Genomic DNA, 144,179 nt, shown 5'->3' on the forward strand with positions numbered 1-144,179 from the left:
GGTGTCCACGGTTCGGGGTCCCCGATGCTGGAGGCGACGCTGGTGATGGTGGAGGCAATGAGGCGGACGGTGCCGGCGATGACGACTATCACAGGAGTGACCCACAGATCGCAATCTGCCTGGACTGCTTACGCAACACAGGACCGTCGGGGGAGAGCACGGTCACGGTGTGTGTTATTTTACATATAACCTTTAATTAAGAAATATTAAATACTTGTACAGGCATTGAAACACAATATCACCTTGTTTTGGTCCTCTCTATGATGTAAAAGGGTATTCCATTTCTTTGCTGCTGTATGTGTTGGTAATGTTTCCAAACTTCACGGGTGCTTGGTGCATAATCCCCTGTAAAGATGTAATTGTGTTTTCATGTCTTTTCCTTTAAAAACCTGCAATTATGCCTCATTAAATCAGTGTGTAAGAGTTATTCTCTCATCCAATTAGGATTTGATGAAGAGGTTCATCCGCTGCTCCAGTAGAGTCACCGTGGGAACAATTAAGAAGTTTCTCAGTCTTAAACTAAAGCTGCCGAGTTCCTACGAGGTATGGAGCACACTCTGTCCTCCTGTTTTCATTCATTAAAATATGTGTGTCATGATTCAAAGGCATGTTTTTCTTTACTTAACCACACAAACTCAGAGTTATCTTTCAAGTTTTCGGTTGATCGGTAGGATTACCTTCGTGGGGCTTGATTGTTGGATGTTGAGCAGTGATGGTCATAAAGCTCTGCAGCTCTGCCCATAAAAGGCAAAAATCATACTTGAGTTTGAGTTTGACTGGTCTCCCCTTCAGGGTCATCTCCCCGTGCACTTCTGGAGCACCTTCAGCACTCCTGCAAGTGCTCAGTCCCATTCTGACCACCTGCACTTGAGTTTCTGAGCTTTCACCATAGATCTCAAACAGAGCAAAGAAACGTTACAGTGGCAAACTGACACTTTTAGAGGCTTAATTTGGCTTCCTGGCCAGAGTTGCAAAAATCACTCCACTTTGAATATTTACAGGGTTAAACTTACTTCATAATGTAATGAAGTTACTTTCTTCACTACTTTGGGAGGGCTGACTAGAGTGTAGGGACCTCTTTATCTAAGGGAACCTTTTAGGAGATGTCTGTCCTAACTGTACCTCACATTATTACTTTGCTCAAACAGTCTTCACGCACATTTTCATTTTTTCTTTGTACACATAAACACAAGAGTTACCACAAAAATGGCTTCCCTCTGAGAGACTAGGGTCCACTCTTTGGATCTGTGGTGCATAGAGTCATGGATGTCTTCTTCTCAGCCCACTGTAATTCAAAGAAATGCTGAAATGCGGTGCTTTCCAGCCACATCACAGATCTGTTTTAGTTCTGAACTACTACAGTTCTACTACAGTTAGTGGGACCTGACGGTACAGGTGTTGTCACACATTCAGGGTGTGAAGTCTGACTGTCAGAGGCTGACTGTCTCTGACGAGGATCTGCTGGAGATTTCTTCCTGTTAAAAGGGAGTTTTTCCTTCCCACTGTCACCAAAGCTCTTGCTCATAGGGGGTCACCTGATTTTTGAGGTTTTCTCTGTATTGTTGTAGGGTCTACCTTAAAATAAAAAGCGCCTTGAGGCGACTGTTGTTGTGATTCAGTACTGTATAAAAATACGGTTGGATATCATTAAAAAATGCAGTGCAGGCACAAAAGTTAAAGTTGCAACATGCTGAAATTCCATTGTATAAAAAGGAAAATGATGCATGTATTTGGTAGCATAACTCTGAATTGTTTAACCAACAGCTGTACTGTGTTACATATAAAGTGCAAAATGCTGGAGAGTTCAGTTCAACATAATGAAGATTTAGTGGATTGCATTAAAACGGCAGAGAAACAGCATGTGGTCAAATATGAAGCCAAACTCTGACCAGGTTAACAGTTCGTAGCCAGATGCTCATTAATATTCCATGCAAGCTATGCTATCATCTGCCAGCTTTAGCAAAGGATTAAGAAACTGTTAGCTTCCACATTTGGAGCAGGCCGAGCTAAAAGTGGTATCACACACTCTCATTTACACACTCACATATTCAGAGAAGCCTCCCACTCACCACCACAGTGAACTTCCCCTCTCCTTTCATCTCTCGTAGAAGTGAGAGCTCAGCTTTTGTTTTCGTTTGTCACCTTCTCTGTCTGGGAGGCAGCTTGGGCAAAACTTTGTGACTGTAACCGCTTCGTTAAAAGCTGTTTGTGTTTGTTTTGGACTTGTCAAAGCGTCCTTCTTATGTATTTTCCTTCTTTTGTTTGCAGCTGGATGTTCTGTGTAACGGAGAGATCATGGGCAGAGATCACACTCTCGAGTTCATCTACATGACCCGATGGAGGCTACATGGAGAGAATGTAAGGCTGTCACGTTCACTTCCTGTTCATGTGTGAGTGTTTGCATCTTCGTGTGTAGATGCATCGCTGCAGGAAATGTTTGCGTGCACGCGTGCGTCTGTGAATCTTATGCATTCATGCACTTTAGTGAAAGCATGCGGTCCTGGTTGAATGACTTGTATATTCAGTGTGAAATGCTTTTCCAAAGGAGCATTTCTGTTCAGAGAAGGTGTCAGATTGTGAAAAAGGAAACTCGAGACTTTTTGCAACATAAATTTATGGTGTTGGTACAGAATACTGATGTTCAAGAGACGCCCGGTTTGAATAAAAGATTCGCCTCTCATGTAACATTTCGACATTTCATCTTTATCTCTGTTTGCTAAATTTGAACCACGTCCATCTCCTCTTAGAGGCTCGGGGTTACTCTGCATCCTGTTTGGTTTTTGTTAAGGTCACTTTGCAAAGTGAAGTCAGTCATATCTGCATGTTTAACAGATGCTTAGTAATGACAGTCAAAACAGGAAACGCATTACTGATGATAAAAGAGATTCTGTGCACCACATTTATTTTGTGCATAAGAAGGTATATTTCTTCTTCACAGCCTTTTTTATATCTACAAGAGGAGACAGTGGGGTTGTTTTTAGGTCACGTTCTTACCACCAGGATGTCAGAGACCTCTCTAAGGTTAGGGCTCACCAAAATGCAGCTCTTATATGCAAAATAACACGACTTGTATAATGTTGATAACACAGGTAACATTATCTGCTTTTTGAAATTTGGCTTATTTAACATGTGGCTAAAAGCCATAATTCACTTATTTAATAAATGCTGGATTGATTTGATTAGACGTAAACAGCGCAGTGTCAAAGGAAAAGCTTTGTGTCAGTTTAGATCCACTAAAAGGCATTAGAGTTGATTTGTGGTTTCGATAGTTCCCAGGTGAATATTGCTGAAAAAGGCAGATTAGCTCTGTGAGGCCGAACCTCTGATGTTTTGGAGAAAGACAAAAATGAAGGAAAGAAGTTTCTGATGTGTGGAAGAAGAATTTCATTAAAAACAAAATTTATACTGTGCAAAAGTTTTAGGCAAGTGAGAAAAACATGTTAATCATTTATTTTCATCAATCAACAAAATGCAGTAAAAGAACAAACGAGAAATCTAAATCAAATCTATACTTGCTGGGACCACCCTTTGCCTTCTTCTAGGCACACACACAGTTTTTGAAGGAACTCGTCTCGTAGGTTGTTCCAAACATCTCAGAGCACTAAGCACAGATCTTCTGTGGATGTAGGCTTCCTCATATCCTTCTGTCTCTTCATGTAGTCCCAGACACACTCCATGATGTTGAGATCAGGGCTCTGTGGGGGCCGTACCATCACTTCTTGTACGTCTTGTTCTTCTTCTTCCTCGCTGAAGATAGTTCTTAATGACTTTGGCTGTGTGTTTGGGGTCGTTGTCCTGCTGCAGAATACATTTGGGGTTAATAAACAATCACTTATATTTCTGAAAGCTTTCTTTGTTTACAGCATTTTTCACACTTGCCTAAAACTTTTGCACAGTCCTGTATATTCTTATTGCCACAGGTTATGGTTAGAGGTGCATGTATTAAGTAACATGAAGCAGAAATAGATGGTGATTTCCAAAAGTAAATCTTATTTTTATACCTGGCTTAACATAAATATGTTCAGCAAAGTTACAGGAAATGTAAAAAATCAAATTTTAAGGCCTTTGTTTTATTGATTTTTTTTGACTATTTAGTTTGAAAATAGGAATGCTTTAAAATGCTTCCAAAAAAGCCGATGTCATGATGTACATTAACTCACACACACACACACACACACACACACACACACACACACACACAAAGCAGGACTTGTCACTCTGAAACGTGCTGGTACTCTCAGCCTTGGGCTTCAGGGTCATCAGTCCTGTGACGGTTCAGCGAGCCAGTGTATCTGCCTTTGATCTACAGTAATTGTGCTGACTTGTGCATGAGTGGCTGTGTATCTGTTTGCATGGGTGAGTATTTGCATGAACTTCTACTGCTACTGAAAGCTCCCGTCCATTTCTGGATGGTAACTAATGAGTGCAGGCAGCTGGCACAGCAAGACGCTTCAGATACCGGGTCAGGTGGAACTGAGAAGGAAAGGCAGCAGGAAGGAAGTCAGTATGAAATGACAAACTTATTAAGCGTGTAGCTTTTCAGCTCCAGCTGAGTGTCATCATGTCCTCTACAAAGTCCGCCTGCCGCTGAGCTAAAATGTCTTTTTTGGATCTGTTTCACTGACTAGTCAGAGAGGACGGAAAAGAAAACAGAATTATTTTTCCTTCTCATTATATAATCGTGTCGCACTGTGACCGGAAAGCTACGCAGGCCAAAGTTGCATTGAGTCAACTTTAAATGAGTCCCAGCAGAATTCGGATCCAGTCTAAACTCAGCACATGCCAACCCTGAGGAAGATGGCGTCTCTGCTGCTTTATTTTCCAGCAACGCAGCTTTTTTGAACCTATTAATCCAGCTTGATTGGACATCCGTCTTCTTTACTAATGTTACAGACTGTTTTATTGTGCACAGATTGTCAGAATTGCAGGTCACGTCTTTTTCCATCTGGGCCTTTTTCCCATATGGCGAATTATCCGCACAGATTATGAACACATGGTTATTACAGGATTTAGGACAATTAAACAAATCATTAAAAGAGTGCTGCTTTGGAGAGTGCAAGTAGAACAAAAAAGATTTTTCTGTTACGTAAACTTTTACTGAAAACATCTTGAAACCACAGATAAGAGTGAGGATACTTAATCTCTTCGGTCAGTCCTGTTCCAGTGCTTATTTACCAGTCATCACAAAGCACTTGGTGGTCTCCCCTCTGTCTCCACTGTGAGTCTCTGTGTAGTAAATGTGGCCTCGGTGATACAGGAACTGCCACAAAGGTGGTTTTGAGTACTTTGGCAGGACTCGTTTCATAACTCATCCTCACGATACTTGATGAGGCACCTAAAGGGAGCAGCCAAAAGAAGAAAAGGTTCATGCTCATGGACGTGAAGTTCTCCCTCACTTACCTGAACACCGTTTTTCATTCTATTGCTTTCATATTTATTGATTTGTGTCTATGTGTCATAAGGTGTGATACAGTCTGGATGTAGAGGCACGAGTACTTTGCCAGCAGCGTAAATTATGTCTCCAATTAACTTTTTTTTATTTCCTTCACACATTCTTACTAAACCCACTCAGGTTTAGGCAGTAAAATCACTTGGAAGGATTAGAAAAAGATCACCGCTTGGTTAAAATGTCGTCACCCTTTAAAAATGTCCACCTGCACGCAACGTTTCAGCAGCAAGAGCTAAGTGAATGTCGTCCGTCCCATGAGTCCTGAGTAAAAGTGCTAGATGCAGTGGGACCAAGTGTGGATTTGATAGAGTTAATGGATCTGGAAAGCCAGTCCAAAGCAGGGAGACCGAAGGAACTGGAAGACAAGAGGCAGGCTGGTTGGTCCATGACAGAAGTCATGCACATGGAGAAATGAGTTAAAGTTTATATAAGGCACGGTGATGATGAGATGATGCCAGGGGAAGACCATCTCTGAATCGAGGAGGGGGCCTAAGGGTACATCTGTCACCATCTTACAATGCTGTGCAGCCATTCCCCAACTCTCTGTGAATGGGACTCATGGCCATTGATCAGTGGTTGTTGATCAATGGTCATGAGAATTTGCATAATTAAGATTAAGGAACTGACCTCCCAGCCCTTTGTTTCCTCAGCGGGCTGGTTTCAGTCATTATGCAAATGTACTGTTTCTAAGGTTGGAAACCTGCAGTCAGCTGACACTGAAGAAGTCACTTGGATGAAACGTTTCTCCCACAAAACGCTGCGTCCAGATGAACAGAATCAACTTTTGGAGATTTACTTACCTGGATGATTGAGCGTGCATCAAGATACTTTAAAGATTGATAAAACAAACACACAAACAGAGCAACGAGAGGCAAAGCAACTGTGGAAAAAGGAAGAGGACACTACAGTTTAAATTCTCATAGACTTACCATCCATAAATACATATTGTAGGGAACAGACCAGGGAGAGCATAACATGGGCCTCAGATGACTCAGTCGCAGTATCCCATCCTAGTAAGGACTGTGAAAAACCAGGCTACGTGTCAGTTATCAGTTAGGTTGTTGTCACTGATCGTAGTTTAGTTCAAATAACGTTTTTCCTTCTTAAAATGTTTTTTTTTAAATCAAATCACTTTTTGTCCTTTTTAGCTCAGCTTTAATCAGTGGTTTAATCAGACTATTTAATCTCTTTGAAAACATTTAGACGTGGAGCTCAAAATATTCCACAGTGAAATAAAACACTTGGAGTATCCCCAGAATACACACTGACTCCAGGTCAGCGCTCAGAAATTGAAAGCATTCAAGCCAAGTGTAAAAAGAAAACATGTTGAGGGAAAACCTCTCACATGACATCAGGAGCCACATTTTCTATCTCACCTCCGCCCACCGCCCCGATGCTCCACAACAACAGACAGAAGTCTGTCCGTCAGAATTATTTATGCCCTCGCTGGTGAGTCATGAGGATAAACAGCCAGAAATTATTTTTGAATTCTGTTTGAACCCTGTCTGGTTAAGGAGAGGGATGACAGCGAGAGCGAGATAGATGGATACAAAGCGCCAGAGTCGGGAATGGAGGCAGAAGTCGGACAGAAAAAAAGATACGAGCCATTCATCAGTCTCATCCTTCTGACAACTCTGCAGCTCGGCTTCATTTTCTCCCTCCGATTTAGAGGCCGGTCAGGACGGATCCGCTCACACGGGAGCAAAGGAAAATCAATCTGTAACCTCCCGGGATGTCATTAAGTCAGGAAACCGCTTTCTGACTGCCACCGTGGTGACCTGTGCCTTTTAACACAGGACTGAAAAACGTTTACGAAAAATACTCTTAATGTACACGCACTGATGTCTGTTATTAACGAATGGTATTTAATTATGTTGCTAAGCACTAAAATCTCTGCTTACTCTGGTTCATTTCTGTTTAAATGAGTCAGATTGGACTATATGAAGGCACCAAGTCACACACTATTAATCAACGGCTAATCTTTATCCACAGCGCGCTACAAGGAATTAGAGCGCTTTATTAAAGGATTTTAAATCCATGAAAAGCACCATGCTAATCTAAAGCACTTTGCATATTTACCAATCTTAGAATCTTAAAGTTGGAAAAATATGTTAAACTGCACCTAAAAGTATGCAAAACTCAACTGTGGTGTACAATTGGCCAAGAATCAAAAATCAGTGTGTTGTGTCATGTGATCAAAGTCTTAACAGTAGAAGACGGGGAGAGGCAGATGGTGATGGCGAAGAACTGTCCACATAAAGTGTCCAAACAACAGACGTCCAGTCTCTGAGTCATGATGACTAAACACAGCTGCTCCAGATCTGGAATTTGGCTCTGATATTTAGAAAAGTGTTTGCCGTTTTTTTAAAATAGCAAACGCAAAATGTGTTTCTGGGGTCGGGTAGAGTCACAGACTAAAGCTGCAACGCAGACGTTCCATCTCTCCTGCAATCAATTCACCTTGTTAAAGCACATTTCGAGAGCTGGCACCGTGCGTGCAGAAGCAGGGAAGCATTTGGGCCGAATGATGGAACTCAAGTGTGAAACTCAAAACGTATTCCTCAAACATCTTCATGCATGTTTTCCGCATCCAGAAAAAGCTGAGCTTATTCACAGCCCCCACCGTTTGGACTCTAAAGAAAGTTTACAGCAGAAAGAAATCTGACTGCCTCAACTTTGTGTTGTTGTGGGACGATATTAACCCTCTGAGGTGACGGTGATGACCCAGCACTAACCGTAACTCCGATTCTGAGCAATCAGAGGATATGTCATCTTGTTTTCTCATGAAATTGTTCTCTAAAGTCTTGGAGAAAAGAAAATAGTCATTCTAACAAACACACATTAAAAGCTATTAACAAAAAAGAGTGAGCTTGGGCCTTCTCCAAAATATAGGATTAGGGTTAGCACCTGTGATGTCTTAGACCTTGGATCAGAGGAGGCATCTGTACCGGAACAGCAGAGATAAGAACTTAATTTATTCTTGGAAAAGTCTCTTACACCTAAAATAAAACTGCAGAGGTGCCCTACTGGGCAGTAGTGCAGAAATAAATCTCCTGGTATATTCAATTACAAGAAGGCATCGGACCAAAATGTCCTAAAAATAGACACAGCATTATTACTTAGTATTTAATACACTGTCCATGTGGTACAGTGAGGAGCAACACAGAAACAACTGTAGTTCGATGGCAGCACATGTGAGTTTCACCATGTGTAGTTCCTTTGAGTGTCATGATCCTAATGTTGGGATGTAGGTCTGCAGAGTGGTCGGCTGACACATTATAAATCAAAGAGTTTCTAAACTATTTAAAGAAACTTGTTTCATCCCATTTGAAGCCACATTAGATGCAATCGTGAAGTTCACGAACCCAAAAAACAAAAACCATCCTAGATTGAAACTGGGTCGTTTCCCACTTCAGCTCCAACTGGGCAAATATTCAGATTCCAATTATCAATATGATTTTAAAGATTATGAAAACAAAATACTCCCAATAAAACAATTATCTTTTGTTTCTTGCTGTTCTTATTGTTACATACTGCACCTCCTCCATAAAAGATCTTCCACAAAGAATGATTATTAAAGATTATTTTGCCTAATTGCCCAAACTTCTTTTACATCCACATGCAGCCTACTTTGATCTTATGTGGGTTGGACTGGAATATAAGGAAAAGAACAGTTTCTCAGCATGTCTCAGGTTTTCTACATGATAAAGAAATATTGCTGTAGTAAAAACATCTATCAGCATAACTCTTTAGGCTTCAATTGTAAGTAGTGTATGTATAAAAAAGTAATAGAAATCTATTACTCTGTTGTAGTAAGAATGACCATGTGGAAGATCTGTATTAGCAGGAAAGCAAAAATACTGTAAAAAGTCCAAAATTTATGTCATCTTTCACATTTTCCGAAGCCATCCACTGGTGCAGGTTGGAGTCTTCGCCAGCTTGTCTTCAGCCCTGGGCCTTATGTTTGACACCCGTGGCCTGAGGTACAGGTTCAAACTCCAGCCCTCGAAGTCCTGAAACCTGCTGCAACACACCTGAATACAATTAGTAGCTCATTAGCAAGTAGCTCAATGGCAGTTCAGCCATTTGATTCATGTTACAGCAGCTCATGAGATAATCAACATGGTGCAATAAAAGTACTTTTAGAAGTACATTTTTCCAAACACTTACATTTGCTTATATTTACTTGAGTAGCGTTGGGGGTTGCCACCTCAGCATGCAGTCAAGTCTCGGTAATGACCTACTCATTTTATTCAGGTGTGTTGCAGCAGGGACACGTGTGAAAGTTTCAGGACACCGGCCCTCGAGGACTGGAGTTCGCCACCCCTGGCTTAGGGTGATCACTGCCTCTGACAGTGGAGACGCTGCTTGTCCTGTCAGAGTTAAGGTTGGTGTTGGGCTGGTTTAGGAAATCCCTGATGGAAAAGAGTTAAGTTCTGTCATGGTGTCTATGCCAGTGAGTAATCAGGTTACAATAAGATTATAATATTTAGCAAAGCAAATGATTATTGCCTAATGTTTTGCTGACCTTAATTTGAAGGTCTGCAGTTGTCACTTTGTTTCCTGGAAGTTCAGCTCTGAGAATGAACCTTTGTGATCTGTGATGTGATAGCTTCTCCAGTGTGTCTGAGAGCAGAATTTCAGTCTCAGGGGGGCAAATCTGATGAGCAGGGCAGGTGTTTCCACTGAATGACCTTCACACGCTTCAGGATGGTACGGTGGAACTCAGCTTTGACTGACCCCAGGTCTGAGTGCCAGTTTTACATTTACAGTCTTTGTCCTGAATAAATAACAGTGTCGGTCTCAAGCATCCATCTTTGGGTTAACAAGGTCTTATCTTTGATCCACACATGATGTGGATCCTGGATATTGTCTGGTTTTTCACTCTGGTTGCATTCAGACACAAGTATCTACAACAAGATAACATGAAATTATTACAGCTTTCTGGTAAATATGTTATGTTAAATATGTTAAATATTAGGAATCTTCAGACATGCCATCAGCTTCAAGCACAATGTATGAAAATCAAGTGGGAGCTTCTCACTGGAGAAACCGTCTGAAAGCAATTTATCGATCAACATGTAGATTGATGGATTTATATTGTGATGATTTCATGATTAGCTGTGAGACCGGGCTGGAACAACCTTGCAGACTCAGCACAGCGTATGTATTTCTGCAGTGTAATTGCACTGTATGGGGACAGAAATGCTGAGTGAAAGAGTGTCAGAGATGCAGATGCAGATGCACACTGACAGAGCTGTTAGATTGGCTTCAGTGTTCTTTTTTATTTTTTTATTTTTTTTTTGAGGCATGATACAGCAAAATGCAGAGGGAGATGACAGGAGCTGCATTCTGCTGCACCAGCAGCCTCGAGCTGCCAAAAATAGGAGACAGACTCCAGAATCAGGAGACTCCCTCTTCGCTTTGCAGCTGCTCAGACACAAACACTTTTTCCTTTTTGAATGTTTCATGAAAAGGGTAGCTCACATCATCTGAAAGAGGCAGGAATGTATGTATCTGTCAGGAATGACAACTTTCTTATTTAACCTCAGTGATGGAGGGATAGCACATGGACCAGAAGCCCATAAAGAGGCTGAGAGGTCAGCTTCCCTGAGGCCAGCTGGGATTAAAGCTGCAGAGATTGCTACTCGTTGATGCGTTTGCACATAGAGAACAAAATCTATTGGATCTAATCTGCTTATTTTGCCGGTGGCATAGAAGTCCTGTCTCTCTGGTGCTGCAGTGTTGTGAGTTCTAGTAAAATGTTGATGTATTGAGGAGCTGCAGAACGACAACTTTTTCCCTCTAACGGGCCGATCAGTTCTCTTCATCACATCAATTTCTCTGGAGGATCTTTGCTGGCGATGAAAACTGGGTCTTTGGGACGAGCCAACAGTTTTCATATAAAGTGTCTTAAGTTCGCCTGTCAGGTGGGCACGCTCATCATTTTTACCCCTCGACCTGAAAGGCTCGGGGCGGGAGGTGGGATGACCCAACTTTGTGAGCGCGATAATTGATTTTCAAGTTGATACCACTGGTGCATCTACAAATACTCTCAGTGACGCCGACCTCAGGGTCAGAGGTCAAGTTTTCAGAAAATCTCGTGAATGTGATAACCCGAGAAGGAAGTCACCTAGGAGTTTCAAATTCTGCGAGCTGGCAGTATTTTTTCATCAGTTTGCAGATATTTGAATATTTGAGTTCTCCTGTAACATCATGATGCACCTGAGGGCAGGATTCACGATATCATGTTCTTTCTTTTCGTCTTTGCTCGGCACCTCGACCAAGCAGGTTTGCATCCTTGCTGAAAACAGTCACTTTGTATTTTTGACTTTTTAAGTCACAGAAAAATCTGCTGTTCCTAAAGCGCCGATGTTGTTTTTAAAACCTGAACAAATTCCATGGATGCTCCTGCGACAGATATGAAAGACACAAAAGTACACACTGGATTTGAACCATGTTCTTCTGCTTCAGGCTTCCTCCATCGCTGCAGAGCACAGCCAGGTGGATCCGGGACAGTTTAATAGAAACTGCATTACATTCAGAGGCGGTGTGTGTGTGTGCATGTGTGCGTTTCAAACCACCTCTTATTTAATTCCTGTAACAAGTGTGAAAGTATGTGTTATTGTTGTGACTGCTGTTCCTGCACCTTTTACAAAGCTCTGTAAAGGTGCGTTCACTAGATGAACCGGCACAAAGCAGCTCCTCGCAGCGCCGTTTCTCCGATGATTCCTGTTCGTTCAGCAGCAGCAGCAGCAGCAGTGTGCATCGTCCTCTGAAGTGTGCTTAAGTTTACAGTGTAAAGAACAAACCATCGATCGTGTCTCTCTGAAACAGTTTCTCTTGTTTCTGTCTCCTTCAGACATATCCCATGGTACTCGAGTACCGGCCACGCATCGACTTTGGCTGAACCACGAGTGCAAGAAGAGGACCACACACACACACACACACACACACACACAGTCATCCATACAAAGCAAGCAAGACATTAAGAACATCTGCATTTCCAAGAATAAACTACACATACACACACACGCACACACACACACATACACACGCCAACCATATGCAGAAAAAGAGAGAAATTTAAATGTATTTTTGTACAGCCAATGATGAAGTGCTTACGTTGTTATGTTAAAGAGCTTTTATGCTACATAGAATAATATATGCTATAATATATGATATTTTTAAATGTATGTCCCTGTGCCTAAAAGAGCTGTTCGGATCAGAAATGAAGTATGACCATATCTCCTCTTTGCCTGTCTAACTCTAACTGTAGAATAAATGTTGATTTTCTACTGCTGGCGGCTGTGTTTGTCTGAATCTGCGGTTTGACTGCTTCACTATCTCAGCTTGTGGTTAAAGAACGGTCAGCGTGTGTGTACATATGGTTCATATGGAGCTGATACCGGGTATCACTAAGAGGTCTTTGCTCAAACACAAGTATCAGCACCGAGTTAACTAGTGACCCTTTAAGTTTAGCTCCGCCTCTCATTTGGAAAGCCTTTTTAAACTAACCTTTGTTGATCCGACAGAGAGATTCTGTCACGGCGTACGGGGTGGACTCACGCGCTGGACTCCGGGGATGATGCACACAAGGAAATTTATTGTAGAACAATGTCCAAAGAGAGAGTATATACACAGATATGAGGCAGTGCTATTTACAAGGGGGTGCGAGGCAGTGCTATGTACAAAAGGTGAAGGGGGCAGGGCTCCGGGGAAAATCCAGGGGAACACGCTCGTCTTACTCCACACAATCCAGACACGAATCCACTCGCACACCCGGGGAACAGTCCAGGGAATGCGATTCTCGCAACGATCCAGCGAAGAACAGCCGTTGCTTCCCCTCTTAAATACCACACTGATAAGGCACAGGTGTTTCTTCCTCCGAGGGCGTGGGCCAAGGGCGTGAACCCATAATGAGTTCAGCCCTGGCGAGAAAGCGGAGAAGAGAGAGAGAGAGAGGACTAGAGAAAAAGAGGGGGAGACAGCTGATCAGCGACCAGCTGAACCCCCAGGCCGTGACAGATTCAGCGAGTGCTCAGCTTATTTCTGGACTCAAATGCTTTTCACAAACACATTTTCATTTGCAAGCATGACAAGGAAGTCGAGCAGACCTCGGAACCTGCAACTCTGTTACCCACATGCGGTGGTGCTCTGTCACTCTGATTAAAAATACAGCATTAATATGGAAATGAACAATGGCCCTTTTTTAATAAGATCTATTTGCTTTCACCACACTGCTGCTGGTTTAACAGTACGCCAGATCTGCAGTTGGATTTACATCTAAATTCAACTGAAACTACTATTTTTAAAGCTGTAAGGCTGCTTTATTTATCTTACTATAACACACCAAAATTCCTCCTACATGATCAGGAGCTGAGCAGCCAAACTTGGCACATCCTGGGCCCTGGGAGGTTCACATATGTGTCAGGTATTATAATCTTACGATATTTTCCAGCTATCGCCTTGTTTTTAGCAGTCATGAACCTATAACACCTCAAAAAAGAGTGGTATAATTTTTATTTCACCACAACTGCAAAACTTCAGTTAATGACTGAGGTATTATGATGCTATGTGGTTACCTGGCAACCACCTAACAGCAAACTAAACTGAACGTCTATGAAAGATGTCTTATTTGTTTAATTTCTGGACAAAAACATCTCAAGAAGTGCAATTCTACATGCTTAGCAACCACATAGCAACAAGCTAAAATTAACCATTTTCAGGATATAAAAACCATCTATCAGCCTTATTTTTTATCTCCTTTATGTGATTAAATATATCAATTTGCAAGAAGGACTAGCCAAAAACTACTGTAGATATGCTACTTTTAATTGCTTTATTTGCACAAATCCAGGTAGGGTTCAAAGTGGCTTGCACAGCCGCTCTGTTTGAAAGGTCTTTTTCCTTTCAGAGCATCAATGTTTCCTTTTGCTCTCAATTGTTATTTTATTTCTATAAATGCAGAAATGCAGGAACATCGTGGTACTAATGTAATGAAAATATACCACATAGTAATTTAAACCTCACTTAAGTGGAGTTCTGTGGAAAAATATTTTAATTATTTACACTCAACAGACAGGTGTTAGCTACAAGCTCAAATATGAAGAAACTGAGATCATCCTACAGGATGAGAGTGTGACAGGAAGGCGGACAGCTGCACCGTCGCTTGTTTCAGAAGGATATTTAAAGTGGAACTACAGTGCTTTTCTGTCCTGTATATTCTGTTTCAGTGGCCGGTGTCCATAACAAACATGGTGAAAATTTGAAATGAGATCACTGTAAGTAGAAGTGAATCGCATGAGCCAAAAGTTCAGGTTTCAGACTGCAGTAACCCTCTGAAGTCTTATGTTCTCATCTTAGCCCCAACACTGAAACCCAAGCCAGTGTTACAGAGAAGAGCAAAAAGCACTTCCTGGAGACAAAACCTAAATAACCACCGAGGTCAGTCAGATTATTACAGTTCACATTGTTTTTGTCCAACAATTACAAAGAGGTGGGAGAAGTTAAAATGAGATAAATAACTCATAACTAGTGTAGCATCCACTGTTTCTGACAGTTTGATGAAGAACCTTCATGACATCAAAGAGATTTGGCTAAAGGATAAGAAACTAAAACTGCTTGGTTAGTTGGCTGTAATATGAGTGGACTACCCGAGTGGAGTCCAAGAATAAAATTATGAAATTCTGCTGGAAATGTGCACAATAATTCCCTTTAAAGTCTTAAAAAGACACTGAGAGCTGTTTGGGTTTAAATGCATTAGGATCTGAACGTGACCAAACATCCCAGCAGAGCCTGAATGGAGAGAAGGAGCTTCTTCCTTGAACCTTTGATTCTTCCGTGGACTTAAAGGTTTTACACATTAAATCTATCATATGTGATTTTTTTTAATAAAAGGCACATTTCTAAATTGCGAGCTAATCTTCTCCTCTGAACTAGAGAAATGGTCAAGCCTAGATTGTTGCAACGCCCTTTTTTACCAGATTATAAATGGTCTCTGTCACGCCTCCAAGCAAAACAAAATTCATCACCCCAGTTTTATTCTCTTTGCATTGGCTCCGATTTTAGAATTCATTTTAAAATTCTCACACTTATCTCAGCTTCTTGTTAAACACACTGCTGCTCGCTGTCTTTGCTCACGAACTCCAAATCTATCGGTTCACCGTTAAAGACTTTCGGTTTAATCAGACGTTCTTTTATTAGTTCTTTTGTTATTTTTTCCGTTCTCTTTTAATATTGTCTTTAAATTGTTGTTAGATCTTTATCAAGTCCTTTATAAATAAACTTTACTTTACAAGAATTGCAGGACTTAAGTCACCTACCGTGTTTGCTTGTGACCTTTAAATACAGTGGTTTGGATAATCTCACCACATGTTTGCTTTGACTACTTCTTGGCATATCTGCAGTCTCCACATAGACTGTGTACCTGCATTAAACCAAGGCTTGATCAGATGTGAGATGGACCAGTACAATTAGGACTACTCGCGACTATAAACACAGATCAGAAAGCTCCTGGTGGTCTTACTTTTGCCTACAGATTCTGACTTTTCACTCAATGACAGAGAAATAATAAAAGAGAAAGACGCGACACGCAAAGAAACAGGGATAGAAATCTGTGGGAGAGATAATCAATACCTGAAACAGGAAACATATCAGCTTTCACTCATAGATGTAGCCATGTTGTGACAGGCATGTCTCTCTACTCATTTCCATCATAAACTTGCAGGTAAGTGGAATTTTTCTTCCATGTTGTCACTTAGTGATGAGCAGAGACACAGTTACTCTAATAAAACTCTGAATTTTATGTAATTTTACAGCAAAGATTCACAGGAGGATTCCTTTCAGGGGAAGTGATGCTTCTTAGTTCAAAATCAGAATTTATGTTTTGAATTGTTTTTGCAAAGGAGCTCTTATGTCTGAGGTGTTTGTTGGAGGGGATACATATGGGCTTAAATATTTAAAGAACTCCAAGGCAATCCAATTTCAAAATAAAATAAAAATGCCGTATTTTCACAGCATTAAAAAAGCATTAAATTAAAGTGATTTAATTTTTTATTTTGAAATAAGAGGAAGGGTTTTTCAAATTTAATTTCATGTTTATTTTGTTACATGATGTTATCAGATTCTCCTCATACTGCTTTTTACGTCGAAGAATTTAATGTTGTTTTCATTCATTTATATAGAGGCAGTGAATACCTGCCAAGCGACAAGGTTTGCTGCTAGAAGGACTTTCCTCACCATAAATGCTTTCTTGATTGCTCATCATTGGCAGCACACACGCCCTGCAGTAGTCAGGGTCACGCGAACCATGTGCTGCTTACTAAACAGTCAGTTTGATGAACTGCATTTGAACTTGTAATCATACAGAAAGAGGAATCTGTGTGATTGCACAGACACGCCTCATGAAAACATCTAAACAGAGAGTTACAGAGTGGGCCTGCATCCTTATGAATGTGTCTGAAATCATCAACAGGGCTTCTTCTTCTTCTTCCCTGGCAGTTACACTCACACACGCCCTTCCAGCTGTTTCTCTTTGCTCTTGCAGTTATTTTTTCAGGTCAGAGTTATGTAGGCCAGAGGTCCCTGTGGTTTTTATGACTCACATTGATGCTGCTGACCCACCAACACTGTAATCAACCTCAGCTTTATGAGGAAAGATGAATCGGAGGCAACAGCATTAATGGTGAGCAGATGAAAAACCTGCGCTGGACAAACTCGAGCTGAAACTCTAAAAACCTGAGCTGACACAGAATGTATAAACCTGCGAATGCTTGGTATCTAACAAATACTAATAACACTGAAAAGAATACAGGTGCTTAACCTCTGGGCATCCACCAGGTCGCCAATGATCAGCTTAGAGTTCATCTTTGGATTATTAAGAGTTCTTTGAAACTATTTTATACGAGAAAAAGGAATCGTACACAGTCCTCGGCTAAAATTATCAAATCGGCTGCTCAATTACTCAGTGTTGAGGAAAAAAACACCTATGGAAACGCCTTGTTACACCCGGTTTATTCAGGACACAACAAAGAAGACAGATGCACAAAAAGGGATAACAAAAGAAAACTAGCTGCTAACCTATAACCAACGTGTGCCGTAAATTAGAGATAGCTGCAAAACAAGCAAAGCTGGAAAAGAGTAAGAAAACAAATATCGGTGCCATGAAAAGGAGAGAGCGTCATCTTGGAAGGAAGCCTCCTTATAAGCTCCCAAAGAGGCAGGGAGGAGGTAGCATCTGAAAAAGAGCAAGCAAAAACAGACCAACTGAGCAATTTAACGAACAACAATTTCTAAGACGAATACCTGCACAAATGTAAATCTGCAAATGTTGTCAGACATTAACGAGCTGTTACACTTGGAAGCGTGGCCCCAGCACGAGAGCTGTCAGCTCAAACAAAGTGTCAAGACTGAAAGTGTGCTGTGAAAATGGAAAACACAACCGCCAGCAACCAGCACAAACTAGCAAACAGAAGAAAATAAGGTTAGAGCGGGCTAAAGGAGAAGGTGGAGGAAAGTTCAGTCATGAATCTGCATCGGCTCAGGGGATGATGCTGGAAGTTTTGTGTGCTCAATTCCATTCATCCATCCATCCATCCATCCATCCATGCATCCAGCCTCCTCCCGGTGGGACAGCCCAGGAAGCGCCAAGGGGGTGAGCCAGCGGCTCTACTCTGAGCCTCTCCCGAAAGGCCGAACTTCTCATCCTATCCGTAAGGGAGAGGCCAGCCAACCTTCAGAGGAAGCCCATTTCCGCATCACTGCGGCCACAGCACCAATCTGTCTGTCGATCTCCCGCTCCCTTCTCCCATCACATGTGAACAAGACCCTGAGATACTTAAAGTCCTCCACTTGGGGCAGGAACTTGTCCCTGACCCGGAGTGGGCACTCCACCCAGGGAATTTTGTGTGCTCAATTCCAGAGAAGCATAAAAACAAGAGGAAAACAATCAAATTTCCCCACTTACTGATGACGCAGGTCAGCTAAAAGACCAGGCAAGGTGACAAACAGGGGTACATGGAAAGTTTTCTCAATCCATGGACGAAGCGTAGCTTTGGCGATGACGATCACGTCAGGATGATGACGGGAGGAACTGACCTCCCAGCCCACTGTTCCTTCAGTGGGCTGGTTTGAGTCACTGTGCAAATGTACTGTTTATAAGATTGGGGAAACCTGCAGTCAGCTGAGACTGAAGACTTCACCTGGATGATGATGAAACGTTTCTCCCACTGAAAACGCTACGAACAGATGAACAGAATCAACTTTCGGAGAAGTCTGTGAAGCTGTGTTTCAGTTTTACTTCCCTGCATTGTGATTTAGTTCAGCTGTGTCTCCCGGGTGTCTCCTCTCTGCCCCGATCACCTCTCTGTACATTTATAGTCGCAGTCAGAGTGTCTGTATTCACAACCATCCTGCTGCATTTGAACAAAGTGTGTGTGTTTTGCATTTCCACACATCTCGGCAGATTGTGTGTGCAGCTCAAAATAAACTTAAAGCTGCCAACAAGTTTTAAGCCGTTTTTTCATATGTTGTAGATCTGCATCACAATATCAGTATGACTAAAGAGTCCATTCAGTTGGCTTGTTTGCAGGCGTATTTTACTGATGAGTCGATTCAGTCGTCCATCAGTTTTCTCAGGCACTTTTCCGTGTCAGGGCTGCAGGGAACCAGTCCCAGCTGACTGTAGGCATGAAGGGAACCACACTGTGGGCAGGTCACAAGTGTGAGTGACTGGATTCACTCAAGCTTAAATAGATGAACTTGATAGTTTTGCCAAACTGTGAATATTGAAAAATAGGTGGCAGAGTGTAGTGTAGTGCACTCGATGCTTCATCTGCCCACAGTTTGCTCCTCTGCCTGAGAAATCTTCCTAAAGTCTTTCTCTGTATTCCCAGCAGTCATTATGACTCTTTACCAGGATTTAGCTTCAACTTTCAGAGGACGTTCTGCGATCATAGCTGTGAATAAAGGTCCAAATCTGTATTTTGTTAAGTTGCATTTAATTTTTTTAAGCCAGTTGGAAATCATGATCTAAACTTTATTTTTAGACAATGTGCTGTGATTTGGATTACATGGATTTGTCTTAAATTGATCAAATAACTTGAAATTCTTAATTGTTTTTCATTCTTTCTTCTTAAATCAGATCCTACATCTCCCAGCATGCCACTCGACTGCCTCTGCAGTGCAGTGGCTGTGTGAACTTGTTTCCTCTGTGAGTTCTTTTATCTGTGTAGGTGGAGAGAGTGATAATCAAAGAGCGAGAAAGTAATATATTTTTCCCCCGCTGAGTAAAAAAGGAGAGAACAACCTGTGTTCTAATTCAGCGAAACCGCTGTGGGAGGACAAATGAGTTTCAGTTCCTTCCTCTGTTAGATTCATTACAGGCTGTCAAGGCGAAAACAAACAGGCTGGGTGAAAAAATGGAAAGGGAGTCGTAACAATGACGCAGAGCAGGGCGTTGTTAACACTCGGGGTTTTTACAGCATCATGACATCACTTCACTTATAGTTTGTCATGCAGCACTGACAGATACTGTGGAGGTGAAGCAAGAATTAAAGAGTGGTTTGAGAATAGCATGTTGTCTGACGCCTTCCCAAAGTCTCACATGAATACTGAAATGACTTTTGATTTGCATGATTTTCTCTAGAGCCTTCTCGATGAACACATTTAATAGTTAGTGATACACGGCTATAAATGAGTAAACGAGAAGAGCTTCACAAAGGAAAAAGTGGTTTTGATTCTTGCATTTTACATGAGGATGAAAAGGCACCAAAGTCTGTCTTTGAATAACACAATATCATGTGAAGGTGATGAGAGGAACAGGCTGATTACATCAGTTTCGTCTTCACCTGTGAATAACCTTACTGATATACTTCAATAGAATTATACCTCAGATTGAATTCAGCCTACTTTCTGCAGACATCCTTCTCTGAGTCCTTCAGCTCTGGACCGCTGCCAGTGCGCTGGACACAAAGACGTAGTGACATCAGTGATATTGAAGGTAAACAGCGTCTGGAATGAGACTGTGATGAGTCTCGTATACCTACAGCTCTGGTTAGACTCACTGACAGCCACACCAAAGGTTCAACCTTGGAAAGCAAACTCTTTGCTTTTATTAAGAATATATTATCCTTCAAGCACTCTCCACAGAGTGCACTCCAGGTACTGTATGAGACTGAAAAGCCTCTGTGTGACTGATGAATGTGCTTTTGAGGCTGATTCTTTTCTTGTTTAATGTATTTTTTTTTAACCAAAGAGATTCAAAAAGGATGATGCATCATGTTTAAAGTGACCAGTAACTTTCTGTTTAGGACCACCATCAAGTCAAGCCTGAACCTAAACGGGCAGTTTTTAAGTGTCTCGGACACACAGCCCTAGAGACCAGTTGGCAACATCTGGCAACCTCTGGCTTGCAATACTGCTTTGGTCACTAAATGATTGTCGTGCCCATAGGTTGCATGAAAGATGCAGATTTGTGTGCAAACACTTTCCATTTACTCTCTGAGCTGCAGTGAAACTTGAAGAGGTGCGATGCAAACTGCTTATGATGAGCAATCACTTTTAAAGTGAAGGTCGTAGTGCCATAACCAGCACACTGCAACTTTTACTCTGAAGGTGAAGAATATCCGTTTCTAGTTTGAATTCAGTTCAATTCAGTTTTATTTACTTAGTCGCTTCAAGGAATTTTATATTGTAACATAAAGAATACAAAATAAAACTGAGAAAACTCCCACAAACAGACAACCATCTTTGAGCAAGCACTTGGCGACAGTGGGAAGGAAAAACTCCCTTTCAACAGGAAGAAACATGCGGCAGAACCAGGCTCAGGGAGGGGAGGAACACAGAGCAAAGACTAGCATTTCAAAGCCTGGAGCAAGGTTAGCAGTTAGCAAGTGTTTGCAGACAAACACCCAAGCTACAGGTGACCAGGACACCACGGAGGTTATTAGTCCAGCACTAAGTACCCCTGCAGCGGGGCATGGTTGACGATGCTGCTGCAGTGCGATTGACACACCTGCGCGGCATCTGCAATCACGCCTCGCCTGCTTAAGTTTGGAGATTTGGTTAACAATGTTGTTGTTGTGTTGAGCTGGCAGTGTGTTAGCTGCAGCTGTGTGTGAGTGTTGATAGAAGATTGCTGAAAAGCATGTTTATCCATCGGGTCTGCCGTGGTCGTTGTGACCACATTAATGCTATCTGCTTCCAGCAACCTCCCACATTTACTTGCTAACTGGTGACCAGTGGTTACAAGGGGTCACTGACTGATCTTAACTACTCAGCTAGAACACACATTTTTCTCTAGCAACAAGAGATTGTCAGGGGTTGCCAACTAGTCTCCAGACCTATGTGATTTAAATGGCTCAATATAACCAACCAGCAGCTTAGTCTAAAACACAAAGCATGAGGCATGGCCACAGACTCTGTGAGTCTTTGTGTGTCATTATTGTGGTCATTATCCTGTTGTTGGTCAGTATTGCCATCCATCAAGGCACAACCAGCAAAGTCCAGCTAATGGAGAAAAGCAGGCAGTGTCTGACAAAATGAGATTATTTGACATATTTGAATTTACCTGTTTGCTGTTATTTCACAGTTATTCTCAAAGGAGAACGCCTTTTTATTGTGTATGTATTTTAATATCGGATCATACGTGAATGGACGGTGAGGCCTGTGGTGTATCTGTAGACATGAAAATATGGACTTCTATAATGTTTGTTGCCAGCTTATTATAAAAACAGTTCAAAAGATTTATACCTGCTGTTCTTCTCTCTCTGCGGATCTCATCGAGTTCTTTTACCTGTTCGAGGTTTTCCACTGGCTTCCAGGTGCTAATTTGTGCAGGATGCAGCACACACAGCTTCAGTGAGGAAATAATGAGGTAAATATTGTGCTTCTTTGGACTCACTGCATCGGTTTGGCAAATGGATTGGAAACGCTCAGGTCGGGTGATGTGACAGACACGTGAACATTTCTGTAAACAAAATAATTTTTTATTGAGGTGAGGGGAGTTTATTGCTCTCAGCTCATTAAGGATCAATATCAACTGCAGACATTAAACCGAGTTTGTTTCTCATCCCCTGTTTTAGTGCATATTTACGTTTTGTGCCATTATGTTTCGGAGCAAAGCAAAACAAATGCAATATTTAAAGCTGGGTTTGAAGATGTGCCTCATTAACTGCATTTTCACTAACTGACACCTGTGATCACGACTCACCGGCTAATTTCATTCACAGAACTGTTGTTGCTGTTGGAGTATTTTTGTTGCATTTTTCATTTCGAGGTTTACAGTTCATCTAATTTACTATCTGTATCTATGCAGTTCAAGAAATGTTTTGATACCAAGTAAATACAGTGTCAGATTGTCAATACCAACACGTTTAAAGTACCTTATATAGGGGCAGAGCAGTGTGTCATGATTTATAGGATGAATCATCAGTTAGCGAGTTGTGAACATTATTTACCACTAAATCACCACTAAGGTCATTTTTCCTTTTCACAAAAACGAGTTTTAAGGCACTTTGAGTCCGACTCTGTTTTTCGAATGTGTTAGTGGCTATAAATTAAATAGACGTGACACTTTTCATTGTTTTTCATTTCCAAAAATGTAATGAACACATTGCAGCGGGCTGCATACTGAAAGTATCGATCATATTGGGCCAAGACCATTTCGATACCAATACCAGCGTTGGTATCGAAACTATCGATGTTCGCCCGCCTCTTCTTCTCTTCTCTTCCTTATTCTGCTTGCTTAGCATTAACTGGACACTTGGCATTCCACACTTTCTTCCACATTTGTCCATTAGAGGTGCCAAAAATTAATGTGCCACTACTGCTTTGAACTCTAAAACCCTGAATCCAGATTCAGAATCGATTCAGAGATGGTCTGTACCTTTTCAAGTAAAGAATAAAGAAGTCACGAAACGTTTCTCCCACCAAAAGCAGAATCAACCTTTTGGGAAGTGAAAGAAATGTGACCCAGTGATATCAGCCTCAGGTGTCATGGATGCAGCATATTACCTCACCCTGATACCATCCCACCATTCAGTATCAGTGACCGGCACAGATTTCCACGTGTCAAAGATTGGGCCAAGTCAAACAGCAGATGGTGCGGGACGTCCTGCAGCGAGCGTGGAGCTGACGTCGAGGCTGCTTAGAGAAACAGCAGCCGGCAGAGCCCTGCTGAGAGGGTCTGCATGTGCATCAGAGTACATGTTCACACTGTGCAACAGTGGAACAATTTCCTTTACCCACATATCTCACGACACCTGCTGTAACTGCATTCTCCTTTCTCTTCCTGCAGAACATAAAAGGAGTTTTCATCACTTACCTTAACATGATCAAACACATTTATGCCACCAAACGTAAATTTGGGGAGTTAAATCCCCACTACACACCGAACAGTGACAGGCAGAGTGTTTTTCGTGTTTAGCAAAGATTTTATAAGTTGAAATCTCGAGTCCGGTAAAATTTTCAGACAGCAGAAGCTGTTAATCCTTCTTAAACGAGTGATCCATTTACAAACCTGAGATAAGTTTAAAGACATGTTTCACTTTTCCCCAACATATTCTGTCATTGTGCATTACAATTTACAGATCACAGTGGAAACGTACAAAACATTCAAATATAGAGTTTTTCTTTTCTCAGCTGAACATCTTTATCATTCAAACTGGTCTCAGTCGAGATTCATTTTCCATCCATGTTCACATCTGTGAAATGAGGCATCACCACAAAATGAACAGCAGTAAGTTTCATTGAACTGTTTAAGTAGTTAATCAGTTCACTTTCTAAAGCCATCCAGTGGGTCAGAGTGGACCATTTGGCGGGCCACTTTTGGCCCCAGGGCCATATGTTTGATACCTCTCCCTTACACTACTTTCACTGAGTAAGTTTTACAAACATGAGTTAGAGACCAGCAGAGGTCAAACGTATTGATTTGTGGTGTCAAACTGGGCGCTCTAACATGAAAGTGTGTGAGATTAAATAAAGATTTCATCTGTTACGTAAAACAAAGGCTTTTCCAAACAGCATGACTCTGCCTAAAGTTTTGTGGTCACTGGTTTCATCAGGTTTGAGATAAGGTTACGCGTTACGGTGAAGTTAATTTAAGGTTAAGCTTGGTTTAAAGTTTAGAGTAAGTCTCCAGTATGTTACGTGTGCATGAGTTTGCAGAGTGTGTGTGATTACATCTGTAAGGCATGTTGCGTATGTGTGTTTAGGTCATAAACGTATGTGTTGAAATATTTAAAGCAGCAGCTCCACCTTCTGCCTTTCGTCGCCTCCTCTGAGTCACATGTAGAGACACGCAGCTGCAGTCGCTGCCGCACAAAGCAGCCAATACAACCTTTGATTCCACTGATTTTAATTAAGGTTCTTGAACAGTGACTCGACTAAGGTGGAAAAGTTGTTTGTTGTTTTTGCTGAAGCAGTGCAGTTATTTGTTGATACTGCTTCCTTATTGTGGGAGACATCCTGACTTTATCTGACACAGTTTGTGGTGGAGCACATCGTTGTGTATTTTTGGAGTCGTGCTATATACATCGTGACAGTTGTAGTAGTCTTTGGTCCTTCTTCCTTAATGTGACCTTGTTCTGTTGTTGTTTAATGGTGGCTGATAAACAGATTAGAATTCAACTTAATTCAGTTGTATTTATATAGGACCTCAATATAATCAATATGAAGTCAAATCAAGATGCATTATATTGATTTAAGAAAGAAAACCCAACAATCAGATGACTCCCTAAAAGCACTTTGGCCACAGTGGGAAGGAAAACCTCCCTTTGAACAGGAAGACCCTCCAGCAGAATGGGCTCTGAGCGTTATTTGGTTGGATTTGGTTTTTCAGGTCAGTTGCATGTTTACACAGCATTTCCTACAAAATACTGCTTTCTAAAATGCAGAATCGCAGTTATCGCCCCTTGGTGGATAATAAGGAGAATCCAGGTAAATGACTTCTTGTGCTTCTGGGCTTCACTTTTCAGACAGAGAAGTTTATCTTTACGCTGCCTGCAGGTTAATTACAGGTCGACAACCCGGTTATCTACATCTTCACCTCTGCCCTAGTTTTTGGGGCTGCTTTTAACCCTCTGAGGTCTCAGTCATCATCAGTGAGAGCCACAGCTGCTGCTATGAAGCCCTGCCCCTTAATTCTGAAGACTGGCAAAAAATAAAATGAAATTAAATAAATACATAAAACAACGTTAATATTTTTTCATGTGTTTCTGTTACAACTACTTTCTTTATCCCCTGATTTCCAGGACCTTGGAGAAGTTCATGTTCATATTCTGATAAGTTAGGATTAAGGTCAATACCAATGCTGACTCGGACCTCACAAGGTTAAATTCCAGGCTTAAAAAGCAGGAGTAATATGAGTCAAGCATCATGACTTCAGCTGTGCTGTGGCACCAAATCTGGACCCTAACCTCAGACCTGAGCCGATCAGCATGTAGAAATCTGCCTCACTTAAAAGTGCTCAGGCCAGCTTTAGTTGCAAGATGACCGAAAGAAGCAGCTCAAATATGGCCGAGCCAATTCTGGAGCACCGTCCTCCACACATGTCAGGCTTTTGGCAACCGGGACCCTGAATAAGCTGCTTGTGTTTAAAACCATTAACCATTTTTAAACCGTAAGAAGTCATTTTATCTCTTCCAACTAATAAAATCATATCTGTCATTTACTCAGCTACATATTACTCTTTTATAAACGGTCACTTCATTACCTCTGAGGGCTTGTTGGACATACTAAGAGTGTTAGCAGTAATGATGATGACATGCATTGCTGTCCACTCAGCGCATGGCTTCGTGCTGATGGCCCATTTCAGGGAATGTCATGCTGATATACTGGTGACCCATTAGGATGCCAAAGTAGTGACTGTGTGACTGCAGGGGGCTGCAGGTTAAAAGTCATTCAGATTTACAGGGCGTGAGGGTTTTAGGAGGGGTGTGTACAGCGTATGAGTGAGCCTGCCATGTGTGTCTCTGATAGCACTGAGTGTGACAGATGCAGAGTGCATGAAGCAGCCAGTAAGAACTTTAACTTGATGACAAAGATGAAAATGACACCTTTAAATTAATTTTTCAAACATGTCTCTTCATGAAGAAGCAAGAGGGACTGGTTTATGTCAGAGGAGCTTTCTCTCTTTATGGCTCATACACATACGAGCACACTGAGATATTATTAGCAAAACTGTTTTATTCCAGTTACTCAGTGTGTGGTTTGTCAACAAGGCTTCAGATCAGAGAACATTCAAGTCCACCTGCTCAGTTTACCAGTCATGTAGGTAAATGGTGTCTGGGTGCTGCTGATGGCTCACTCCAGGCGTCACGGTGAAAACTGTAAGACGAGCTGACTCTGCTGACTCACTTCTAACTGCTCGCTTATTTTGTACTGAGGATTTGTTCTTATTTTATCACTTTATTGCCTCAAGGAGCAAAGTATGGCCAGAATGCCCCAAAATAGTGTTCGATTGTTATTCAGTCTAAAACTATTTTGATTGTAATAAATTTTCCTTTGGTACACTGGTTCCAAAAAAGAGATACTGCTGTGGAGTTTATTGGTTAAATGTAATTTGCCATGATTAATGACCTCACAGTGAATCACGTGGGCAAAGCACCAGGCTGCAGACCCTCTCAGTGATGATTGCAACATCGTAAAGGGAGAGTGACCCAGTGGATATAAGACAAGCTGCAGTACTGGTGAGGCGAATGACTGCAGCAAGTCCATCCTGCAATTTTAACTCCACGCCAATGCAGTGGGTTTCATCAGTGACCTGCAGACTGGTGGATAGCAGACATTTGGCAAAATGTTCTCGCAGCATTTAGGTGGATTTTTCTTTTAGGTTTTGCAATAAATTACTGTCGTAACATTTGACCACCAGCTGTGAGTAGTGACTGAAGTTCACTGCTGTGGAAATGACCTTTAAACTCTGGTGTCTAGATTCCACCTTAACTCACATACTGCCATCCATTTCTCCAGATCAAAAGGAGTTACCTAAGGTGGTTTGGGTATCTGACTAGTTTCTAGACATCTTCAAGGTTTTTCTAACACTTCTGGAGGACACTTCAGTTAAATCTTTACTTTTTCTAAATAATGCATTACATTTCTGAATTACTCATTTAAGAAAGCCTGTCATTTTAATAATCGCTTTGGAAGCAGAGCAAGATGTTCAAACTCAGTGTATGTAAAAAAGTTTGCACACACATACAGAAGACAACAAAGTCTCAACAACTAAGCAAAAAATACCAAAAGTAAAACGACAGACCAGCACATCCAATAACATTTAAACACGTCTCCTGGGAAACCACACTGACCTGATGGAGAAAGAAAGTCAAAATGACAAAATGCTCAGATGTGTGAGTAAATCTAATCAAAGCCCACATCAAAGCTGGGATTGTCAGATATTTTTAGTTTCAGCTTCATTTCTTGCCAGCACTACACTCAAACTCGTGGCCCGGGGACCACTTGCGGCCTACATCACTCCTACTTGCTATATTGACGTGAAGACATATAATGCAGTTTGGCTCTTGAAGAGACTTTTTTTTATTAGGGAGGATTTGTTCTTTAAAAATCAAAAAATGATTTAATGTGAAAGAAATATGAGCAGAGAGTACAAACATGTGGAGGGATTGGCTGTGACAGCTGAGTGAGAGAGTCAAACACTAATGTGAACACTGATGTCGGCATTTTGATTTTGTTAAATACAAATTTAAGGATGTCAGACGTGCTGCCGCGTGTCCAGGCAGCAAGAGACGATCAGTGTGTTTTTTTGTTAGATCAATGAAAGGCTTCAGTTAGTTAACAATTTGCAGTTTTGTCTTGTTATACAATATTTGAAAACTAACAAAACGACTAAAACATTTTCTAAAATATTTGTGGGTGTTTTCTTGTTTGTTTGGGTTTTTGGGGACTACTTGAACACTAAGGTGGCCCTTCAGTGGGATGACAGTGCCAGCAGTGGCCCACAGCTCATTTAAGTTTGACGGCCCTGTTTTACAGGGTACGAATAAATGATATGATAAATGATGCAGTTGGAAGTTTGCGTTGGTGCCTTTTATGTCAGCAAATACTCTGTGAACAAAGTGTAATGTACAGTATGTTAGCCCGCCTGCAGGGGCACCAAAACAGAAAAGCTGTCACTCATTCAGGAGCGATCGGCCCTCCTGGTGTACCGAGTTTTTGTTTTGTCCTGTTACTCCGAAGAAAAGACTCCAAACGTTACACAACAGACTCAACTGTGAATTGAAACAATCGTTCATGTTCAGTCTTTGTAAAATTATTGCTGTGTGTCAGATCTATTTATTTAGCTGCTGTAATGTCATTTAAGTTGTTTTTTGGTCAGGACTTTCTCTCTGTCCTGACTGCTGAACATAAATTATGCAAAAGTGTCTCTGTGTATTCTGCTGCAGCCTAATGGGAGCGGGTTCAGGATGATTTAAGGGTGAAGGAGCTGCTCTCTCTTCGCGGGTTTAAAGTATGAATAAAGGCCCTTGTGGCAGCTTCAATAAGGAGCTGTCCTTGCAAAATGTAAATGAGCCTGGCCTGTGAACCTGCTGATTTGATACTGGACCAGCAGCCCGGGGGGGGGGGATGTCAAGCACTTTACCCGTGTAATATTATCCACATTTATTATTCTGCATGAATAGTTTAGTTAACTTTGCTCAAATTATCTTATTTTTAAAGCAGATTTTGTGTGGTGAAATTCTTTTTTCAGATCATCATTGAGAGAAATACTGGCAGCACAAAGAAGCATTTATTGCTGAGGTCGGTGTGAGAGGATATCCAGAGAGGAAAAAGAGAGGATTTAAATAAAGTGGGGCACAGATGGCAAACAGAAACTTATTTGCATTGCATTACACTGATATAGTCTCTGTGAGTGTGAATGTCACCATAAGCAATGCACAGAAATGAAATAACAGCAACAAACAGTGATGATGCTTATGCAGGAAACTTAAAACCATTCAACCTAACATTAATATTTATTGACTTTTTATCAGACAGCTGAATGACAGGAAGGGACAGAGAGAGTGGGAGCGATGACACGCAGTTGATGGCCAATATGTGATTAAATATATTAGATGTTTGAAATTATTAAGATGGTTTATTTATCGTCGTAATTTGAAATTTCCTCTATTATAGCAGCCAAAACGAGAAACACAGACGTGCATAATTCTCCAGTCAGAGATCAAATAAATGTTTTAATCTTAAAATCAAAAATTCTAAAATTCACTGATTTTGCTTCTCTGTTTGTGGAGTGAAACAGACTGAGTGAGGACCTGAAGCAGTGTGAGGAGGAGGCAGGCTTTAGGACTGAACCAGCTGATATGCTGCTACCTCCCTTTCTTCATGTGTTCAATACTTTGCCCCCGTGTCATTTCTCATTATTACACATGACTGAATTGATGGACATCTATGGTTTGATTTCTTTGCATGAGCAGATCGGATGAGTCTTTATCAACATCTGGTGAGAATTTCATGTCAGCAGCACATTTATAAATATGTTGTATTAGAAAGTTGATGACGTGTTGGATACTAATTTTACCTGCTGTATAAATATCTGTAAATATGTCTATGTTACTGAGGTTATAAAACATGTACTAAACAGTGAGGGAGGACTTATAATAGGATAGGGCATAAACAGGAAGGAAAATGATGAGTAGTTGTGAAATTAAATACTTTTTTTTTTTTTTTTTGTTGTTGTTGTGGGTTTTTTTTACATGTTCAGAATAAAGCGACTTCACAAATGAAATTCTTTTTACAATTTTCCTGACATGAAGTAAAATTATTCAAGCAAAAACAATTGAATGAAATATGAATTAATTAAAATAGACCAATAAAATTACTGAATAACATTCTATAAAACGTGAAGTCAAACCTGAATATAACACAACAAAATGACTCCAGTTGAAGTAAAAAAAAAAACCCACTAAAAAATAACTTACTGAATGTAAATACGAGCCCAGCAAATGTCAGACGACATTACAGCCGATCAGTGTATCAGTGCGGCGCTGAAAAGATTCCTGATGATTCCCTGTGAAAATATATATTATATATTAACGTGTGTGTGTGTGTGTGTGTGTGTGTGTGTGTGTGTGTGTGTGTGTGTGTGTGTGTGTGTGTGTGTGTGTGTGTGTGTGGTGGGAGGGTGACTTCACCACAGGTGGTTTTCTGAAATAGAAAGATGACATCATGCTCTGAATCGCTGCTTCATGTGTATTTCTGTGTGTTTGTGTGTGAAGGATTTATTTGGACTGGAACAAAGAGTGAGAATGTTCTATATGAGAGATCCATAGGACACTGTGTGTGTGTGTGTGTGTGTGTGTGTGTGTGTGTGTGTGTGTGTGTGTGTGTGTGTGTGTGTGTGAGTGAAACAGTTTTATGGCAGCAGGTGTGTGACAGCATGTTTCACATATGTGAAATATGCTGTTACTTCAGTGTCTGTGTAATTTTGTGCCCTTGAACGTGTGTGTGTGTGTGTGTGTGTGTGTGTGTGTGTGTGTGTGTGTGTGTGTGTGTGTGTGTGTGTGTAGGCAAAGTTAATATGCTAATGTTCACTCATCTCAACCTGGTTCGGGAACAGCACCATGCAGGACAGACGAGCTCTACAGAGGGTTGTGCGGTCAGCTGAGCGCACCATCCGCTCCGAGCTCCCTGACCTGCACTCAATCTACAGCAGGCGGTGCCGGACCAAGGCCAGGAAGATGGTGAAGGACCTCAGCCATCCCAACAACAGACTGTTCTCTCTGCTGAGGTCAGGAAAGCGATTCCGCTCCCTGAAGACCAACACAGAGAGACTGAGGAGGAGCTTCTTCCCGCAGGTGATACGGTCTCTCAATCACACCACCACACAGTACTGACCCACACATACAGTTCTTACACACACACTGGACTTTCTGGACTTTGTTTACACTAATTCGATTAGATGCGTGGTCATCTAATCGAATCACTTCATCACTAAATCACTTTAAGCATATTCGCACTGCACAAGACACAAATGTGGACACTGGACATTATATTTCTTCATTTCCATTTAATACTTGTACAGCTGCTGTTATTGTGTATATATATTTATATTTCTTCATACATTCTTATATATTTCGATACTGTGTATTTGTGTATTGTGTATTTTGTTGTACAGTTATTTTATTTTCAACTTTAATTTTTATATTTTATTTTATTCTTTCCTAGTTAAATTTACCCTTTTTAATTTTCATATTTACCTTATTCATAGCCTTTTTTTTTTCTTTAGGTCACGAGCAGTTGTGTAAGCATTTCGCTGCAAATTTGAATTTGAATTGAACATAGAACATTTTATTTGACTGAAATAAAACTAAAAAAGTAGTTTTTGGAAGAATTTTGTGACGAAACAAAGTAAAACAGAGGAAATGTTTTTGGTTTTTGTCAGTTTGATCGACACAGTCAGACTTTATTATGTTTTTTTCATTAGATTTTGAACGTCTGAGTCAGTTTTCTGTATGCATTTTAATACCTATTCTGATTTCTTTTAAACCTTACTCCTAACAAAGCCCTTTATAGAATAATAATCATGACTTAATCATTACTAATTAACTCAAACTAAACATTTTCAATCAATCCTAAACTGAAAAGAAAAATCTGGAATCTAACTGAATCTAAAAGAAACTGGAAACAGAATAAAATAATAATAATAATAAAAGACGGTTTTGTGCTACCGGATGTTGCTGGATACAGTCTAGATCACGCAGACATATTGTTTGTCAGACAAACAAAAATGCTCCAAAGCTCCAACACTGTGATTAAGGTGAAGCCTACAGCAGGCAGATAGCAGACAGTCGAGCCCTGATTTGGCTAATCAGGTTCACTGCTGGAGCCTCTGCTGGACATTAGAGGAACTGCAGGTTTATTCACCTCCAAGGTGGATTCATGTATTTTTAAAAGTCAGCATAGTAATGTGCCCCGTGGTGTTGGGTAACATTTTATCTAATATGATAATATGAACAACAAGCATATGTCAGGATTGGTATGATTAGCATTTACTGGTTGTGTTTTTATTATTTTCAATTTATTCATTTTTAATTTTAAAATTATTTTTTGCCTTTTTGTTATTGACACACACACACACACACACACACACACACAAATGTTTATTGATGTTTTTTACCTCTAGGCTGCAAAAAAGTGAGATGTTATATGTAGTTCAGAGTTTATTGATGGTTACAGTTTGTGAGTAAAGTTTGGAGCGAGTGTTTCAAGTGTCCAAAGCTGTATCTGCCGTCTCCACACACGGAGGTTAGTGTTGACATATGGCTGCTGTCTTATCAGGTTTCTGCAGCAGAGATCCGTCTTTCACATTATCAACTGTTACTGGGTCATTTTACAAGATCTGAGCATAGTCAGACGCACCCTTTCCCTCAGGTCACAGGAGCTGTGAATCATGGTGAGAGTGAACATTTACACCGAGACAAAGCTGCGACAGTCACACTCGAGACGCTCCCTGTGCAGCTGCTATTTCAAAAATCCTTGTGGAAGTGTTAAGGTTCAATGCAGGGGACTCAAATACGGGACTCCTGAATCAGCTGAACACAAGGATTTATTTACAGAGTTCACCAGGTGTATATACAGAGAGTGCCGGGCAGTGCTATATACAACAATGTGAGGGACGGGGCTCCAGAGAAATCCAAGGGGGGAATCACTCGCTCTCCAATTCTCCACATACACGACTGCAGTTCCTTTCTTCACACTTGACACACAGATTCACACGGGAAAGGTTATCCAGGGGGTGGTAGACAACGATCCAGCGAAGACCAGCAGTCACCTCCTGGCTTAAATGCCGTTCACCTTGATGGGCATCAGGTGTGTTCTTTTCCGTGGGCCGAGGGCGTGAACCCACAATGAGTTCCGCCCTGGCGACAGAGAGGAGGAGAGAGAGAGAAAAGAAAGAAAAAGGCCGATCAGCGTCTCGCCGATCCCCCAGGCCGTGACAGGAAGAGGTGAAAAGTTGACTTTTCTTCTGAAGGAGCAGCTTTAAAATTGACTTTAAACGCAGCACGATGAAAAGACTCTGAGACTAAAAGAGACGCAGAGAAGAATAAGCTCAAGGTAAAGAAAAGACACCCCAACATGTTTTATGATTTTAGGAACAGACTATCAAGTATGGCCTCCTCACGTCTTCTATTTGAATGCATGGAAAACAACTGCAACAATCGCAGCTTCAATTATAATTCCCGTGGGTACATAACCTTTAAGAGGGGATTTTTTCCTGTTGTTGGGAATTTATCTTCTGCCGTTTATTGGAGACATCGAATAGAGTAAGTTCTCAGAGTTCGGGACAGTGTCTATAGTGAGAAGAGATGTTTGCTCTCTTGATCTTTTAATTTTGTGCGTAAGAGCCTAAATAAAAGATAAGTTTTTCCTTATTAATGCCACAGCCCTTTGAAATGTTCCTACAGACTCTATTGAATTAACCTGTTACTTAACTGTTACGAGGAAATCGTGCCTTTAACAGTCAGTTTAGTTTATAAAATATTATGAGCAATTATTAGAGAAAAGGTCACTTCAATAAAAACCTTTGGTAACCTTTTTGTTATTTACAGTGCCAACCTGGCAGAATGAAAGCCTCCTGAGGAAATGGCAGCACTTTAATTTAATTATCAAAAGTTCTAACGCCGTCACACTGCCCCCTGCTGGATAAACACTTTGATCCTAGTACTGCAGAGGGTAGTTACAAAAAGTACCTTTAAGAACAAGACTTAAGGGTAATTTGCAAGTATTATACAGGTGCATGTGCAGCACAGCAGACTTACAGACATCAGCACAGATACAATTATTCTGATTTTATTCATTTGTGACGATGAACTCGACTTGCTGGGTCATAAACATGAGCTATAGGACAGTCTCTCAGATTATCCAGCAGGTGCAGCTCCCACACACACACACACACACACACACACACACACACACATACACAGGCATCCAACATTAGATCAGTGTGATGTGCGATTAATTAGATCACATTTCCACAGCAGCAGGGCCACAGGGCTGTAAATAGGTGGTAATGTGAGGCAGTAAAAGTCTGAGGGCCAGACTGGGACACTGACAACAAAGTGCATAAATACACACACACATGTGTGATGATACATCTGTGAGGACAATAGTGAGACACTGCAAGGACAACACAAAGAGGAATCCTGACCAATAAATCCACAATTTCCTCAGTCCCAGGTTTCAGTGAATACAAGGCAGACGTAGCTGTGTACTTGGAACCTCCAGCAGAAATAAAATGAAAAGGGGAAAACCTGGGAGGGAAAAGTGCTGTGCCTATGTGATTATTCTTTGGAAGATTTTACAAAATGAGCTGTCCTGTTAAAGCAGTGTCAGGTAGACGTGACATGTGGAAAATCCATTTTCTTCAGCAGTCTGAGTGCTCATGTCCAGACTTCTCTCTCCTCTGCTACCTCATCAGCTCCTCTGACAGGACACTGAAGTGTTTCTAAGCCAGTCGGAGGTAAAATCTCTCTAGTGTGCCCTAGGTCTGCCTGAGGGGCTTCTCCTGGTTGGACACACCTGTAAAAATGTAACCTAGCAAGTGTCCAGCAGGCATCCTAGTCAGAAGCCTGAACGACCGAGCTCTACTCTGAAACGGCTGATCTCTAGATGAACAAGCATTCCTTTCTGGAAATACCCTCCCACATAAAGCCAGGAGCACAGATCAGTCAGTTAAAGCCTTAACCTTCATCACAAGTGTGATGAGGCTGGGGTGAGCCATCTTGAAGTCAGTGGGGAAAAAGGTGAAATTGGCACACCAGGGTCAGAGTGACTTGGTGCCCCAAGTGGAGGATTTCAAGTACCATGGGTACTTGAAAGTCAGGGAAGAAGGGAGCAGCAGACTGATAGATGTGTGCAGCGTCTGCAGCCCCAGTCTGCTCTGTGTTCCTACCCTCAGCTATGACCTCCAGCTGTGGGGAGGATGAGATCGTGGTTATGAGCGCCACAAATGAGTTCGTTAGAGAAAAGGTGAGGAGCTCAGTTAATCTTTCCCCTCACCTGGCAGATTGTCGCCCTTCCTGAGGTTAGTTCTGCTCAAGATCTCTTCCTCTCAAAAGGCACTTCTTCCTCTCCACAGTAGCCAGTGTGGTTATCTGACCCTTAATATTGCACAGTCCTTATCTTATAATAAAATGACCTTGGCATAACAGTTGCTGTAAAGAGATTCTGTATAATAAATAAATAAATAAATAAATAAATACCACATTAGTATTTGTAATTCAAATGACCAAACTGCAGAGAAAAGCTTGTGAAATATCTGGAGAAAAGCATAACAGACGCAAAATATTTTATCTTTTCATTTATTTCAATGAGACATCACAGCATGTGGAAAAATAATTTATTCCACGTCAACTTTTGGCGTCACGAAGCATCCTGCAGCACGGGGTCATTCAGAGCGCTCTCATTGGCTGGTATTCTGGCAGTGACATCAAAACATCTGTCGATCCGGAAAATTCTGGGCTTAAATAGATTTGATTAACAGCTGATGCTGGTCTTTTATTTATTGCTTTCATTTCTTTTATTTAGTTTTTGTTGTTAGCTCCGAATCTTAAAGGTGAAAAATTAGCAAAACTGACGAAACAAATGAATGAACATGTGGTTAGCTCTGCTTGTGCGTGATGATTTGCGTGATGAAAACTCACGCAAATCATCAAAGACATTTATATTTAATAAAATATGATCTTTTCTCAGGAACCAGCCTCATTTGACTCTTTTCAGCAGTTCCATCTGATAGAATAAGAAGAGATTTTAAAAGAATTGCATGAAATGAATGCAGACCATGCTTTGATGGGTAAACAGCGCCCTCTTGTGTTCAGACGAGGAATGACTCAAACCGCATCATCGTCTCAGTTTTAAGATCTAATTTTTAAAGCAAGCAAACTGAGATATTACTGTTGTTCTTTGTTTGTTTATTTATGAAATATTTCAGTTTCAGTTTTCTTCTGTAATCATTTATCTGACTATCAGTTCCCCATTTATTTACTTTCTTTCCGCAGTTTTACTTTCAGCAGCCAATTTGTTGTTTTCAACCAACCAGCAGTCGTACAGTTAAACCCATGCTGCATAAATTATCGCTCCCTCCATCTCCTGAAGAGGCGTTGCCTTTGCAGGCCTCCACTGTAAATAAGGATGTGTGCTTAATGACTTTCCTGACTAGCAAACATTTTTTTTATTTGTAAAAACTGATCTTAAGAGCTTGAAAAGTTGAAATGTAAAAACAAAAAAAAAAAGCATTTTTTTTTTGTTTTTACATTTGTGAGGATGTTTCACGTCTCATTCAAGAGGCTTCTTCAGCTCGTTCACCCACTGTTGATCATTAGACTTGTCACGTGACCCTGAAGAACTGAAGAAGCCTATTGGTTGAAAAGTGAAGCACCCTCACAAACTTTGTCTTCATTTTTCAAACTCTTAAGACTACCAGTGACAATCTTGTGAATATAATAATAATAATAATAATAATAATAATAATAATAATGTCTCATCTGCTGTTTATTTTTCAAACACAGAGGTTATAAAAAGTACCTTCAGCGACGTCCTTCTTATTTGTCTCCAAAGCAGAAATGAGGCAAATTCAAATCACATTTTTAAAATCATCTTCTACATTAATGTAATAATTGATTTATTTGCTCTCTGTTGATGTTTTTCCCTGACCGCCTGTTTGTTGTTGGGTAGATTTTGGCACTTTTGATCCTTCATTTAAAAAATTGTTTGTTTTTTTTTATTTCATGAAACATTTTGGACAAGAATCTAAACATCCAAACTTCTTTTCCGATCCTTTCGTCCTTTGTTAAAGTTCCCTTAATTTTTCCAGCCTTCTTCAGAAACACGCTTGTGTTTGGGCCGGATCAGAAACATCATCATGTGCAGGAAATAGCTGCACCGCTCACCCTCCTCTTCCTCCTCCTGTCTGAATCTCCTCTGAACTCCAGTAACCTCTCTCCCTCTCCTCTCTGTTTTTTGGGGGAAAGGCGTGTGCGAGCGCGTCGCTGCCAAGCGGCCTGAAGCTGAGGATTCTGCTCCTCTCGCTCTCCCAGATGTTGCTCCTGCTCTCTGTCCCACACTTTGAGGCGTTGCTATGAATCAAACCAAATATTCCTCCTGACAACAGATGCCTCTCCCCTCTGAGCTCCTCTGTGCTCTCACATCAGCACAAACTGACGGCGATCAGACAGGATGAACCGACCAACCCGCTGTCCTTACACGCACGCACACGCACACACACTGCCTGTGTTTTTATTCAAATTCAACGCATTATGGAAAACCTTTTATTTACTTGGATTTTACAGTTATCCACCAAATAAACAAATAAAGATCTTTTTCATGCAGTTTGCTTCATATTCCTCTGGTCCCTTCACCCCCGTGTCACATCGCAGAGGAGCGTTGCCACCAGGCGGCGGAGGAGCTCACCGTCACGGTAACACCATCCGCCCTCCGTAAACTGCAATGTGTGGCCCAAATGTGCATTTGAAAAAAAAAAACACACTGTTGACAGAGACGCAGGCAGGCTGGGAGTTTATTTCTCACTTCCAGGATGAAGAAACATTTGCATGTTGACAAACAACGATTTAGCTTCAGTAGTTACTGAACACAGTCGAGACATTTGCCTGCATTTGTGTGACGTAGACCTATAGTTGTGTTATATCAAACCTGTCTCCTCCACTCTCCTCCATCCCCTCCCCACACAAAGCTGAGTTTTCACAGTCACACTTAGAAATGTCCTCCTCCTATTTTCTTTCATTTCGTGATGATTGTGGTGGATCAGCGTAGCTGCCACACACACACACACACACACACACTCTCTCTCTCTAACTTCAAAGCCTGTGGAAATCTGGGTATTAGCTTGTGTGCCTGTGCACACCCAGACACATCTGTGTTGCAAGAGTTGGTTATATGAGCAGGTCCAACATGAACGTACAACTCGGCGGATTGAATTTATATCTGTCTCTCTATTAACTTAATGCATCAGTGGGGAAATTACAGAAATTGATTGGTGAGCTATCGCCAATCACTTTGCCCAGCGTTGATCCCTGGCTGTGCTCGTGTCATTAGCAATTCTGAGACCCAAATGTTAGGAGTTAAAAGTGTCCCATATTCTTTCATTTCCAATAAAATTATCAGTGTAGCTGTTCTCCCAGCTGTTACAATGAAGTTTAACACACTGGTATCTGTGAAATAATGATTTTACAGTATTTAGTTGAGTCAGAAGCTAGCAAGACTTTAGCCAGCTAGCTTCCATCTAAAGATGATAGTATGACAGTCCGAAGCCTTTCTAAAGAAGCGAACCATACAGCTCTGCTAGAAATTTGAACACAAACCAAGATGAAGATCTAAATACGAGTAACATATCTAGCTACCATACCTGGTACCATACCTGGTAGCTAGGTATGGTTTGGCTAATATAAACACATTAGCACAGCAAAGATGGAGGATGAGGCTGAAGTTGTTCTCAATAGAAGTCATCATTATGCTGCTCTTTGGTTTTGTTTACTCACTCTGAACAAGTCCTGATTCTAAGCTCAGTGTCCTCTCTAAAATATGAGTCAGCCCAACTAGCACCCAAATACGTACTGGACCACCGCGAGTCCATGGGTTGTAGTGAGTTTCAAAACTGAGCTTAAAGATGTGTTTGACCTGATCATGGATGGAGCCAGAAACTGGTTACCTGAGATCCCCATATCAGGGATGTTAAAGTGAATGTTTAAAGCAGGCTGCAGCCCGGGTTTGGCTCTCAGGGATTATTTGTGTATGCAGTGACCTAATTGCTTGAAACTTCAGCTATGTTTTGATATCAGGCTCCATTAATGTAATAGTCTACATATAACAGAACATAAGGAAAGGCCATAAAGGTCTCGTTTAATAACCTTTGCGAGAATAAACACACATGTTTGTGCTGAAAAAAGCAAGCAGTCCTTCAGCTGACTGCTCACTCATTCATTCACTCTTTATGTTTTCATCTCCCCTCTCTCGTTCATTTTCCAGATCTGTGTCGGATCCCCAAATTGTTTAAGGAGAGATCCGCAGCCCATAAATCCATGAGTCAGCCGCAGTCCTGCTGCTGTTATGTAACATTCCCATAATGCAACAGTGCCTGGTCCCTCAGTCTGCTGCCTCGAATCCCAGCACGCCACGATGTAACAAAGAGGAGAACAAATCTGATCTGTCATCAGACATAAACACAACATGTCTGTTTACTACAGCTGATGTCTCCAGCGTGGGCCGGAGGCTCACACGAGAGCTCCCAGCAGCTTTGTGTTTCACCATCAGGTGCAGAGAGGCCCGAGCGAATGAACGTCTGAGGTCCAGAAGCCATAAAAAACTCTGTGCTGACGCAAAACACATCTGCTGTTACAGCAACCCTCAGCGCTTGCTGCTGAACAGACTCTGAGCTCGGAAAACAAACAGAGCTCGAGCCGACGGCGAGACTCGACCAATTTTAGAAAAGCTGGTGCCTGAAAGCTGCTTTCGGTTCCTCTACAAAAACAAACTGCTTGTCCAAAAAGTCCATTTTTACACAGCAGCTGACCACCTCTGTGTGATGAGTGAAGCTCAACAGAAAGTTCTCCACTTCATGTTCACGTCTTCCTCAGGTTATTCTGTTGTCACAGGTAAGTCAAAGACGGGGACACAATATTAGGAACCACTGTCAGTGAAAGTCAGTACAATTACAAAGTATTATTTTATTTCATTCAGATTTATTACAGGAATGTTGCCTATAACACCTCGACCATCATTGCTCTCCTTTAGCAGGTTGTAGTTGTTGTTGAGGAGGTGGAAAATGTTTGAAACCTGAAACACATCTTTAGTTAGTCACACAGAAAGTTTGCAGACTGCTGGAGCTTTTCACCCTGGCCTTAGCCTGAAAAAGCTATGTGGGCCCGCCACCCACAGGAGGGGTCGTACAGGTTCAACGCTCTTTGAATCAGTCAGAGATGGAGGTCCTCGAGGCCCAATCCCCAGTTCCAAACCGGCTGAAACACTAGTTCATGCATTTATTACTTCCAGGCTGGACTACTGTAATTCATTATTATCAGGAAGTCCTAAAAACTCCCTGAAAATCCTTCAGCTAATCCAAAATGCTGCAGCAAGAGTCCTGACAGGGACTAGAAAGAGAGAGCATATACTTCACTTCACCCATACTGACTTCTCTTGAGTGACTCCGTGTTAAATCCAGAAAACGAGGTTTTGAATAGAATCAGGCCCCATCTTTTCTGAAAGACCTCATTTTACCGTATCACCCCAATAGAGCACTACTTAAAAGTAGAATTGGAGGCAGAGCCTTCAGCTGCCAGGCCCCTCTTCAGTGGAACCAGCTTCCAATACTTTTAATATTAGGCTCAACTTTCCTTTGTGACAAAGCATATGGTTAGGGCCGATCAGGTGACCGTGAATCCCCCCTTCATTACCCTGCAGTAGGTCTGGGTGTGTGTTTCGGTCAGCTGCAGCATTTCAAGCTGACATTTCATCAAATCAAGATGTTAACCAACTGAAAAAAGGATGATACAGAAGATGTGATTGGTTGGAGCTACATCCACTGAAACTTAGTGTACACTTAAGCCTATATTAACCTATAAATACAAGACAAAAATACACACTGTGGCACTCGGCTTGTCCCCTAAATTGCAACTGGCACTGCGAGGTACCAGCAAAAGCAGCACATTGTCACCACTAACCATATATTTCAGCTCTGCTTCGTTTGATACAAGCCTCAGTTGTCTGACTTTATACTGGCCTTGGAATAAAAGTGAGTGCAAAAGAGCAGAGCTTGCATTATGAGAATATCTGATCTAAAAATGTGTTCAAGGCTTTTCCAGGACCTGCAGAAAGACTGGAGCTGTTTTTAGGAAACCAGACGGAGAGTTCAGATGATCTCAAGCTTACCGAGAAAACCACACACACACACACACACACACACACACACACACACACACACACACACACACACACACACACACACACACACACACAGATTTGTGAGGAGCTGTTCAGTTTCTTTATGTTCAGTGAGAGTTGGCCTGTAGCCCAGATCCAGTTTCTCTAATTATGGACAGAGGTTAAATTGTGGCGGTGACGCAGAGTCTACAGCTCCGCACAGTCAACGCAGGAGGAATCACAGCTCCTTACTTCCCTTCAGCTTCCTTTCAAAACAAAAGTACCAGTGTGGAAATAGCAAAGTATACAATACATTTGGAATTATCATCAGAGACACAGATGCTCAGTGCTCACAGTGTACCAGTTATTTTCTGACCACTTGTTTAATGTCCATAAATAAATCTCACAGAAAAATTCTGATAATAAGAAAATCCAAATGAGCAGAGGAGAGAGAAGAGAGAAAAGCAGACAAACAAGACCAAACAAAGTGTGGGAGAGAGCAGGCAACAGGTTTTATATCTCACAAAGAAAATGCCTTTAAAAATGTTTGAAACCCAAAAACAGATAAACGAGGAAATATTTTCTTTCTCGTTAATAAATTTCTGTTTCTACCAAGCAAAAGGACAACAAGCATGTCCCTCCCACCTGCTGACGAAATATCAGATGACGATTTTTTGACATAAATCACAATTCCGAGATGATCGCTTTATGTTATATAAATAAAATTATTGGTTTCTTAACTTTAAGCAATGTGATTTTAAAAAATATTAATGAATGCACTTATTTATGTAATAATTATTTTTAATTACCTATTTTCTATTCTTGCTTTTTTGATTGGACCTTTTTTGCAGGTATTCGTTGATTCTTGTTGCGTTTATATTTGCTTGAATTACTTAAATTCACAGAGATTGTGAAAGTTTCAGCACCAACATGCGTTTATTCTTACAAAGGTTCTTTCGTTCTCTCTTCTAAAGCTCATGTTGCCCACTGTCTGCCGTTATTTCCTCCTCTCTCTAGCTCTCTCTCTCCCGTGTGTGTGTGTGTGTGTGTGTGTGTGTGTGTGTGTGTGTGTGTGTGTGTGTGTGTGTGTGTGTGTGAGAGAGGGAGAGAGAGAGAGAGAGAGAGAGAGAAGCTGTGCTCTCCAGGCGCCTCCTCCTCCTTCTCCAAACATGGCGCCGGCCCGCAGCTGTGCTGCCTCCCCGTCAGACGACGCAGAGAGGGAGAGAAAGAGAAGAAGAAGCGGGTAGAAACTCGCCCCAAAGTTTAGGAAAAAAACTTAATTTAAAACCAAGACTGCTTCGTGCTTTTTAAAGTACATCGGAGACTTTACGCGCCGCTTTTGGAGACGTTTACGCGTCAGGCTGTGCGCGTAACGGAAAGCCCACCTGTCCGACGAAGGTAGATTTCACTCCGTTTCTCGTAGGATGTGAGTCTTCCTGATTTTTGTGAAATAACGGAGCAGAGCGAGCAGGCAGCCGGGGGACTCGGGGTCAGAGCTGGCTCTGGTTAAAAACATGTGCAGCCCTGTGACCAACAGCAGCACAGAGGCTGTAGAGGAGTGAGTCTTTCCAGGGGACGGGGAAAAACGCAAAACAACGTTTCCACTCTTCCACGCTCAGAGGATGGATGGAGAACATTCTGCGCTGTCAGGAGTTGAGAGGGAGAGAGAGAGGCTCCCACCAATTTACAACAGCTCCCCTCCTGCTGTAAGAAACCCGCCTTTTATCTTTATCTATTCCACAACAGAGCGATCCCTGTCATCCCTTTCTGTTTGTTGTACAGAAAACATGTTTCACGTGCTACTGGTTGTTCTGGTGATAAGGAGGCATATTTGAAAAGTTATAAAAAAATAAGCAACGTTTGAACATTACAGGTAGAAATGTTAGACATCATTATCCCGTTTGAAAAAGACAATATATGAATTCAGGGTAAGGTTTTTCATGCATGTGCTTTAAAAAGCAAACCAATGACAGGTTTTTAGGAAGCATTCATCTTTGCAACTGGTGCAGGTTCAGGAACCGCACTGGGGTCTGTGTGCCCATACTGTTACATTCAGAACTGATTGTTTGAGTTTTACTGTGTAATAATAGATATCAGGCGTTTCGTGTTCTAAGAAATAATAAAAAAACGTTATGCAACACAAACCACGGTAATTAGAGCAAAGGATTTTACTGCAGGTCATCACTGCATGAGTCTCTCAGCGTGCATCTTTTTTAATGCAGTTTCACGTTCCACTTGATCCAAAATCATTTTGTAATAAGACAAAAATCTTCACTGTTTGTACTTCAGGAATCGGGTACATGGATTTGAACTTGTGTAAAGTCCCCTAAACTTCCTGAACAGATAGAAAAGTGACATTTAACAAAAAAAATAAATAAAAGACTGCACTTTTGTTGCTTTTTGGAAAAAGTGATGCCCCTGCCTTACATAATGATGCCTGACTCCAGCTCTCCAGCAGTGATGTAATCATTCGAACACAGAGCCGGGCGCTCGCCTCGCTTGTTGGGCTTTTCACCGGCGTTGTTTTCGGTTTGGTTCTCTGTGTCACTTTGGAGCAGACTGGCGGGCTCGCTGGCTGCTCGGTTGATGTCATCTACATTGTGTCAGGGAGCAGGAATGTGCAGATCAGAAGGTTCGGGGCTAATAAACAGTCTGTCACTGCTGAGACCCACTCTGTCTGGAAATGCCATAAAGTGGCCGCATGCGCTTTTTCTCTCCGGGGCTTTGGCCTGACTGATTCTGATTCTTCTTCAGAAGTTTTCTGGCTGCTTAGGCTCAGTGCGAGCTGAAAAGATTCAGGCTTCAAGTTTGGAGAAACAGCTCCTGGAGACAGTGGCTGCCATTGTTTTACCCACCAGTAAAAACAGACCAATTGAAGGCAGCTGGTGCTCCCTGTTTTTTTTTTTTTTTTACCTGATCCAGAATTCTTGTTTCTGAGAGTTGCCCGATGATGAGAAAGCATGTTATTATCTGGAAGACTTTTTCCAGACCTCCAAGAGTTTGATGAGCTGATGGTCTGGTTACTTAAGTCAAGTAAAACCTGACTCAGCAGATTCATGACAAACATTTTTTTGGGTTTCAAGCTTTGATTGTTGGGTTCTGCTGTTTTTCTCTGAAAGTATTTCAACTGTGAGTTATTGCATATAAAATCAGCCAAATCTGAAATAAAGCCGGTTTAAAGGTTTTAATTCCTTGACTAAATAGAAACTCGACTTTTACATGTGTTACAAGTTGTTAGAATATGACTGTGTCACACACAGAAGATCAGCCTTGTGTTAATTGTTATATTGAGATTGAAATAAAAATAGTTTCTCTGAATTTTTTTTCATGTCACTGTGGGATGGTGCTTCAGGGTTTAGCACTGGGAGCTCACAGGTGGACGCTCCTCCTGTTCTCCCAGGTTTGTCCTGGAGCTGGCTTAGTTCTCGGCTCAGGGAATTCTTAAACGCTTTGCTTCCAGGTTTAAAAAAATCTTTGATAGACTTCCATTTATATGGTTCCACTCCACACAAACTTTCACAGTAGCATCTCTGTAGATATGCTGTAGCCACATGGTTATATTTGAGCATTTCCATCATCCATCTGACGCCATCCACGATTATTTTGATGTTGGACAGTCTCCTTTGTCTTTGTTTAGCAGTTCAGCCGCTGGTAAGCAGCTAGCCCTGGCCCTTTATTCTTTCATGTTTTCTCTGTTGATCATTGCCATGGCAACATGTTTCAAGTACCTGCTGATTAGCCTATTAAGAAAAGCCTTGAAGCATAAATTAAGTGGCACAAGCTGAGTGCGATTTGATTTGAAGATGACTTTCCGAGAATGCCTTTGACAGACCTGGCTCGCGTTCATCTAATCCATCCATGATAATCCATAACCAGGGAATTCAGTTTAAAATGAATTACATGTGGATTTGAAGATGAGATTCCCAGTTTGGAGGAGAAAATAACTCCAAATATAAGAATGTTTATCAGACAGAAATGATTTTTTGTACAGATTGCCTGGGTGACATTCGTGTTTATCCACAGCAAACAGCCAGCGTGCTAACTGAATCTTCGCTGACAGCTCGCTAGAAATTGAAAGAGCAGCAGTGCTTCAGTGAGTGTGTCTGTGTTTGTGTTCATCTCAGCTTCAGACTAAACTCAGAACTCCACAGAAACTCTTGGTGTTCCCCTAGTTTCCCTTTAGTCCCCTGTCCAGGGTGACATCGGGGCTTTCCTTTGACTTTGAACACAACACGCCGGCTCTGAGATGAGCTTCAGGTTCTCTTTGAACACGCAGTGCACATCTGATTTCTGCATCTTAAAGAAAGAGCTCAACTTTATTTGCTTTGCCACTGCAGACAGCGCGTCCTCAGTATAAGCAGGACTGATCATCAGAGCACGTGACCCTGGTGTAACCTGCAGTGTTTCACGTCACTTTTTGGTATAATCTCAGCTCGCTTCACATCTCCAGCAAGGTGGTACTAAATAACGAGGCTCCTGGGAACTGTGCACGATTACTAAACCAAAAAAAAGAGCCAGGCAGTACTGGGCTACTCTATCAGTGGTTTGGGGAGTTTTTCTTCAGCCCCAGATATTGGCGCTTGGTGAAAAGTCCTAACGGGACTAATGCTTGCTTTATTTTGCCATGACCGGTCTCCAAACTGATGCCAGACTTGTGGTGATGATGCTGATGATGATGCACCAGAATGAGCTCACTGATTCTGTGAGCCATCTCGGATAAATGTTGGCTGCTCATTGGAGCTGATTTCAGCCTAAATCAACCCAAACCAGCTGACTTGAACACAAGTTTAAATCTGGGATCCAGAGTCAGACTCACATCTGGTGCTGTGCTTCCAAAACTCAGCCAGATCTGGCATCATTAAGCCGTGCTTACTCAAACTTGATGAGGAATAATGTCTGTGTATTTGGAAACCATTTCTAACAGACTGTTGAGTCTTTGTGTTCAGGAAGCAGACTGTACATCAGCTGCAGGTCAATCTGCTGGATGAGATCGTGAACTGAAGCATCTATAGCTGGTGTAAAGACAGTGCTTCACGTTTATATACAGCATATTCGATCTGATTAGAGATGAGCAGCTGACAGAGGAGAGGCTGAGCAGAGTGTGTGAGACACAGTCAGACGCTGAGCTCTTCGTGGCGTGGTTTCTCTCTGGATGACAGCATTTCCTCTCAGACTAAATGACTGAGCAGAGCCGGACACGACGGAAATCACAAGACTGCTGCTAAAGCCGTTTAATTATTGTCAGATGTGAAGCGGGATCTAGTTATCGAGAAAACTTGAGCAGGAATGATTTGTTGACAGCCTCATTTCCTTGATCGAGTTGTTTATGCTGCACGCTTTCCCGGACATCACCTGTCAATCAGCTGGCGTGGGCAGGCCTGTGGCGATGATGAAAGAGTGAGTGATGTGGCTTCACTGGGAGAGGACTGTAATTATACACACATCACTTCTAAGGGAGTGATGCAGGAAAGCAGCTCTGCATGAAGAGAACGAAGAAGTTTACAGCGGCGCTTCGGGCTCTGTGAGGTCTTCAACACCGTGGCAGCATGTCGATATTTAGCATCTTAGTTTGGCTTTTTAGTGCACTAATTAGCACCATTTATAAAGCAAATATACTTATATACAGCATATATACCATATATACAGCAAACTGATGTCAGTGTCATTAATTTCATGAACATTTATCAATAAAAATGTTCTTAATGGAAACCAGCTGAGCTGATAAATGATAATAAATGCAAGTAAAAAATGTATAAAATATCTCAACAGTGTCGTTGTTGGTCACAGTTATGGGATGGTAATATGACAGTTCCAAATCAAACATGTTAGTTCAGACATCAACGTCAAGCTCAGCCACAATCCCAGCCCCTGAGATTTACTGGGATTGTGGCTGAGCGTGACAGTGCCAACCCACATCATGATGGCTCAGCTGATACCTTTCTACATATCACAAACTGCATGTCGGCTGTGTTACTTAGGCTGCTTTAGCTTGCCCGCAGTTCTTGCCCATCTGCCGGCTGCTTTGCAACCCACCTCCACCTTTAGCTTAAGATCGTTTTTGATTGTGGGCACAAAAGCAGTGACGAGCAGTCAGGCTTGCAGCGTTATAACTGTTTCCACTGTGGCCACAACGTTTTTCTCTGGAGTGCTCGTTTTGGCTCAACCCTGTTTTATTGGGGTTTGCTGCTAATTAAAGGGGAAAATAGGTCTAAAGGAACCTTTCAAAAGATTTAAGTAAATGCATATCAGTATCTGTTTTTAAAAACTGAGTCTGAATGTAAGTTTGCAAAAAAATTCAAAATAAAAACATTCAATACTGAGGAAACATGTATATCCTGACTTTTGTGGAAATGTCCTTAAACAGCTGTAGTTAAAACACCAAATGTCAGGCTCGCAGAGTCTCAAGAAGAAAAGCCAACGAGTTAGAAAGCTGTGCATTAAACGCTTTTTGCAGAATTTCTCAACCTGTGGCGATTTAACGAACTCAGATGGAGCAACTGCTTTACTGCCTGCACTGAGTGAAATTTAAATGCACTTTAATTTGAAGTAATGAGAATCTTCTTCGACATGTGATTTATTGAATGATTTCAGTGTCTGCTTTTGTATTCCTGCATTAATTCTGGGTTTTCAAAAAGTGTTTGATCTGATTTGAGTGAAAAACCTGTTGCATCTCATTAACACTGTGGAACGTCTGAGCTGAGAGATGAGATGAAAGGGCACGTGTCGGCTCGTGTGTGTGTGTGTGTGTGTGTATCTGTTGTACTATTTGTATTCTGCGTGACGTGTGACACATAAGACTGCACATACACAAATGAGCCACAACATTAAAAGCACTGCTGGGTGAATCACCTTGTTACAATTCAGTGTGCATTAAGAAGACCTCCTAACTTTGAGCCTGTTCAAATGGACTAGTTATAAAAATTTGAACTACTACCCAGTTGTGATGAATGGGGAAACTATTCATAGAGACCAGAGAGCATTTTTCTGTGTGTGTAAGACCGTAAACGTATGTATATCTACTGTGAAGTTGGGTAATTTTACGTTGGGGTCTATTGGGACTGACTTTGGAAGCAGCCTCAAGTGGACGTTAGAGGAACTGCAGCTACTGGCACTCCCACTTTGGCTTTGTTTTTCAGCCTGGAGGTTTCTGCATGAACGAAAGCACACCCCACGCATTACAGGCCTCACCCACAGCCCACAGGACTGTAAGCTGCCTCAGTAGCACAAGAGAGACACATACAAAATGAGACAGGTGGTTTTAATTATGTGGCTGATTGTCTATGCCATCATCGTAATCTGTTCTTTTTTTGAAAATGTAGCATGTACCTGACTGTTTTTCTGTTCTTTTTAGTGCTTTAGAGAAAATAACATGGAAAAACAACTGTGTGTGTGTGTGTGTGTGTGTGTGTGTGGGCTGTCGTCAGGGCTAAAAGGGCTAAAATTCTGTTCACAATATCCCTCAGGGTCTCATTTCTTTTGAAACTGATTCATTTTGAATGGATGATTAACTGTCTTCCCGTTCCATCACCTGAACACAACACTGCTGGTGCTGCTGCTGTGTGTGTGTGTGTGTGTGTGTGTGTATGTGTGTGTATGAGAGAGAGAGCGTGGTGTGTTTGCGGCTGTCATGAGCGGCTGCTGTGCATCTGTTGAACTCCCCACCTCCTCTTCCTTCCACCTCTCAAGCCTCCTCTACGATCTGTTCTCTCCATCTGTTCTTTCATTTCCATTTCTTCACTGACTTCCTGTCTCATATCCTCCTTCATTTTTCCCCACTTTCTCCCATCTTTTCTGCATTACTTCACTTTCCCTCACTTATCCTTCTTTCCTGCTCTCTCTTTTCAACATGCTTTCTCATCAATCTTCTCATCTTGTTACCACATTTTTCTCATTGCACTTGTGGTTCACAGACACCTAAAACTCATCAAATACCAAAAAGATTAGAAGTGTGATTCATCACAGAGAAGACTGAGTGAATATTAAGTTCATTCATTCAGTTCAGGTCATGTTGTCATTGTCTGTTCATGCAGCTGAAAACCTGATTTCATTTAGAGGTTCTGACTCAAGAGCTAGAGCACCACTAAGTGCTGGTTTCTTGGTGTTATGGGTGAAATCTGGGCTTAAAATGTTCACAATCGAGTTGAAGTCCTAACCTGGATCATCTAGAAGAGATAGAAAAAAGGAGAGAAGATGGAGGTTGTGTCTGGTTTTAAAGGGCTCCATAGTTCTGTTTTAGTTTGTATGTGATTGGATCTCGGAAAATAAACAGAGCTGGTTTTCCATAAAGTTTTGGAGTAAAGGTTTGTGTGTGTAGCTGAAGTCATGTCCGGTAGTCTCTCACTAAAGCTGGCATCTCCACTTTGATTCTTCACGTTTCTCTCAAGGTAGACTGGTGACGTTGATTATGGAGTTACAGACTGAAGCGTTTGAGACTTCAGGACTTTGCAGCGGTTCAAAAAGATAAAACAAAGGAGGAGATAACTGGTCTGTTGTGCGTGCATGCAAAAAAACTTTCTTTCCACTCGTCTTCATGATCATGTTTTTGTGTGGTAGGGTTTGGGGCGAGGAGCCAAGCAGCCTTTTCCATCTCTGGGCACCTTCATCTCCACGCTCAGCCAGAGGAGGGACATGGCTGGACGTGGACTGGCTGGTGGCATCATGGGCAACTTGACCGGTAACCACGGACTCAGACACGGTGAGTTCAGACACAACTTATTATTATTTCAGCAAACAGAGTGGTTTTGCCCCTTTTCTGTCTTTCTTTGCACATCGAAAAAGGAAATTTAATCAAATTTCCCAAAATGCTGTCTCTATCCTCCATTCTGTGTTCGTGCCTTTGGTCCAGGACCAGATTAGAGCTTTGGCTTTCAGGAAATGACACCGGACTCGAGCTAGCATTCATAAAACATTATGAGTAAAAATAAAAAATAATTTAAAAAACAGTTAAAAAAAACTCGATCCATCCATCTTCTTCCGCTTAGCAGGCTCGGGTCACGTGGGCAGCAGCCTAAGAAGAGAAGCCCAGACCTGCCTTATTGTGGTGGAGAGGTTTGTGTGTTGCAGGGATCCCAGGGGCTTTGTTGTCTGGGGGCTTTTGCCACCTGGCAGGGTCTCCCATGGCAAACTGGTCCTGAGTGAGGGACCAGACAAAGAGCGATTCAGAAGAACCCTATGAGTAGAACACCAAGGGAACAGTTCACCCTTCCCGGGATAGAGTTACCGGGGCCCCGCCCTGGAGTCAGGCCCGGGAAGGGGGCCGAACGCGAGCGTCTGGTGGCTGGGCCTTAGTCCATAGGGCCCGGGCACAGCCCGAAAAGGGGACACGGGCCCATCAGCAGCCAGGAGCGAATTAAAACTGTTTTGGCAAAATCTGCCTGTTGAAAGAACCTGACTGGAGAAGCACTGCTCTGTAAACCCAAACGCTAAAAGGATTTAAATAGGAGAATTATTTGGAGTTATTTGTTGCATTCTCCCTTTTTTCCATTGATTTTTTTTACATTATTTTAAGCCAGACTTAAAAAAACGTGTAATGTGCATCTAAGTTACTGCAATAATGCTGAAGCGTTCCAGCAGAATTAGACTGTTGAGCTGTCATTGGGAAAACACAGACACACAACCATTCGCACTGCACCACTGTGCCGCAGACACTGTGACAACTGATTCATATTAATGAAAAATATTTGAACTGACATAATAAGAACTTTACCATAGACATCATACAGAGATCAAGAGATATGACACTCACAAACCCAAACGATGAAGATGGTGTGATGTTGTGAAACTATGTGCATGCACAGTTTGATGCTGCTGCTGCAAATGGAATAAAGTGTTTAAAACCTGATTTAGGGGCAAAGGTGCCAAACCTCTGAAGTGTTGGCATTGATATGAAAGGTTTGGCTTTCTGCTGGCATATTTAGATAGGATTAAGTTTTGAGACTTGCTTCCAGAAGCACTTTAAATATTTGATTACGTGCAAAATGCACTACTTTACTGCAAAAAACATTGAAACTCTTAGAGCTTTTGATGTTTAGGTTCTTCACCATAAAAGCAATTGTGAGGCTTCTCTGTGGTTTTAAATGTGTAGATGAAACACTTTGCCTTTAGCATCTTTAGTCAAATTGAACTTGTGGCTTTTTTACTTCTACTTGTGCAACAAGCTTTGCTCCGACTTCCTGTCGTCTGAATCGGCACTGCTTCATTCCAAAGCAGTAAAGCTGCTCAGTGTTTTGTAATATTGTTCGCCGCCTCTTTGCTCTCTTGGAAGCACCGATCCCCGTCCTCGTCTGCGATGTAATGATGTGTTACTTCCTCTGTTTACAGTGTGCTTGATGTATGCACTCACACTCTGTTTATGCTGCCTGCAAATGATGACATCGCTACTCTGAAATGAAAAGCTTTGAAAAGGAAGAAGAAGAGAAAAAGCTGTGCGGCTGTGGATTTCAACATCCCGCAGTGTGAGAAGATCAGACGCCTTCACTAATAACGAGACACTTACAGACATTTTTAAGGGGTGATTCAGATCTCAGCTGACTCACAGTTGAAGCTCAAGTCACTTAGACTCAAGAGCTGGAAACAAGTAATAATTACAAATGGTTTGTTCTCCTGCACGTGAAGCATTTTTGGGCAAGTGGCATAAAAAATGTGTTTAGATAAGGTTTTTAGTTTCTCTTATTAAATTAGCATTGCAGTTATCAGATTGCGAGCTTTTTTGCGTGGCTTTAATTATTTTTTCATTGTGAGTGTTTTGACGGTAAAGGGGATGCTGCTTCCTGTTAAAGGCGTGGTTGTTTTTAAATGCCGTGTGAGAACAGAGACCCGGCGGAGCACCCACCAGCCCACTTTGTCACCACGGCTACTGATGCCAGAATAATTATACAAACCTCCGCCCCAAATCAAAACCATATGAAAGTGAAAACCATCAAGACACACACATGAAATATTGTTGCATTCCTCGGGCCCGTTACAGTCGGCCAGCCTGCTGGATAATCACCACAATTTGCTACTTCATCTGTAACGTGTTACGGGTTTTTGTAGAGATTTGTCAAAATAAAAGTGGAGTTTGGTCTCAGAAGGAACACTGTTCCACTGCAGCGTGATATGACTCAATGCAGTAAATATATAAAATGGCTAAATTGGTTGAACGAAGTGCAAAAGTCTTGAACCACCACTATTTTCTTTGTATGTACTTCCGGTGAGCTTTCTCGTCATTTTTTAAAGTCGTCTTGAGTAACAGTTCTCGAGGCTTCTGCAGGTCTTTCAAAGTCCTTCTTTGGACTTTGGCTGCTTTTGCACTCGTTTTCAGTCCCAGCCTGGTACGTGATCAGTTTCAGAGAAGTGTCTGTTGAAACAATCAGATATAAAAAGGTAGCTAACTTAACAGACAATATAGCAAAAAAATAAATAAAAAACAAATTTTAAATCGAATCTTTAGGAACTGTTTTACTTGTAGCCTCTGGCAAAAATACCTCATATGTTCCTATTTCTTTTGCTAAAAATATGAAAAATGTCAAAGATGTCACAGTGTGACTGAAACAACATTTTTGCACCAATGCGGTGATTTCCAAAGAACTTTAGCTGCCATGTCTCAGAATCCTTAAAAAAGTTGTGGAAACTATGTACATGGAAGACCAATGAAGAAGTTTACATATCCACTGGTGTTTGACTGCAGTGACTACTCTAGTTTTTAGCGCTTGACTTCATTTTTCTGCCCCAAAGGTTGCCACTTGATGCATGACTAAGTTAAACAGAATAAAAAAAATGCATAATTGTAATAAACAGTAGTCATGTAGCCATGTGCTCACACATAGAGCAGGTAACCAGCAATCATATTTTGCTGTGACGTGACTGAATAAGAAGCTATCACTGTGCAACTTGCCTCACAAACAAGGTGCACACATCATCTCCAGTCTGATGCTTGCTTTGTTCAGAAACCTCTGCAGCAATGAAAGCAGGATTGAATGGAAAGCACTTGAAAACACTTTGGGAAGATCTCTCTCACCCATCATCAAGAGACATCAAAGTAAACTCTGGAGAAAGAAAGAGAAGGAGGAAAAAGATGAATGTGACTCTTATGATCAAAAGGTGTCATGACAACGGATGCTTGTTGTTGTCAGCCCTGCGCTCAGTGATATACGAGCTGACAAAGCAATGATAATTAGGATGGTGAGGGACAGGGGAGTGAAGATGGAAGGTGAGATTTAACAATATGTTCTTCTCCTTATTGCAGCTTTGTTTCCTCTTTGATTATGAATTTCTGTCTGATTTCATTAATGAAACAACTAATTCCTTCATCGAGGAGAATTTCATGACAGAAATGGAGCATAATGAAAAAAAGAGCCAATTCAAATTTGGTTCCAATCCAGATAATTTTATTCAAAATAGTTAAATAGTCCTGGCTTTGGCAGACAAAGCACAATCTAAATGCTTTTGTAGTTGATTCATTTCATGGACCGTTTGCATGTTTGATATTCTTGATCCACAGAGGATGGCTTGTTCCTTTTCATCTTCCTTCACAATCACCATCAATACAAAGTTTACTTTTGATCAGCGGTTTGATCCATTGTCTGGAATGCTCTTTGGACAGTTTCATGGTTCAGAACGTCTTGTTTTGTGCGCAATCAGATACACACAGAGCAGCACAAGATGTTTGGACTGATGGAGAAAAGTAAAAGGTAAACCAGGTACTAAATCTTCAGCCAACACCGAACCAAACTGGCAGCCTGCTGACACAAGTGCACTCGGGGGGGCATCTTTCACTGAGGCTGAGAAAATCACAACGAGTGATGAAATGGAAATTTCTATTTGAAATCTACTTCTACACATTTTTTTTCACTATTGGATTAATTACTTTTTCTAAAACAATGATTTCTTCATTGTAGCATCTTTCCTCACCCTCGGGACAAAATGCAGACATTTAGCTGTTCTGTTGGTGGATGAGAGGAGTTTCTCTGTGATATAACACGTGCCCATCTCTGTTCTTGTGTCCCTTTTATCTTCTGCTTGCACAATCCTTCCACTTCTGCAGAATGAGCATCCACAATGCACCTGGACAGGGCTGCGCCTGCCTATTGTTAGTGTTGGGATTGAGGCTAATTATAAAGAGAATGGATGGATGGTCATCAGTGTGGGAGGATAGATGAATGCATGTGTGTTATGCAGCGCAGCCTGGCCTCTGTGATTGCACACTGATTGGGGTTAATAGCTGTTGTTGATTCATTTCTCTGTTTGTGGACCTCTTTTGTCTCCCAGCACATATTCCCTACACCTACATGTTCCGAGAAACATTCAAAACAGGCCCAATGTCTGTTTTGCAGTTGTTGTTTTTATTTTCATTTTCACTCCATGTGTCAGTTTAAACGCTGTCGAGCTGCAGATCTACAGCTGTGAGTAATTAACAGTTTGATGTTTTTATTGAATCTACCCACCCATCTTTATCCATCCATCCCTCTTCATCCATCCATCCACCCCTCGTCGACCATCCATCCATCATTCATCTCTCTTTATCCATCCATCCATCCACCCCTCGTCGACCATCCATCCATCATTCATCCCTCTTTATCCATCCATCCATCCATCCATCCATCCATCCATCCATCCATCCATCCATCAATCAATCATCCATCAATCAATCATCCATCAATCAATCATCCATCCATCCATCATCAATCATCCATCCATCCATCATCAATCATCCATCCATCCATCTTTATCCATCCATCCATCCATCACCAATCATCCATCCATCCATCCATCCATCCATCACCAATCATCCATCCATCCATCCATCCATCCATCCATCCATCCATCCATCACCAATCATCCATCCATCCATCCATCCATCCATCCATCCATCCATCCATCCATCATCAATCATCCATCCATCATCAATCATCCATCCATCATCAATCATCCATCCATCCATCTTTATCCATCTACCATCCATCCATCCATCTTTATCCATCCATCCATCTTCATCCATTATTTGGGCAAGACAATTTACCCTACCGCCTACTGGTGATGGCCAGAGGGGCCGATGGCGCGATATGGCAGCCTCACTTCTGTCAGTCTGCCCCAGGGCACCTGTGGCTACAACTGTAGCTGCCTCCACCAGTGTGTGAATGTGAGAGTGAATGAATAGTGGAATTGTAAAGCGTTTTGAGGGTCTCGAAACAGAGATTGCATTGCATAATTATTAATAATCTGCACATAAAACAAGATGTCTTGAACCAGATATCTGCTTTACATTATGAACATTTAACGAGCAGACTTGATATTATATTATGACCGTGATTAGGCCTTTGTGAGTGCTGCTATAGCTGAGAAAGCTTTTATTGTGTAGCTCACTAGGCTGAGAAAATGAGAGGATGTGGCTTCCTGTAAAATTCTACTTTGGCATCCAGATTCCTTTTTAAACTCTTTTTCTTTAAAGAACTCCTTAAGTCATGTTTTCTGTGCAGATGGTCAGTGTTACTGAGAGTGTGCTATAGTTGAACTGGTTCCTCTTCTTTATTTTCCTCTCCTGCAGGGAGAGAGCTGCCTCCGATATGCAGCAATGTTCGTCAAAAGCATCGGCTCTCCATCGACACTCTTCCTCCAGAGGTCAAAGCTCCATTCCCCTCTGACCCCATCATCCCCCTGCGCACCAAGACTACCAAGGAGTTTCAGTAGGTGTCAGTTCGCTGGAGCTTTAAACACACTTTAAACATGCAGGAAACATCCTTAAATCAAAGGTAAAGAGGTCGGTCTCCGTGAAGTCTTTCGTGTGTTTTGGCTGCTAGGGAGGACATGGAGCGTGCCCTCCAATCAGGAGACTGGAGGGAGGTCCGGGAGTTTTACCTGACAACCTTTGACTCCTTCATAGAAATCAACGCTGCCTTCAAGGTATATCACACACAGAATCTGGTTCTCAGCGAATGGCCTGTTGTGAGAAAACACTTTTAAATGCTGGTAAAATTTCACAGAACTGTTTTACGATGTGGTGCGATGGGAAAGCAGTTTTCACTAACTCTCTCCGTGTGTTACTCTGCCTTCGTTTTCCCCGTCACTCCTTTCCCAGCGAGAGGCGAATGGATTGTTTAACACTATAGAGGACTCAGGAGTCAACACCAAGTTTGTCAACGCTGTTTATGACGCACTGCTCAACACGGTGAGACCACACCTTCAGACATGCTTACATACGCTCAGAAACGAGGAGAAAATACTCTGAAATTCGTTTGTTGGCTGTTTGCAATCACGATAGTTTTCCTGTAATCACTTTTGAATGTAAAATATTTTACATTTGATGGGCCTCATCAGCCAACACCTTGTGTGCAACTGCTGGAGCAAATCCCAGCAGTTGATCAACTGCTGGGATCAGCTTAAGGCTTTTCTGGGAGCTTTTAGGAACTGACTGTAGGGAATGACAATACTCCAGCATAGAAGTGAACTAGTTTTTTAGCATCAAGCATTTAGCATGTTTCTAATTTGATCAGTATTGCACATATTAAACAAGGCAGTCATAGAGATTTTTGGGTTATGTGTATTAAGAGATATATCCTGGTCAAAACTGACTCCAGGGTTCCTCGCAGTAGTACTGGAGTCGTCCACACCTGGTGAGCGTTTTCTCAATTTAAAAGTAGAACAAGTGACCTTCCTGTTGTGGTAAAGGTTAGATGAATATGCCGTTCAGTGTTTTTATTTCTCTTTGTAGGCCTCTGTACACTAAGCTTGTTTTCGGTTGTGTTTTTAGCCTCAGGACATCCAGAAGTCAGTGCTGAAAGGGATCATTAACAGCCTGCTGAGGGAGTGGAAAGGGTGAGACGAGCTCTCTGCATCTTTGTGTTATCATGTTCCACTTATGAAGTTTACTATACATGCTTTTATGAAAGGAAATTATTAACATTTCATTGATATTTTTCACATTCTAATCACTGATGTTAGAATTCTTGTTCATTTATTTTAAATTGTAGTAAAATAGCTTAAAGTAATACCTTGAATCTCTGTTTTGTACCTCTTTGCTGGTGTAGTTATTTGTTATATTGTGGGACTATTTGTTAACAGTGTCTCACTGTGTTCTGGGTTTGGTCTGTTCTTTTTTCAGGCCTCGGACAAAAGATGATCTGCGAGCTTACTTCATTCTCGTTCAGGTACGATTGTGGGGAGTACCCAGAAGGCCCCTTACAGTGAACTAATCTTCATCACAAATCAGTGAAGAAATCAAATAAATGAGAACAGAGAGTACAGCTGATTAAGTCAGATACAGCATGAAAGTGGGAGCTAGAGTGTAGGTGGGTTGCAAAGTGGCTGACAGACTAAAACAGTGCGCCCTGTTGGCAACTTTACACTTAAACATGCATCATGTCTTGATGCATGTTCAATCATCCAGGTAAGGAAATCCCAAAAAGTAGATTCTGTTGATTTGGACATAGAGTTTTCATCCAAGTGACTTCTTCACTATCTGCTACATCCAAATGAACAGAATCCGCTTTTTGGGATTGTCTGCAAACACTTGCTAAGTAACCACTGAGTGACTATGAAACTGCGACAGTAAAAGGAGGTTGTTCAAATGACCTGAAAGACCTTCAAAATAAAAGTTTTCCCTTTCCGCTGAAACCAAGATGTTTCAAAAGGTTTAACTTTTACTTTGACGGTGAATGGTCTCCTGTTCTGGTTTGTTCCGTTTCACAAGTGTTTGAAGTCGGGGTGCTGTTGGTGCCTTCGAGCTACCGAAACAACAAGGTTTTCGGTGTAGCACTCTTTGCCACCAGTTTTTTTGTAACAACAGTCAGCAAACAACCTCTCACCAAACAGTTAACGTTTACACATTTTTGTCCCCTAATAATCGGTAGTTACCATGGGCTCAGTGACTGGTTTTTAAGCCTACGTCACTGGGACTTGAGAACATTTGTTAAATTTGGTAGTTTTTGCCCATATTTATTCTTATTTAACAAAGACATTTTCATCAAAATGTTTTGTTTTCTTTTTGAAATTTCCCTTTGCTATTCTTCTTAATCTTGCCTCTTGTTTTCATTCCAGTCTTCTGTCTTTCTCTCTTTTTGGGGATCTTTCTTTGATGCTATTTTTCATCTCGGTCTGTCTTTCGTTCTCTCCGTCCAGTCTGATTCCCATATATGGTTTTGGGGATCAGCATCAGATAAAGACAGCAGTCTACAGTAGTCCCACTGTGGTTCCACCCTCCATCACACACACACACACGGCCGAGCCAAACTTCTGATTTTGCCCCATTTGACTTTGAGGACTTGTCTCGTCTTTCAGCTCTCATGAGAACATAACCACGCACACACAAACACACAGATCGGGACTGGATGAGGTCATTTTGCAGTTGAGGACTGTTGGTTTCCTGCCTGATGATGACTCTCCTTCCTTTATGGGCTCTGGTTGCTACAAATTCATCTCTTTTTCCCTTCATCTGTGCATTATAACCATTCTCAGACTGAAGTGAGCTTTTCGGGATTATCTCACTCATTTTGTCATTTGTTATTACTTTTATTGCATCCAAACTTGTGCGCGTGCGGTCAAAGTGAAAGTGGGTCACACTTGAGGAAAAAAAGTAAAGAATAACAATCATTTAAATCCTACTTCAGTCGGCCTTTAGCCCTGCAGTTAGTTGAACGAATGAGAGATTTTTAAGGAATTGCAGTAAACCAGCCTTCTCTGGATCTTACAAATATGAACCGTATGTTGAGCATGAAGCATTTTCAATGGAAAACTCAAACATTATGTTCAACTTGAACCATTGTTTTGTTTTGTTTCAACTTGTTTTCATAGTTCTGCCCATTATTTCTTTATGTTATAATGTTGTACTCTCCAAGTTAATTAATAAGAGCTGAGAACATGAGGCCGTAATGAAGTCCACCGGGGCAGTTAACTCTTGTTTTCATTCTTTCATCTAAACAAATTTGTCTAGTGGGTTGTTTAAGGGTTGTTTGGATGCTTGTGGGAGACCCAGCAGATTCCCTTTAACGCATGTTCCCGTGATCCCAAATGAAAGGTTTAAGACTGGTGAGTAAATGTTCTAAAAAGTCAAAGAAATCATACACAAAACTATCAAAATAAGGGGTACTTTCCTCAAAAAGAGTATTTTCTTAGTAATGCAAACTAATGAGATATTTATGGTCACTTTATTTTATCTAAAAATGCACTCAACAACAGAAATAAGGAGATGAGTAAGAAATAAAACAGGGAAAATATGCTTATGACAAGCATGCGGTAAAAGCCACTTGGTTATGGTTAGAACATGAATAAAGAATAAACTCCATCAGTCATATTTTCCCACTTCATGATGCTCTTAAACTTATTTTATTTTATCCTATCAAGTAATAAAAGAATAAGAAACTCATGAAAACTAATGTTCCACAAACTTGACTCAGACTCTTGCTCAACACTTCATGGCTTATCCTGCTGATCTGAACAACACCCTAAACAAGCAGCAGTCCACTGGAGAAGGTCCACCTGAGACAGAATCTGCATGTAAATGCTCATCCATAGTGTTCATAGTTAAAAAGCAGCCATCCAGTAATTGGTGTAGCTCAAGTGTGATGTTTTCCTTCTATTTCTATTCCGTGTTTTTCTTGGTTGACTGTCGTCCATGAAAACAACACTGAAAACTGTCCTCTTATGGTCTCGCCTTTGACTTCATTATGTGATAAATTTCTCTTTCTGTTAGAGTATAAAAAGGTAGAAGTAGCCTTTAACTCTAAGTTTCAGAAAGAAGGCTTATATGGGCTATGCCCATCGGCTAATGAATTGTGATTGACAGTTTGTGAACCAATGAGAATGCAGTTTAACAGTCACATCCGCCTCTGATGACAAAAATCCTCATGTTGAGGCTTCACGATGGAGCTTTGGAAACCAGCAGGTGAAGTTATTAACAAATGTACTGTTTTATTCCTTATAACTCGAAATGAGTAAATGAGCCCATGAAGTCATCAGAAAACTGTTTACTGAGATTATCCAGGACAGCTTTCACCAGACGAGCATGCTTTAATCAGTCAACTCAATTTAACCCTTTCACACATAGCGGTCACTACAGTGGACAGCTATTCAAAGGCTGTGTTCTTGCATTTGTGTCAGTGTTGATGGTATACTTGCACATAAACCACTACATAGGACGCTGATGTGTCACTCCATGCCCTGCCACACAGTCAAAACGTATGTTGTCCACCTAAGTGGACATTTAAAAAAAGACTCTTTGAAAAGTACATGTTTAAAAAAGTGAATTTCAAAAATGGTTAACATGGTTAACTACTGCAAGTAAAATGAACATGTGGTTCATTACCTTAGCATGTTCCCCGCATAAATAACAGTTATTTGTAGTATATATTGACTCACATACTATTTAATACAAGACAGTACATGCCCTCATAAATGTTTAAGCAGAGGATACCTTGAATTGTGTACGTTTCCATGGTTGCCATGTGCGTTCACATGCATCCAGGCACTAAGTTGCTGCTCTATCAATTTGTCCTGTTAAGGTCTCTGTTAGTAGCATCATGCAATACATTTGACATTTGTGTTACGATTTCCGTCTCAGTTCACATGTTGGATTCCGGCTTTTTAACTATGTGTTTCTGCTGTGTGTGTGTGTGTGTGTGTGTGTGTGTGTGTGTGTGTGTGTGTGTGTGTGTGTGTGTGTGTAGAACCCACAGTACTCAAGCACCAGCACCTATGTGATCTATGCTCACCTGCTCAGGCAGATCGCAGCTTTGTCTGAGGCTGACCATCACTTCCTGGTTCACTGGTTCAAAAAGTAAGTCCAAAACTCTGTGCAAGCGTCTGTGTGTTCGTCTGTGTGTTCGTGTGTGTGGTAACCAGTTTGATATTGGTTCGCAGCCAGTAACAAATGGACCTCACCGCAGTTTAAATAAACAATAAAAATGTCAGGTATCATATTCTGATTGATGTCTCTTTACAGCGTCTATAAAGCTACAGAATATTTTCTTTGTCTTTACATTTGAATTACTTTGTCTTTTACTGATTTTCGTCATCCACACTGGATCTAAGGAGAGAGGATTTTGTATGTTAAAGAGATCATGCAGCCTTCTGTGGAAAATGTGGGATTTGAAGCTTTAAATAACTCGTGGATGTGTGGGCGGATTGGCTCTTGTCATCTTGTTTCTGCAGCAGGGTTAGCAGGTGATAAATTGTGAGATGAGAACATAAATTAGGCAACTACTCTGCTTAGTCTCACTTTCTTAATGCATATCACATACACAGTTTTGAGGTTTTATGAATCTCTGCTGTCGTTTGGTGCAAACCCTAAAATTTGACAAAACACAGCACTCGCATTCTTTTTACATCCAGCTTGGTTTTTGTCTTCAGCTTTGCTTTCCCTACTCTAATCAGCCCACACAGTGCGACCTGCATGCCAACACTTTCCCTTCTGGAAAAAAAAAAGTTCAAACGTGTATTTGTGATTAACTGTCAAGTATAATAGAATTGTTCTACTTAAAAGAGTATGCTTAACTACTTGACATCCACCAGGTCACCAATAATCTGTCCATGGCTTGAGTTTTGTTTTGGCAAAATGTTTCTGGCAAAACTTTAGAAACTGCAACATGTTACATTACAAATAAAGAGTCATACATCAGCTGTTGCATCTTTTTTCTATGTGACTGTTCCAAATAGGCATTATATTATATTTAAAAAAGGGGTCAACATAAGCCAGACCCTACCCTAATCATAGGTGGGCTGCTAGTGACTAGCCGGATGTTAAATAGTTAAAAAAAAAAAAACTCATGGCGAGTTACAACATTGTGTGCTAATGTATTGTAGTTGTTGTCTGCTGTTGTGTTACTGTACACATATTATCTGCTTTAGCTTGAATATAGAAAAACATCATAGAAAAGTTTTATCAGGTCATCTTTCATTATATATTGTTTTGCTAAGAACACGTTTGGTGAATCTGTCAGTGACATACTACATGACTAAAACTGGTGCCAGGCAACATATGACTCAAATAGTCTATACGAGCAAGGGAATGGAATGGAAATCTCATTTCAGCTTTTTGTGGATGCTAACAAGGACACATTTGTTTTAATGTTTGAGAATCTGCTTGCAAAAACCCAACAAGCTGTAGTCCAAAGTTTTATTCAGAATGGCAGTAAAAAAAGTCTTAGATCCAGTCCTTATGGTGCAGGAACCCTGGACGTGAAAGCAAAGACTGGAAGCTTGTTTGGGAGTTTTAGTATAAAAGAAATTTTTCACAATGTCAACACAGTAATCAACAGTAAGAGATTAATAGTTATGGGGCTTATGAAATATTAAACTTCTCTCCAATAGAAAAAAAGCATGTCTATTAATTTATAAATTTCTTTATCTTATTTAATTACATTGTTCCTCACTGTCCAAATATAAACTTTGTCCAGCTAGAAGACTTTAAACATCACACACAGCCTGAAAGCACAAATGTAAACCAGCTTCTGTTCGTCTCCCTCTCGGCTTGAATGAGGAACATTTGAATTCATGCTGTTTGTGGTAATGATTTACTAGCAAGCTGCTTCAAATTAGAAGTTCTGTTTAGTTCTGCTCAGATCCAAAAACCAAACTTCTCCAAAGCTGCTATTAGTTTTCCTCCTTGAAGTGTAAACATCTATTTTTGTGCACATGTATATTTCAGGGTGCAGTTTGACTCTGCCAAGCCACCAGTATTAACTCCATGTATCTGTGTGTGTGTGTGTGTGTGTGTGTGTGTGTGTGTGTGTGTGTGTGTGTGTGTGTGTGTGTGTGTGTGTGTGTGTCAGACTGTCTGCAAGGCGTTTCAGACAACTGGTAGAGCGCCTCCTGCAGTTCATCTCCACTCGCCTATTTCCAGCAGAACCAGATGAATTTCCTCCTCTGTCCAAGTGCGCCTGGTGGATTCCCTCTGCAACCAAAGTGCTCAGCCTCTTCAGTGAGTCTCTTGCAAAACTAATAACATCTCGATGTCTGCTGCAGATGATTTCTGTCACATTTGACTGTTATTCTTGTTTCCCTGTCCTCAGATGCAGCCAACAGTGTCTCCTCCCCTCCAATCATGTCCTTCACTGACTTTTACAACATTACTCTTGAACACATAGATTTTATGGAGGATTATAGGACCTGGCAGAACTATGGCAACTCAAATAGGTCAGTTGTGTTTTTTCTGTATACATTAAACTGTATGAATTTTCCATCTGGTTCAATCCTGCTAAATCCTGATGCTTGCATCATTAGTAAATCTAAAAGTCATATCTTGCAATTAGGTTTGTTTTCTTTCAGCCAATACTGGACAAATTACCTGCCAAGAAATTTAGCTGAACATGATTTTCAATTTAATCGCAAAATTTAGTGTTCACTTGAACCGTTCTTTAGAGCACCAAAGGCGATAGGATACATTTTACTTCCAGGACTTCATTTGAGTCATTTTGCAATTTAACAATAATCAACTTTTAGATGGACATGACCTTTTTGGTTAAAATATTTACATGTATATATATATATAAACTATCATATAGAAAGGGTGTGATAGAGGGCTTGTCCTGGTGAAAATCCCGGACGAGCCCCCAAACATTTTCTTAGTCCATAAATTGACAATGTAGTGGAACTAACGGCATATAAGATGGCACCATCTTGCTGTAATTCTATGAATGTTAAATGATGTAAATATAATTATAAAACACATAAGCTTGAACCAATTTTATTATTAGATTCAGGCTTCTTAACTAATATCTTAACTAACAAACTTTTAAAACCGAATCCAAAAAGTACGACTGCTTGTATCATCCAACTCAAGTATTAAATAACAAAGAAATTGAAGGACCAAGGCTTACTGTAGTCGACACCAAAGCCAGCCATTCTGACCACGTCTGGCTTTAAATGCATGCATAGGCTGATAAGGCATAACTGAAGTAATATTAGGTACCAGAACACTTTGAATATTTCTTTCTTTGTTTGTTGTTACGGATTGAGATATGTTGTATTACCATATAGATTTGTAGGAATAATTTCTTGCTAGCATAGATGCATTTCTGTTCAAATCAAGCATCTTTACTGCAGCATAATAAACTAATGAAACTTTGACATTAAATTTACACCACTGCATGTAATGAAATAGCTGACATCTCTCATTTTGGTGGGGCGTACCTCTTCGGTGACAAACTGGCGCAAACGAGACCCTGTTGTAATTTTGTATGAACTAGGCATTTATTTTCTTTCTTGTAGATCACTGAATATGGTAGTCAGCATGTGAGTAGTTGATTTGTTGCTACGTAACAAGTTTATGGTTGATTGCAGTAGCAGGTTATGCTAGAGCTGCTCATTTCTCATGGATACACAACTTTTCCACAAAGATATGTTCCTGAAAATACCAAAAAGGTAACATACTCTACTTTAACTTGTGATTCAAATCCAGTCATAACCCTGGGTTGCTCTATATAAGAGACTAAATCAATGTCATCTGGATTCAGATTGGTTGACCAATAATACAAAACCTGAATGACTCTGATTCACTTCACTTTTGTTATTCAAATCTTCATCAGTTTAGTTTTGTATGAACTGAAAACTCTCCAGATTTCAGCAATAAATAGAAAGCATAAAATGCTGTACTACTTTGTAGTGTAGTAAAGTATAGTACAGTATAGTAGTAATGATTGGTTGATGATATAGTCAGTGATGACTGATTTTTGTCATAAAAAAAAAAACGTTTTTAGACTTGCCTGTAAGCTCCTATTAGAATTGCCCCTCCATATTACAGTACATTACCCTGAGTAAGTGCTACTCATGACCAAGTCATCTAACATCCCTTTGAAGATTCCTGGAAGTGAAATTGAGTATCTCCTCAAAAGCTGACTAAAGTAACGCTTCCACAGCTGCAGTTTATCCAGAACTATGGAAAGACTTGCAGAAGCCGTGAAGTTCGTTTCACGCTGTGTCACGGCTCGTTAATGTCTCACAAAGAAAATGGATCTGGAGTTTACAGTTGAAATGACCGGCTCTTACAGCCTCTGGCTGGTGTGGTGGGGGATTTGTGGAGCTCATGTGGCTTGGAGGGTGTAGACTTCAGAGCCTGCTCATTAGGGTAAAGTATAGAATTTTGAAAACACTTGAAAGCTGGTCAGAAATGCAGTTACAGAAAGACATATTTATGAAACTGCTGATAGAAAAACAGACTAAGAAACTCTGCCTGAGAATTATTAACTATTCTTAATTTTTTCCTCTTTTTCAGGTTTTCTTTCTGTCAGTTTCCCTTCATCCTCTCGACGGTGGTAAAGAAAGCCATCATCCAGAAAGACTCGGAGCAACAGATGATCAGTCAGGCCAGGGTGAGTCGCACATTAACAAAGCCTGATTCCAGCCTTAAAATATTGTAATAAGGAAACACAGAGCAGGCAGATTTGCTGAAGCTGTATATGAGCAACAAATGCTTGTCTGTTGAGTTTAGGATTCTGTGTTTTTGCTTCACAGCAAAGTCTGGTCAGTAAAGTTTCTCGCAGGCAGAGAGTGGACATGAACCTTCTGTTTCTCAACATTAAAGTACGACGAGCACAGCTTCTCAGCGACTCACTGGATGAGGTTAGTACATTCACAAATTTCAGTTTTTGATGTATAATCATTTTACAAGACGTTTAAACATCTTTTAAACTTTTTAAACTGAAATATGCAAGTTAAAGCATGCAGTGTAGACTGGTGTCATCAGGGCGTTTATTAATTAGAAATAATGTGAATGTTGTCTGATCTTTAATGCATGAACAACTGCCATGATGATTATTTATTTTAAAAAAAGAAAGATAAAAAAATCTCCTGCAAATTCCCAATGATATCTTTCTGTTTTTTATCAGAAAGTTATTTTTATTCCAGTGCGAACTGGAATTTCTAAATTCAGTTTCTCTGATTTTAGTGCTTTATGCTTTATTTTTGGTGGTTTATAAAGGCTGCTTTGGTAATCTTAGTAGAAAGTTCCTTTTAGGGGCAAATTCAGGGGCAAATTGATAACATGTATGGCAGTTGCATGGAAACCTATTACTGATTACTATGTCTGATTTCTGATTTCTAAAAACAAATCTGAGAACCCGTTAACCCATCAGCTGACAAACTAAGGGCACAAATGCTAGCAGCTGTCTGAGCCGAGACTTCCTGATGTGTCTGCCAATCATAGTTTATGATCGTTAATAAATTAGAAAAAGCTAATAAAAACCTTTTGTCCTCTTTAGACAATGCCCAGTGTTTTTGAATTTGAATTTTGGTAAATGGATTCTGTTTTTTGCTGTCCATGTTTACCTGGTCAGTACCTGCTCATACATGATTGTTTATTAAAATTAAGACAAACCAGGAACATTCATGTCCCTAAAAACTCATCCTTTGTCTACTATCTTTACACATATTTATATGCAGATATCTGAAGTGACCTTGAGCCATAACACACTGTGAATTTATGTTTAGTGTGTTTTAAATGTCCTAATGCAATTTTAGTTGATACCAGAAAGCCAATCAGAAAACAATATGTTCTTTAGAAATACACAAGCACAGATTGGTGCAGGTTCAGCGTCATTTAATGAAAAATGAGATGTGTTAATGTGCCTTCTCCACTGAAGTACTGAGCAAAGATCGTGAAAAAAGAAGGAACTGAGGAGAAGCTCATGGGTGTAAACTGGGATTTTTAGGACATCTGAGAGTGTGATAACAACCAAAAACCAAAACATTTCTTAAAATGTTGTTTTAAGCAAGGGGGAAAAATTGGAAACTTGTGATGTGGGAATACTGGGAATATCGGCCAGTGAATATATAGACCCTGCCATGAGGATCAGCAAGTATGCCTTTAATGTTTTGCAGTCATGTGTCACCCTCAACCTTCGTCAATCTGAAATGTAACCGTAAATCTGAGATAAACACTAAAATCCAAGTCTAAATTATGTGAAATGTTATTTTCTTCCTGCAGTGAGGTTCAGACCAAATGTCTTTCATTTTGGTCTTTAATTGCTGGTCTGTCCCTGTGAAGATATTCAGTCTGCAGACACTGAGGAATACATGATCACAGCATTTTCATACTTTCATTTGAAGAAACCATTTAGCAACTTAAGTAACAGTGTTTATGGGAAATTATAGCAGAGGATGTCATTTTTTTACCCAGAAAATATTTCCGCATCTACTTATTTTCTACTGCTTCTGTCTGTAGCAGCAGTCTAAGCAGACCAGTCCTCTTTCTTGGTGACCTGTGCCTAAAGCTCTTGTGGCGTTCTCAAGCCAGAAGAGAACCATAATCTCTCCATCATATCTGCACTGGAATCTTTCCCATGTTGGGTGTGACTGGAACACCTCCACAGGAGCCGTCCAGAGGCACCTGGTCAGCTGGTCTGATTTGATGTGGAGGAGCAGCAGTTTTACTCTCAGCACCTCCTGAACCACTGAGCTCCTCACCTAGTCTGGGAAGCAGAGCTGAAAGTGCCTCTGCGGGCTCTTGCTTGCAGTTTTCATAATTCCTTTCATAACTTCTTCCCTCATCATGACCATAGATGTGGGTAGGAGTGTAGATGGACCAGTAAATCAGCTGCTTTTGTCATATCTCTCTTTACCAGAACAAATAGCATCCACATCCCAGCAGACACCGCAACCACTGGTCTGTCAATTTTGCATTTGCTGACTTATTGTTAGCAATGCACAACTTTCCCTGGTGCTCTACAGGAGCCAAATAACCCATAATAATGGGCCTGATACCCCAGATTTCTTAAGCATCTCAAACAGGGCACCATAAGAGCAATCACACACCAGTTCCACAAAGCACATGCAGAACAGCTGGACACAATATTGCCAAGGCGTGTCACCCAGGATAACCCCACATCAGACGCTTCAGGCGCTGCAACTCTTACCCATCCAAGGGGTACAAAGGTTTCTGCAGCAAGTGTTTCTGCAATGCAAACTGAAACGAAATGTGTGTGTGTTTGTTTCATCTCTTTGTCGCCGATAGCTGACGAGGAAGCGATGCGATCTAAAGAAGAAGCTGCGGGTGACTTTTGTCGGGGAGGCGGGGCTGGACATGGGCGGCCTGACGAAAGAGTGGTTCCTGCTACTCGTCCGACAAATCTTTCACACAGACTACGGTGAGTCAGGGTTTCAGATTGGAGGTCATTCACACTGAAATATGAGCTGCTGGGCTGTGAGTGTCCACAATCCAGCCTTCATCATAAAAATGGAAAAAAAGCTTTTCTTTGAATAGGTCTCGAGGGAGCAGCTGAGAATAACAGATAAGGTTGAAAATCTGGAAGGTAAATCCCGTTTGATACAAAGTCAGTGGAAAGTGAAGCTGTATTTTATTATTGAAGTCAAGCGGAAAAAAATCGTATTTTTATTGGATAAAACGGAAAGTACATTTTTATTAGACGGAGGCCTCGGTGGACGTGCTTTGTGAGTTTTCGGGTCAGTGAAACTGCAGCGGGAATAAGTGTCAGATGGCTGAGAAAAGTGGCCCGTGTTGGTTTTGGCAACTGTATAATTAGCTGTCATTTCAGTCTGGAAGAGTTCTTATTATGATGGTCTTCTTCTCTTGTTTCTCTTTTCCTTTTTGTCTGTTCTGGCTGCCTGACTGTAATTATCTGTTTGCCATTGTTGTCACTGTGCCTATCTCTTTCTCAGTGTTGCTCTCTCAGTCTTTTAAACTCCTTTAGCTCTGTTTACACGATTTATTCCAAATCTAAAGCCAGACACGGCTAAGTCACTCCTTCTCGTTACAGTTGCGTTAGGCTCTACAACGACCGGTAAAACTATCACATGTAAAGTTGCTCGTGTTTGATGTGACGTTTGCTCGATGTGACAGCTTTAGAATAAAGACACCATTATTATTTAGATGGTTCAGTGTAAGCCTTGCTTTTTATGCGTGTCCCAAGTTTTGACTGGCTCTGTGTTCAGCCTCTCAGCTAGAACTTGTTTTTTTCCCAGTAGCTATTGGCAACTTTTCCCCAGTAGCAAGAATGCTGGACAATGGAACAGCTGGAGAAACTGTGGAAACTTTACTTTTCTTTCAGTAAAAGAAAGAACTCGCCACAAAAAAGGCAATAAAACGGAAAATACAGTCAAATGAGAAGGAAAGGCCTCAGGCAGGCGTTGACTGGACGGAGAGAGATCCTGGACATAAGAGGGTTTACTCCGTTATTATTTCTAATGATAGGAATATGAGTATTTTTCCAATACTCTTCTTTTAAAAACCCAAGAACCTCCCATCATATTGAAACCAGTAGCTCTGTAATGCAAAGAAGTGCTTGAGTGATGTTGCAGGTATCACTTTCACCTTATAGTTTAACACTGATTCTGGAGAAAGATGAGTACTTCTAAGGCCTATAATGCCTGTTAAAGCTGGCTGAAGTAGTCCAGTTTGTAAAATTGCAGCAGAGGGGAGACTGGTGTGACTGTCTGCTGTGCTTAAAACAATCCCTGCACTTCCTTTTCCGACACTGATTATTGTATTTGTGTAATAGCTTATAGTCGTTAACTGTCAGCGTAGACTTCTTCACACTTAATATCTTTAGTGTTTTACTTGGTCAAGCCAGCGTCAGCAACCGCAACAAACAACCTCCTCAAGGCCAAGGCCGCCTCTTCCCCATCGTTCCACATGTTTAGCTTCTACCTTCACATTCTTCTAAATTGGTCATTCATTGCTCATCCTTTTATACTTATAAAAAGGCCATTAATCTCTGGCTCTCGTCTACAGCATGTCATTTATCCCGTCTTCCTTTTTCTCTCCCCAACCAGTCGCAGCAGATGGCCCCGCCCCTCCCTGAGCCACCAAAGTGCTTGCTCATAGGGGGTCATATTTTCAGATTGTTGGGTTATTTCTCTGTATGTATTATTGTAGGGTCTATCTTACAATATAAAGTGCCTTGAGGTGACTGTTGTTGTGATTTGGCGCTGTGTAAATAAAATTGAATTGAATTGAATAGAGTTTATTTCTCAGTGGTATTGACGGGTTTTGACCTGCTGTTGTGTTTTGGCCCCAGATACATAAAACTGAATTGAGTTGAACTTGCTGGCTGCTCCGCCTTTCCTTTATAAGTGTCTGTGTTTGACAGTCACCAACAGCTGAAGGAACCTGTAGTTCCTTGGCAAGTTTTCACACATTAACTAAGATTACGTGGACCTTTGGTGGAAACGCAGCGAAAGACTCTCACTTCCATGCCCGCTGGTAATGTGGATAAATAAATCTTAAGTAAAGGGCTCAAATATTTCCCTTTGGAAAGGATTCAACAGTTTCCTAAAACAGCTGGAAAGTCTAGTTTTAAGCAAACATGAAACAAAGTTGAGGAAACGGCACATTTTTGGGGACTATTTTCAGTGGTGGATTACTACACGTGTGTGTGGGATTCACTCAGGACAAACTGCAGTGTCTGTTCGTGGTAATTAAAGCGCATGTCGCACAGCATAGTGCAGCCATGTGTTATTAATAGTTCTTGGAGAACAGCAGCGCACAGATGCATGGGTTATATCAGCCTTTAAATACATACACAGTGCTTCATAGCGCCATACTTTCATTGTTGGTTTTGCTCTTTTGGGGAGACAGTAAAAAATCCTTTAATGTGAAGTCTCGATTGAACGCACTTATCACAAACAGTTATTTTATTCACCGCTTTCCAGCTGCGCTGTGCTGAGTTGCACATTTCACAAATGGTGGCGAGTTGGTGGTTAACAAAAATCATTTAGATCTCAGTCCAAACTGAATTTCTGTGAATTGTGAGGAAAACATTTCTCAAGCCTTTCTTCCTCCATTTTTCAATTCAACAAGTGTGTTTCCATCACTGCCGCTCCAACATTTCCCCTAACTGCAAAACGATTCTCACATCACGTCTGGGCAAAAAAACCCTTTTTACAATATTGATATAGCATTTTCTCCAAGTTTCGGCCGCGTCCGTTCAGCCTTTGTAGTTCAGTATGTTGGAATTTGCATAAAATATACTCGAGTGGAACCAAGCGAGCGTCTGCCTGTGCATCTGCGTTTTCTGCTCTCTGCGTCTCCGCTCTGGTCAAGTTGTTCTTTCCATCGTCGTTCCATCTTTCCGCGGTCGTCTGTGTTTGTCGGTGCCAGGGGGATGTCGGCCCAAAGCAACACACTCAATGAAAGCTGTGTTCCCCTCATTAGCAGCACAGGGAAATCCCCACCTCTGCACACACACACACACACACACACACACCCAGCTGCACACAGACAGGTGTATGCTCACACACACACACACACACACACAGGCTCTTTTATACATGAGGTCTTTTCCATTTTGTGTGTTCAGAGATGTGAGTGGTCCAGATGTGAGTCTCCACTCTGAACAGACTGCTGCTGTTTCTTTCAGTCACAGCTGGAAGAGTTTCAGCAGCGCTCGAGTCTCAACAACTTGTGTGTTACTTTTTTTTAAAATGATTTATTTATTTTAATTAAATATTTAATATGCTTAGGACGTCAGCAAGGTGCTGCAGTTGCAGAGAAACTCTAATCAGAAAAGAGGTGATGTGACTGACATCCAGCAGATCAGCAGTGAAACAGCAAAGCTTTTCAGGTGGAGGCTAAAGAAGCGTGTGCTATGTACACACCTACACATTACACCTGCAGCAGTGATGTAATCACATCATTGATGCCATTGGACTGTCCTGGTTGACACACCTCTACAACATTGATGGAAGTTGGGGACAGTGTCCTTTGCTTGCTGAACTGCAGAGGCGGTCACCCTTTGAGAACCACAATTCCCTTGGAGGTGGTGCACACCCTCTGATCCCCCTTCTCACAAATTCCAAATGTGCATTTAAAATTCCACATGAGGGGAAGATGCGAACCAACCTCTAACTCTGATATAGCTCAGTGATCTCAGTGATGAACCAGGCACTCTTTCAGCCTCGCATTTCAACTTGCAGGGCAGTCCAGTCGACACTTTCCCAAACCGCGCTGTTTGGTTTCTATCTCCGCTTGTGTTCAGAGTAACAGCAGTGCTTTTGATTTCAGTGCAGTTTTACTGCTACTTTCCAATTCGACTCAACCTAAATCCCTTTTCCCCCAAGTTTGGACAGTTGGGTGGACACTTTTTAATTTAACAGGGACTCACTGATTCCGGGAAAAGTCCAACTACATGTACCAGGTGTCTTTTTTCTTCTGTCTTTTCTTCTTCAGACCCTCTGTTTGTCGTAAAAATGACCTTTCCTCTTTATTTTTTTTTGCCTTCATCACTTCCTGTATCCTTTTTTCTACCAATCAAATGTATCGAATTAAATAAAAGAGATGTGTTCAATCTAAATGTAGTACTTTCTTTTTTTAGGGATGTTTACCTACATGAAGGACTCACGCTGCCATTGGTTCAGCAGTTGGAAGTGTGACAACTACTCTGAGTTCCAGTTGGTCGGGACTGTATCCTTTATGAAGAACAACAACAAACATCAGGGTATGTGCAAGCTTTAAATGTTGTTTAAGCGCTTTATAAATGAGCTCTTTGGAGGTCCTAATGAGCCTAACGAGGTTGCCTACGTTATCCGGTTCAAGTTAAGAGAAGGACAATAATATATATATATATTTTTTTTTTTTAATGAACGTGCATCGGAGCAGTTTGTTTAGCACCTCCCACGTTAGCGTTTTAATGCGTTTTCATTGTTTTTGTAGCTGCAGAGCAGTTTCACAGCATCTGCTTTTCTGCTCTAGACAAAACTGCTGAGTTTCTGGGAGGGTCGGACTATAAATGCGTGTAATGTGCAGACGGGCACAAATAACCACACACAGGAGCTTTCCTCATGCACTCCCCTCTGACGTAGCAAACACTCCTCCGTTTTAAACCGCAAAGGAGAAAAAGATACTATAATGTGTGTGTTTAGGCCGTGGGTCTGCACATGTAACAAATACGCCTCGCTCTGTGGAGGCTTTTTCAGCGCAGCACATAAAATTGAATCGACGTGGTCAGAATCATTTTTCCAAAACAAGACCTCAGCGAAGAGCTTCATAACAAATACAAATAGAATCACAGCAGGTTTGTGTGTTTTTAAATAATAAATGATATTAAAAAAGTATGTTTTTATCACAGACTGTAAACCAAAAATGGACACAGCCTAATATAGAATTGCCTTAAACCTGCTTTTCATTGGGCAGCAGAGGGCAGCGTCTTACATTGCAAAAGGAGGTCTGATTGTTTGCATGTTTATGAGAAAATGATTGTAGTGCTCCTCTCAGTAGGTTTGAGTCATATTTGTTGTTAGTGTGAGTACATGAGTTACATGATCAGCCCAGTTATAATAATGGCCAGCAGGGGGCGCTTCCTTTGCCTTCCAGTTGTAAATCTGTGACCTCAGTAAACAATTCCTTCATGAGTTTTTGGTTCAGCTGCTAGTTTGAAGTCTTATTGATACAACTTTGTAACCGGCAATAAAGCATGATATGCTTTATTGAAACTGTGACATCATTACTTCTGTCTTTTATATACAGTCTGTGTCATTAAGTCAATGCAAACGTTCAGTCAGCAGTGAAGCTCATCACTTATCCTTCTGCTTCAGCCTGAAACGCACCAAAGATCAGCTGTTTTGCTCCTGCTGTTTCAGGGTTCTCAAAGTGTGGCTCACGGGCTATAGGCGGCCTTTGGTAGCTGTTATGTAAGTGCAACAAGTACAGACGCACTACAAGCTTTTCATTCATCCACAGTTAACATCATACAGGTCAATCTGGAACAAGATTAAGTTAACATTTGTCTTCAGTTTCAGGTCAGGAAATTTAACAGCAAGCTGTTAAAACAACATAACGTGAACCAGCACAAAAATGACAATTCTGAACATAAAGCACGATCCTCTGAGCAGATGCATTACAAACACTAATGATAGGTTTTATGTTTCCTGCATTATCACATGTTGGCTCCTTTAACTGGCACCCAGTCCTCAAAGATTCTGGTCCAGTTTCTCTTCCCTTTTGTCTGCTCTGCAGAGTTTTGTAATAGAGTTACTACAAAATGTACTTCTTTGTCTTCTACAAATTCTGTTCATGCATCAACTCAACCACTCGCTGAGTTTTCAGGCACATAATTGCCGTCTGAGTTTAACTCGCGAGCATCATAGTTTCCATTCACTGCGTGTAAGTACGCAGAAGTCACAGGAAGGTGGATGTGGTGGATGGTGGGAGCAGAGGCCAGGGACTGCAAGTCCCCTCTGTGGTTACGTTTTAACAACAGAAGCACTTTAGTTAAGGTCAGGGAAGGATTGCAGTCTGGGTTAAATACAGTAAATACAACACACCATTTATTCCTATTAAACTCAACTACAATGAATAAATAAATAATGTGAATACAGTATTATATACAGTAAATCCATCTGGATGCTGTTTTACAAGACTGGGTGTTAGTGTGTTAATGTGAACTTTAAAAATTAAATACATTTTTTACTGCATTGTATCCGACAGCTTTCTGACTACAGGCAGCTGCACCTTCCCACCTTCTTTCAGGCTGTTGGAGCTAACTGCACCGTGTGTAGCTTGAAAGTTGCCACGTGCAGGAAAAGGAAATGATAGTCAGGTGGTCAGAAATGTAAAATGCCTGTTCTCCAGTCGGAGGGCTGAGATTAGCTTCAATTTTTCACTCAATTTAAAATATTTTCAGTTCATGTGGACATTCCTTCATTTTGACTCGGCCCCACCTAAAACAGACCTGCATATTTTTGCATTGTTTCACTCACTTTTTACACATTCATGCACAGCACAGCCTCCCTGTGTTATTATTATCATTCTTCTCTCCTCAATGAAAGTTTATGTGCGCGTGTGTGTGTGTGTGTGTGTGTGTGTGTGTGTGTGTGTGTGTGTGTGTGTGTGTGTGTGTGTGTGTGTGTGTGTTCATAGAGTTCATGTGTGTGTAATATGTGGCCAGAAAGTGATTCAGCACTTCGGGCTCAGTTACTAGCCAGCTGGGAACTGTCAAAAGGTTACATAACCTAATAGCTGCCGTTCCTCGCCAGGTTAGTGTGTGTGTGTGTGTGTGTGTGTGTGTGTGTGTGTGTGTGTGTGTGTGTGTGTGAACATAAATCTGTTTATTGAGTCGCACACTGGGGATCCAGCGTTCAACTTTAAGTTCCCATAAACGTAAATTTTTGGGATGAGGCAGTTTTCGGTTACAGCGGCGGTTAAGGTCGGAGTACGTCTTCAGTAAACGAGTCCTCTGTAATGAGGGAAACATAAATGTGCAGTTGTCGAATCAGTGAGTGAGCAAAAGAAGAAAGAAGTGGAAATCTGTGTACTTACACATGTGTGTTTGCTGCTGGGTGTTTTTTGCATGTTCCACATGTGTGTCTGTGCTGGGAGCTAATTTATCTGTCTCCCTGGTTCTTGTGTTGTCGCCATGGCAGCACTGTATCATTGTGGATATGTGGCAGAGGGCAGGGAGAGAGTGTGTAACAGAGACTAAACAGAGGGAGATAAGTGAAAAGGAAAGTGGTGCAGTGGGGGGATGTCAAATGAAATGACAGAATATAAACAGATGTAAACAAAGTGGAATAAACATTGATGAGAAAGAGAGATGAACACGTGGAAAGATGAAACCCAATTTATCTGCCAGAACACGGGGCTGAAATAAAGTCCAGCTGCAATGTTTCCAGCGCTCTGTGTGTAAAATCATCAGCTGTTGAGTTACATGTGCTTTTATACGCACTATACATACTTGTTTTGTTTAAAAATCTTTTTGTGTGTATATTAACAATCACAAAGACTAATGGAACTGCTGTTTTACTTCACATCCCTAATTCATCAGTGCTCAGATCATTATTTCACTTATGTTGTGTTTAGTCTTTGTTTCTGGCCACACAGACAGTGAAAACCACGTTGCAGAGGTGGTCAGAGTAACGACCGTCAGCCACTTACTTAGCCCCCACATTTATGAGGCACAGTGTGTCACAAACAGAGAGGGGGAGAGCGATGATGAAAATAAAAATAAGAGCTGAAAATTAAATTTTTCACCTTGTCGCATGGTGCAGACCAACGGGCACATCCTTACAGTCTTTGCGGGTTCCTGAGAGCCTGGAACGGGGATCCCCCGAGGACAGCTTCCTGATTATTTAAGCCTGAATTTGGTGAAAAAAGATCCATATGTGGTAACTAATCATATTATTTTTAATGACCAAAAAAGAGAATAATTAATAACTGGAGGAAAATCATATCTAGCTTAAAACTATTAGAATGTCATTATTCTACCTTTGGTACCATGTTGTAATAATTACAATAATTGCTCTAAAAATCATAAACGTCTGCAAGAAGAAATTATGTAAAACTAACACAAAAAACATTTTCAGTTTCATTTGGACTGGAGATCAGCTGCATCCCAGTGAAAGCGTTCAAATCTGTATTTTTTATGATGATTGTTTGTTTGTTTCTCTGTTTTCTTTGTTTTTTTGGGTTTGGACTTCATAACCAGGAGGATTTGTGATCGAGCAGTCATGTGCATATGTGGTTTGCATGGATAAGGATAACATCAGAGCAGAGATGTAGGCGAACGAGAGAGGCCAAACCGAATCGTTAGTGTGAACGAGTTAAAACGGCATTTTCTAACCCTGGCTTTGGCGTGCAAAACATCTTTTGTTCAGCCCTAATATTGCTGCCATCATCACACCCTGTAAACCTTTCTAAAGAGATTGTTTGCAGACTGAGAGTCTTTGTGTAAGGAGGCCAGCATGCGAAGGGGGCGGCTCCACGAGGCGGCCTCTGTGTCAGCTGGTGTGTGCTAATTTAATTGAAGCTCTAAAGTTTTGTGTTAGTCGTCACGTACTCTGATCTGTGTTTTGTAATGAAGTTGCCACAGAGCAGCAGCGATGCTGCGCGGTGCTCCGAGTATTCCTCGTCAAGGTTGTGACGAGCTGTGACATAAAACCTGTTCGTTTATCCAGCACTTCCTGTGTGAAAAACTTATCAGTAGCAGAATTAATTTGCAGATTTTACATGTGACTTTGTGCCTCGTTAGGTTGCGGCGGCGATGAGAAAACTCTGACTTTAAGGACCAGAAAAGCAAAAAGAAGGAAGGAGAGAGAGAGAGAGAGAGGGATGGAGAGGGGTTGTGAAACGGAGTGGGCACGTAAGGAGTAAGGAGAGGTGGATAAAGAGATAAAAGACAGAGGGAGACAGCTTTGTTCATGCCTGTCCCATAAAGTGTAGATTTATGAACCAGGGCTGCTAAATGCTTTAAGGTGCCGTGCGTGTGTGTGTGTGTGCGTGTGTGTGTGTGTGTGTGTGTGTGTGTGTGACTTCTTAATGGCCTCCTAAATGGTTGCACTAATGGTCCAGTTTATGTTTGTTTTCATGTTGGGGCCTCTGTGTGTGTGTGTGTGTGTGTGTGTGTGTGTGTGTGTGTGTGTGTGCGTGTGTGTGTGTGTGTGTGCGCACAGAGAGCGATTTATTTATTTGCATACATGTGTGTCACCTACCTGTAACAGTGGTCTTCACATCACAGACGCACACACTCTCAACCTACACGCACAATTACACCACATCTGGTCGCCACATGCGGCAGCTGTGAGCAGTTTGTGAGTGTGTAGGGCCGCCGCCCTTCACATAGAAAATGAAGAAAAAAATTGTATGACCATGTGACATTCACAACGTGAACTCTCTATCACCTACGCACACACACACACACACACACACACACACACAGAGGTTGACATCGTAACGTTTGCTCTGCACGAAAGAGAAATAAATTTGTTCTTTTGTTAATTAGATTAATTGTGATATTAGATATTGTAAATGTGCGCAACACTGCGTAAATGAAAGTGTGTGTCTGAGAGCTTCGTGCTCGGCACAGATTAAACGCTCTCGCCTCCATCTGAGCTGCAGTGTTAGCTGCATGCTTCTCTCCGTTGGCGGATCAGGTTGGTTTTTTAATGAAAAGTGAAATGTTTGTTACTGAAATATAATTTAATATTGCTGCTGGCCCAGAGGGCAGTTCCTCCAACAGAGAAGTGCTCTTGTTGGGTTTGGGAATATAAATTTGAACCTTCTGCACGTTTCCCTCCAGGTTCAGAACCCCAAAAGTTGTTTCCTGTTATATGAAAGGCTCGTGTAACCATTAGCATATTTGCAGTAACATGATGATAGCTCACAGGTAAACAATGAAGGGCACAGTTTGTTTGTTTTCCCTGACCTACATTTCCCTTCTACTAAAATTTAGATGACTGTTCATAAGTTCAATTTGTTGGTTTTATTTTTTATTTTTTTACAGTAATTTCACAGTTTCGCCCACATTCAACACTAAACTAAGCATTTTAACTTAAGCGTGGAAATATCAATCAGTCAATATATTAATTAAGTGACATTTGTGTAGCAGAAAAATACAAAACAAATATACAATAATAGACAACTTAAAGTTAATAATAAAGATGAAAACAAACTTAAAGCAAAAAAGACCCATAATTATTCAGAGTCTCCCCCCGAGGACTGAGAGAAGCTTATTTTTACTTTGCGTTACATTATTGTGTTGTTTCCTCCTTAACCTCATGTCTGATCAGCTGATGGGCTTAGCTGTTTACAACAGCATCGCGCTGGACATCCACTTCCCTCTCTACTGTTACAGGTGGGTGAGTTTCCATTCCTTTTACAGTGTTTCTTCTTCTGCAGAATCTAAAGTGTAACGCTGCTGTCAGCGATGGATCACCTCACAGCTGCAAAAGCTTCCTGTGCACGAGTTGCAGCTAATCATAGAGATGCTGTAGAAACTTTTGCTGATTTTTCAGATGTCACAATCCAACATTTAGAGGGAATAATATGAAGTAACCTTTAATAATTGTAATTCTTCTGTTCTTACAGGAAGCTCCTCACACCACCCACTGTACCATGTGACCAAAATGCCCTCGTTGGCATGGCAAATGCCACCCTGGACGACCTGCAGCAGATCATGCCGGTAGGTATTTCATTTACACCTCTTCTGCTCTCTAGTTAGAGACTCAGATTAGCTTCATTATAAAAAAGACTGACTTTATGTTCTCTTCAGTCAGTTTGATTGTGCTTGATGGGACCTGTCCTGTGTTTGGACAGGATCGTCTTTCTCTTTCTTTTCATGCTTTGGAAAAGAAGGGGCGGTGTGGCAGCAATTTTTCACACCAGCCTATTAATTAATGAAAGACCAAGACAGACTTTTAATTCATTTGAAAGCCTGATGCTTAACATTGTCCACCCCAGCTGTGAAACTCAGAAACCAGTCTTACTTGTTATCATCTATCGTCCACCTGGGCCTTACACAGAGTTTCTGTCTGATTTCTCAGACTTTATATCTAATTTAGTTCTGAGCTCAGATAAAATAATTATTGTGGGTGATTTTAACATCCATGTAGATGCTAAAAATGACAGCCTCAACATGGCATTTAATCTGTTATTAGACTCAATTGGTTTCTCTCAAAATGTAAAAGAACCCACCCACCACTTTAATCACACCCTAGATCTTGTTTTAACATATGGCATCGAACCTGAACATTTAACAGTGTTTCCTGAAAACCCTCTCCTGTCTGATCATTTCCTGATAACATTTACTTTTACAATAATCGATTACACAGCGGTGAAGAGTAGACTTTATCAAAGTAGATGTCTTTCTGAAAGCACTGTAACTAAGTTTAAGAATATAATCCACCCACTGTTATCATCTCCAATGCCCTGTACCAACACAGAGCAAAGCAGCTATCTGAACGCTACCCCAACAGAGGTCGATTATCTTGTTAATAATTTCACCTCCTCACTACGTACGACTCTGGATACTGTAGCTCCTGTGAAAACTAAGGCCTCAAATCAGAAGTACCTGACTCCGTGGTATAATTCTGAAACACGTACCCTAAAGCAGATGACTCGTAATCTGGAGAGGAAATGGCGTGTCACAAATCTAGAGGATCATCATTTAGCCTGGAGAAATAGTTTGCTGCTTTATAAGAAAGCCCTCCGCAAAGCCAGAACATCTTACTATTCATCACTGATTGAAGAAAATAAGAACAACCCTAGGTTTCTCTTCAGCACTGTAGCCAGGCTGACAAAAAGTCAGAGCTCTTTTGAGCCAACCATCCCTTTAACGTTAACTAGTAATGACTTCATGAACTTCTTCACAAATAAAATTTTTATCATTAGAGAAAAAATTACCAATAATCATCCCACAGATGTAATATTATCTACAGCTACTCTTAGTACCATTGATATTAAGTTAGACTCTTTTTCTCCAATTGATCTTTCTGAGTTAACTTCAATAATTACTTCCTCCAAACCATCAACGTGTCTTTTAGACCCCATTCCTACAAAACTGCTCAAAGAAGTCCTGCCATTAATTAATTCTTCGATCTTAAATATGATCAACCTATCTCTAATAATCGGCTATGTACCACAGGCCTTCAAGCTGGCTGTAGTTAAACCTTTACTCAAAAAGCCATCTCTAGACCCAGCAGTCTTAGCTAATTATAGGCCAATCTCCAACCTTCCTTTCATATCAAAAATCCTTGAAAGAGTAGTTGTCAAACAGCTAACAGATCATCTGCAGAGGAATGGTTTATTTGAAGAGTTTCAGTCAGGTTTCAGAGCTCAGCACAGCACAGAAACAGCTTTAGTGAAGGTTACAAATGATCTTCTTATGGCCTCTGACAGTGGACTCATCTCTGTGCTTGTCCTGCTAGACCTCAGTGCAGCGTTCGATACTGTTGATCATAATATCCTATTAGAGCGATTAGAACATGCTGTAGGTATTACAAGTACTGCGCTGCAGTGGTTTGTATCATATCTATCTAATAGACTCCAATTCGTGCATGTAAATGGAGAGTCCTCTTCACACACTGAGGTTAATTATGGAGTTCCACAGGGTTCAGTGCTAGGACCAATTCTGTTTACATTATACATGCTTCCCTTAGGCAGTATCATTAGAAGACATAGCATACATTTTCACTGCTATGCAGATGACACCCAGCTCTATCTGTCCATGAAGCCAGATAACACACACCAATGAGTTAAACTGCAGGAATGTCTTAAAGACATAAAGACCTGGATGGCCGCTAACTTTCTGCTTCTTAATTCAGATAAAACTGAGGTTATTGTACTCGGCCCTGAAAATCTTAGAAATATGGTATCTAATCAGATTCTTACTCTGGATGGCATTACCTTGGCCTCCAGTAACGCGGTGAGGAACCTTGGAGTCATTTTTGACCAGGACATGTCCTTCAACGCACATATTAAACAAATATGTAAGACTGCTTTCTTCCATTTGCGCAACATCTCTAAAATTAGAAATATCCTGTCTCAGAGTGACGCTGAAAAACTAGTTCATGCATTTATTACTTCCAGGCTGGACTACTGTAATTCATTATTATCAGGATGTCCAAAAAACTCACTGAAAAGCCTTCAGCTAATCCAAAATGCTGCAGCAAGAGTCCTGACAGGGACTAGAAAGAGAGAGCAGATTTCTCCTGTTTTGGCTTCCCTTCATTGGCTTCCTGTTAAATCCAGAATTGAATTCAAAATCCTGCTCCTCACATACAAGGTCTTAAATAATCAGGCCCCATCTTATCTTAATGACCTTGTAGTACCATATCACCCTATTAGAGCGCTCCGCTCTCGCTCTGCAGGCCTACTTGTTGTTCCTAGAGTATTTAAAAGTAGAATGGGAGGGAGAGCCTTCAGTTTTCAGGCCCCTCTTCTGTGGAACCAGCTTCCAGTTTGGATTCGGGAGACAGACACTATCTCTACTTTTAAGATTAGGCTTAAAACTTTCCTTTTTTCTAAAGCATATAGTTAGGGCTGGACCAGGTGACCCTGAATCCTCCCTTTGTTATGCTGCAATAGATGTAGGCTGCCGGGGGATTCCCATGATGCATTGAGTTTTTCCTTTCCAGTCACCTTTCTCACTCACTATGTATTAATAGACCTCTCTGCATTGAATCATATCTGTTATTAACCTCTGTCTCTCTTCCACAGCATGTCTTTATCCTGTCTTCCTTCTCTCACCCCAACCGGTCGCAGCAGATGGCCGCCCCTCCCTGAGCCTGGTTCTGCCGGAGGTTTCTTCCTGTTAAAAGGGAGTTTTTCCTTCCCACTGTCGCCAAAGTGCTTGCTCATAGGGGGTCATATGATTGTTGGGTTTTTCTCTGTATCTATGAAGCGCCTTGAGGCGACTTTTGTTGTGATTTGGCGCTATATAAATAAAATTGAATTGAATTGAATTAAACCCTCAGCACATATAGGCTGTGCCAAAGGTACTTTTTGTAAAAGACACAGTGGCACAAAGTCGTGTTTTAAGCTGGGAATGCTGGTTGGGTTGCACTACACTAACACGTTTAGGTTTTTCTTTTCTTAAAATCACATGTAGGAGCTGTTAAATTACTCTGGAAAACTAAAATCTTGTAATGTTGAACCATTTTCACGCTTACATTTCTCTTGCCCGCCACTAGAGGGCGCCAGAGTTAAACTTATGAACTCTCCGGCTCGCCTTTCACCCTCGTCTTTCCCATAATCCTTCTCTTTGAGGAGTCTAAATTTAACTCCATGCACTGTTGTGAGATTGGGGTTAAGTGATTTAAGTGCCCTGCATTCCTCTGACCTAGCTTCATGTGTTCTCCCGCTCACATTCCCTTGTGTAATTTTCACAGTGCTGGGTTGTCTTTTCATGCAGTGTGCCAGCCCACAGCTGTGCATGCTCATTTTTCATAGATTTTCAAGATTTTTTTCGCTGTGTTTTCTTTGATTTGGTCAAATTCACATTTAACTGTTGATGTAACAAATAGTTGGAAACTTTAGCTTCATTTGCCGAGTGCTCCCCCCAGTTTCTCTCACACCTAGTTAGTAAATTTCTCTTTGCCTTACACACACTTTTATATAAAGTCTATCACACACGCAGCTTTGGGATTTGATAGTAAAGCATACCGAGGGTCTGTGGCTTCATCGGTGTGCTGTCAGAGGCTGTTTCCTGGTTTCTTTGTAAACAGTTCACATCGCACAACGCGGCGAATAAATCACAAAAGATGTGGAACATGCAAAACATTACAGCCACCAAGTGGCAAAATAAAGCATGAAAATCACAGACAGTGGCTGAAAGGGCTGTGTGCAGCTCTCAGCAGAGAAGCATGTTCAGTCTGTAAAGCTGAACCCAGAGAGAGCTCATTTCCATCGATGGTATCTGTCGTCTTGTTCTTTTGGCCACTATTTACAGCACCACGTATCGTCACTATAACAGACCGTATGATGACAGACTGCACCCATAATCCACCTGTCAGTCTCTCACTACACACGCCTATTCTGTCATGTATAAGACCCAGAGATACTCCTTCACTCCAGCTGAGTCGTGTAGAAACCAAACTTGGTTTTCTTTGAGGTTATTATGCAGAATAAATCACTGTACACGTGCCTCGTCACTTGGACTCGATCATTCTCCGAGCAGCATAAAGATTGAATTGATGCAAATTAATTTTGATGTTGTCTCGTTAACTTTGAGAATGTCCGAACATCAGAGCGCCTCTCTTTGGACCACAGCGTTGGATAAGCCGATCGACATCCATCCTGATCAATGCAAATTGCTCAGATTAAGAAATAAAGTAAATGCAATTTGTTCAGCGTCTGTTATTTTATATTTTATAGCAGGTAGTGATGTTTTGATGTGCTGACGTGAGTTTGACCTACTTCTGCTTTCTGAGTAATACTTTTTTTTTTCAGTTTTTCTGACATGACTCTGACTCTTCCGTTTACTGTCGCTCTTTGAGTCACGTCCGCACCCGCTGACGTTTCAAGATGTGATGAGACAGCCCTACAGTATTTTTGATGGGGGCGTGTTTGGCTTTGAGGGTTTCACACTTTGCATCTGTGCGCTGAGTATTGATGGAGTTTCTAGCAGCTAAGTGAACTGGTCAGATGTCTCAAGATCAGTTTGTTTTCCTTCGTTCTTTGCGGTTCGCTGTTTCAGTCTTTGTCCTGCACAGATAGGTCAGGATGAGGCTGCGTGCTCATAACCTGCTTTCACCTTGCAGGCAGTTTATTTTTCATTTATAGAAAATAAAGTGAAACTTTCACTGGATTCCTGTGAAGTTGACTGTTTGACACATCGGATGCTATCAGCTGCTGAGCTCTGACGAGACTTCCTGTTTCTCCTCCTCGTTTGCTTGGTTAATTTAGTGGTTGATTTAGTTTAGTTTGCAATAGCTAATGTGTTAGTTAATGGAGCTGTACTTGTTGCTTTTTTGCAGATGTAGACATGCAAAGTTGCAGTAGCCACCATTAGTTGCATGAGTCGCCAGAGTTACTGATATGTTAAGATACAGAAGTTGCTGTAGTTCTTTGTGGACTGATTGTAGTTGCCAGCACAATTCTCGCAGGTGTTGCTGCAATTTCAATAGTTTGCTTAGTTGCAGTAGTTTATGGTGGTTGGGTCAGTTGCAGAATTTGCCGTGCTTGGTTGAAAGCTTTGCTGCAGATATTGGTTCATTTGCAAATGTTGCCACAGTTGCTGCATGTGTACTTGTGTTTGCATAGGCTGAGTTGATTCAGTTGCAATAGTCACCATGTCAGATGCAGTTCCCTGTAGTTGGATTGCTTGCAGTTGTTGCCACAACAGTTCCAGCTGTTGCTGGAGTTTGAAGAGGTGCCATGTTTAGTTGCAGGTGTTGCTGTGGTTTGCTTATATTGCTGCACTTTTTAATGGTTGGGTTAGTTGCAGAAATTGCCATGTTAGCCACAAAAGTTGCTGTAGTTGTTATTTTAGTTGCAGTTTCCGTGCAGTTTAGCTGTGACTTCAAGAGATAATAAAGATGTTTGTCATTCGTTTGTTCATTCATACGTAAAGACCTTCAGAAAGATCGTGAAACATCTCCTGACGGTCAGTCCGAGTTATCCGATACACGAGCTGCTTCACATCCAACACCTTCGTCCTCATGAAGGTCAAACCTCTCCTTCGTAGTACACACACAGACACACACACGCAAACACACAGGTGCTATAACTGTCCCTAGTTGTGTAACAGCAGGAAATCAGATATAGTTTGAGGCCTGAGTTGATGCTGGAACCATAACTCTGGAAACTCTCCAGGAACAGACTTTATCCAAACACCAGTGGGATTCACCGTGTTTGCCTCAGAGCGCCTTAAAACTGTAAAATCAATCGTAAGTCAGAAGGACGATGACGTAACGACACAAAACACAAATAAATGTACTGATTAGTTGCTTCCGTGCCATCTCGGGTCTTCTTTGTCCCCACATTACTGATTTCAGATATCGGCGTCAGAGTCATTATTCGCAGCTCAGCGGAGCTTTAATTTATTGCTTCTGAGGTATGTCGACGTTTTGAGGTGGGGCATAACCAGACTAAACTCATTAGAACTCAGACCTCAGGCGAACTGTGTGAGACATTTGTCATCTTCGTGTTCTGTCAGAAGAGGGTGTGTTAAAAACACTGTTTCATTCCTAACCTGCAGTCACAGAGTTTTCCCTCCAATCCATCAACACCAAACAAAAGCTGTGACTTACAGAAATGAAAAATGCTGCAACTCATTCATGCGTTTCCTGATTCTGACCTCTCGACCTCTCGTGTCCATCTGCAGGAGCTGGCTCACGGTTTGGGAGAGCTGCTAAGCTATGAGGGAAATGTGGAAGAGGACTTCTACCTCACCTTCCAGGTAAAACTCTTCTTTTAAAGCAGCTTGTGTAGGATTTGCTGAGCAGAGTCAACAGTGCCCCCTGTGGCCACCAGTGGTAACTACAGGGTTCTGCTACATTAGGCTAGCAATTTGGACATGAAAACAACAGCAAAGAGACAAACTGGTTTTAGAGACAGTTCCTCGTCTCCTGTTGTGCGCTCAGTTGCAGCCAACGATCGTCCAAATTGTTGTTGGGAGAATGAAAATGAGCCAGAAAAGGCAACAGAACAGCTAACATGGCTGACATTTAGCTTAGTTAGCTACTTCGTTAACTTCCTGCTGCACAGCATTGCATTCAGTTTGCTTTCAGCACTCATAACAGTTCAACCCAAGTTATAAGAAGCCAATCTTGGGCTTTGAAAAAAAGGGGAGTGGTAATGAAAGTGATGTGACTTGCCCTCGTTAAAGTCGTTAAAGTAACTTGCTGTTGTGTTACAGCCCTGAAGCTCAGAGATTTGTGATGTTGAATAGCTTCTGCTCCGCACATGTTTCCACTCTTGCAAAAGGTGTGAAAATGCAGAAATGCCACTTGTATAAAATCTGACAAAGACTTTCCTTTGTTGTCCTCTTGGATTGAGTTCAGCTGTTAACTGTAATTGAATAAAGGTGTACGTGATTACCTGACTGCAGGATTTTATTGATTCCGGTTGTTAATGATGTGAAAGAGACCTCAATACATGGAAAATTTCCAAGCAGCTATTGTTAGAACTGTTATATGCACACAGTAACACACCACAGACATCAAGATTAAAGTGTATGAAGGTGGCGACAGACAGCTGTGACTGCTCTGGTAATTTTAGAGCAGTGGGTGACATGGATCGGTTCCACCGATGACGTCCAGCCAGGAAGTCAAATGTCAAACACAAACTACGAATGAACGTTTATTTCACTAACAACATCAGAGTAACAAAAATTTAAAAATGTAGTGCTTTCTTGGTACAGATGGGTCTGAAACTGTCTAATAGTTTGGAAACCTGGTTTTCAGGGTTCAGTCAGATTATTGATCTTTTTAAAGCATCAGCCTGTGATGACAAACACCAACACAGAAGTGCTAAATAGCCACCAGAGGTTGGCCCTAACGGGGTCATTCCCCCATATGCTCCTGGTTAAAATCCCCCAGTCTCAGAGGTTAAATGAACACGTGTCGCTACAAATAAAAACATTCATTTTTTACAATATACTTGCCTCAAGGCAACAGTGTCGCTGCTTTCTGTGCATACTCGTGTTGTGGATGTCAAAAAAGATTTCCCAGCAACCAAGTAAGTGTGTGTGCGTGTTTCTGTGCGCATGCATGGGTCAGTCTGTGTGTCTGACACTGACAGCCATCCTGTGTGGAACCTCGTGAAGCAGCTGCTGGTGGATGTGAAACAGAGGTGGATATCACATTTCTGACATTTGACTTTGGAGTAGTGCAGCATCCTGGTGCTCTGTTAAAATGCGTCAAAGTTCTCTCCATGCTCCTGACACACACACACATACACGCACACACACACACACTGACCCTTGGCCTACTTAGGTTCCTCAGACCTGACTCTGTGGTCCACTCTTCCTCCCTGTCACAAGGAATGACCCTGACTGACCAATCACAACCTTTCCTCCCCCCAAAGTTCCATATCCTTCAAGTTAGTAGTTGAATATTTATATATCCTGAAGCTGGCAGGTTCTCCTTTGGGGAGCCAGTCCCTGCTCCAAATCCTCTGATTGAAGTGATCAGCTGGGTGTGAAATGTTGAAGCTGCCTCAGAACAAGACGATGAGCTGAATGAATGAAGTGTGTTGGAGGCGAGAGAAAGTAAAGTGCTGTGTAATCTTGCCCTGAGACTATTTATTTAATGCTCTCTTATTAAATAAATAGTCAAATTTATTATTTCAATTCAGACACTGAATATAAACTTCAGGTGAAGCATGTACATGAATTGTCCACTCCAACTTCAAAAGTCAAATTATCTTCTACTGCTCATTTTCTTGGGTAGCTGCATCTCTTAAAAGCAAAAACAAAAATTAACTAAATTCAATAAAATCATTTAATTTACTTCAATAGGATCAATATATTTCCTGCAAAAAAAACCCTTTAGTCTAAATTTAAAGAAAAAATAACCTCAGAACCCTCTTCCTGTTTAGATCAGCAGATGTAATCACCTGCTGAATAACAGGATGCTCACAACCTCCTGCATTAGTCATGACAAAGCAGGTCTTTCATTTTCCTGGAATATGCACAAAATAGTATATTTGTTCATCAGTTTACGCACTGACTTAAATATCAGATTACTGCAAACAGATTACAGAGAGGTTGCAGTGTGAGTTTTAAAGCCTGTGGAAACAATTTAAAATGAGTTCTTCCTGCATTTTGTAGCATCTTGCATATTTAGCGAACAGTCTGGTTGTATCAGGCTGCTTCGTGCTATCTGTTGGGGTTAAAGGTGAAGCTGGAGCATGTGTGGGAAGAAAGAGTCTGCAAACAGCAGAGAGGAGGTGTTATTTTAACCCAGTATGTCAGCTCCCTGTGAGCTGCAGGCTGGTCACAGTCGCACCTCTGTGTGCTACACATGAACTCACTGACTTACAGTTTGCTCGATCAGTTTGGTTAGCTCTGGCTCACTGTGTCCTATTCTTGTATGTTTCTACTTCAATGTATTCCTTTCACTGCATTTATACCCCTCTGTAAGCAATGCTGCAGGCTACACTGAAATAATAAATTCTCTACAGTAACCATAGCTGTAAACCCGAAATGAAAGTGTATTTTTAAACATTTCCTGGCTCTGAACGAGCCTTTTGGGGATGATGAGGCGCACAAGCACAACTATTACACATACTGTAAAGGCAGTGAGTATGTTACCTTATTAGCTCCCTGTCTTTTCATTTGACTTTTGGCTTTTCTTAAAATCTCTCCGGGGGAACCAAAACATTAAAAAACTCATCCACCCATTGAAAGCATCGACAGGTGAGGTAAGAGCACATCACAGTGGTTATTTCATTTCAAAAGCAGCTGTCACAGTCGATGTGTTGGAACCAGGAAAAATGTCCAGCATCAGTGTCTGAACAACTCTGACAATCTCACTGTGAATGTGTCAGAGCGTCGATGAGGCGACAGGTGTTGTAGGTCTTACTGGTGCACACTGAGCTCAAGGATTATTTGTGCCGGAGGATCATTATCAAACCTAAGAGCTGCTGCAGCCACAACAATGGACATGTGAGTGTGAGAGTGGAGCGATGAATGAAGGGTGCCTCAGGTTTTCTTGTGCATCATGTGGACAGTCAGGTGCTGATAGACCTTGAGCACTGGCTATTTTAACATGCACATATACATTGCTGCTGATCATGTACACCGGTTTGTGGCCGCGGTATTCCCTGATGGCAGGATAATGTGCCCGGGTAAACTCTGCACATTGTTCAGCAGTGATCTGGAGAACATGACTAAAAGGTGAACGTGTTCACGCAGCGCCCAGATTCCCCAGAGCTCTATCCGATTGAGCATCTGTCGAATATTCTGGAAAAACAAGCTGCAGGTGAAGCTGCAATCTGGTCTGAAAATGCAGGAAAAAATGACACCTTTAATATTCTGAAACTTGTTTTACCAGCCGCTTGTCACACAAGGTGATATGACCCTGAAGACGTACTCAAAATGTACTTTTCTAAGTTTACTCCAGTTTTTAATCAGAACCAAATCAAACATCCCTGGTACCAGCACTTATTCATATCCTCTACGGCACAGCCATTAACATGGTATTAACAAGCCGAGCCAATAACACGTTTGACACTGTATGATATATCCCATTATAGAAATTAAATAGATTTGCTAACAGGTTTTAACAAAGGCTTTTTAACAAGTTATGAGGGCTCAAAAAAGGCCCAATCTACCCACTGCCGTGTACTTTGAGGACATGACAAATTCTACATGGCTTCATTAAATATGTTGGAGCAATTGGAGAAAAATCTAATTGGATGGGAACTTTTCTTCGATTTGATGATGTTTGTATTGAGCGATCCACGATGAAACCACAACATGGAGACGATGAGTTGTTTGTGGGCCGTTTGTTGACCTAGCTCGCTGACTTCCTGGATTCTTGTCCTCGCATCAGATTGCCAAGAAATTCATTGTTAATCTTTCGTTAAGTGAAAGTAACCACTATCTGAAAAACAAAGTAAGAGAGCGAGACCGGTGAGCACGCCGTGACTGCCTGGTTGTTTCTTTTTGGCAGTCTTGGCTGATATGGGCGCTGATTTGAAGATAAGCAGAAACACATTCATGATCTAAAATCAACTCGATGTTCCAGTGCCGGGGCTTTCTTCACTGATGGCCTACAACAGTTTGTGCACCATTGCATATGTGATGTTGATTTTTGTGCGTTTCAGGTGTTCCAGGAGGAGATGGGCGTGGTCAAATCCTACAACCTGAAGCCTGGAGGAGACAAAATTCCCGTCACCAAGCAGAACAGGAAGGGTGAGTCCACACTGCAGTCACCATTGGCAGTAACTCACCTCCAAGGCAACAGATATTCTCACTGGCACTCAAAGAGCATTTTGTACCTGTATGAACCTGCATCCTTAACTGCAGTGCAGTACTTGTACCTTTACTTGAGGATGAACTGTACTGCAAAACTAAACTGTGCTGCAGATGATACTCACCTTCTGAAGTATGAAACAGAAAATCAGACAGCCAAACACTGAAGGGCACAGTCATAATAAATAGTAGTAAGTAGTAGGAGTAAATTTGAGACTGAGTCTAGGGTTTAGAGTTTAGTAACTTCATAAGTTACAGTACAACTTGGCAGTTTGACCCTAGGTGACAAATTCATAGTAAACAGTACACAGCGTAGCCTTTGAACTGTGGAAGTAATAAAAGGGTGGTGGTTGCACTCGTGACCTGATGCCCTGAACTTAAACTGGTTCTTTGAGATCACAGATACGTCCACGCAGCGATCAAAACAGGACATTTAGAGAGTGATCCAAATATATTGCTGAAAGCAATCCGGAGGTGCACAAGAAGATGACCTTGAAAGGAGATATGGTTTTTACCTTTTATGTGCAGAGTCACTGCACTTGACCTTTTACACAGCTACAAACTATAGCACTCGTAGGGATCATCATTATAATCACATGAGGTCAATAAAGGCTCTCTGATAAAACTTTGTTGATGACATTAATCAGGTTTCTTTAGTTCATTACCTGACAGCAAAGTCACCTTTAGGTGCCTCTCTGGACCGTTGCCTGAAGATCTCAGGCTGTCCTGTCAGCATAAGAGGTCTTGTTCTTGTTGAAAGCCAGGCATCTGAGTTGGAGTCATTTTAGAGAACAGAGTTTCTAATTTTAATTGAGGCAAATGAAAAGGCTTTTGGAAACATCAAGACATGAGATGACGGTAGTGTTACAAAGTTAAGATACAAAATTGATTATTAGACTAAGTTTTGATAGCTGTATTTCTTAGATCAAAACTTTTGAACCAGTAACTATTGGTTTGAACTATTGGTTTGAACCAACTATGGGTTCAAAAGTGGACCAGAACAGGGAAGGAGGCACACTCCTCTCCTGTTCTTTTATTTTAACAGTGTGTTTTGTGACTGTGCTCTTCTCTGTGGCTGACGGACCAACAACACAAGCAAGAGTGACTCACATTTCCCACAGTGTTGTAAAAAGCCTCCATCTGGCAGCAGATGCTCTCTGCAGGTAGACGGGTGTCTGCAGTTTTCTACCGTCTTCATGATCTCCCAGAAAACTACAGTGGCAAACCACATGGGAACCGTTAGTGTTGGCAGCAAATTCAGTAGATGCTGAGACCATCATCTGATAAGCATGCAGCATAAGAAGCTGGATGTAAAATCAACGGATTGGTTCGGATGAGCATTCGCTGAATAGCTGGAAAGATATTTCAGCGCTGGGCTGATGGATTCATATAAGACTCCGCAGTCTCTGAACTTTTAATGCAGTGCACTTAGTGACGAAATTGTTCCAGCGTGAAATCAGCTCTGTGATCCAACATCCTCATTAATGTAAAGAGAGCTACTGTCCTGCAGTCTTTAAGAGTCTCGAGTGTGTAATCCTGAGGAACGCCTTTATTGCGCCTTCTGTGCTCTTTAACTCCATGCGAGCAGTGAAACCTGGCTCAGGTAAAAAGCCTCTTTGTTCCTCCTGGGGGGATAAAGTCCAGCTGAGCACATCAACTCTGCTTCTCTTATTAAACTTGATTTTCCATCCAGTGGCTCTTGTTGGGGTCCGGGCCCACTCGTTACCAGCATCCCTCTCGCTGTGTTTGCTGAACAGAGGAGCCAAGGCTGAAGGGCAAATGTTTGTAATGGAAATCAAACTGTTTTTTCTCTTTCCACAGAGTATGTCCAGCTCTATGTCGACTTCCTGCTGAATAAATCCATTTATAAACAGTTTGCTGCCTTCTACCACGGCTTCCACAGTGTGTGCGCATCGGACGCACTCATGGTGAGTCTGCTACAAAATGTGTTATTTAAAGACCAATATGCTTTATCCTTTTCTTAAGCATTTCTTAACATAGACTCTTACGCAAAGACACCCATCCATTCCCTTCCACCTGATCATGGCACCTTTAAAATATTTCTCTGTCACATTTTAAACATTCGAATTAAACTCGAGGGAGATAGAACAGGCCAAACTGTGCACTCCATCCAGTGAAGGGCTTCTCAAAATACCAGTTCTCTGTTTGTTTCGAGATAAACTGTGTATAAATTTGCTGGAGAAACAATTCAAATAGTGCCAGTCATGTAATATTTATCGCTTCCTGAGCAGCAACCGTGAAGGAAAGAAAACCCTCATGCGTTGATTATTTTTTGTGTTCGTAGGACGTTTTAGATTATGGAGTCAAACCCACAGTCTTTCTTACAGTTAGAGATAAAGCTGCCCAGTTTGACCCCCGTTTATCAGCCGAGTCTGAATCTGGGTCAGACAAACGACGAGTCAAACTGTAAAGAGTAAAGTGGCAGCAGGTCTCAGGCTCGAACTCGCTCCACTGGCCTCCTTATATCAGTTTGGGAAAAATTGGCATGCGTACCGTGTCCGTGTGCTTTTCCAGGAATGTCTCTATGATGGTTTTGATCATTTATGATTAGTTTAGTGATATATACATTTCAGTTTACAGTCACTGTAGGACTGGATTAAATTTGCTTGTGATTGTGGGTGCAGACGACTGCAGACACGATGGCTGAGCAGGTGTTTGGTTTTGGGTTTTTGGAGTAGCTTTTGCATTACAACAAATCGGAGTGCACAATGAGGAAAGTTACATCACTGGGAATCTACACACACTGATGTGGAAACACTGGCCTAACTCATCTTTGCTTACTGCACTTCTTCTGCAACTAATTTTACAAGTACACCAAAAGTCTAGAGCTCTTCCTGTCTTATCTAAACTTACAATAAAACATTAACAAGTCAGCCAAACTATTCCTAGACTCGGCAGTCTAATCAGAGATACCCAGACCTCCAGATGAGCCAGCGCTTCCAGCTCTTCTGGAGGTGAGAGACACAAACCGTCCAGTGTCCTTGGCCTGCCTCTTGAGTGGACATGCCTACACCATCATGTCTTTCTCTTTCTTTCAGCCGAATGACTGAGTTTGTCACCTTATCAGGGTCATGAGATGAACATTAAAGATGAAAAATAAAGCATGAAAATCACAGACAGTGGCTGAAAGGGCTGTGTGCAGCTCTCTGTCTGCCAACACAGCAGAGAAGCATGTTCAGTCTGTAAAGCTGAACCCAGAGAGAGCTCATTTCCATCGATGGTATCTGTCGTCTTGTTCTTTTGGCCACTATTTACAGCACCACGTATCGTCACTATAACAGACCGTATGATGACAGACTGCACCCATAATCCACCTGTCAGTCTCTCACTACACACGCCTATTCTGTCATGTATAAGACCCAGAGATACTCCTTCACTCCAGCTGAGTCGTGTAGAAACCAAACTTGGTTTTCTTTGAGGTTATTATGCAGAATAAATCACTGTACACGTGCCTCATCACTTGGACTCGATCATTCTCCGAGCAGCATAAAGATTGAATTGATGCAAATTAATTTTGATGTTGTCTCGTTAACTTTGAGAATGTCCGAACATCAGAGCGCCTCTCTTTGGACCACAGCGTTGGATAAGCCGATCGACATCCATCCTGATCAATGCAAATTGCTCAGATTAAGAAATAAAGTAAATGCAATTTGTTCAGCGTCTGTTATTTTCCCAGTATGATGACTTTTATTTTATTTTGTTATCAACACGATTATCCTGACAAAGTAAAAATAAAAGCCTCGCCGTCTATCTGAGCTGACTTCCTAAAAGCAGGTAGTGATGTTTTGATGTGCTGACGTGAGTTTGACCTACTTCTGACCTTTTTTTTTCTGACATGACTCTGACTCTTCCGTTTACTGTCAGTCTGTGAGTCACGTCCGCACCCGCTGACGTTTCAAGATGTGATGAGACAGCCCTACAGTATTTTTGATGGGGGCGTGTTTGGCTTTGAGGGTTTTACACTTTGCGTCTGTGCGCTGAGTATTGATGGAGTTTCTAGCAGCTAAGTGAACTGGTCAGATGTCTCAAGATCAGTTTGTTTTCCTTCGTTCTTTGCGGTTCGCTGTTTCAGTCTTTGTCCTGCACAGATAGGTCAGGATGAGGCTGCGTGCTCATAACCTGCTTTCACCTTGCAGGCAGTTTATTTTTCATTTATAGAAAATAAAGTGAAACTTTCACTGGATTCCTGTGAAGTTGACTGTTTGACACATCGGATGCTATCAGCTGCTGAGCTCTGACGAGACTTCCTGTTTCTCCTCCTCGTTTGCTGTTTGAGCTTCACTTACACCGCCCGAGCAGCGGAAGCGATTCTGTGTTTAGGTGGTGTTATGTTTTCGTTTATTAATTTATAGGAAGCTGGTATGTGGCAAGGCTGCTGAGCTTCTGTATAGTGACATCAGCTCTGTGGGTTAAAACATTTAGACTTCCAAGGTTAAAATGTCAAATTCTGCTTATTAAATGGAAATCTGTTTATGTTTGCTAAACATATTTGTTTTATTTTGTCTTTAGTTTATATTTATCGGTAATTTAGGGACTGTTTCCATTTATTACATATTTTGTGTAACCTGTACAGCACTGAAGAAACAGAGTTCAACATAAGCTCAGACTGCATGAAGTGCAGTAATAAGAACAGCTGAGCAGGGTGCTCCAGCCCACATTCATATGATTTCCAGAAATAAAACTGCATCAATTGATTTAATTGAATAAGACTGAAATTCATGCAGTCTTATTCTATTAGGAAATAAAACAGATGGACCTCATGATCAAAAAATTCCAGTCTTTCTCTGGCTGTGGCTGGAGGAGCCTGCAGGAAACTAGAATTAGACCAAAGTGTGCCGAATCATTGCACCTCAGACACGTCAGAATAGTTTGAAGATGATGCGACATGTTGGTTATTGACCTAATGTGACTTCTTGTCCAACATCATGAACAGAATAACCTTCTGGTCAGTTAGTTTGTATTGTTCAGCCAACACCAGTTTACAACACCACAACTTTAAGTAACTTTAAGCCTGAACACAAACCAAAGAGGATATTTTACAAAACAAAATCCCCTTTATGAAATTGTTATAAAGGAGGAAACTACCCACCAACCAGACAGCTGCAGATTACAGCCGCACACATGTGTGAATAATTGGTGTTGTGTTGAACATTAATGTGGGAAAACAAACATCGCGGCTGAGGTTTTTTTCTGAATCGTATATCATTTGTGTTTTATCGTCTGGTGTTTGCAGTTGCTTCGGCCTGAGGAGGTGGAGATGTTGGTGTGCGGGAGTCCAGAGCTCGACATGAGCGCCCTGCAGAAAGCTGCTCAGTACGAAGGATACAGCAAGACCGACGCCACCGTACGGTACGACCCCAGCACTTCCTGTTTTCTAACACTAGCTAACTGCTGCGTAGGAAGTCCACACATACCTCCCACTCTCTGCTTGGACAGAGAACCTCTGTACATTTTCTGTTTTTAGGCTGACCCCACTGTAAGTTTTCCATGCACAAATTACATAATGTGATGAGGTCAGCGCACCCGTTAAAATGTTACTGTTGCTCGGCTCCTTTGACTTTTATTGTCGCTCCAGACCATAAAGTGGAATTACGGCCCTTTTTGTCTCTCCTCAGCTCTGATTGTTTGTTGAAATAAGGTGGAAGTAACGTGTGCAGGGTGCAAATGTTTGCTTTGGATTCATTTTCTCGCAGGGTGTAATTCTCACTTGTTTTTCTCTCTCTCACTCTCACACACACACACACACACACACACGCACACACACACAGGCCTTTGTTTGTGGCGGTGAGGGAGGAAAATGCCGACACTTGTGTGCCGCAGATATTGTAACTCAGCGTGCTGCTGACAAGCAGCTGCAGGCCTGTTATACAACTTCAGTGCTGTCTGCCTGCTGTGATGCCAGCAGTTTCAAAAATTCTTGTTAGTGTTTGTCTGATTAAAGTTTCATTTTGCGCTTTGTTTTGTCAGCTAATGTTGGTGTCTCGACCACACACATAAAGATTGCAATAATCATATAAATGATGTCACACGATCGAACTCACCTTTAAACGTTAACAAAGCGAGAAACGTTGAAGGCTACAAGCAAGTAAGTTTGGACGGGAGCAATGCCAGGGTCGGGGCGGGACGGACAGTTTGTCGCAGGGCTCTCAGTGATCATGATATTCATTTTTCCTTTTTATTTTATTGACTTTTCTCTCTCTGTAGTTACTGTTTGAATGACAGCGAGCGTCCAAGTGTTTCTTTTCTCGTTTTATCCCTTAGAGAATCCACTTCCCCTCTCCGAGTCTCTGTAATTGATTTGTTTATTTTATTATATGATCTTCGTGCTGTTGCAGATGTTTCTGGGACGTGGTGTTGGCCTTCCCTCTGGAACTGCAAAAGAAGCTCCTCCACTTTGCCACAGGGAGCGACCGCGTTCCAGTCGGAGGAATGGCCGACCTCAACTTCAAAATCGCCAAGATTGATGTCCCGACCGACTGGTAGGTTTTTGAAAAACTGCCATAGTAAGACGAGGACTCGGGCTGCACACTGTCAGCTCTGAAACATAATGCACACGGAGCAGTCCTCAGAGCTGCCTGCCTGTGTGAGGTCTGCACACTTGACTGCAGGTGCCTCTGGGAACAAACACAGACTCTTTGAACAGTTTGCATAATCAGTCTTTAAGAATAAATCGAGTGTCTTGATCAGACAAAATTGTTTCATTTCCATCCTCATTTTTCGGGTTAGAGTTTCGGAAGCGTTCGAGTCGCTCGGCTGAAACTCCCTCGGCTGACTCGCTGGAGGTTTCGATTTGTGGAGCTGTTTACATAAGACTCACTGTTGAACTTTAACCAACTCTGGATCTGGGTCAGGAATGAGCAAGCTGGCCCACTGCTGCTTACACACACACACACACACACACACACACACACACACACACACACACACACACACACCTTTAATCTCTAACTAAACACACTCTAAAATGTTTCCTTAATTGTTTCCTTTTCTTCGTTCCTTTTGTCGAAGCACCAGGAGCTGATAGATAAATAAAGCTGTGTGGGAAAATGCTAACAGCTCTGTATATATTGGGCTGTATAATATTAATTATGGAGGCATTCGATGATCAACTTTGGGATTAACAATTTGGACATGTGGGTTTTTCTGCCGCACTCACAAGTGATTGTCACACTTTGCAGTTGTTAATTAGAGACTTTGTCATCTGGAATTATTGCGTTTGATCTCCCTTTACAAAGTTTTTTTGTCAGAAAAGTATCATGTGAAGAATGCATGAGCAGTGCTGCTGTGCAGAGGAGCTCTGGCTTCTGCTGATCCCTCTGTGCAGCAGCTGCAGCCTCAGTGAGGCTTCAGTGGTCAGTGTTAACATCTCTGACTTTTTGTCTTGATGCAATCATTTTAAAGTGATGCAACCTCAACAGAAAAGGGTGATGAAAGAGTGATTTCCCTGGCACCTCTTTATGTTTCACTGTATAACTTTCTTTTTCTTTTTCTCTCTGCAGGCTGCCGATCTCTCACACCTGTTTCAATCAGATCTGTTTGCCTCCGTATCGAACCAGGAAGGAGCTCAAACAGAAACTGACCATTGCCATCTCCAATGCTGAGGGCTTTGGCCTTGAGTGACTAATCTGCACACACAAACTCCCACATATACACACAGACTGTTTGCAGTGCTATCTGAAACTTTTCCCGCAACGCATCTGAGATCAGAAAGGAAATAAGTTGCTCGTTGTGAGTCAACACGTTGAGCAACTTTCTTATGAAGATGGATTCATCGATGATTCAAATCTGCGGTGCACAAGATGGAAGCTTTGCCAGGAAAACAGCTGCAGAGAAACTCCAGAAATCCTTTAGTTTGTCCGTGGACTCATTCTGTGATTCAACAACACCAACAACACCAACTCTTTAAGCACTTTAGTTTACTTCATGCTTACCCACCACAGAATACAGTGAAGGAGGCGTGTGTTCAAACCTAAATTCATCACAACAGTCCCAAACGTTCAGCCAGATTCATAAAGAACAAATTTCAGACAGTGAGAGAACAAAGAGTCCTGAGTGATGATGGCTAATGGCAACACCACGGAGTCAGTCTGGGATAACACGAAGGGCCGAGATGCTTGGAACAGCTGACCTGCCGAGTGGCTGGATAAATAGTCGCAGACAAAAACGGTTATGTTTTAAAGACAGACACTGATCTCTGCAGCAGAGCAGCAGAATACTAAATTCAAACAAAAGACAGGGCAAAAGAAAAGCTAATGCAGAAGAAACTGCCCTGCAGAAAACCACAAAGCACGATAAATACAGGTGAACATAACAGAAAAAATACACTAATAAAGAAATGACACAGAAACTACTGACGAAACAATAATGATGATAAAAGGCCAATAAAAAAACTAATCCTAATGGGTCCTAATGGCTAATGTTTGATCACCTTTAGGTTTGACCCAGAAGATGTAAGGCTGTGTGTGCTGGAGCCCCTGAAAGGGATGGTGTGGTTAAACTATTCCCATGTTTCTGCCAGCAGGCTCCTCATTAGCTAAAGTCACACGAGTGTTCGCCCTGTGGTAGCTAGGATAGGCCACATACACCCCCCAGGACTCTGAACTGGATAAGCAGAAGAGAATGGATGGATGGATGTGCCATCACAGACCGTCTCAAACTGCAGTTAAGGTGTTGAGGTTTCAGGGACGGGTATACCTGTGCAGGGCAGTGCAAAGGGATGCTGGGAGCTTGGTATATTTGCCAAGGGGAAAGCTGTAACTAGAGGATAAGATGGAGTAAAGTAGGACCCTAAATCTAACCTCGGGGTCTGGCACACGCAATGACAGCTGTAGATCTATAAATCATTTTGCATTGTTTCAGAACTTTTACACAACCCTGTAGATACCATACAAAAAGAAATAGAACTATCTTAAAAAGTTATGTTTTATACAGAATTTCATATATTTGTAGGTCCCTGCCACTGAAACCCGGTTATATTTGTTCCCTTAAACCTTATATAACTAAAAACTAAACGTCTCTTAAAGGTTGCTGCTTTCTTTGGGTAAATATTCAAATCGAGTCATTTTTAACCAATGACCTGCTGTTTGCCCACCACTGAACATTTACTTTGGAGAGACTCTGGCCTAACAGGAAGTTCGGCAGTAGCACGCTCCTGAAAACTCATCATTTAAACATTTTCATTTAAATCAAGTAAAAGTAGAAACCGGAGGCGAATGTTTCGGACAGAAACACCTCCGGAGGGGAGATTAGTGTCAGTCCTGACTGAGGCATTTGAAACGTGTTGCATATGGTTTTGTTTGGTTTGCACTGTGAGGACTTAAAGCTTTGCTGGATGTGCTACCGTCAGATGTACGTCGATCGTCTTGTGAACAGTGTTTTGCTTGTTTTTGACATTGCCGCCTGTTTTATGGAACAAAGGCTGCAGCAGTTCTTTGAAATGTTTTGAAATGATGACGCAGTTAAAGCTGAGCTGTTGATTAATATTTGTTTTCTTTTTTAATTTTGGTTTTCTTCTTTTGTTTTCATGAGTGACGGCTGCCCTCGGGCTGAGAGCCGGCCTGTAGCCGAGGGCTGACAGATTTTATCACAAAGTCATCTTTGTGCCCGAGAGAAACAACTCGAGTTAAGCACCTCTGTCTGACATGCACTGCTCGTTAATTTCCTTATTGGACTTATTTCGGACACTTATTTAAATTGATGAAAAAAGTCCATTCTTGCCACCAGCATCATAAACGTTTCAAAAAGTTGGAACTTTACGACTCGCTATTGTTGTTTCCACATCCAACAAAAATCGGAATTAGCTTTATCCTTGGGTTAAGATTTGGTATCCAGTGGGTTAAACTTGGGGGTAAGAGGCCTGGGAAAGCACTGAGTTCAATGAAACTGCATGCCCCTCCACCCATGCGCAGAGTGGAGCCGTGGCTGTCACAGAAAGCAGGAACAGAGAGACACTCTGAGCCAAAATCTGAGATCCATCATCGAACAGAACCAAACGCAGCACTGCACTCGGGTCCTGAGAAACGCAGAGTAACTGTTGATGAGATTAGTACGAGTCTTTAGGTCTACACCAAAACCTAGATTTGTGTTAACCCAACATTTGCCGTATCTTCACACAGACACACAGATTCACTGAAAAAAGAACTGGTTATTAGGTGACTGTGTTCTCTGGATTTCAGGGTTCATTCTGTAGTCGAGATGAGGTTACTTTGAGGCTTTGGAGCAGGAATGGGACACTGTTTTACTCATTGTGTTCACATGCCCTTGAGTAATCAGGTATTTCAGACAAAAAGGTTTAGTTTAACTTTATCAGTAGTGGAAAGTGACCCATTTAGAGCTCAAGAGGCCGTTAAGTGTCAGTTTCAGAGCGGTGAGGATTGATTTATATTTAAAATTTACAGCACAAGAGATTCTTTGATCTTCCTAGAAAGAAAATAATGCGATTTTTCTTCCCTGCATAATCAAATAGAGCCATCATCATTTCCATCACGAGTGCAGTGCTGCTGTTTTTCCCCAAAGTGGTTTTTATAGTGTAACAATGACTCTGCAGTTGTTACGTTGTAGCTTCAGTTCAAGGGAGCAAAGTTACTTTGTAAGGCCTTAAAATTCGTTCACTGCAGAGTTTAATCAGTGGGGTAAAAAGCCGGTTGGCATCCAGACTCTCTGCTTCTTTAACTTTGTTGAACTTTTTTGGCTTCGAAGCCGCTCTCTCCTCTCTCTACAGCTGGGCGGCGGTAATTCCAAACCCCCAGCGCTCTCTTATGCAATGTTACCATGGCAAAATGTCTGAAATCCTAAAAAGACACTGAAGTAACCAAGCAACAGCCGAGCAAGCCGTATGGATGCGCCATCCAAACATCAACCTAATCTGGGTCAGTCTTTCACACTCAGCTATAGGGTCTGAGAAAGCCCCTGACGCAACAATGGGTCCTTTCTGTCATTTAATGAGCAGCAGTAGGAGCCAGAAGAGGCAGCCTGTCTCCAAGCATCTGTTGGAGAAGGCCTCCGTCGCACATTTGCATCGCGTTAGCCGCTTTGCTAAATACAAAAAAAGACACATTTTACATGTCGGGAGACGGAAACTGAGAGGAACGTGGACGTCGGGGGTAAAATGATGTCACTCAAGTGTCTTCCTGAAATGTTGATTTGACCCGGGTGTGTTTTACGTGAATAGGACCAAGCTGTGTCAGGTTATGCAGTGGAGACAGCAGTGCAGAGACCTTCTTGAAAATCAGTTTGAAAATAGTTCAAACCGATTCAAAGATTTGTTGCGGTGTAATAATTTTCACGTCCGATATGTAAATAAGTGCAGACGCCACTTAAAAAGTAAAGTCTCGTGTTTGCTTTCACAGGGAAGGTGTCAAATGTGTTTTATCCTGTGTTTTGTTGGGTTTTATCATGGGTTGACTTTGCATGACTCATATTTGAAACCTGTTATGCTTTTCTGCTGCCCAAATCTTACGTAACATACTGTGTTTGCTCCACAAGTATTTACAGTAAAAGCCGATGAGGGCTCGTCTCTATCCAGAAACTGGTCTCCTGAGTTTTCTTTCCATCCAGTTTTATTTTAATTCATGCACATCCTGGTGTTCAAGCTGGCAGCTGCACAGACCACCACAGCCTCCTGCAGCTTCTCACTGGGCAGCTGGATTAGTTTAGCTTAGGTTTTGTGGCTGCACCAGAGGAGCTGCAGATCAAGACTGGTAACTCACCTCGAGGCGAGCACAGCTTTTAGGTCACAGCATCACAGTGCAGTGCAAATTGTGGCTGTGTGATAATAAGTGTCTGTCAAGTGCAAATAGCTCTACTTCAAATTTGAACAAGGATACCAGCAAACCTGACTCATCAGCGGCGGTGGTGAAGCATTCAGTTTGGCTTCAAACTGAAACTCTCAGACATGCGGTCAGGTCCACCAGGGTTTCAATCAAACAACTGAAGTGCAGATTTTCAGTTTAATTCAAACATTTTAACAAAAAAATGCATCAAAGTTTGGAGCCCATGGACATTATCAAATGATGCTCGTCCTCTCTTCAGACCAGATCCACTGGCAGACACACGCTTATAAAATAGCGTTACCTCCTGTTGTGTTCGACAGCTTCAGGTCTTTCAGGCCTTTTCATGTACAGATTGTTGATTTGGCCGCTCCTGACGTTTCTGCTTTATGTCTGATATGTTAACTTTGTTTCTTCATCTTAATCATGGTGTCCCTCACCATCGTCAGCGTCTCTTTGGAGCTCTTACCGAGAGTTCAAGCAGCTACTTTTGAGCCTCTGAAAATTAATAGATTTAAAATCTCTTTTTCAGGAGTGACCTGGCCAAGATGGAGAGCAGTATGATTATGACAAGTACATACACACCAATCAAAGAGTAAAAACTAAAACACAGAAACAACCAAGTTCATAGGCGTCAGTATCAATCAAAGATGAATATCGTGGCAAAACTACTTGGTTTACAGAATTAAAATGATGAATAACTGATGTAATTGTCCAAAAACATATGAACCATATATAACTGTGACTAAGATGAAGTGTGATGGTGAACAAGTAGCTGTTTATGCACTGCTTCACCTCCACACCCCAAATACACAAACACGCCTCCTCTCTCCTTTTCTCTCCTTAAGTTTAGACACCAGTTCGCACTGACATTGCTTTTTTCTCATGCATATTTTTTCCTCCCCTTTTGTTGTGCCTCTCCGCCGTGGTGAGGCGGCCCACATTGATGCCGGGAACAAGAGATCTTATCGTTTGCTAAACAAACAGAAATATGTAGGCCATGGCCAGCACGGCTTTGTTACTAAATAACCAAACAACAGTCCACCATTATATTTTTTAATAGGGATCCGTCTGGCTGAGTCTGCAATTTTCTCTCTATTCATGTTCAAAAATAAGCACACAAATTTGCCAAGTGTCTGGACAATGACCTTAAGTTAGTCCTTTGTTTTTTTATGTTAGCGCTGCTTCCTGTGTGGATCAGCAGAGCAACCTTGAGGATTCCTTCTTTTAAATCTAGTTCATCTTTTCATTGATCTGTTATCATCATAACTCCACACGACTCCACGACAGCAGTAGAGGAGTGGCTGTGGCGGTGCAGTCATTGGTGGATTGTTATTGACACAAACCCTTTTTTTTCAAAGTCTTCGCTTCTCTGTTTTTGTTTCTGTGCAGATTATCCCGGCTGGTTTGTCCCAGTTTAGTCTCTGCCAGCAGTCAAGGTGCTGATGGGAAACCGCTGACACTGCAAGGTTAATCGGTAGCTCACTCACAATGTAGCGCTCAAAGCTTCTCGCTAGCACTATGCCTACTTTCCTTAGTTTGTTCCCTGTGCCATTAGCAGAGCAACATGGAATAACATTGCTTCATTAAACATTTACCAAACAAGCTTCAAGCCAAAGTTCAAAGTGGAGCAATTTGCAGAATATTAGGTGTCCAGACTTTAAATGATACCTGTGTCAGATAAAATGGTAACTGGGTCACATTATAAATTCCTGCTGTGTCCTGGCTAATCATCAGGGCACACACTTCTTTGGGTCGGGTTACTTTCATGCTGATGTCGTGTGGCTCTCTCCCAGCATGGGACTGCCTGTAAAAACGGACATTCATAAACAGTAATGTGACAGATTTGTTTGTGATGATGTGATTTAGCTTAGATCTGAAATGACAGATTAGTGCCTCTTCACACTGACACAGGACATTAAATTAAAAACTTGAGTGAGGCGTGACGTCAAGCTGCCAAATGTGTTGCAAAAGGCAAAAAGAAAGAAAGGGGATTATTGCTTTGCAGCACCATGACTATAGACTTTTTTTATTTTGTTGTGAGTGAAGCGGTCACTGAAAAGGAGCCACAATGCAATTATTACTTTCTGCAAGTTAAAGGCGAGCCTCCTAATTTGAACTCAATATTTAATTCTCAGGCTCTGCTGGAGAAGCTTTACATGAATCAGGTAAAAATAATCCTTATTATTTCATGCTTGGTTCCCTCAGTTCATCGTCTGTCTGAAACAAGCTGTTTTAGTTCATCCTCATTTAGGAAAACTTCATCCAAATGGCTGCTCCACATAAAGAAAGATCCACTCCCACTGAGGTCATACGGAGTGAAGAGCAGAAAAAGGAAACAGAGTGGCTTTACTTTACACTGACTTCATTCTTGGAGACTTTAGCCACGTTTGACATGAAGAGCACAAAAGGAGACACACGGCATAAAATGGGAAAAAATATCTTTGTAAAAGTTGAATTTCATGCATAATTTGTCATTTTTTGTTTAATATCAATTAAATCATAAAGTAGATATCAGAATCAGAATCAGAATACTTTATTGATCCCTGGGGGAAATTATTTTTTGTTACAGTGCTCCATTATAAACCAACATTAAGACAAGACAGACAATACGCTAACTAAGAATAGTACAATATATACATATATATACATACATACATACATAAGTCACTCATAAATAAATAGTTGGAAAAGAAACATGTGTAGCTGTAGCAGCAAACAGTGTGTTAAGTGGATGCGTTGTACAGGGAGATGGCCACAGGCAGGAATGATTTCCTGTGTCGTTCAGTGGTGCTTTTCGGTAATCTCAGTCTCTCACTGAACGAGCTCCTGTGACTGACCAGCATGTCATGGAGTGGGTGGGAGGTGTTATCCAACATTGTCTTTATCTTGGACAGCATCCGCCTCTCCGACACCACCTTGAGGGAGTCCAGCTCCATCCCCACAACATTGCTGGCCTTACGGATCAGTTTATTAAGTCTGTTGGCATCTGCGACCCTCAGCCTGCTCCCCCAGCATGCAACAGCATAGAGGATCGCACTGGCCACCACAGACTCATAGAAAATCCTCAGCATTTTCTGGCAGATGCTGAAGGACCTCAGTCGCCTCAAAAAATAGAGACGACTCTGGCCCTTCCTGTAAAGTGCTGTGGTGTTTTTAGCCCAGTCCAGTTTATTGTCAATGTGTACTCCAAGGTATTTATAGTCCTCCACAATGTCAACACTGACCCCCTGGATTGAAACAGGGGTCAAGTGTTTCCTGGTCTTCCTGAAGTCCACGATCAGTTCCTTGGTCTTTGCCACGTTGAGCTGCAGATGATTCTGCTCACACCACGTGACAAAGGAGTCGACCACAGCCCGGTACTCTGTCTCATCATCCCTGCTGATGCATCCAACCACCGCAGAGTCATCAGAAAACTTCTGAAGATGGCAGGTCTCTGTGCAGTGGCTGAAGTCTGTGGTGTAGAGGGTGAAGAGGAAGGGGGAGAGGACAGTCCCCTGTGGTGCCCCTGTGTTGCTAATCACCTTGTCAGACACACACTGTGGGAGACGTACATATTGTGGTCTTCCTGTCAGGTAATCAACAATCCAGGACACCAGAGAAGCATCCACCTGCATCGCTGCTAACTTATCACCCAGGAGGGTCGGCCTGATGGTGTTGAAAGCACTGGAAAAGTCAAAAAACATGACCCTCACAGTGCTCGCCGGCTGGTCCAGATGGGTGTAGACATGATTAAGCAGGTAGATGATGGCGTCCTCAGTTCCGAGACGAGGCTGATAAGCGAACTGAAGGGGATCCAGGTGTGGTCTTACTATGGGTAATATGGGAATTTATACAAAGTCGTTCATAAAGGCAATTTAACCCAGACTTGATAAACACCCACGTTTCACTCATACACAGTTGCGATCAAAAGCTGATGAATGGCAAAGAAATATATATTTTGCATGGTCGAATCTTAACAATGTTCCAAGTCGAGCTTCAACAAGCAAAAAGAAGAAACGGGAGTGAGACAAAACATGTTTTTGAGCATGCAATTTATTGAAAACTATGCTTACACTGAAACAGGCAAAAACAAACTTTGGATCAGCTGTAAAACAGCCTGTTTCACTCTCTCTTTAAATGGTTATCCATGTCTAAAGTCCTGTTACAACTTTAGACAATATGAATAGACATTTACATATATGAGTCCTTAAAACAAGTTTTATCTCCTAAGCTGAGATGAGCACATTTGAATGTCCAGTTTAGGAGTAACTCCTCTCGTATCTTTGGCGTTTTTTTGGGCAGAAAAACCATCGAGTCTGACTGAGCCTGGAGGAACACAGTCTTTCATACAAAGCGTAGCTGCCGGCAGATCAGCTTGACGTCAGCTTATTTCAGTTTAACTTGGCTACAAACAACTTAGTGTTGAGCTCTGGCAGGTGGACAGCTCTTCACCCACTAAACACTGACACTTTGTTCAGCACAGAGTGAGAATAAAAAAGGAAAACAACCTTTCCATCATCCAAACAGGGGAAGGGTAAAACCTCGCCGGGCTTAAAAGACACTGACCTGTTTATCGTCTCTGCTCGGCCATTGACCTTTTTCATTCAGTGTCAGCTCCTCGCCAAAGTGCATTTTGTAGATGAACGTTAAACATGGCAGGAAAGAAATTCTGAAACTGTCTTTTATGTAGACACTCTGCTGTGGAGGACCAAAACTGCCAAAAATATTCACAGAAATAAAAGAAATATGGGCGATAATTAATTTTGAAAACATATTATTCACATAAAGCAGATCCACACGACAAATTTAGGAAAGGAGAAACATTTAGGATTTATTGGAAACACATTTAAGGAGGAGGGGGTTGGTAAATAACTGGTGATTAATAAATTAAACAATAAAATGTAAAATTAAATAAGAAAAGACAGACTGATGGAACGGTAAGCACAGGTGAGTTAGTATTAACAATTAATGAATTGACAAAACACCTGTTTGTTTTTGATTTAAGAACATATTTATTTATTCACTAACATTTGTATTTTATATCAGTTTTGGTTTTCTGTATACTCTGCCCTCTTATCACCAGAGGAACTTTGGCTCCGATCATCGGATCCATTCTTGTCCAGCTTTCTTTGGTTTCCGTCTCTATTCTGATGCTTTGACAGTTAAACAGTGTAGAAGAATTTTCTTGTTTCTGTGAGGTCATTTACAGTGAAGTCTTTTTAAAAAAATGCAATGATGGAGCGTCTGCAGACTTGCAGCCGCTGTGTTTTCTATTATTAGAAGAAAAACCTTGCATAGGTCGCATTCCAGCTCCTTCTTTAGACTGAAGATAACAGAAGTGAGTTTGCCTTATTAGGATCGACGTGTAGAAGGAGACTTTGGAGACCTTCAGTGGATGCACATGACGCCAACTGTGAAGTCTTGCATCACATTTTGCACACTGGGATTGTTGACAGTTCAATTACATCCAGATTAGTTGATTCATGGCAGCCGGCTGCTGTGATTGAGAGACTATCACTGAAATTAATCTGGTTAGCGATTGCTCAGCTCAGTCAAGTGTTACCAAATTAAAAGCTTTTATTGTGCAGAAAGGCAGAATATATGGAAAAGATTTAAAGCAACAGCCTGTAGCTTTGGATTTTTATCTGTATCTCTTATCTTATTTTTATGATCAGGGTTTAATGTTAAAGCATCTAATGAATGGGGCCAGTTATGAATTTAGTATTTCACCATTCTTGGCTGGGAAAATCCTTCTAATTGCTATTATTTAATTATATTTAGGCATTGATTTGCTTTGATTTCTCTCTGCAGGGTTTCTTAACAAGCTGCAGGTGAGCTGCTTCATCAGCTGTGCTTCTGAATGAGTCTTTTCTGGAAGCTAATTGGCAGCAGCTTCCAGCAACTGGCTTTAAATGTCCGCCTGAAATATCTGCAGGTTGGTTTTCTTATTTAGTTTTATCATGTGGGCTATATAATATCAAAGAATTGGCGTAGGACATCGCTGAGATTGTGCATGGGTGTGGAGCCTAGTCATGCAATTTCTCCTGTTGGAGAAAAGATCCAGGTTTTTTTGGTTGGGTAAAAGTTCTTAATTTTGCTTTGTGTAGGTGGGTAGAGCCCAAGTGCCAGTCATTAATGGTAGAAAGGTACAAAAGTCTGATTTAAAGAAAACATTTGTGGAGCGGAGTATCACTGCATGTTGTTGGGGCTTTCTCTTTGCAGGACTGGAAATAAAATTGTAAATCAGGTGCAGGCCTGAACAAAAGCAGCCATCACTCCCAGTCAACACACTGAAATCTGCTCAAAGTCACTCAGGTTTATGTGCAAGAGTCAATTAAAACCACAGAGAGATTCCAAACTTGAACTCTCTACAAATGAAACCTAAGGTGCTTTTTTAAAATTCTATTAAGACATCTAAAAAATAAATTCTATGTTTATACCCACAGAGTAAACTTGATCCCTTTAGAAGGGTACAAAGACCGGCAGCAGCGCAAAGTCCCCGAAAAGAGGACAGCAATGCTAAAGAAATCAATCGACTGCAGCACAGAGATCAGATGACCTACAACCTGTCAAACTCTACAAGTTTAGCACAACCACTCTGACACAAAAGCAGTTTAACAATGAGGAAAAACATCGACTAACACAATTCATTACAAACACGTGACAGCACCGACTGGGCCCCGTTTTTACGGGCGTCATCATTCTAACATTTTGGATGTTTTGGAAGTTTTCCATCACTTGGACATAAAATTGTCTCTGTTTGAGGCGACATGACTCTTCTCACGTTTTCCCAACATTCATTTGCAAAATAGTCCAGAAAGTTCAGGGGTCGTTAACATTGGCAGAGATGACATAATTATATAACCATTTTTCCATCGTGGTTTATTTTTCCACCTGGAGTGCAGCACTGCATTGCTTTTTTCAATTCATCATTTTTATTTTTCTATAAGAAACATCAAATAGAATAAAGACTGTATTTCATAGCTTTAAACAAAAAGCTTTTAGGCAATGTTAGCATTATATAATGACTGTCAGCTAGCCAGGATCAATATTAGCATTGATTTGCTATCCCTGATTAGAGTTTCAACACACCGGCATACTGCAAACACAAAACTATGCAATATTTGCGCCTAGCAGAATAAGGTCTCCAGACATGATGCAATAACACTGTTTGTAAATGTTTGCTGACTGACCCTGAAATAGGACGGGAAAACTCAAATCTAAACTTTCAAAATGTTTCGTGTGCTGAGTCCTCAGACCCTCCGGTTATTGTTCTGTGAAACATACAACATACCTGAGTCCTTGCCAAGTGAAACAAACCATAAATTAATTTCCAGTCGAGTCTGACTCAGGTGTGAAGCCCAGACGAGCCAGGTAGACTGACAATATCAGAGTTTCCCGCTGTTAAGGTTCAAAATATTGGGGATGGAGACAAGAGAAAAAACCACAATAACAACACTGGTCCGGCCGGGTTGAGTCAAACGATGATTTTAATGAACACACGCGTGGGAGATGGACACTGATGCAGACAGCCTCAAAATCTCAAAATGGTGGAGCATTGCTCAAACTTTTATAGCCTCTGGTGCCTCCACCTTATCATACAAAGCCTAAACATTCACATGCTTTCTCTCACACAGCGCCTAAGCTACGACCTTGGCTCCCTGTTTATCTGCTCCTGCTGAAATGGGGCAGAAAACTCCAGCACACTCTGTTCTCTTCTACTCAGACAAATTAGATTTCTTATAACTCAGCAGTATAATGCATCATAAAACAATATCATTCATTCACAACAAGTCAGCAGTTTAATGTAATGCAAATCAGTTTAACTAATGCAATAGTTATCAGCTTCTTCTAATTCAGGAGAATAATGCAAACTAAAACTACATAATAATTCACAATCTTTAATTAGGGGTATAACATGGCATAAAATAATATTATAATCTAACACCGTCCATAGTCGTGATTCATTTATTGTGAAACAATCAGAGCACAGTTACAGGTCCCAGCAACTTAAATGTGGGTCAAAGTTGAGAAATACTTTGAAGGCTGATGTGCATTAGTTTTTTTCATTATGTATTTAGTTACATGTTTAGTTTGTAGTATGCATAAAATCATTCTAATTATGTAAATAACTTTCAAAGGAAGCTAAGCTATACCATGGTCGTCTTATTTTCTTGTATTTCCTTTTCTCTGAACTAATAAATAAATAGTGAACAAGGTGAGTGATGCTACATCATACACATGCGACAGTTCAGTAGTTTATTAAAAGCTCCAGTTTAGTAACAGCATCAGTGCCAAGATACTTTATACTGTCAGGCAAACGTCCTGCAATCGTAAGTGTTTGATGAGAGTGGGGAGACATGTTTTGTATTTTAGTCATGCAGCGATCATACATGGAAAATTTTCCAACGTTGAATAACTCAGAATTATTTATCAGTGAGAGATGTTTCCACATGAAAATGTGAAAATGGGCTGAAATCAAAGACGAGTAAAAGTGGAATGGAAACTAAACTAAGTCTGAGTTAAAGGTAAAACTCCAAATGTGCAAAGGTTTGTTTTTTGTTTTTTTAATAGGTGCCTTTAAAGACCCTCGAGGTCACCTTATAACAGTACAAAAAATAAATAATAAAAAAAAACACGAGGTAAATGGAAATATACACAAAACAAGCATGAACGTATAAAAGCAAGTATAACAGCTAAACAAGGTAAAAATAGACTAAGATGGAATCATGATGAAGAGTATGCAATACCGAAATAAAACCTGGGCATCACGAGTCCAATAAATACTGATTTCCAATCACCTGTTTGGGTTTATAGTAGGTATTAGTTTAAACGGGGTAACAGTCGAGTCGCCTGAGTGCAGGACGTTCGAGTACCTCAGGGGCTCGTGGGTAAAGAAAGGAGGGTTGGTGTGCAATCTGCTGTCAGTCTGCACTGACTGGTAACATGTGAGGGCAGTGGCAACATATTTTATGATCACTGTGTGCGAGCTGTAACATGTCATGGGGAGAGGGTGGCCCGCACAGATACACATAGATCTCCATTCTAACACAGCCTGGCAACAAGAAAGGAGACAAAGAAGGTGGCAGACATGGTCAGCTGATTGTAGCTAATCAAAAAAAAACAACAGCAACAGGTTACAGTGGGCTTTTTTTAATCCATCAATCGATTTTCTGCCACTTATCCTCTTCCAGCACTTTCGGGAAGACACCTTTCCAGTGTATCCTGGGTGGAACATTCCCAAAACACCCCAGCTGAGGGGCAACCCAGTCAGCTCCAGAACCTAGTCAGCCAAAACTACCTGGTTCTTTCAATGAGGAGGATCAATGGCTCTACTCTGAGCCCCTCCATAATTACTGAGAATAGTTAAATCGTCCATTTGAATTTTACTGTTTACACTGTAGTGTAGTAGCTCTGAGCTAGCTAGCTAACTTGCAGCGGTGTCGCAGCAGCAGAGGGCGTGGTCGCCTTCAGGCTGAAAAATTGTTTGTTGCCCTCATTTTTCTTCACTACTCACACATGGCGACGTGCATTTTGCAACTGCTGTTCATCCTCTGACTATGTGAACACATCTGTGCAAGCACGGAGTGAACGTGTGAACGACTCAAGGTGAACGCAGGTTAGTGGAGGTGTGGCTGAGACACAGTTGGTGCCATTGTGATCACATTCCCAGCATGATGGGAACGGGTGGAGTGAGTGATGTTGTCCTGCACATATGAACCCTGCCAAAGGTATTTGGATTCACTGTGACACAGAGTGCCCTGTTCATGCTGTGATCTCTGCTTCAGGTTACTTAAAGTATGAAACTCCTGCAGTAGCACCAACACAAGCTCTTTACTGCTCACTCAAGGAGTTGCTGAACATGAGACCACACTGTTTTTAAAGTTTCCCATTCTTGTCTAAAACTGAAAGAACACAACTGCACAGAAAGTCGGTAAAATGCAGAAAGCCGTGTGAGTGTGTGGTAGGAAGCCTTCTCCTTACCAGGACACACTTTACCACCATCACACGCTCTGCTGATCCTTTCGCTGCAAAGTTGCTGTAGATTTCCTTCCTGCAGGCGGCTGTCCTCAGCCAACCCTGGAAACCTTCAGCCTCGAATGTGTGTGCACACGTGTGTCAAGTAGAACAGACTGACTTGTTTGGGCCTGCAGGGAATAAAACTGCACATTATGAACTGCACTGTTTGTGTGAAGGAAATCCAAACAATGGTATTCATTTATCTCCTTATATGGGAAAAGATTTGCAAATGGAAAAAACATAATTTTGCTTTGCTAGAACAAAACATTTCTAATGTTTTAAAGTTTTTTGCACCTATTGAAGAAGCTTCAATCAAAAACAGTAAAACACTGAAGCAGTTGGTGTCATTTTGAACTTTATGTAGAAACTCTACAACCTAGACGGGAAACCTTACAATAAACTGTATTAAATCTATAAAAGTGTACCTGTTTATTCATGTCTTGTTCAGATTACTGCATCATGAGCTTTCTGTGTCCAGGAAAAAGCAGGAACATTTTCGTTTTTAAACCCACTTTTCTCCTCCTCACAATAAAGTTTGTCTCTGAAACTACGCCCAGAGCTCCACAAGCTCCTGTTGTTTCTGCTCCAGATGTGAATAAACAGCCTGCGTTGTGCAGCGAGGGCTCTGCCCAGCCGTGGTTTGGAGGGCTTTCGGGGTCTGACTCGACAGATTCACAGACTTCAACAATGTGGTTCAGTGCAGGATAAACAAGTCCTGGCACAGAGCGCTGTTACATAAGCAGCTCTCTAGCTTCGTCACTTCTTCCTCATCACACTGACGGGAGAGTCCTGCAGAAACAGTTTTCATCTCCAGACTGTTTAGGTTGGAAAGTGAGTCTCGTCAGTTAATTAAGTGGTTTCCAATAGACAACAAAAAAGTCCCAGAGATTCAAACATTGTATAATAACACCTGTATCAGGTTTGGGTACTGTCACATCCAGAGATCAGCACTGAGTGCTTGTTAGGGCTTGTGTGGCACAGTTAAAGTCCTTCATGTGTTCATGTGGAGCTACAGTTTTTGTTTATTTTTAAAACTGCTGTAAACTAACCAGGTCACGTCTCCAGACATGCATTCATGCAGGCAGGCACAGAACAAACTACCAAAGCCACTTAAACCCACAGAGCAAACATGCAAACTCTGCACAGAGTGGCTCCGAATCACCACAAGATTGGAACCCACAACCTTCTTACTGCGCTCCAGTGCCAGTTCATGTCAGATTACATATCAGAGTAACTGAAACAAATCTCTTCACCATGTCTGTCAAAAGATGTTGGAGCATTTTCAGTTACCTAATAAATAACATGTCTTGCTGTGGGGTTCAGTGTGCCAACAGTCTTCTATGAAATGAGTATTTACACATTCTTATCCCGTGAAGTCGGACACTGCCGCTCAGTTCAGTGCCGCTGGTGTCTCGGTAATAAGACGAGTTTATATAATTAAGTGCAGGAAAACAGACAAAACTATAGAGGGGAGAGAAAATGAAGGCATGGCACAGAGTAAACCACAGGTTTATCAGCCACGTCCTGTTTTTGGTTTTAACTCCCTGATATTTACTTTTTTGTGGCACTTCTTGTGTGGTTTCTCTGTGGTTAGCACCAACATTGCTTGGCTGGGTTGAGTTAAAATGAGGTTACAATGTGATCGGGTTCTTGGAGTTACTGGTAATTTTAGCATCGCTCTTAGTGTCAGTCACCATATTCCTTTCACTCCCAACACTCAAGTAACGATTTACTGATATGACGCATGCAGCGTCTTTAAAAAGCTGCATTACAACCTGAGACAGCCTGTCAGGTAGCATCAAAGCTATAGCTAGCTCAGAATTCATGCTATAATCGGCAATAGTGGTCAATGCTCCGATTTAAGACCTGCTAACTCTCTTGTTTCTCCCTCGTCACTGTAACAAATGCAGCCCCTCAAAGAGGTAAGGAATATTCTCTTTGAATGTGTTTCTGGTGTCATCATTTCATGGCAATATTGCAAATGCCCCGCCCACGAGACAATGTCAGTATCTTAGTATCTGATGCAAGAGGAGAGCTATCTTACCCCTCATGTAAACAATATCTATGCCAGATATGCGGCAGTGAGCATAACTCGGACTGCAGACTCTGAGGGCAGGGGTGGAATGAACGAAGGTAGACACCAGCTGATGCTTTTAAAAGGCAGAGGTCATGGCAGTGTGTCAGCTAACCTCTGCTTTAGCAGTCCGCGGGGTTCTTTTATATTACAGACAAGTTTGCACCATTTGATCATTTTTTAGGATAACGTTTTAATATTTTAGAGTGTTTTATTCTATTTAACCTCACCATCACTAATGTGTGAACATTCAAAACGACTGTATTTGTTTATTAATGTGTGCACAGCTTAATCAAGTCCAACCATTGGCCATAAATAAGTGGACTAACTCATCTGACTCGCTGTAGTGGCACTATTGAGCTTGGCACACTGACTTAAATATAATGTAAAAACATCAAACATTAAAAACATGTAACTTTGCATCGTACTTCAATAAAACAAGCACAGAAAAGTGAAATTAATAAAAGTAATTATCTCTCTTGGCATCATGTTTACATCCATCATGAGGAGAAGTTCTACACCCAAACCCCAAAAATCTGATGGTAACCATCTATATCTTATATTCATGCTACAAATGCTCATGGCTGGGAGGAGATGGAAGCTGAAGTAAAGCATGACCACTTAAAGTGCAGGCTTCAGTTACTGTGTTCTGATCAGGCCAGAGCTCATGGCACCGACGGTCGGTCAGTCTGCTCAGATCAAACAAACACGCTGTTCCTCCACAAAGACGTCGTGTTCCTCCATGATATGCTGCTACTGTTTATTTTTATGCTTCAGGGTGGATGATCTCCAATAAGAGAAGGTGTTGATTAAACTTGAGCAGAGGTTGGGACTGCGCTTTTCTGTTTGCATGTTTGTGAAGAAATAAAGCTGCAGAGATGAAACTGCATGACCTCTTTAACCTTTCTAAGGTTAAAGTTCTCTCAGAGGCTCGGGAAATACAGTCAGGTGGGGTATTTTCAATATTCCGATTTCAGGCGTGTTTAGAAATTTGTGGCACTGCTTGAAACACAGAGGAAATGACAGAAATGAAGAAGTTAAAATCTTTTTGTTTCAGTTTTTCTCCTTTTCATTTGAAGCTCTGGGGCATCGAGAAGGAACAGATTTTTTTAAGCAATCTGAGCAGTCAGGGAGGAGTTTCTTCTTTCTTCAGCTTCATCTGACCTGCTGCACTCATCAGAGGAGGAGGAGGAGATGCATGCAACAGCTTTTTAAAGTTGCATTGTTTACCTTCACCCCACCTTCTATTGTCACTTCAGAGAAATAAAATATTGCACATTTCCTCCTCCTCCTCTTTTGTAACTGTTGCCGAGTGTTTCTTCAAGGCAGTGCCATTTAAAAAGAAATGCTGATGTCTAATTTTTAAAAAAGTAAAATAAATGAAATCCTTCTTTTGCTCCCGTCTGTGAATCAGGCTGCAGCTTTAAGGTCAGTGTGTCAAATGAATGCAGGACAAACGGACGGCGGGCATTCCTGAGAATGATGGACGTCAGGGAGAATTTACGGGCGTCTTGACCTGCTGACCTCAACCTTCATCAAGACAAAATAACCTGCCACACAACGATACATGCCTATAATAACCATGCTCTTTTCTAATTAAGCTCATCAGCAGCATGTTGGGTCATGTGGTTTATTTTCAGGTGTGACAGGATCTCCCGTCCTCCTCCACACGTGACAGGAAAATGGCAAAGAAATGCATAGCAAAATATTAAGATTTGTCATTGTCATTCAAAATCTTCATAACAGAATTACATTTTATATCGAAGCATACGAAACAGATCAAAATCAAAGACGACATGTAGGTCAGCTGGTTTTCTCGCACACGTGACGTGTTCGTCAGGTCGTTTCGAATAAACACTTTTTTTGCAGCCTGCAGAACTAAAACAAATCCAGGGTCAAGAATGACACAGTAATGTTCTTGGTTTTCTGCTGCATGCTGAAATGTTCAGGTTTGTTTGGTTTTTGCTGCTGGTGTCTCTTTGTTAGAAACCAGTATAAAGTTATTCATTCCTCTGTTTCCATGATTGTTATCCTTACTCATGGGCAAAAAAACCCAGTATCTCCATCTGCCATGTAATAACTGGCTTTTCACTTTTGAAACCCGCAGAGTCAGTTTATTATTATTATTATATGTATTTTGGTATTGCTGCTGCTCTCCTCCATGATTGTAGATGTGAGTGTGTGTGTTTATGTCTGCGGGGATGCTTGGAGGATGGAGCTCAGCCACCTGCAGGCCTGAGGGGTGTGGCCCTGCGGAAGGACTGGCCACACCTGAAGCCACACGCCTGCAGCTGATCAGGGCTCGTCGGGGGAGCTACTTAGGAGAGTCTTGGAGCTCCCACCGACGCGGGATCATTGCTTGGGACTCCACGTTAGTTACCCAGTTTAGGTTTTGGTCGTGTAGTGTATGCCTGCCATTGTTCAGTGTCCTGACTACTGCCGCTATTGTTTCCCGCAGGAGGAGCGTGGAAGGCTTAAGGAGCAGCGAGCACCAGGAGTGCAGACACGGGAGTCTGGGGAAAAACACGGGGATTTATTGTTGTTTGATATCACCCTCTGTAAATAAACGCACTGCTTGAACTTTGAGCTCCGCGCCTGGGTCCTCCTTCCCCACATCCCCACGGTCTGCCCTCCAGACCGTGACAAAATCTTGATGTTGAAACGAGGTTTACGGTAACTGTGTTAACATAATCAGCTTGTAAACTTTTATAAATCAAACACAAATCACCAAATGCAAGATGGAATTAACCCTTCAGTGTTTTTATGCTTTATTTTTTTCTCTCCATTATCACTCCAACAAAACTGCCCAAAGACTCGATTGGTAAGTAGTTCAATGTAGGTAACTAACCTTTCAGCTGATTTCACTGTTGGCTGTGGTGCAAGGTTCATCTCAGGTTAACGGACCAGAGAGAAAAATAAAAGTATTTATGCAACACGCAAAATTGTTGTGCGTTTAAGGTCACGATCTCAAGGTCTGTTTCATTTTGCAAGACGTCCCTCGGTATATTTCCGCGCTTTGTTTGCATCTGGCATTGTACCAATGCAAAGACTGTGCAATCATAAAATACACAGACACACACACACTGGTTTATATGCACTTTTGATACTATGCAACACCTGCTCTGCCATTACAACATTCAGACTTGTGAAAGTTTGGTTAATTATCATGAACTACAAACCCTGGCACCGACACAACAGTGCTATCCAACACCAGAGCAGCAGTCTTCACAAAACTCTGCCATCTAAAGCTGGTTTCATACTGAAAACAAACTGTTTTACATTAAAGGTATTCATCGCACTTTGAAATCTGTGAGCTGCAGATTTGTAGCATCACTGTTGTACCAGATACTGTGTCCACTGTTCAACGAACTAATGCACAGTCTCGCAAAATGCAAAAAACTAAACAGCTTGTGGTTCTCTGCCTTTGGTTCAGTTGTGCTTGAAACTTGGTATATTTGGAAGATCAACTGTTCCATTTAAGCCTTGTTCTCCAGAATAGATCTATTTTTATTCTTGGACACTGTTAGGGTAGCTTTGCATGATTCAGTTCAAAGTAATCCTTAATGCTGGATCGTGCTGCAGCCCAAAGTTTCTTTGCTGACAGTATCAGGTCACAGCTGAAGGTTCTACACTTTCATCCTGCCTCCCAAGTTTCTGACCCAGTAGGTTTGAGTTTAAACTGATTTCTACAATAAACCTTCTGGATATTCCCTCACATATAGACCCTTTTTCTTGCCCACCTGATGATAATAATAGCCAACCTAAATCCATTAAAGTGGTTCTACCTGACACCTTCCCACGGCAGATACCACTGTTTTAGATAATTACAGGTCAATTTTCAAAGTGCCATTTATTTCCAAAATCCTTGGGATTTACTAATGATATTGTAATGCACTTGGACAACGGTGAGAATACTTCACTTGCCTGTTGTCTTTGATACCAGTCATGCCATCCTTAGTAAGAAATGTGCAGGCATCATTGGCACTGCTCTCAACTGGTTTTCATCATCTGACAGATCATTTAAAACTCATATTACCAACCCATGTATGCTCCCATATGCAGTCCTCATGTGGAGACCCCCCAGGGCTCAATCCAGTCCAGGTCTGCTTTGTGTTCATATATGTGGCCCTTGGTCATGTAGTTTATGGTTTTATGGAATCTCCGTTGCTATTGGACAGACTCACCAATGCTATGCAGATGATACACAGCTGTACTTAATATATTCTGCAGCCTCTCCTGCCTCAGTGAATGCTCTGCGATTACTAATTCAATGTATTAAACATTTTGTCGACCTTACTCCTGGCAGTGAGCATAACTCGGTCTGCAGACTCTGAGGAGAGGGGGGCAGTCAGTACCAGCCCTGCTCACCGAGCCTGAGAGCTCCAGTCATTTTGAAAAGTGCTATAAAAGTAAAGTTATTTCTTACGTTGCTGACCTAGAACAAACTGGAACAAATCCCCTTCTGGTCTCGTGCACTTAGACTGCTGCCCGTGCAAATCTTTTTGCTTTTATAAAGAATGAAAGTTTAAAACACTTCTGCACCGCCTTCACTTTCCAGACCAGAAAGCTGCTCCATCTTTTTTTATACTGTACATGGTCATTTACATTCATAGTCATGACAATACATTCACAGCTCCTCCCCCTTTAGGCCCCTCCTCCCTTCAGCTGACTCAATTTGCACAGCAGATGTGAGCTTTTTTAGCCTGACATGTACCAAGAGAAGAATAACTGTCTGAAATGTAGCGTTTGGAGCAGTGTGACGCCTGCACAGCAGTGTTACTTGTACAGAACCTCACAGGGTTATTTGAAACTGCTCAAAACGAACATCCACGACATGAACGACAGGAAGATGGTCACGTCTGGTTTCTAAAGTTTGTACTGGAAACCAAAGCTCATGAAAAATAGCCTCCTGATAAGATATTCATGCTGATCCTTCCTCTTTGGCGCTGCTTTTCCCTTTTCAAACTTTAGATCACTCATAATATTATTAATCACTTCTTCACTTCAAATTATGCCATCTGATGCATTTAGAGGCCAAAAACACAGATTTCTGCTGTGGAGCCAGCAGACTGTGTGTTTACCTGAGTGTCCATGCAGTAACATGTTGGTAACATTACTCTTCAGCTGATGATCATAGCGTTCATGTGTAGGAGGGCGAAATAACGTTCATATCGCTGGAATGAATGGAATGAGTTTGTTGTGATGGGAAGAGATTTACTCATCATTTGTGACTCAGTGCTCGAAGCAAAGGTGTGTGTGTGTGTGTGTGTGTGTGTGTGTGTGTGTGTGTGTGTGTGTGTGTGTGTGTGTGTGTGTGTGTGTGTGTGTAGCCTTTTAAGGCTATTGATGTTCTTGTCATTATTCTGAGCTTCACTGCTTCACATCACATATCACTGTTGCTGGGTTTGCTGTATAGAGCTAAATCGTTAGCTGATTAAAGTCGAGACTTTCCTCTTTGTAGAGAGAAAATGGATGATTCTGCTTCTGCCCAACCTCGGGGATACCCACGATTTCATCAGCAGGTGAGTAAACAGGAGTTATTCACATGACCAGCGTTCAGCACCTGGGGAACGTGCGAGCCTGGCTGTGTTGTTGTGTAACCATAGACAGACTGAACGTCTTTTGCTAGTTGTCTAGTTGATTCATTTGATCCACAATTATTCAATTTATTGAGAAAGTCTTTCAAGCCAAAAATCCATCATGTCAATTAAATTGTGTTCTGAGCAGCTAAGGCTGCATCCAGACCTACACGCAGCTTCTTCGTTCGGGCCTTTCGTCCACATGTAAACGGCATTTTGAAACAGAAATTTTTTTAAAAACCTGCCAGGCTGGAGATTTTCGAAAACTCAGTTTTTGCTTTTACGTGTGGACGAGGAAAACAGAGATTTAGTCGCACAACATCAAAGCTGTGCGCCAGCTTAATGCTTACATGAGATGAATTTCTACAATGATAGAGACAAAAAACTTCTGCTGTTAGTCTATCTGCAGTTTTCACACACAGTTACTGTCCCTGTATGTAGAAAGACTGCTTCTATGCACCATCTTTGTTTACTCTTTCCCTCCCAGGCTTCTACAATTCTGATTGGCCAACATTTCTACACGGTGGGGATTATTTCACCACCTGTTGCTTCGGCGTGTTTCGTTTCACTTTGTTTTTTGTGTTTACATGTGGACGAGATATTTTTTAAAACTACACATGTGGATGGGATTTAAAAAAAAATAAAAACTGAAAATCTGTTTATAAGAATACCCGCGGACGCGTGGACGCAGCCTCCACACAGACTGAATCAGAGCTAAAATCAACACTGCTGTTCTTCTTTACTGCTAAACGAAGCACTGCTGTCCATGTACAACTTACAAGCTGCTCTGTTTGTTCATTCATATATATTTACATATTGCACTAGTGTACAATAACTTTTATATATTATCATAAAGTGTCCATAATTCTTTAAAGGTGAGAGAAATTCTCCTGTATGTCCTGTACATGTAGCTGTAGCTGATGACCAGTGTTGGGACTAACGCGTTATTAAGTAACGCGTTACAGTAACTACGTTATTATTGTGGTAACGAGGACGGTAACTAGTTATCATGCCAAAACCGAGAACGCGTTACTCGTTACTGGGATTTAGATAGGCTCGTTATTCGTTACTTCCTGTTGTGGCTATCGCGGAGCTTCCACAGACTCAGTAACATTAGCAAGTGGTGGAAGCCAGCAGGTGGATGAAGGAAAAGGGAGGCAAGAGGAGAGACCCGAAGAGGCCGCTGGTCCGAGAGTGTCAGTTGAACTGAACTTCAGGTAAGAAGTTATGACCTGCAGTCCATCTGGGTCAGATATGAACCGAGTTTAGGTGGAGTTTATTTTAGTTGTGCTGACTTTTTCGTACTGCGTGCTAGCTAGCATGACGGAGTTTCTATACAGCTGGGTGGGTGCTATGATGTTACTGATGTTGAACTTTATTTTGTTCATAAGGTTAATTATTAAAGTTGCCAACCGTCCTGTAAAAAAATGGAATCGTCTCGTATTCAGAGAAAATATTACGCGTTTCGTATTGAGGTGAAAAGAAACACAGTTTGTCCCGGACTTCAGCTACAATGAAAAAGACACAAAGCTGGAGTTACTCTGTGTCTTTGCTGCACAGCTGCCTCTTCTCCTCTCATCCTCTCACCCTCCCTCTCCTGTTTGTACTTCAATCATGAAACTGATCAATGATCAGCTGATCGGCTTTTCTCTCTTGTTTGTTTATCGCCCACTTTGCGCCAGAAAGAGGAAACCAGCGGATGCCGCGGTAAACAACAGCAGCACGTTTAAGCTTGATCAGCTGTTGTTAGAATTTATTTAATATTAATTTCTAGTATCAGCTGATGTTTGCTGGAGCCACAGCTGTAAAGCTGCTGGTCATGATGTTGGTTTGGATATGTGGTGAGAGGGAAACATGAAGATGAAACCAGGAGATGTCCTTACTGGATCATCAGAGCTGTGATGGAGAAACAGGTTTACCTTTTAGGTCACATGGATGAGTTGAAGGGAAGTTATGAACTGTTTCTGAGAGACAACACCAGGATCCTTTTTTAGGTAGCTGACAGCTGGTAACTGTGCAGGGGCGGGTCTAGCAAAGTGTTGCCAGGGGTCCATGTACGGAATTAACAGGGAAAGGGGGGCACAAGGAAATACTTTCTTATTCTCATTTAAAATGTCTCCCTTTTAAAAAAATAATTATCTGAGTCTTACAACAAACGATTGATAGATTGATACATATATACCATAAGAACAGTGCACATCACTGTCACAACAGTGTTTGTTTTCATTCAAAGGCGTTATGATTTTTCCTATAATGGTGGGCCGGTCTCTAGTCAAAATGCCCGGGACGATTTTCTGTCCCAGTCCAGCCCTATATGCAGCTCATCTGCAGTCTGGTGTTGCCTACATCTTCCTATTCAGAAGGCAGAATTTCCGAGTTCTGAGTACAATCGAAAGAACCACGACTGCAGTTTTTGTGTTGGATGTAAAAAGCGAGGATAGAATCAGGCGTGGGATTTCTCTCGTGGAAATGTGCACATTATTTTTTCCTTTCTATTGGTAGGTGGCACAGTGCACTTGTGGCAAGTAAGCAAGCTAGAAGACTGGCAAACATGCTGGGTATCCAGTTACGGAAGCAACACATTAACAAGAGAATTCTGAATAAAACCAAAGTTACTTTCCCTAGTAACTAGTTACTCTGAAAGTAACGAGTAACTTGAAGTAACTGAGTTACTTTTGATAGAAGTAACTAGTAATGTAACTAATTTACTAATTTAAAGTAACTTACCCAACACTGCTGATGACAGAATGAAAGCTGAAGTATTTTTGTGTTTCCTCGTCTTTTTCCTCTCCTGTAAATTGTTTTCACTCACACTGACCGTCCTACAGGGATGTAGGATTTACTTACCCGTGGAAAAAAGTAGGAATCATATTAGATTTTGTTATGGAGCTCCACATCAGACTGGATAAATGTGACACCTCCAGGCCCAGCAACATCAGACCTGGACTGGCTGCTGCTGCAGGTTGGTAATGCCGTAGTATCGCAGCCCCGTCAGAGCTCTGCTGCCAGCAGCACAGGCTAAACTGGTCCTGTCAGTTGAGTGTGTGATGCTGTCTTTGATTAGAACTCATTAATCGTTGGTCGGTGTGGTAACAGGATCATTACTGACAGGGTTTGGTCCTGTTTGGCACTCTACACCCGGGCGCTCACTGTGTGAGAAAACTGCCTGCAGACAACAATGGCATTTTTATCATCGCTGCCAATCGACATGCTTCAGCAGTCGTGATGATGCGGGCCTGACAGTCGTGGGTGAACACTGGACCTCAACAACTGGTTTGAAGCTGTGCTTTTAACAGTGTGCAGCTTGTTCATGCTGAACATCTGCACTGGTAAAACTAAATAAATACCCTTTCACATTTGCAGCTTGTTTCATCACGTTTGACTTACATGGCCTGATTGTGGATCTTGGCTTGCCATTTATCTCCCTGCAGTTACCTTCATGAGTTCCAGCTTTTGTGGTTTTGCCTGTTTTGATGTGAGCAGGTTGGAACATCGTTAAGTGAAGTGCATGCACAAAATTTGCATAATTCATTTTTCCAAAACACCATCTGCTATCACGTGAAGTCGGTACAAACTCAGCTGTCTCCACAAGTTCCTAATTGTGCAACATTAAAGGACCATTTTAACCCTCGCATACTGTTCTCATTCTGCACAACAGATCTATGTAGAATCTATAAATAGATTTTAATGTCAGAAAGGATATCTATTCATTTATTAATAATACAGAGAGCAGGGAGAAGGGTTTTAGGTTCTATGTTTTATAGAGAAAATATTCATTCAATACATTTTATCTAACAAAAAAAAACAATATCAGATATAATGATTCAGTGATGTTGTGGTCAGAGAAATCACGAAGGAAGCAGGGTTGAGGAGGAGACATGGAATATAGGAAGCAGGTTGCAAAATCAGGAAGCCTTGTGGCTCTCGTGGCTTTTGTGGCTCGTGGCAGCCGCTCAAAGCTCACAGGGCATTCACATCTTTATTTTTATCACTGCAGCTTCCTCTCATGCTGGCAGACTGTGTGAGAGGAAACTGCAAGGCAGGTCCTGAGGGAGGTGGAGGAAAACAAGCGAGAAGATCCATGGACGTGGAAGGAAAACTCATTTTTACAGCCCACAGGAACATCATCCACAAACATTTATAAGTTTAAAACACAATTTATATAGTACTGTGCAAACATCTTGAGTCACCCCCTCATCTCTTCATATTTTGCTTCCAAGGATCCAAAATTTTTAGCGTGAACAAAAGCTGAGATGAACCAGTGTCACAGCTGCACACAAGACACAACTTGGCAAGGAACAAACTTTAAACTGTACCTTTGTTACCAGCAGCCAGTCTCAGGAAAACATTTGTTCCCATTTCTTTAGCTGAATCCATGATCAGGAGCCATAATAAGACAGTTTAACTTGAAATATGATTTTTCCACCAACAAGGTGATTCCCAAAAGTTATTAGCCAAAAGCTTTGCATCTCTCAGCGCAGTGTGTTCTGCACAAAAGAAGTCAGATAGGCCTAAAAACCTGTCTACATAGATGAACACTATCTGAAAATCATGTTCTTAAGAGACAAGCAAAGACTGAGAGATGCATCTGGCCCTTCAGTCGATCCATGTTCACATATCTTCATCAGAAATGGTCTCTGTTGGTTGTCAAGAAGCCAATCCTGCTCCTCACATACAAGGTCTTAAATAATCAGGCCCCATCTGATCTTAATGACCTTGTAGTACCATATCACCCTATTAGAGCGCTCCGCTCTCGCTCTGCAGGCCTACTTGTTGTTCCTAGAGTATTTAAAAGTAGAATGGGAGGCAGAGCCTTCACTTTTCAGGCCCCTCTTCTGTGGAACCAGCTTCCAGTTTGGATTCAGGAGACAGACACTATCTCTACTTTCAAGATTAGGCTTCAAACTTTCCTTTTTGCTAAAGCATATAGTTAGGGCTGGACCAGGTGACCCTGAATCCTCCCTTAGTTATGCTGCAATAGACGTAGGCTGCCAGGGGATTCCCATGATGCATTGAGTTTTTCATTTCCAGTCACCTTTCTCACTCACTATGTGTTAACAGACCTCTCTGCATTGAATCATATCTGTTATTAACCTCTGTCTCTCTTCCACAGCATGTCTTTATCCTGTCTTCCTTCTCTCTCCCCAACCAATCACAGCAGATGGCCCCGCCCCTCCCTGAGCCTGCTTCTGCTGGAGGTTTCTTCCTGTTAAAAGGGAGTTTTTCCTTCCCACTGTTGCCAAAGTGCTTGCTCATAGGGGGTCATATGATTGTTGGGTTTTGCCTGTATGTATTATTGTAGGGTCTGCCTTACAGTATAAAGCACCTTGAGGCGACTGCTGTTGTGATTTGGTGCTGTGTAAATAAAATGAAATTGAAATGAAAATGAATTCTTAAGGAAGCAAAAGGCTTTTGATTCAAATCAACAGTTTGTACGCAGGAGGTCAGACGAGACGTCTATGACTGAAATAAAAAAAATAAAACAATGTTTTTATGAATAAAATGCACTTTTTTAATCACAGAATATAATTAGGAATTAGTTTTAAAAGGATGCAGAGCTCACTGTCACCTGATGTGAGCTGTTCTCATTGTACTGCCTGTTTTTGTACAGACTCCGTGGCATCTCAAACACAGGCACAGCGAGTTCTCGGCATCAACAGCAGGATGTACGATCACAGCACAACACTTTATCTGTCCCTCCCCTTAAAAAATTTTCATCATTTTTTCCATCTTTTCCAGTCTATCTTTCACCCGTCTAACGCTCTTCATCACCAACTCGTCCCCTCTCACCTCCTCTATCTTCACCTGCTCTGCACTGCCACGACAGTTTTTGACCTTTGAGCACGTGACTATGTGGGATAGAGTTTCCATCTCACGTCCACCTGTTTGAGTTCTCTGAAAGTGTGTCAGATTTATCACCTGTTGACAGCAACAACAGTCTGCACTGTGTGCACATGAATCTTTTATATCTGCATGTTGCTGTCTCTTTTTACACTAAATGCTGAACGTACGTGAAAGCACGTGCCGCTTTATAGATTTTATGTACGGATCAAATGTTTGGACATTAAAAAAAAATATTTATGGTGTGTGGCATTAAAGGAAATCTTCCTGAAACTGTGGAAAAGTTACAGCAAAAGCCAAAAAGAATACTTCAGATCTTCATGTCAATAACATTATATTTAATCATCAAACTGATTGAAAAGGATTTGGTTTCAGTTCCCCTGTCATTGAGTTTCCTTCATGCTCTGTGTCCTCTTACACTGTGTCCTGGACTCATGTGTCAGCACAGTGTTGTGTGACTTTCAGCACCGTTTAATCAACTCAGCTTCAGTCTGCAGCTGCTGTGCCTGAAGGATAGACAGCTCGAGCCATCACAATGAGCTGAATGTCCTCTCTAATAAGCTCACTGTTCGAAATGTACTTACAGTTATATTAAGCATTATTCATGGTCAGCTGGTTACAGTATGTTCGGAAAGTTTAAACGCTCATAACAAAGTGCTTAAATATATTTGACCTCAGTCTTGCTTCAGCGCTCGTGAACAAAGCCAAAGAAATCACAGCTCTAATCTTCTGCAGAGTGAAGAGGTGAAGGCGCTGTGATGCTAATGAACATGGACGGAGGCCGGCAGCATCGTTAGAGCGTTAACTGCTCGCAGCGCTACACGGCGTATGTACGAGCCTCAGCACCCTCATTAGTGCACATCATTTGACTACAAAATCAAGTGGACCTCTGAATCTCCCTCTCCTTTGGCACTTCACCTTTGACTCTTTGCTTTTCATGCTTATATTATCTGTGGACATGAAGGAGGTTCAGACACTCGGTGTGTGTGCACACATAGGTTTGCTTGTTGGCTGAATAAAGAGCGGCGACTGATTTGGTTGCACATGTGCCATTAACTGTCTCTCATTAAGATGCCGTGCTCATTTCTGTTTTTTGTCATCTTCATTTCTTTCATGCTAAGCGTTTGATGCTGTCCCTCAGTTCATGTCTTGTCTGAAAGAAGTTTTTTAGCTCTCCCACTTCAAGGCCAGCCTCTTTTTAAGCCAACTTTCATCTGACTGGCTGCTCGTCGTGATTAGAACAGCAGGTGGGAGTGGCTTATCAACTCTCTCTTAAAGTGATTTCAGAACCCAAATCCAGATTCATGACACTGAATGTAAGAGAAAAAAAACCTTTGAGTCCAAAAGCAGGTAAAAACAAAATATCGGGGAAAGTACAGAAATGGACCAACCAAGTGAAAGAGGAAAAAATAACAAAAACAGGGGGAACACTGGCGTTAAAGTAAACGTCACAGGAGGAAGATGTGGAGGGAAACAGAGATGAAGTGTTCAAAATGCAAATTTCAAAACCACTGGATGATGACACAGTGACTATGGCCATATTTTATATACAGTTTTTTGTCTGTTTTTCCACGTCTGAAGGGAGGAGACGTCCCAAAAAGATCCCGTTAAAAATTCTTCTGGTTAAATAGAAGTATTAGCTCAGCTCACCTTTAACTCTGACAATAACGTGAGCATGTGTCTGTACTGATGACGTATTGTGGAGAAACTGAGTGCTCACATTGTGGATATGCAAAGTTATTCTGGCGTTGAGTGGTTTGATGAGGCCTTTGGAGAACGCCGCTCTCATGGCCTCCTCTCTGGGTCGTTAAAACTCACTTGGACTTTTTTCAGACTCTGAATCTCGGACAGCAAACACAACAAGACCCCATTAAAATCTCCTCTCATGCACAAACAACAGTGCTGCACATGCACTTGCTGCCCACGCACAATTACTAATGGATGCCTGTTTTTATCCATTGTCTGTGATCTACAGTTTGCAGCGTCAGTTCATCAGAGCAAGCTGCAAAATATGATCCCTTTGAGTCTGCTAAATGCAATAAATGCATTAATGTGGTCATTTTATGCTCATTTTATAAATCCTTAGTGTTTGAAGGTAACACAATAGTTTTTGCTTGTGCAAAACTATTTTAGGGCTAGCAACACAAAAAACCCATGAACCCCTGCTACACATGCTGCTCTGAGTCTGTATTTAAACAAGGTTGAGCTGAGGTCGCAGCTCTCAAAGGTTCTTTATTGCTGCGTCACAAACTCTCACTGTCAGCTTACATTTCCTTTCCAAGCCCTGGACTCTCTCTGCTCCTCCTATCACTCTCCACTCTCTCATTACCCCCCTCTCCTCTCGAGCCGTTCACGCTCTCATAGCGTGGATCTGGCGTGGCATCACTTTACAGCTGCACACTTCTGCAGCAGAAGCCTTTTTTCCTTTACAGCCGTCACTCTCCAGGAATAGCTGCTCTTCATTCCTATTTGAGACTCGGCTTAGGAGACAGTCCATTATGATAAAAATGGTTCCACCGTGGTGACATGTGAACATGTGCAAGATGTTCAGATGCAGCAAAAACCGCTGGTGTCATTTACATTTTATTAGATCCAGAGAGTGTTTGCCAACTGACCGTGTCTATATTTAAATAGCAGTATGGTGTGGATGCAATACAGTGACAGGACAAAGTCAGTGAAGATGCATCAAGCTAGTTTCACAGTGCAGAGAAACATCGAACATCCACAGCTGAGCAAACCTGAGTTAATTTACAACTACTGCTCTTACACATAGACTGTATATAAAAAATGGAGGTAGCCATGTTGATGTCACCCATTGGTTTCTGCATCTTAAAGCATCAACATCAGCATTTTATTGTTTGAGCCACAGCCATGTTGGTTTTAGAGCCAGAAGTGACCATATTTGGTGCTCGGACCATCGCATGTCTGCCCCGTCTGTCAAACCAGAAATGACATAATTTTTGTGGTAAACTTATTTTTTTCAAAGGTTTCCTGGTATTCTTCATATTTTACTTTATGCCTTTCTGTATCGTTTCTGGGAGGCTTAGAACTTAAATAATAAGGATTTATTTTGATGCTGTTTTTTGCAAATTGTGCACGATTATATTTATTTTAATTTTTCCTGCAGTTTACAAAAATTTCTGTATCTCAACACTTATGAAGACACTCCAAATAAATTTCCTGTGGTTGGAACTATTTTGTGCAACTTTTTTGCATTTACAGTTTTGAGGGATATACCTCTGAAATTTCTGTAAGCAGATGTGTAAAAAACAAAAAACAACAACAAAAAACAAAAAAACTGTTTATTATTAGTAGTTTATTATTAAATATACGCTGTTTAGGCTGTGTGGCTGTAAAGTTTTTGTATGTAATTTGTATAGTATATTTTTTTTCTCTCATTTCTTTTCTAAATGTACTTGTATATTGTTCACATGTTGAAATAAATTACCAATCAATCAATCAATCAATCAATCAATCAATCAATCAATCAAAGTTAGGAACTTCCTGCAGCCACCTTTCTATTTTAAATGTGTTTAAAATGCCAAAATAAATTATTCATGTAGTTTTTCTCTGATTGAGCTGCAAGTATAAATTATGCATTTTATTGCTTCATCAGTGAAAACAATGACTTATAGTTTATATGCAGCAAACATGGCTGAAATAAATCCCTGCGGACGTCTCAGAGCTGGAAACTGTCTGTGTGTTTTTCACTTCAGTTTATCACCAGTGTAGATGTGAGTGCAGCTGCTGATGCTGCTCAGCTGTCGACACCCTGACTGTGACCAATGATTCCATCAGCCGGGCTCTTTGTCAGTCAAATCTGATGAGGAGCGACTCGGAAAGAGAGCTTATTGGAAATATAATCAGAGCTTTACTGTAAGGAGAGTTTGTATCTTTCACGTCTGATAAAGTGCTTATCATCAAATTAGAATTATGAGAAGTGAATGTGTGACCAGATTTCTGTGCAGATTAGTGAAAGGCTGCTTCTCAGATTTGTAGATGTGAGCTCTCTGCTCGGATCTGTTTCAGGTGATGGTTCACGTTTTCTCTCAGCTACAGGAGCTGATTGTCCTTTGACAGGGGTGCCTCAACCTCTGAAATAAATGAACTCCACTCATTAATAATTCACAGATGATGTTTCCATGTGTTAAATGTGTTGCCTCCACGTCTCCACCCACTTTCTATCAATGTTTGGTTATCTTCTGGTGCTTTATTTAAAAATCGACGATCTCTTTTGTTCTGCGATGTTACGGCGCCGCGTGACTCTGATTCCACAAAACAAGAGAGAAAAGAAAAAGCTGACAGCTCCGAGGCAGAGCCAGGAAAAACTGACAACGAGAAGAACTCAGCGGCAGCAGTTTAGTTTCAAGGGAATACTAATCAACTTTTAATGAGTCATTTTCTTTTCTTTCTTCTTTTTAAACGTACTTTAATGAGTTTGAGGTGAAGAAAAAAAATGCACATGTGAAATGTAAAAAACGAGGTCAGAGATCAAATGTTTCAGAATTTGAAGCATAGTTTTTAAAAATAAAAACAAAAACAAAAACATTTTTCTTTGACCTTGAAGAGTTTCAGAGCAGGATTAGAGCGCAGACACGTGGCTGGAATAAAGTGGATTCTCAAGCAGGCTGAGAAAGATTAAACACAAACACTTACTGGATTTATTGTCTTGCTTTTAGGTTTTTTTACTTCAACAAATAAATTACTTTAGTTTTGGTTTACTGTAATTATCTCTATCCATGCTAGCGTGGTGCTGTTGGCACATCACGCGAACACATCGCTCTAACATTTCTCTGAGCCACGACCCGGACAGCTGTCCAAAAACAATTACAAACACACCCTTGAAAAACACCTCTGGACTGTGTGACGTGTTTCCTCATTTACAAAAAAAAGGTCCTTTGTTTGTTTGTTTGTTTGTTTGTTTGTTTGTTTGTTTGTTTGTTTGTTTGTTTAATAGCTCTAGAATCTAGTTCCTGTTAGCAGAGGCAAAACCATCTGAACAGTCTCGAGTCTGTCCGTGTGATTGACATGGTAAGATAATGTAGCAGAGAAATGCCTCACACACACACACACACGCACACGCGCGCGCACACACACACACACACACACACACACACACACACACACACACACACACACACTGGCATTAATAAAGAAAGAATGAGGACAATGCTTACACACACTTTCCAAAGCCCAGGATGCGTTATTGTTACTAATAACAGTCATGTTTGATATATGTGTGTGTGTGTGTGTGTGTGTGTGTGTGTGTGTGTGTGTGTGTGTGTGCGCGCGCTCCCGGGCAGCAGAGTTAATGTTTTCCATGTATGATTTAGTTATTATTCATCAAAGTTTCTCCTTTTTGTTTGTGTGTCGGGATCTTGCCCCAGTCTGTCTCACATTCTGTATCAATATCTCTTCTTTGCTGTGTCGTAGTTACCACGTCATCATTTTTCATGCTTTTCATGTGTAAATGATCACTTAAAGGAAAATAAATGACAGACAGATGCAGCATCACACGCTGGACTCCACACAGAAATATCTGCTAATTATACACATGTAACATAGTTACATACTAATTAATATGTTTATTAATTCCTTATTCCTATTAAATAAACTCAGACTTTCAGACTTTGGACATTTGAATCTTTAATCTTCAGGCCTGCATGTTGAAGCCTGAGAAGAAATCAGGTCGTGCCTGTGACAAAAAGAGGTCAGGGTCGTAGCAGTAAACAAACTGCTTTATGGATGTTGAAATATGATGTGTGGCTACTTTGCATGGTGAGTGCTACACAGATTTGTTTACATATGCCACACTCACACATATTTATCAGAGAATGCTGATCTTCGTCTGGAGTTTATGAAACTGTGATTGTTTGAAACTGAGCCAGAATCATCACTCGGTCGAATGCACATGATGATGTAAAAACTGCGACGACACAAACACGCAGCAACACTTCTGTGTGCAGTCAAACACACTTGTGTTTGGGACTGGAGTGTTTATGGTCAAACAGAGCTGCAGCACTGAGCTGCAGAGGACTCCTGTCCATGAGATCAATGCAGAGGTGAGAAGTGCCATATTGATTTTAACAGATAGTGACTGTTTGCACGGCGCCGTCACCTGAGAGGAAGCTCGTCAAACACTAACAGGGCGCAAATTTCATCCCAACGTGGACCTCTGACCCGCGCTGTCAGCCCGCAGAGACACAACACGGCACGTGTCACAGAGTTCATCGCTGGCTGCTTGTTGCACGGCAACACGTGTGTGCTGAGGCAAAGGGAAGCAAGCCCATAACTGTACCTGCAATTTAGTTTGGTCATGTGATAAATTTCAGGCAATCAAAAAAGTTGCTGAAGAGCCAAAAATCAGCAAAATCACAAATAATAATAATAATAAAAAATAAGAGTTTTGATGGCTGGGTTTAGTTTTGTATTACTGTGTTAGCATCAGTGGATGTTTGTGGCATTTTGCACTGTTAGAAATAATAATAACAATGTTTATATCTCCACGTCTTAACTTTTATTTTCTAAAGATAAACTCCTACTGTGTTTGTTTACTTTTCTTCCCTAACTGCTCGTCAAGCAGATAATTGAAAACTGATTCCATCTCAGATTAGCACATTTTTACAACTGTTCGTTCTCAGCCGTCTCCAATTTGCATAAAACATTTATGGTGCAAAGTTTGAAGAGTGTTGGGAAGTTTTAGCCTCATACACAGGATCAGACTTTGCAAGATGTACACATTTTGTTTTTTACATGAATGCATGTGAAAATCTGAAAAATTGAAGATATTTTTGTTTATATTATAATATTTTTGTAGTCTTGCCAGACCAAGTTTCCAATGTTCATGCCATATACACTTACACTGCTGCGAAACATTTTTATCAGTTTAAATTAAAGTATAAATCTTATAAAGTTTGTATCTGTCTTGTGTGAAACTTGTATGAAAAGCATACAAGAGTGAAAACAGATAAAAGATCCCTTGAAAAATTATATAAATGAAACTTGTTTCTTCTGGATACTTACTAAAACAATCTATGAAAGTAATGAGAAAGTGGCCACTTTCATGAGTAAATCATATAAGCCTTCTATGATTCACTATATGAAGTAGGCCACATCTGATGCAAGTCTTTTATAAGTTTTTTCTATTTCTTTTTCATTTGGGTTGTTTTTGAATTACTGTGAAATATAACTATAAAAGCGTGAAACTCATAAATATTCAGAAATTGTCTCTTTTGTTTGTTTCAAATATGTTTGTTCATATTTCAGCTGGACAGTTAGTGGATATTTCAGGCTTTTTATCTGTTATAGTTTTATATCTATATGTTATAGCCTGAAAACGGGTCGATGGACTATACTGTAAAAAAATGTCATTAAAAAACCCAAAAAAACAACCTTTGACCATAATCAAAGAAGCAAATCAGAGATGGTTGAACATGTTGATGGAATAACCCAAAGTAATAAATTATTTGTAGGAAATAGCAGCCACGCCCCTCCCTGAGCCTGGTTCTGCTGGAGGTTTCTTCCTGTTAAAAGGGAGTTTTTCCTTCCCACTGTCGCCAAAGTGCTTGCTCATAGGGGGTCACATGATTGTTGGGTTTTTCTCTGTATGTATTATTGTACAATCTACCTTACAATATAAAGCGCCTTGAGGCGACTGTTGTTGTGATTTGGTGCTATATAAATAAAATTGAATTAATTGAAAATAACAGACATCTTTTACAGACCTGCAAACTTCAGATTAGGCAGAAGGCCAAAAAAACTGATTTGCTTCCTACTTACAAATCAGATCTACCAGAACCCTTTTTTAACCCGACGCAGCAACTTTTACGTAACCTGCCATGTAACTCACGTCGGGTTGATGCATAACCAGGTGCAGGGATGAAAGCTTAAGAAGTTTGTTGGAACCTGATATCACAGCAAAGCGTGTAACAGACACGCCGGGCCACCGTGCCAGAGTTTAGGTTTAGGTTGTGTTAAAACACACTCATTCACAGTGACCATCATGCTGTTTGACAAATGATGAGATGAGAGTTACACGTTTCTGACTAACACCCCGACGAGGCGTGTCACAGATAGACACATAAACTAAATGGCACCAAGTGACACCAAAAATCAATACGTCACGGCTGTTAGTGTGCTAACATTATGATGGCTATGCCCATCTTTCATATACAGGCTGTGTTTTCACAGAAACATTGTTTCTGACTCAACAGTAATGTTACTCTTATCTATTCTGAGCAGAAGCTTCTCAATAAATGAGTAACAGCTCGGAAACTTCCTCATTTCTGCAGGGACTCACTGTTACTCTCCTCTGTGCGTATTTTACAGTGCTGTAGGGTGTCAACACTAAACAGTGACTGTAGAAAATAAGTGAGACATGAAGATCAATGAAAACGGACAAATAGCTTTTTGTCAGCATTCAACTCGTCGCAGAACTTGTAGTTTTCTTATGAAGACTGGCTTAAAGGTTGACCTACATTTGTGCCGAACACTCAACTTCACAGGAGCATCGGAAAGAGCTGCAAACACAATACTGGCATAACATCACCTTTAACCCTTTGAACGCAGGCCATTCTTTGATATTACCATCTGAAAAAACATCTGAAACTTACTCATCTGGAAAACTGCAGCTGAAGGGTTAAAAAATAATCTTTCTTGTTTTTCCAGGGAGAACAAAAATGGAAAAATAAGACCCGTATAGGAATGAGACAGCAACGCAGGTGTTCGTGAAGCTGCAGGAGGTCAACGCTGACTGGGCAAGAAACCAAAACAGTGAAGTTTGGTGCTCAAACACAGTGTAAGGGTGACAAGTGAATGTTGTTGTTGCTGATGACAAAATAAATCCAGTTTATGTCCAAATAAGAACTAAGAGTTCACTTTGTCAGATATAACACAATCCACTTACACACAATAATCCCTGTGGTGAGTGTAATCATGTCTGCTGGTGTTGAGCCTTTCTACAGCGAAAAATTAAACTTCAAATCTGAGCGAGCACCGAGCGCGCTGCCACGGTAATGTGACAACCCCCGGATCCCCCCGGATCCCCCCACTGACATGACCGCTGTGGGCAAACCTCCACCCGCCCCACTCCTGCTAAACAGGTGACAACAGATTTAAGAGCGACAGGCGTTAGTGCTGCTGAATCTTTGATGGTATTTATTTTTTGCTGTGTTTGCATCTATTTGCAATGTAATGTGGTTGGCGGAGCACCGTGATTCAGACTGCTGTGCCCGTGCACCACCTCTCGCTGCTGTTGTGGGTGATGGGGTGTTCCTGATGAAAGGCTGTGTTCCCTGTAGCTTAGCATTATGGCAAAGGCAGGACTAGCGGGTTAAAACAGAAGTCTTCGTGTCCTCCTTGTCTGAGCTCGCCACAATAGGTTTAAATGCTAAACACATTTCTTAAAGTCAAAGACTGTTGCATATAATTCAATTTTTGCTTGATGCAATGTGCATAAAGTTAAAAGATTAAAACACATTTTAAAAATACACTTTTCCACTTGATTCAGTTTTAAATGATGGATTGTGCAGAAAATGTAGAACTGGGCTGGAAGCTCTTCGGCTTTATTACATATTTTGTTTGTGTATCATGTTTTTAAAAAGTAACCAAGGAATAAAATAACTAATTATTTTTGAAAATAAGTAATCAGTAAAGTAACAGGATTACTTTTTCTAGGAGAAGTAATCAGTAATTAGTTACTAATTACTTTTTTCAAGTATCTTGACCAACACTGTCTGGCTCCAAAAGGAAGAAGGGAAAAAAACACGATAGCAGCCAAAGTACCAGCCTGACTTTGCAAACAGGGATACGAGACCACACGAATGAAATCATCAGTAGAATCCAGTAAAAATGACCACTGTGCACTCGTGCAAATGAATTTATGTCTCTGCTGGACTTGAATAGGAATATGCAATGGAAAAAAACTGGATGCTTTGTGGAGGAGCGTCGCGCTGTGGGACGTGTTCCTGTGCCTGAATATCCCCCAGGCAGCATCTCTGTTTATCCCATTTATTACAGCGATGCTGATGTCAGGACTGTGGAGCAGCGAGTTTCAAAAGCAATTACACACTTTCTCAAAAAGTGCATTATGTAACTGAACTTTTATAAAGAAGCTCATTGAGCCACAGCAACAATCTTCCACCCTGCTTTCATCTGGTAAACTCAAAGGTCTGTATCAGGTTCATACGGGAGTTTGACACAGATTTCATTAACATCTGTTTGCCATTAATTCATAAGTGTGTACACACAATCGCAAAAGCAAAGTAAAGTTATTACTTTTAAGCAAAGAAGTCTTGCTTCTTCTGGGGCTTGTAAAAGCCAGGAGCAATAATATCTGCCTACAAACCGAACACAGAGGTCTTTTATCACGTGTGATGCTCGAGTGTGAGCCAGCAAAGTTCTGAAACTCCCAGCACAGTTTAAATCTGCAGCATGGAGCCGCGCTCAGCACTGCAGAGCTGCTCTGGTAGCGAAAACAACACTTTGTAGCACAATTTGGTGACTGTTCAAGACAGCAACCCTCGTGTAGCCAAGCTGATCTGCGATAAGATTCAATTTGCATGACTTCAAAGCAACAAATTTCAAACCGGAGGGGTTTCCCTAAATTGGAAAGCAGCTCGCGGTTGCCATTAAGGTAGACTTAAAGGAAAGCCTGTGACCCTCATATCCACCACACCATGACTGCTCCGGCAGGTTCTGTGACGAAGTCAGGAGGAAACAAGTAGGTCTTTGTTGCCATTTTTCTGTTTTTGGACAGCACAGCCGAACCTGAACAGAGAGCCCACTGTGTTTGTGAGCTCCTGGGTGTGGTACAGCGGTGACTTTGCTTTGTGTCACAGCTGAAGCATTTTAAAGATGTTCTAATCATTGTTTAAGTGTTTGCTGTGCTCTGATGGTGAAGACTACAGCGGAGGCCGTGCTCAGAGAATGTGAAAATGAAAAAAGGTACCATGGCGTAAAATCAGGGATGTCGAACTCCAGGCCTCGAGGGCCGGTGTCCTGCAGGTTTTAGATATCACCCAGTTTCAGTACACCTGAATCAAATGATTAGTTCATTAATAGCCCTCTAGAGAACTTCAATGCATGTTGAGGAGGTCCTTCACCATTTGAATCAGCTGTGTTGGATCAAGGACACATCTGAAACCTGCAGGACACCGGCCCTCGAGGCCTGGAGTTCAACACCTGTGGCGTAAACCAAGGAAAACTGACTGTTGGTTCAGCATGTTGTTAGCATGATCGTGGCCCACTCCTTGTGGAATTTAGCTGTTGTGACGAGGTTTTCCTCAGGAAATGTGGCTCAGACAGAGTCACTGGTTTTCCTCCAGTTTTCCTGATTGCAGCACCAACACGCAGGAATAAAACAGGACATTTGTTAGACTTTTTTTCTTTCTACCTGCCTGCCATGCAAACAACTGAAGAACATTACTGTAACAGCACTGTGCTTACTGAATATTGTACAATGATACATTACTGTAATACTGAAAAACATTATGTTATGATTATAGTAAGGCGTTAGCGGTGTTGCTTAAAACGAGCGTCCCTAATAAAGATTTCAGCAGACTGGGACTCTTTCCTGCTCGTCATACACAGATTATGTGATGAGCGTCTGTGGCCACTCTCACATGTTTTTTAGGCTACTGCTATTAAAATATCCACATCCTGCATGTGAATATACAGAACATGTATATCTGAGGTGAAATTAGGTTGCAAAGACACACATGCATGTGTGTATCTTCACACATTAGTCCATTTGTGTTCTTCTTGTTTGTTGGGCTTTGCTGTACATTTTCAACAGTGATGCTATTGTTTCAAATGATTTTGTTCCCTCTGCAGTTTTACACAAAGCTTTGGATTCCTGTGTAAACACACTTCAGTTGCAGTCATCACTGACACCTATAACACGTAGTGTGTTGTATTTTTCTTCCACTGTGTGTATTTCTGACTTCCTCATTTTTTATCGTCATGTCTCTCGAGTGTAACGTGTCATGACTCACTGTGCTAATCTTAGCATTTCCTGTGTGTGTATTTGTGACTTATATGTTGTTTTGTGTGTGAACATGACTCTTCATGTTGAGACAACTGCCTTCATGATTCAGAGGCAGAGCTTCAGCTACATCGAACAGCTCTCTGTGGTTAAGCACTGTGACGCACTCCCACTAACAGTGCTCACAGAGAAAACCTTAGGCCTTAAAATCACCTATAAACCTCCTACATACATCACTACCTGTGGATAAATCCATGCTTTTGTGTTTCAATATAAGCATTTAGAAAGTAAAACGTCTTAAATGAGCAGTTTTTCTGTGGGAATTTTGCATTGAAAGACTAACAGGAAACTAGCAAAGCAAAGCTGACACTTTTTAAATATTATTGTTCTTTAAAAGCACACAATCTTTACTTTCGGTGTGAACATGAACTTCAGCAGCATCCCTTCTGAAGTATCATTTGTTGGTTTTGGTGTCTTTACAGTAACAAACTGACTTGTTTGCTTCTTTTGGTTCAAACTAAAAGGCTAATGCTTCACAGTAAGAGAGAAAGTCATCGGGCAGTGGGGCAGTTTGCAGTCAAGGGCAAACTGAGAAATGAGGAAGGGGTTTCTGTGTCAAGTGCAGGAGTTCAAGTATGCTGGAGTTGTTGCTGTGTGGGGGAGGGTAGAGCAGGAGGCTGTCAAAGGAATTGGTGCAGTGAGCTGAATGCTATATCAGCCTGCCGGTGAAGAAAGAACTGAGGTTAAGACAAACCTGCTGGTTTACAGGTCAGTCTAAATTTCTGTCTCATCTGTGGCCATGAGCTGTGTGACCAATGGCATCATGGAAAAATATTTCAAAAGCAAAGGAAAAGGCTTAAAATGAGCTGTATGTGAGGCAGTACAAGAGGGAGATTCAGTTTTAAGCAGTTTTAAGCAAGAGTGGAGAACGGCTGTCTGGTTTAGCAGATAGGAGAAGAGAGCGAGATTGAGCTGGAAAGGATGTGCAGCAGGTTAGGATGATTAAAGATAGAGATGGAAATGTGCTAACGAGTGAAAGGAGCTTGTAGAGAAGATGGGAGGAGCTCCTAAATGAAGAAAATGAGAGAGGGAGAGAGAGGATGGAAGACAGTTAGCGAATTGGGAAGTGCAGAGAATTAGTAAGGAGGAAGTGAGTGCAGCTGTGACATATGGCGATGTCAGAGCTTTAGGCTACGTCCACACTAATCGTTTTCTCTCCATTTTGGCCTCCCGTCCACACTGAGATGGCGTTTTCCTCAAGGAAAAACGCAGCGTTTTGAAAACGCTCTCGAAAACGCATACATTTCAAAACTGAGCTGTCCCGTCACAGTGTGGCCACTCGAAAACGCAGACTTTCTATAATGATGACGCATTTTAGTCATGTGATGCAGTCATGTGACCAATTACGGAGGACATTATACAGCAGTTGTTTTGCTTTCAATTTTGACAGATCTATCTGGGCTGGTGTGGACGTAGTCTGAGTGACTCCAAAGGGACAAAGTGGGTGAGCCACACCATGCTGATATGAGAAACAGTTTCTTCATGATGAAGGTGGGGATGGACAGTCTGAGGTCCGGCAGGAGTGTCTGTGGACTATGATGTTGCTAACATTGAGATCTGTGCTGAGAGCAGGGAACAGGTGGAAGGTGGTGTCTGAAGGGTGTCTATGTGTGAGGAGGTGGAGGGTCATTCATCTTACACAACGAAAGAAATCAGCTGAGGTGGTTCGAGAATCTGACCAGGATACCTTCTGGGTCTTTCAGGGGCATAAAAATGGGAGGAGACCCCATAGCACAGTGGAGAGATTATTTCCACCGGCTAGCTTGGGAACACCTCGTGGCACCTCCAGAAGAACTTGATCTCGGAGGAGACAGGAGATGTGAGCATCTGTGCTTAGATGGCTCCTCCTGTGACTTGGGCCAGATAAGCAGATGGAGGAATAATGAATGAGGAATCCTCTGGTAGTTACTGAGTCAAACATCGGTTTCCTTACAATTCCTGATCCAGGACTTTACATGGATCCAGTTGGAAGATACAGCAGTGAATCATTAGGTCGTGATAAGTTTAAACCTAACTTTTCATTTTGTTCCTGAGTTGATCCTGATGAACTGGTACCTTTGTACCAGCCTGTTATTCAATGAAGAACTAAATGTTCCTGTAAAACTGGATGGTTTCTTTTATTAGCTCTGCTGCTAAAGTTTTACAGCTTTTAAAATCAGTGTTTGGAAGAGGAGTGATTAATGTTCACACCAGCAGCGTCACAGTAAAATAAAAGTAGTAGAAATATGAATGCCTCCATCCTTTTATTGTGCACTTATGAACAAAGCTATGTACGTGATGTCTCCACGTGTATATGTACACTGATACATGTGGAAGTCGTGCACGTGCAGGCCAAACAGGAGGAGGAGATAATGACGCTGTTACAGTGAAGCGCACGTAACACCTCACACCTGGCTCTGCCCTCTGTATACATTTCCTTGTGCTACCCTCCTTCTATCCCCCATCGATGAACACGATCAGTAAAAACTAATCAAACACACGCCGATCCAAACAAACCTAATACTGTGCGTTCCCACTGGCTGCTTATCATTCAGGTCATGAACTGAGGGGATGTTCTATCTCGTGACCTTTAAACTTAGCATATGCTAACTATTTACAGACAGTCAGAAAATACATTCAAATACACACAGGAATGCTTATATGCACACACAAACTTGTATATCTCACTGTGCAGTACCAATGTTACCTTCTAATTGAGCACAACTACACACCCACATCAGCACCCACCTGGTCACCCAGTTTGTTCTGTTTGTTTTGTTTCTGGTGGAGGAGGAGCAGCGTGCGCCTCTTGTTTTTGTTCTGCAGTGTTTTCATCTCAGCCTGCACGTTTCATCTCTGCTGAGGCTTGTCTCCTCTCCTCGCACAACAGTAATTATATATAACTATATATTTCTTTGCTTCTTATTCTGTATCAGCTTGTTCATTCGTCTGTTTGTAGGAGAGCTGTTGTAATTCTAAAGCCATTGTGCAGTCTGATTTAGCATTTCTTTTGTAGCACACTGGGCTGGTTTCAGGTAGCCTGATGATCAAAGTAAACGCACTCTGTGTAGCCAGCGCGTTCTGCCGTCAAGGGCGATCATTGGTTAAATGTGATCATGTGACTGATGCAAGCCAGATCCTTTTATTTAGCAAAACTGTGATTAATAGTTAAATATTATTGTTAAGGAGCACAGACAGGACTTCGCGTGCCCACACACTTTAAAAATAATAATAATAATTTTTTTTAAAAAGTTGCCTCAACAAAAGGGCACTTTGGGCACCCATCAGGAAAGGGGCGGGTGCTCAAGCCCCTCTAGCCCCCCCCCCCCCCTGCACGTGCCTGCTGTGGGTGTCTGTAAGTGTGGACCTGATGACCATCTGCAGAGACAATACTAGGGTGAATTTTGGGAAGTGATTCCTTTGAGCTAACAAGGTAAACTTTACTTTTACTGGCTTTGGGTTTGTCATGTTGTGATGTGGTGATGATAGCCTGTAAGCAGAAGGTGACCGGGAGGGGGGTCGTTGGGTGTCATCTGCATAAAAATGAACCGAGATGAGGACTGACTGTTTTTACATACACCCTTATTTGCCTGTTCTGAAGCCCCCCCCCCTCCCGTGAAACACAAACAGCTGGAGTCTCTACACTTCAGACTGAGCCACTTCTGTCCTTGTTTAGCATTTGTTGTAGGGCTGAACGATATATCGCATTTGCGATAATATCGCGACATGATCAAGTGCAATTTTCTAACCGCAAAGGCTGCGATTATACTCTGGACATGTCCAAATTCATGGGCTGCATCCTCCTGAGGCCGCATTTGTAGACCGATTACGTCACAGCGACGCGCCGAAGGCTGTCCAAATTACTACCATATCCCAGAATTCATAGCGCGGCCCAGCCAAACTCCAGTTTCCAACAATGGCGGCCGCTACTAAGTTTTAAAATTACTCATACTAATCTTTCTGGGTCACAAAATAAACTTTTAACATATTTTCAGGCGAGAAAGTAGTTGTGTAAACATCAAATATCTGCTCGGTTTATCAAGATATCCCATATTTGCAAAAGTGCTTCGACGTTTTCAGAGGCGTCTGCTACCCACCAGCTCGACAGCTAGCCGGGAGCTCGAGGGTTACTGATGCGGCCGAGAACGGCACAACTCCCGGCACATCATTTTCAGTCCGAAAAGGCCCAGACGGACAAGGTCAGGGGGCCGACCCGGAGGCCAAAACAGTTCAGTTCCGGGGGCCGACCGTGTGAAAGGCAGCGGCAGTGGGGCAGGTCCGGAGGCCGGCCACGCAGTAGGCAGTGGTGTGGAAACAGTTCTGGGGGCCGACCGTGCAGACGGCAACAGCGGCGTGGAAACAGCTCTGGGGGCCGACCGTGCGGACGGCAACAGCGGCGTGGAAACAAGTCCGGAGGCCGGCCACGTGGAAGGTAGTGGCGGCGTTCAGGAGGGCGTTCAGGAGGGCGTCCACGGTGGCGGAGATGCCCAACAAGCGGCCTGGCAGATGACCGACGATGTGGAGGTGGTAGTAGGGGACCTGAAGGCTGCGTGGCCCCTGCAGCCCCAGGCGAAGCGGAGGCTGGACCAGACGAGGATGATGAAGACACGGAGGCTGGACCAGACGAGGATGATGCAGAGGCGGCTGGACCAGACGAGGATGATGCAGAGGCGGCTGGACCAGACGAGGATGATGCAGAGGCTGGACCGGATGAAGCCAAAGCAGACACTGGACCAGGCGACGAGGATGAAGCCAAAGCAGATGCTGAAACCGGACCAGGCGAGGCCGAAGACTCTGAGGCCGCAGCAGGCGAGGGTGATGAGACTGCAGCTGGTGATGAGACTGCAGCTGGTGATGAGACTGCAGCTGGTGGCTGGACGGGCTCCTCGGGCCCCCCAGCTGACGAGGCAGATGGCTGGACGGGCTCCTCGGGCCCCCCAGCAAAAACAGTCTCAGAACCAGTGGGCACTGGAGCCCCTGGCACACACAGAACAGAACCAGCAGGCACACGGGCCTCTGGCAGGAAGGCAACAGAACCAGCAGGCACACGGGCCTCTGGCAGGAAGGCAACAGAACCAGCAGGCACACGGGCCTCTGGCAGGAAGGCAACAGGACCAGCAGGCACACGGGCCTCTGGCAGGAACGCAACAGGACCAGCAGGCACACGGGCCTCTGGCAGGTACAGGACAGGACCAGCAGGTGCGGAGACCTCTGGCAGAGACAGAACAGAACCAGCAGGCGCGGGGACCTCTGGCAGAAACAGAACAGAACCAGCAGGCACAGTGGCCCCTGGCAAACACATAGCAGACTTCAGCTGCCCAGAGCGTTGACTCTGCTCAGGCAGTGACAGCTGGGTGCAGTCCTCAGCTGGCTTCTTGACCTCCAGGGATCCAGAGTCAGCTGGGGGCTGAACCCCGGCCTCTGGGGAGGCCCTGGAGTGTGTCGCAGTCTCAGAACTGGCCAGCTTTTGAGGACTGTTGACAGTATTGTTAGATTTGTCTCTCTGCTTGGAGTGGATGGGCGAGGAGCAGTGTCTTTCGGGTAGAATTGACTTGTATGGTTTTACAGGTGGAACAACTGACACAGGATGCAGGGCTGGTGGCTGCTGAACAGGAGGCTGAACTGAGGGTGACTGACATAGTGGTTGTGATGACAACGGTGGTGGAATTAGAGACTGAGCTTGAGGCCGTGCGGCTAACTGAGCTTGAGGCCGTGCGGCTAACTGAGCTTGAGGCCGTGCGGCTAACTGAGCTTGAGGCCGCGGTTCAAATGAATAAACAGTCCTAGTATTATCAGAGCTGGTGTTAATGGTCTCTGGGTTATATGTCACAGTTTTAGCAGACCCTGGGTTGGCTGACACGGGTTTAACAGTTTCAGAAGAACAACAGCCCTTTGCTTTCACTGAAGTCTTAAAAATGCCAACCTGGGAGAGATCGGTTACCACGAAGGTAGGTAGGCTTAACGAATTAGCTCCCACTGACACACCCCGAACAATCCCGGAAGAAAAAGTCTTAAGGTCCGAATTGGAACTGTTATCCTTCCTACTCACCTCAGTCGGCCGCTCTGATATCCTGGGGTCCGACTGTGGCGAGGGGCGTCGACGGCGTGAGTGCTGATCCCCATTTGAAGGCTGGACCGACGGGCCGGGCAGGACACTCTCCGTCGGGTCGGGGAGTGAAGCATGAGTTGCAGGGTGGGTGGTAGCAAGGGGGAGAAGATGAAGCTCGTTCAGAACAAAATTCTGTGTGAGCGGGTGAAGTGAGCTGAGCAACCAGGGGAGACCAGAAAGTAAGCGCTGTAGCCGAACAGCTATGCTTTGGCGGAATTCTCTCCCCTCATGCTCCAGCCATAGGTTAATTAATTTGTCCACTGAGTACATAATGTCCTCCCGGAGCTCCTCGGGCGGGTTGACTGCTGCTGGGTCCATAGTGGCCGGTTCGTACTGTCACGGCTGCCGAGGCGAGCCGTGTGGAGTTGGAAAAAGGACC

At 41.8% G+C, this 144,179-nt stretch overlaps 2 protein-coding genes across 5 annotated transcripts in view; both read left to right on the forward strand.

Annotated features, from left to right (window-relative positions):
* The window catches only part of LOC309720173 (polycomb group RING finger protein 5-A-like), a 23,771-nt gene extending 11,021 nt beyond the window's left edge, over window positions 1–12,750 (forward strand). For all 4 annotated transcript variants that reach the window (XM_082556816.1, XM_082556818.1, XM_082556817.1 and 1 more), the window contains 4 exons: window positions 1–167; window positions 445–543; window positions 2,269–2,358; window positions 12,312–12,750. The exon at window positions 1–167 is cut by the window's left edge and continues 9 nt beyond it. In XM_082556816.1, coding sequence (XP_082412942.1) covers window positions 1–167; window positions 445–543; window positions 2,269–2,358; window positions 12,312–12,359 — 404 coding nt within the window. In that variant the 3' untranslated portion in view covers window positions 12,360–12,750. The remainder of the gene's footprint in view (window positions 168–444; window positions 544–2,268; window positions 2,359–12,311) is intronic.
* A 29,760-nt stretch (window positions 12,751–42,510) lies between these two features.
* Window positions 42,511–101,932, forward strand: hectd2 (HECT domain containing 2). Its single transcript, XM_082558047.1, has 22 exons — window positions 42,511–43,038; window positions 49,886–50,027; window positions 55,857–55,995; window positions 56,110–56,212; window positions 56,388–56,477; window positions 57,060–57,124; window positions 57,411–57,456; window positions 60,970–61,079; window positions 63,073–63,221; window positions 63,313–63,436; window positions 65,514–65,610; window positions 65,753–65,860; window positions 68,250–68,382; window positions 72,568–72,656; window positions 78,755–78,819; window positions 79,053–79,146; window positions 85,789–85,863; window positions 90,237–90,324; window positions 92,206–92,312; window positions 95,639–95,754; window positions 96,741–96,884; window positions 97,905–101,932. Exons 1-22 carry the CDS (start codon window positions 42,955–42,957, stop codon window positions 98,023–98,025), a joined length of 2,289 nt encoding a protein of 762 aa, XP_082414173.1. The 5' UTR covers window positions 42,511–42,954; the 3' UTR covers window positions 98,026–101,932.
* The last annotated feature ends 42,247 nt before the right edge of the window (window positions 101,933–144,179 follow it).

Source organism: Aulonocara stuartgranti (genome assembly GCF_965226115.1).
Source record: "Aulonocara stuartgranti genome assembly, chromosome: 13".
Taxonomy (NCBI): Eukaryota; Metazoa; Chordata; class Actinopteri; order Cichliformes; family Cichlidae; genus Aulonocara; species Aulonocara stuartgranti.

Bases quoted from the DNA above. Each gene is read 5' to 3' on its own strand.
- hectd2 (XM_082558047.1), top strand. From the start codon at position 42,955: ATGGATGGAGAACATTCTGCGCTGTCAGGAGTTGAGAGGGAGAGAGAG. The intron at 57,125-57,410 runs GTGAGACGAGCT...TTCTTTTTTCAG, and splicing joins CTGCTGAGGGAGTGGAAAGG to GCCTCGGACAAAAGATGATC. The intron at 65,861-68,249 runs GTTAGTACATTC...TGTCGCCGATAG, and splicing joins TCAGCGACTCACTGGATGAG to CTGACGAGGAAGCGATGCGA.